Source organism: Callithrix jacchus, chromosome 22, assembly GCF_049354715.1.
Source record: "Callithrix jacchus isolate 240 chromosome 22, calJac240_pri, whole genome shotgun sequence".
Taxonomy (NCBI): domain Eukaryota; kingdom Metazoa; phylum Chordata; class Mammalia; order Primates; family Cebidae; genus Callithrix; species Callithrix jacchus.
The window spans coordinates 25,367,606-25,511,784 of NC_133523.1; the positions used below are offsets into that span (position 1 = coordinate 25,367,606).

General features: G+C 40.9%; 1 protein-coding gene, 1 long non-coding RNA gene, 1 other non-coding gene and 2 pseudogenes across 14 annotated transcripts; 2 read left to right on the forward strand and 3 right to left on the reverse strand.

Moving 5' to 3' along the window:
- The first annotated feature begins 461 nt into the window (after window positions 1-461).
- LOC100401997 (uncharacterized) lies at window positions 462-40,981 on the forward strand. 9 transcript variants are annotated; one of them, XR_013530945.1, is made up of 7 exons: window positions 462-641; window positions 16,867-16,988; window positions 20,636-21,309; window positions 30,688-30,814; window positions 31,312-31,407; window positions 35,605-35,727; window positions 37,823-40,981. XR_013530945.1 is itself a non-coding variant. In XM_078359921.1 (7 exons), exons 4-7 carry the CDS (start codon window positions 20,914-20,916, stop codon window positions 38,770-38,772), a joined length of 1,569 nt encoding a protein of 522 aa, XP_078216047.1. In that variant the 5' UTR covers window positions 462-641; window positions 12,230-12,347; window positions 16,867-16,988; window positions 20,636-20,913; the 3' UTR covers window positions 38,773-40,981. The 9 variants fall into 9 exon arrangements, 4 of the variants coding, with proteins under 4 accessions (XP_078216047.1, XP_054105786.2, XP_078216049.1 ...); XM_078359921.1 differs by lacking the exon at window positions 35,605-35,727 and adding an exon at window positions 12,230-12,347; XR_013530946.1 differs by lacking the exon at window positions 35,605-35,727.
- On the reverse strand, window positions 37,776-66,902 carry LOC100895904 (5'-AMP-activated protein kinase subunit gamma-1 pseudogene; annotated as a pseudogene). The gene is made up of 3 exons (XR_008478600.2): window positions 66,711-66,902; window positions 64,104-64,200; window positions 37,776-43,700 (listed from the first exon to the last, which is right to left on the reverse strand). The product of XR_008478600.2 is annotated as a 5'-AMP-activated protein kinase subunit gamma-1 pseudogene (transcript).
- On the reverse strand, window positions 43,059-43,195 carry LOC118150421 (U4 spliceosomal RNA). The gene has a single exon (XR_004738518.1). It is a non-coding gene; the product is annotated as a U4 spliceosomal RNA (small nuclear RNA).
- Window positions 66,903-66,969: 67 nt separating the features above from the next.
- On the forward strand, window positions 66,970-95,248 carry LOC118150289 (uncharacterized). Of its 2 annotated transcripts, XR_008478603.2 has the most exons (3): window positions 66,970-68,305; window positions 78,475-78,571; window positions 94,565-95,248. It is a non-coding gene; the product is annotated as an uncharacterized LOC118150289 (long non-coding RNA). The 2 variants fall into 2 exon arrangements; XR_013530950.1 differs by lacking the exon at window positions 66,970-68,305 and having other exon boundaries at window positions 77,205-78,571.
- A 20,669-nt stretch (window positions 95,249-115,917) lies between these two features.
- Window positions 115,918-117,256, reverse strand: LOC100394583 (SWI/SNF-related matrix-associated actin-dependent regulator of chromatin subfamily E member 1 pseudogene; annotated as a pseudogene). Its single transcript, XR_616085.5, has one exon. The product of XR_616085.5 is annotated as an SWI/SNF-related matrix-associated actin-dependent regulator of chromatin subfamily E member 1 pseudogene (transcript).
- Window positions 117,257-144,179: the final 26,923 nt, after the last annotated feature.

Genomic DNA, 144,179 nt, shown 5'->3' on the forward strand with positions numbered 1-144,179 from the left:
AAACTCTTGCTTCCCCTGAGCTCAGGGCCACGAGTTGGAGAGACACTACTCCTCCGTGATCGCGGGCGAAAAACGACTCTCTAAATTGGCTTTGGTCTCAGTGGTGATTCGGTACTCGCTCGGTTACAACAAAAGGACGAGAAGCCAGGAAGGTTATAAAAACGGCAATTTAAAAAATAACTTTTATTTTATTCTTTTAATGTGTGAGCAGCCATATAGTATATAATTTACAAAATACACGAGACCTTATAAACAAGGCTGAAGGCAAACACCCTCTGGGGTGGACCCGGCTCAGCTCAGGGAGGAAGTCCTGCCTGAAAAGGCTGCACCTTCAGCTGTCACTCTTTCTTCGGTCAGCCAGCATTTGGTCATGTCTTCTGTCACTCAGGTCTTGGGTCTTAAACCTTATCCAATAAGTGACGCTGCCCTGAGAAGCGTCCAATCAGGCACGCAGTTGGGGCGGAAAGGGCGGCTTCTGCGATGTGGCGGCGGCTTTGTGTCTTTCTGCAGCTGGAGTTTTAGGTCTCGTCTTTGCAGTCCTGTGTCCTCTGCTGCTATAGGTCCAGCCTCTGGGCATTGTGATGTGCTGGTACTGGAGATCCATAACTGAGATGCCAGGACCCCCTGGAAGCCTAGAAATGGTGTGAGTGCCGGGTCCGACCTTGGGAAAGGGCTTTGTTGGAACTGGTGGAAAATGGCCACGGCCTCCCCGCAGTCAGCTCCAAAATCTGTGCCCCAAATTTGGCCTCAGTCCCCCTTGGCAATAAAATGGCTGCTGAACCGTGACTGTACCTGGAGCCCTCTCTGGGCAGCTCTGCACCCGCAGCGCCCTGTCTCTTCCATATTTTCTCTCCGAGGGACCACAGGAGGGTCATCAAGGGAGAATTCTGACTCGGGGTGTGGGTCGTGAATGAGAAGCCCTTTGGTTTGGTTTATGGGGTTCTCAAGTTTCTCTTTTCTCCTATTAAAAATTGATGGGAGTTATTGCAGAAATGTTTTTTATTACTGGGTGATTTCAAGCAGAATTTCAAGGCTTCCTTTTTAAAATGCGATCAAGGAAAACAATAGGGAAATCTCTCCTGCATTTTGGCTGTAGAAAATGAATACACTGCCGGCCAGGCACTGTAGCTCAGCCAGTTGTTGTACGGGAGCGAGCACAGAAAGTCAACACCAAGACAAAAGTATGCCAAATTGCAGGGTCTGTATTGCCGGTGGGCCATGGAGGACTCACGTCTCTCCAACCCATGGCCTTGAACTCAGGGGGAGCAGGGTTTTTAAGCTGAAAAACCACATCCTGGTTTGAGGACAAAGAGGGTGAGGGGATGCAGGGCAGGCAACTTTACGGAAGCTGTTTCTGGCAGTCTGTGATAAGCAAAGGAAAGCAGCTTTGTGGCAGGAGTGACCACGGGAAAGGATCTCTCAGACACCAAATACAGAGGAAGAAATTCATTTCAGCTGGGAGCAAGGTGGCATAGGTGCCTAACAGCAAAGCTCGTCTAATAAAGGGAGGTTCAGCCTTTATATAAGCTTATACTTTAGATGTTACACGTGGAAGAATCTTACGTTTATAGTTTTAGGACTCACATGTAAAAAGGTTTCTGGTTTGATCTTGTTTTAAGTAAAAATAGTGCCTTCTGGAGAAAGTTTCCCTAAGGCCTAGCCTGTTGTTTTCAGGAAGGAGATTCAGGAGGCACCAGCTGGCCTGCTCTCTTTTATTGATATGCACAGTGGATGACCAAGGGGGAGGGAATCCTAAATGGCTGGGTCTCCCTCCTCAGCTTTACACAGTGGGCTTCCTGGAATTTGGGGAAATTCTAAGTAGTCCCTGGTGGAGAGCTGCAAGTCAAACATTTCAATAGAAAATTTTTTCTTCTCTTTTTAATCAGGATTTTTAGAGCAAGCTGGCTGTTTTCATTTACAGAAGCCAAGGTCAGCAGTTATCACAAGGAAAATGGGGCAGCAAGCAGTTATCACAAAGGAAATGGGGCAGCAGTTCCAACTTATTTTTTGGGAAAACCATTTTTCTTGGTGCTTGCAGGGAACAGGGTTTAAGATGGCATTGCTTAGGATCTAACTCTGGGTTAGCTATGGCACACAGTAATCCTAGCACTATGAGAGGCCAAGGCCAGTGGATCATCTGAGGCTGGGAGTTCAAGACCAGCCTGGCCAATGTGGCAAATTCCGTCTCTACTAAAAATACAAAATTTAACCAGATGTGCTCGTAGGAGTCTAGAATCCAACCCATTGGAAAGGCTGAGGCTTGAGAATTGCTTGAACCCAGGGGGCTGAGGTTGCATTGAACCCGAGGTTTTGTGACTTAACTCCAGCTTGGATGAAAGCAGAACTCTCCAAAAAAAAAAAAAACTTTTTTACAAGAAAACGTGGTAGACAACTGGTGAGTTGTGTTGAGTCATAAAAATGTAACTTTCTTTTTTTGCAGAGTTAATTTGTGACAGTAAATACCTCTGTTCTGTGTCCTCTTGACTTCTGAGTTTCATGCTAAGTTTTATGAGACAAAACTTGGTACCTCCTAGAAATGTTTCCATATGACTAATTGTTTACCACATGATTTTTTAATGGAAAAATTTATAATAAGGCATATACTGTCTGAAAGAATAGATACATTTGCTTTTCTCTTTGAGGTGTTTAAAATGTAAGCACCTTATAATTTTGTCAGTTTAGATGAACACTGTTTAAGTAATGTTGCTGAATTTTTCACACAGGTAGTTTGAAAAACCAAGTTACACAACTGTGACATGGAAATCAAAGCTTGAGCCTAGTGCCTCCAAGCTAAGGCTAATATTGAACCTCCAAAAGGTTATTAACAGCCCAATTGTTTTCTGAAGAGCCTCCCTGGCATGTGTCCCAGCCTCCTCACCCCCGTCATGGAAGACTCTTCCATAGTGAGTGAAGCTACAGAGCCCTGGAAAGCTGGTGACACAGGCCAATGCAGTTAAGATTAAGAAGAAAAAGAACTGGTAGAATTTTTGTGAAGATGAAGTTATTGTTTCGAAGCAGTTTCTAGAGTGCTTAAAGTAAAGCAAAGTTAGATTTATGTAACAAAATTAAATTCCAGGCTGGGCACAGTGGCTGATGCCTGTAATCTCAGCACTTTGAAAAGCAGTGGGTGAATCACTAGGTCAGGAGATCAAGACCATTCTGACCAACATTGTAAAATCCCGTCTCTAAAAAAAAATTAACTAATTAAAAAATATTTAAGGCTGGGTGCAGTGGCCCACGCCTGAAATCCCATCACTTTGGGAGGCTGAGGCTGGTGGATCCCGAGGTTAAGAGATCAAGACCATCCTGGTCAACATGGTGAAACCCCGTCTGTACTAAAAATACAAAAAAAAAAAAAAATTAGCTGGGCATGGTGGTGCGTGCCTGTAATCCCAACTACTCGGGAGGCTGAGGCAGGAGAATTGCCTGAACCCAGGAGGCGGAGGTTGCCGTGAGCCGAGATTGCGCCAGTGCACTCCAGCCTGGGTAACGAGCGAAACTCCATCTCAAAAATAAATAAATAAATAAATAATATTTAAATTAAATTCCCGCTGGGAGGAGTGGCTCACCCTTGTCATCACAGTGCTTTGGGAGACCGAGGCATGTGGGTCACATGGTCAGGAGTTCAAGGCCAGCCTGGCCAACATAGTGAAACCCCAGCTCTACTAAAAATAAAAATATTAGCTGGGTGTGGTGGTACAGGCCTGTAGTCCCAGCTATTCAGGAGGCTGAGGAAGGAGAATTGCTTGGACCTTGAAGGCAGGGGTTGCAGTGAGCCAACACTCCATTGCACTCTAGCCTGCGTGACAGCAAGACTTCGTCAAATATATAAATAAGTAAATTCCAAAGGAGTATTGCAACAGAAGAGAATACGTGATATAAGATCTGAAAACATTGCAAAGTTTGGGCAGACAAGGGCTTCCTTTTATCGGAAGGAACAAATAAGATTACAAGGAAGGTAGAAGGTAAATAGCAAATGAGAGGTGAAAAGATCAGATTCTACATTAATGTTTTACTTTGAAGTCAGCATGTTTTTAGGAAGGACATAACGTGTTGTATTTTGACTCAAATGGAGTGTGGCTGAATGTTAAGGAGCCTGTGGGCTGGAAATCAGTAAAACTGGAGTTTGATTAAGAAGTATTTTCTTTTGACCACTGAAGAAAAATTCAGCTGATTTTTTAAAATGAGAACAGGAAGAAAATGTGCAGAGTCTGTGTCTGGCTATGTAATAGATAAGAAAAAGAGCACCAATTAAGTCATAGAGGAAAGCATGTTTCTTTCCATAAACTGTTTCTGGAGAACACAAAAGGATAGAGAATTTTATTAATCACAGCTGTTTATCAGGATTATCTATGTGCTTCATCTTTCTCCGTTTTTTCTTTGTCTTACTTCTTCCCTCCCCTCCCTTTCCCTCCCCTCTCCTCCCCTCTCCCTTTCTCGCCTCTCCTCTTTCCTCCCCTCCCCTTCTCCCCTTCTCCTCCCCTTCCCCTCCTCTTTTCCTTGAGAAAGAGTTTCACTTTTGTTGCCCAGGCTGGAGTCATGGCATGTTCTTGGCTCACCACAACTTCTGCCTCGCAGATTCAGGTGAATCTTCTGCTTCAGCTTCCCGAGTAGCTGGGAATACAGGCATGCGCCACCACGCCTGGCTAGTTTTTTGTATTTTTAGTAGAGACAGGGTTTCTTCATGTTGGTCAGGCTGGTCTCAAACTCCCCATCTCAGGTGATTCACCCACCTTCACCACTTGAAGTGCTGGGATTATAGGCGTGAGGCTCCATACCTGGTCATGTTTTCTACATTTGACTTTTTTTGAGTTGTATTTTTTATAATAAGCTGGTAAATGTAGCTACAGTGTTTTGCTGAGTTGTGTGAGTAGCTCTATCAAATTATGAAGCTTGAGAGAGGTTACGGGAGTCCACAATTTTTAAACAGTAGCTCAGAAGCATGGATATGCCTATGGGGTTTGTTACTGGGATCTGCCATTAGGACAATGTTGTGAGAATGAGCCCTGAATCAGAGTCTGTGCTGATTCTGGATGGCATCAGAATTTAAATTTAAATTTTAGTCAGTGAGTTGGTGTTGCAGAATGGCTTGGTGTTCAGCAAACTACAGATTTAGTACAAGAAAAAAGGTATCCCAGAAACCTGGCCTGGAATCAAACTCTGGTTGTCTGGGAATGCAAGGCTCTTCTCTCCTGTACACAGGCTGTCACGCTGCCCATTGTACTGTGATTCCAGGTCTCCTCCCAGGGTGAGAGGATAAAAACTTAGAGAAGAGGAACTCTGATAGCAGACCCTCTTTTCCCACAGCTGTCACCACAGCATTCCCACTCACTCACAGGCTTACCCACTAAATATGAGCATGCCCATGCCTCTTCCAGGACTACGCACCACCCAGAGAAATTTTACAACAGCATTTTGATTCTAGTGTTTATTGGCAAAAAACCTGCAGAAGTGTCTACAAGTCTCCGGGCACATCCCCACCCCCAGACACTGAGTCTGCAACAACAGACTGTTTTCTTCACCAACTCAGGGTTCTGGACCACATCTTCCTGATCTCATCTGCCTGCATAAACACAAAGATACATCAGAGGACACCTCCCCTTCAGCTGCTATCTGTAGCACAAACCAGATCTTTCACCTACATTGCACTGTTTCCCACTCACAGATTTTTTTTCCTTTACCTTTTATTTTTGGTTCAGGGGTACACATGTAGGTTTTATATGTAGCTAAAATTGTGTCATGGGGGTTTGGTGTGTGGACTATTTTATCACTGAGGTACTAAGCATAGCACCAAACAGGTGCGTTTTCTGATGCTCTTTGTCCTCCCATTCTCCAACCTCAACTAGGCCTCAGTGTCTGTTTTTCCCGTCTATGTTCCTGTGGTTCTTACAATTCAGCTTTTACTTAAAAATAGCATGCATTTGGTTTTCTGCTACTGCATCAGTTTTCTAAGAATGGTTTCCAGCTTCATCCACGTTGCTTCAAAGACATGGTTGATAGTTGTGTGTGTGTGTGTGTTTTAACAACCACATAGTATTCTATGATATTTATGTATTATATTTTCTATTAGGCCTTTTATTTATATTTTATTTTATTTTTGAACACAGGGTCTTGCTTTGTTGCCTAGACTGGAATGCAGTGGCATGATCTCAGCTCATTGCAGCCTCAATTTCCCAGGCTGAAACAATCCTCTTTTACTTCATCCCCCTCAAGTGGCTGGAACTACAGGCACACACCAGCAGGCCTGGCTTATTATTATTATTATTATTTGTAGAAATGGGGTTTTGCTATGTTTCCATGACTGGTAACAAACCTTTGAGCTCAGGCAATTTACCTACCTCACCTCCCAAAGTGCTGAGATTAAAGGTGTGAGCCATCATGCCCAACCATACCATATTTTTCTTATCCAGTGTACAACTGAGAAGCATTTAGGTTGATTCCATGTCTTTGCTATTGTGAATAGTGCTGCAGTGATGCATATGTCTTTAGAATAATTGATATTTTACTGGGTATATGCCCAGTTATGAGGTTGCTAAGTCACAAGGTAATTCTGTTTTTAGTTCTATAAGGAATTGTCACATTGCTTTTCACAATGGTGGAACTAATTTACCCTCCGACTGGCTGTGTATAACCATTCCCGTTTCTCTGTAACCTTGCCAGCATCTGCTGTCTTTTGGCTTTCTAAAACTAGCCATTCTCACTGGTGTGAGATGATATTTCATTGTGTGGTTTTTTTTGAGACGGAGTTTCGCTCTTGTTACCCAGGCTGGAGTGCAATGGCGAGATCTCGGCTCACCGCAACCTCCGCCTTCCGGGTTGAGGCAATTCTCCTGCCTCAGCCTTATGAGTCTACAGGCACATGCCACCATGCCCAGCTAATTTTTTATATTTTTAGTAGAGACGGGGTTTCACCATGTTGACCAGGATGGTCTCGATCTCTTGACCTCGTGATCCACCTGCCTCGGCCTTCCAAAGTGCTGGGATTACAGGCTTGAGCCACCGTGCCTGGCCCCACTGTGTGTTTTTTTTAAACTTCTCTAATCATTAGTGATAAACATTTTCTATATGCTTGTTAGCCACATGTGTGTCTTCTCTTAAAAAACGGTTTTTTTCTGTTTTTTATCTACTTTTTATTGAGGTCTTTTTTTCTCTATGAACTTAACTTTCTTATAAATTATGGGTATTGGACCTTTGTCAAGAGCATAGCTTGCAAATATTTTTTTCTGTGTGTTGTTTGTATACTGTGCTGATGGTCTCCTTGGGTGTGAAGGAGCTTTTTAGCTTAATTAGTTTCCATTTGTCAATTGTTGTTTTTGTTGCAATTGCTTTTGGCAACTTTGTTTTAAAATTTTAACCATTGTTTACAATGATATTTTCTAAGTTGTCTGAGGGCTTTTTTTTTTACTTTGAAATATTTTATTTAAATTTTTGAGACATCTTGAGTTTTGTGTATGGTTTAATGAAAATGTCCAGTTTCAATCTTCTACATAGTGCTAGCTAGTTATTCCAGCACCGTTTATTAAATAGGGAATTCTTCCCATATTCCTTTTGTTAGCTTTGTCAAAGACCAGATGGTTGTAGGTATGTGGTATTATTTCTGGGCTCTCTGTTCTGTTGCATTGGTGTGTGAGTTTGCTTTTGTACCAGTACCTTTTTGCTTTCTTTAATGTAGCCCTGTAGTACAGTGTGAATTTAGGTAAAGTCATGACTTAAGCTTTGTTCATTTTTCTTATGATTGCCTTGGCTATTTGGACTCTTTTTTGTTTCCATTTAAATTTATGTTTTCTTTTTTAGTTATGTTAAAAAATATTTTTGGAAATTTGATAAAAATAGCATTAAATCTGTTATTTTTGTTACAGTGTTACCATTTTAATAACATTAGTCTTTTCTATCCATGAGCATAAACGGTTTTTCCATTATTTTGTTTCATCTCTGACTCTTTAAGCAGTGTTTTGTCAGTCTTGTCATAAAGATCTTTCACCTCCCTGGTTAGCTGTGTTCCTAGATATTTTATTCTCTTTGTAGTGATTGCGAATGAGATTTTGGTTTTGATTTGGTTTTGGCATGCATATTTTTGATTTACACAGATGGTACTAATTTTTGTTTATTCTTTATTTTGAAATTTTACTGAAGTTTTTTTGTAAGTTTAGAAAGCATTTCTGCCAAGATTACAGGGTTTTCCATTATGTTGTCTGCAAGCAGAAATAAGTTGGACTTCCTCTCTTTCTGTTTGCAGGTCATGTATATTTTTATCTTGCCTAATTGCTCAGGCCAGGACTTTCAATTTTATGTTCAATAGGAGTGTTGAGAGAAGACATCTTTGTCTTGTGCCAGTTTTCATAGAAAAATGATTCCATTCATGTGCATGCAGTATGTTGTCTGCGGGTTTGTGATAGATAACACATTATTTTGAAATATGCACCTTCCATGCCTTAGTTTGTCAAGGCTTTTTAACATAAGATATTAAATTTAATTGAAAGCCTTTTCTGCATCTATCCACATAATTTTGTCGTTTTTGTCTTTAGTTCTGTTTATGTGATAAGTTACATTTATTAATTCCTTTTTTTTTTTTTTTTTTTTGAGATGGAATCTTGCTCTGTTGCCAGGGTGGAGTATGATCTCAGCCCACTGCAATTTCTGCCTTCTAGATTCAAGTGATTTTCTTGCCTCAGCCTCTGAAGCAGCTGGATTATAGGTGCTTGCTACTGTGCCTGGCTAATTTTTGTGGTTTTAGTAGAGACAGGGTTTTGCCATGTTGGCCTGGCTGTTCTTTAACTTTTGACCTCAGGTGATCTACCTGCCTCAGCCTCTCAAAGTGCTAGAATCATAGGCATGAGCCACCGTGCCCTTCTTCATGTAGGATTAACTTTGTATCCCAGAGATAAGCCTTACTCGATCATGATTGTTTAGTGTTTTGATGTCCTGCTGAATTTGGTTTGTCAGTATGTTGTTGAGAAATTTTGCCTCATTGTTTATCTAGAAAATTGGTCTAAATTTTCTTGTTTTGTTTTCTCTGTCAAGTTTTGGTATCACAATGTTGCTGTTTTAATTTTTTGGAGTATTTTTAGTAAAAAGCTTACCCGCTCTTCTTGTACATATAGTAGAAGTCAGCTGTGAATCTGTCTGGTCCTGGGCTATTTTGTTTGGTAGGCTACTTATTACCAATTTAATTTTTGAGGTTGTTATTAATCTAATAAGGGCTTTGATTTTCTTTATATTGAGCTTTGAGAGAATATATTTGTTTGAGAATTTGTCCCTTTCTTCTAGATTTTCAAGTTTATGTGCATAGAGGTGTTCGTAGTACACTTCAGCATATTTCTGTAAGGTCAGGGGCTATGTCTGACATTGTTATTGATCTATTAAGGGCTTTGATTCTCTTTACGTTCAGTCTTGAGAGGATATATTTGTTCAAGTATTTGTCCCTTCTAGATTTTCAAGTTTATGTACATAGAGGTATTCATAGTACACTTCAGCATATTTCTGTAAGGTCAGGGGCTATGTCCCTTTTGTCATTTTTAATTATGTTTATTTTGATTTTTTTCTTTATTAATCTCCATAATGGTTTAGCTTATAAATTAATCAATTTTCTTAAGATTTTACTCCTGCAGTTCTTGATCTTTTGTATCAGTTTTTTAATGTCAAAATCTCCATCTATTCAGAAATAATTTTGGTTATTTCTTGTTCTCTGCTAGTTTAGGGGATGATTTGCTCTTGCTTCTCTCAGTATTTTATTTATGATATCAGCTTGTTAAACTGAGGTCTTTTGTGTGTGTGTGTGTGTGTGTGTGTGTGTGTGTGTAAAGATAAAGTCACTCTCAAACTCAGGCTGGAATGGTTTGATCTGGGCTGACAGCAACTTCCACCTCCTGGGTTCAAGTTATTCTCCTGCCTCAACCTCCTGAGTTGCTGGGGTTACAGGTTTCCACCACTATATTCAGCTAATGTTTCGTATTTTTAGTAGAGACTGTGTTTCACCATATTGACCAGGTGGTCTCAAACTCCTGACCTAAACTGTGGTCTTTCTACCTTTTCAATGTAAACATTTAATGCTGTAAATTTATCTCCTAACATGGCCTTAGCTGTGTTACAAAAGTTCTGGTATGCTGTATCTTTGTTTTCATCTTTTTCATAGAATCTCTGGATTCCTGCCTTAATTTTATTTTCTACCCATAAGTTATTCAAGTGAAGCTTTTTTAATTTCCATGTACTTGTATGATTTAAGTGGGTTTTTTATATTTTATCAAGCTGTGGCCTCTGTGATTCGTATAATTTTGGAATTTTTAAATTTGCTGAGAATTGTTTTGCTTCTGACTGTGTGAACCATTTTAGGGTACATGGTGATGAGAAGACAGCATGCTATATTATTTTTAGATGGAGAGTTCTCTAGAAGTCTACTAGGACTATTTTGTCAAGTGTTGAGTTTAAGTCTTGATGTTTTTGTTAATTTTCTGCCTGAATAATGTATCTCTTAGTAGCTGTGGGTGTTGTAGTCTTCCACTATTAATGTGTCAGTATCTTATTCTCTTCATATGTCTCTAAGAACTTGATTTATTTATGTGTACCCATGAATTTATTATAAAACCCTTTTTCTCTTTTGCTTTGTTACCCTAAATATTCTTTCAAGGGCTGGGTGTGGAGAATCAAGTTTGTAATCCTAGGAGTTTGGGAGGCTGAGGTAGGTGGATCACGAGGTCAAGAGATTGAGGCCATTCTGCCCAACATGATGAAACCCCAGTTCTACTAAAAATAGAAAAGTTAGCCAGGTGTGATGGTATGCACCTGTAGTCCAAGCTACTAGGGAGGCTGAGGCAGGAGAATCTCGTGAACTCAGTAGGCAGAGGTTGCAGTGAGCCAAAATCATGCTGCTGCACTCCAGCCTGGTGACAGAGTGAGACTCTATTTCAAAATAATAATAATAGTAATAATTTCAAAGAGTTTACAATTGTGGGCTGAAGTACTTACAATGCAGAAATAAAAATAGTTCAGTATGTAAACTAAACGATGAATTCTGTAGTTTTATGTTTTTTCTTTTTATTACTTTAGAACAATTGTCATAGTTATGAGTAGTGTTTTTAGAAAACCTGCATTTATATAAATTAAACAGTATATTCCACAATAGTATATATATTTGGCAACAATATTTACTTTAAATAAACCTCTTAAATAGTTATTTTGATGTTGTTACTCATACTTTTGAAATATAAAGTGTTCTAACTGTATTACAATTTTTCATACAAGTCAAAATCCTACATACATGATGACTAGTACATTAAAATTATTGTTAAGATATTTATTCTTAATATTCAAAAAAATTACCAAATTATTACAGTGGATATTACTCTAACATTCATATTAGTCTCTTCAATAGAGATAATTATAGGTAAGTATAATTTTAGTATCTTTCATTTTACTGTATTGGAATGCTGCTTTTTGTTTTGTTTGTTTTTGAGATGGAGTCTTACTGTCACCCAGGATGGAGGGCAGTGGCATGATCTTGGCTCTCTGCAACCTCCACCTCCTGGGTTCAAGCAATTATTATGACTCAGCCTATAGAGTAGCTGAGATTACCAGTGCCCACCACCATGCCTGGCTAAATTTTGTATTTTTAGTAGATATGAAGTTTCATCATGTTGACCAGGTTGGTGTCGAACTCCTGACTTCAGGTGATCTGCCCACTTCAGCCTCTCAAAGTGCTGGGATTATAAGCATGAGTCACCACACCCAGCCTGAAATACTGGTTTTACAAGAGAAATAAAGAAAGGTGATGTGGCCACTCAAAAATCATAATAGCTTTTCAGTGAGCTATGTTGCAAGCTCTAATATATTCCGCTATATAAACAGAGTCAGATTCTAATTATTCATCAAAAAGTGCTGGTGGAAGCACATGCCTTGAAAAGACTTAAGTAATGTAAAATTTGCCCCCACAATTTTTTTTTTTATATACTAACAAGTTGCTTCAGTAACCCAAAGACAGGAAAGGAAAAGCAGCTGCCTCATCACCCAGACACTGATTTGTTCTGATGTTTCAATGCCTCATGATACAATACAAACACAATTTTTTTTTTAACAAACAAAAAAATGTTGGTGTGGATTCCAATGTAGATCTCCCATTCAATGGCTAGACCCGAGAGTAACAGACATGAAAGAGAAACCATATGAAATTCTTCGGAGAATATGCCCCCTTTCTTCCTAATGTTAATGTTTTCTGTTTGTTTGTTTTTTGAGACAGAGTCTCAGTTTGTCACCAAGTCTGAAGGATAGTGGCTCAAACTCAACTCAGTGCAATTTACACCTCCCAGGTTCAGGTGATTCTTCTGTTTTAGCCTCTGGAGTAGCTGGGATTACAGGTACTTGTCACATGGCTTTCTAATTATTTTTTGTATTTTTCATAGAGACAGGTTCTCACCATGTTGGCCAGAGTGGTCTCAAAGTCCTGACCTCCAGTAATCCACCTACCTTGTCCTTCCAATGTGTTGGGGTTACAGGCATGAGCCACTGTGTCCAGCACATTAATTATTATTATTTTTGTTTTGAGACAGAGTTTCACTTGTGTTACCATGATCTTGGCTCACCGCAACCTCCGCCTCCTGGATTCAGGCATTTCTCCTGCCTCAGCCTCCTGAGTAGCTGGGATTATAGGCACACGCCAGCATGCCCAGCTAATTTTTTGTATTTTTAGTAGAGATGGGGTTTCACCATGTTGACCAGGATGGTCTTGATCTCTTTACCTCGTGATCCACCTGCCTCGGCCTCCCGAAGTGCTGGGATTACAGGCGTGAGCCACCGCACCCGGCCACATTAATGTTTCTAATGCTGATAGTAGCCGTGCACTTTGAGCAGTTAGAGAGCAATATTCTTATAGAGATATATTTTCTGGCTGAATTGGTCAATCTGAAATTTTCTTCAGATGCTTTTAACTTTTATTTTTCTCAGTGTAATCTTTCTCAGAATGAGAGCTGTTTTTGCCCAGGCTGGAGTGTAGTGGCAAAGTCTCAGCTCCCTGCAAACTCTGACTCCCAGGCTTAAGTGATTCTTCCACCTCAGCTTTCTCAGTAGCTAAAACTACAGACACCTACCACCATGCCCAGCTAATTTTGTTATTTCTTATAGAGACAGGGTTTCACCATGTTGGCCAGGCTGCTGTTGAACTCCTGACCTCAAGTGATCCTCCCACCTCACCCTTCTAAAGTTCTGGGATTACAGTCATGAGCCACCGTGCCTGGCCAAGAGCTGTCTTTATCTCCAGTGCTTTAGGTATCTTTTTAAGGAGACCTATTAGTTTCCCTTTGTGTCTGTGAATGAGGTGGGCTGTCACAGTGAGAACTCTTGAAGCTATCTCTACCTGGACTACTGCTTGAAATCCAGCAGTATTTTTCCCATCATTAATAACAGAAGCATAGGATGAGACACGGCTCCCATTTCCGTTATTGTGAAGGAGCAGTTCTACCCAGGAGTCCTGCAGGCTGTCCTCCTGCAGCTCAGACTTTACTCTCTGATGTGACACTGCAGTGCTGTTGTGGCAATTTGGGTTCACATAAGTTATGAGTTACCAGCTGTGGGTTCTGTGTTGTGGAATGTGACTCAGTTGCAGATGGTAGGAGTCAAGAGAGTACACTAACCCCCAGGGGAGGGCAAGCAGGAGTGCTAGATCCCAGTGCTCAGGAAGTAGAGAGCCATGGCTTTAAAATGTACATAGAAAGGAACATTCACCCTAATCAACGATTTTTGTAGAAAAGTGAAAGCCTACCTTCAGCAGGCACCGGGCTTCTAGTTGCAAAACTACCTTCAGTCATGAAGATGTGGAAAGTTTATTCAGTCATTAACTGTAACTAATTAGTATACATGGATGGCCTCCCCAGTTGCAAGGTAAATTTAGGATGAACTATGTATGACATGGTTCTGTATGTTTTTCTACTTGTGGACTAATTATGATGATCATCTTTCTGTCTTTGCAGTCTTTTAAGCAGATTGACTGTGATACCGTTTACAGTCAGATTTAATTTTGTAATCAGTTTGTTTTCTTTGTCTTTTTCCTTCCTTTCTTCTTTTCTTTCTTCCCCCCCCCTCCTTTTTTCCACCCTTCCTGCCTTTTTTGTGCTTGTTGCCCAGGCAGGACTGCAATGGCACAGTCTCGTCTAACTACAGCCTCCACCGCTTGTGTTCAAGTGATTCTCCTGCCTCAGCCTCCTGAGTAGCTGGGATTAGAGGCATGCACCACCACACCCGGCTAATTTGCTACTTTTAGCAGATGCAGTTTCTTCATGTTGGTCAGTTTGGTCTCAAACTCCTGACCTCAGATTCTTTGTCTATCCTGGCCTCCCGAAGTGCTGGAATTATAGGCGAGAGCCACTGTGCCCAGCCTCTTTTTTGAGAAGGAGTCTTGCTCTGTAGCCCATGATGAAGTGTTGTGGCTCCACCTCAGCTCACATCAACCTCTGCTTCCTGCATCCTGTTCAAGCAATTCTTCTGCCTCAACCTACCGAGTAGCTGGTATTACAGGAATGTGCCAACATGCCCAGCTAATTTTTGTATTTATAGTAGAGACAGAATTTCACCAGTTGGTCTCGGCCTCCCAAGGTGCTAGAATTGCAGATGTGAGCAACTGCACCTGGCCTACAGTTTTTGTTTTGTTTTGTTTTGTTCCCTCCCTCCCTCCCTCCCTCCCTCCCTGCCTCCCTCCCTCCCTCCCTCCCTCCCTTCCTTCCTTCCTTCCTTCCTGTCTTTCATTTCTTTCTTTTTCTCTTTCTCACTTTATTTCTCAATTGCTCTCTTTTCTTTTTTGACAATTTTATCCTTTTTGCCCAGGATGAAATGCAATGGTCCATCTTGGCTCATCACAACCTCTGCCTCCCAGGTTCAAGCAGTTCTCCTGCTTAAACCTCCCATGTAGCTGGAATTACAGCCATGTGTCTCTGTGCCTGGCTAATTTTGTATATTTAGTAGAGATGGGGTTTCTTCGTTTCTCAGGCTGGTCTCCAACTCCTGACGTCAGGTGATATGCCTACCTCAGCCTCCTAAAGTGCTGGGATTACAGGTGTGAGTCACCGTGGCTGGCCTTACAGTTATGTTTTCTAACAGTCATATTATTGTAAAGCTTTCCTGGGGCTGGAGAACATATTTCTTTTAATTATATTTTCCAAACACTTAGTTAGAAGACATGATATAAACACAAAAGGTTCCAACCAAGCTTTATTCTAGAGGGGCCTTTCCCTTTTAAGCTTTTTGTCAAGTTACAATTATACTGTAAAGTGCATGCTGTCTCCTGGATATGTAGGCAGAATTGTGTCTCTGCCTGTTTGGTATCTATAGTCTTCTACAGTGACTTCTAGAGAGGCTGGATGAGATGACTACAAACTTCACAGGGGAGCATTCAGTCATTTTACTTCTGTCATTGACTCTTGTATCAAAAAACCTGAAACTGATTGAGAGCTCATGGCTCACAGAAACACAATTAGAGTAACATGAGTGCATCGAGTAGACATATAGACACGAGAACCTCCACTTTCCTTTTCTCCTCTTGCCAAGTGCTCAAATGTGCAGGTAGCATGTGCTGCTACTGCATGTAATTTGAACCTAACCCTGCAACCTTAAATGATAAATGGAGGTCTTGAGATTTGGGGAAATAAACTTTTATCTGAGAAATATGAGCCCTTTTAGTGATCAAGCCCAGAGAGACATTAAGAGAAGACAGTAATGTTTTTCTCACCCTTTCAACTATATCTCTTGAAACTGTTCACTATGTTGTACCCAAGCGAGTCAAGGAATGACCACATTCTGAGATTGAATTATGAGTCCTTTATTTAGCTGGTGACTGAGAGGTGGCTAACGCCCAAATTCTCTTGGCCCCAAAGAAAAAGTTAGGTGGTCTTTTATACCTTAGTTTTAAAAGGGAGGGAAAACCCAGCTGAAGCAAATTTTTCACAAAAGCTGAATAAGTGAAGGTTAAAAGATAAACTAATAAATTTGAGAAATAGAACAGTGCCAGGTAGGAGGGGTAAAGCTGTCATGAAAGACATACAACTTATAGATAATGGAGGCTCTGGGTACCCTAATGCTTCTGCATTCCCAGGCTCTGCTGGTACCACTTAACTCTGCCTCTTATCTACCAGGGCCTTCCTGGGTGCCCAGTGTCAGCCTGCCCTAGCTACATACTGTAGTTACATACTTCATGGTGAGAGAATAACTAAAATGAAGAAGCTAAGATGGAGTCTGTCTGGCTCAAGAAGCTAACATAAAGCCTGAACAACTTTTAGTCTGAGAAAGAGTTAGTTCTAGCTGACAAATAGCAGGTTATCACAACTACTGTGACAAGTAGGTATAAATTAAATAATGTCACCTAAGACACTATATCCCATTCCCTAAGCCTTAATGATGTGTAGCTAATAAATAATCAAAGTTACTTCTTTAAATGAAGAAGACTTTCTGTTTCTTTCACTTTTTGACTGAGTATTACTTAAAATGAGTGCTGCCTAAACTAACCAACAGAGCATTATGCTTTAAGAAAAATCACAAGGAAAAGTATTGTAAGCAACAGTAGTCCCTGTTGGACCAGGTTCCAAGGGAAAGGGTGGAGAGATTCAACCAGTTAGAATAAAAGATGAAGATAAAGTTCTCCCAGAAAATGGAGGCACCAAAGTATTTCTAGGTGACAAGGATTATCTCCTATTTAGAGTTGGTGACATTCTTAGAAAGTAGGTAGACTGAAATAAATCACTATTGAAATGGTGCGGTCCATTCTACTGAAGTTCTGAAATCTTTCATCATGTAAATAATTTTAATGTCTTTTATAATAAAGTAATGACCAAAAGAAAAGAAAAAAGTCTGCTTGAGAAACAACTTTTGTTTATTTGTTTGTTTGTTTTTAAGGTGGAGTCTCGCTCTCTTATACAGTCTGGAGTGTAGTGGCACAATCTCGGCTCAATACAACCTACACTTCCTGAGTTCAAGTAGTTCTCCTGCCTCAGCCTCCTGAGTAGCTGGAATTCCAGGTACCCACCACCATATCCAGCTAATTTCTGTTGTATTATTAGTAGAGATAGTGTTTCACTATTTTGGCCAGGCTGGTCTTAAACTCCTGACCTCATGATTTACCCACCTTGTCCTCCGAAAGTGCTGGGATAACAAGCATGAGCCACCACACCTGGCCTTTTCTATCTTTATTATTTTTCTTTTTCTTTTTTTAAGATGAAGTTTTGCTTTTGCCTTCCAGGCTGGAGTGCAGTGGCCATCTCAGCTCACTACAGCCTCTGCCTCCTAGGTTCAAGCAATTCTTTTGCCTCAGCCTCCCAAGTAGGTGGGAATACAGGCACCTGCCACCACACCTGACTAATTTTTGTATTTTTTTCTTTTTTCTGTCCCCAGCCCCCTAATTTTTGCATTTTTAATAGGAATGGGGTTTTACTATTTTGGCCAGGCTGGTCTCAATCTCCTAACTTCTTGTGATCCACCCACCTTGGCCTCCCAATTTTTTATAATTACAGGTGTGAGCCACTGTGCCTAGTGAGAAACAATTTTTTATCAGTTTTCTCTGTTGTCTCTTTCTCTGGTTTTGCAAATCCAGTTTTTGTTTTCGTTTTTTTAAGAGAGAGTCTTCCTCTGTCACCCAGGGATATGATGTGAGGGCATCTCTCTTTCAATTGTACTTTACTTGGTGTAACACCCAAAAATGGAGAGTGAGGTTAATTTCACCTAGAATCTTCACATAAGTTTTGGCCTCTGCCTGGGATTTATAAGACAAGGTAGACTTTGGATAGAAAATATACAGAAAACTAAGAGGAGGCATTTTCTACATTGCAAGATGTCAACACAGGCATCTTAAACCCCCCTTTGAGAGTGTGGCTCTTTGAGCTTTTCAGGTCTTGATCAGTGACCAGTTCTGTGAGAGGCTTTGAGGGTAAAGAGAATCTTATGGTAGAATCTGTAAAGAACCATCTTAGGAGTGAAAGATCAAGACTATGAAGTATCCAGAGCCATAACCACAACTATACCTATGCACAAAAATGTGATGCTGGAGTAGCGTATTCTTGTCCTTCCTGTTACCCAAGAGCTAGTTGATCATGACAGATATCCCAGTTGTGGAGGTCCACCAGGGCAGGTTTATTTTTTATTTAGAATCAGCCTAAATTTTCTGGGTACAGTGGCTCACACCTGTAATTTCAAGTTTGGGAGGTCGAAGTGGGTGCATCACCTGAGCTCAGGAATTCACGAACCTGGCCAACATGATAAAACCCCATCTGTTCTAAAAATATAAAAATTATCCCACCTTAGTGGCATGCACCTGTAGTCCCCACTACTTAGAAGGCTGAGGCAGAAAAGTCTCTTCAGCCTCAGAGGCAGAGGTTGCAATGAGCCAATATTGCATCATTGCACTCTAGCTTGGGCAGCAGGGCAAAACCCCATATCAAAAAAAAAAAAAAAAGAAAACAAAAGAAGAAGAAAGAGCCTGACTCTCTCCTGTCTGACTTATCATTGGGCCACCAGCACAGGGTCCCTGGGAACCTTATCACAATCACCTAGGCATCTTTGAGTTATTTGAGAATGTCCAGAGCAGAATTTTATTAGGCTGACGAGTGGTTAATTCTACTTCTGTCTCAGTCTAAGATAAATGACTCATTCTGTGTTTGTTCTTCACCTCATTCAAGAGATGTTTTTGGCTGGTGCTCAAATGAGACTTTCTCCAGTTTCCTTGTACTTGAGTGAAAAGCAATGAGGAGATCTGGAGACTCAGGCACATAAACCAGTTGCTTGTATTTCATACAGTCATTAGAAAAATAGATAAAGCAGACACGGTCCCTACAATCCAGGAACTTTTAGTCTATAGTAGCAACTGGATAAAAGATTGAATTATGCATTATGTGGTGAGTACAATAAATAGATGTGTGCAAAAACAGTTAAGCTTGTTTTGGACCACTTTTCTTTAACTTTTAATTTTTTTGAGAGAGAGTTTTTTTTTTGTGGCCCAGGCTGGAGAGCAATGGCACTTACTGTGACCATTGTTGGCACTTACTGTGACCAGTGTTGACTTACTGTGACCTCTGCCCCCCTCCCCCTGCAAGTTCAAGTGATTCTCCAGCCCCACCCTCCTGAGTAGCTGGAATTAGAGGCATGTGCAACCATCCCTGGCCAATTTTGTATTTTTATGTTAGTAGAGACATGGTTTCTCCATGGTCAGACTGATCTCAAACTCTTAACCTCAGGTAATCTGCCTGCCTCAGCCTCCCAAAGTTCTAGGATTACAGATGTGAGCCACAGCACCTGACCCTCACTTTCTTTATATTGTTGTGACTTGTGATGTTTTCACCTGAAGGGGTATTTATCAACAGAAGAGTTGTTACTATTTGGTTTTCTTTCTTTTCTGTGGTGTTTGGGTATGGAGCCTCACCTTGTTGCCCAGGCTAGAGTGCAGTGGCTTGATCTCAGCTCACTGCAGCCTTCGCTTTCTGAGTTCATGAGATTCTCCTACCTCAGCCTCTTCAGTAGCTGGGATTACAGGTGTAGGGCACCACATCTGGCTGATTTTTGTATTTTTAGTAAAGACCAATTTTCTCCATTTTGGCCAGGCTGATGTGCAAGGCCTGCCTTGACCTCCCCAAGTACTGGGATTATGAGCGTGAGCCACCACACTCAAGCTATTATTTGTTTTTTTTTTAACTTAAGAATATGTATTTATCTTCTAATAAAATTATTCTATAAAACCTAAAGTGATTTATTTTAATTGCTTATTAATATATAATACGATAATTGATGAAAAGGTGGTTAAAAAAATTAAAATTATACAACCTCTATAATTTAGGATTCTCCTTGGTAAGCTTAGAAAAAACAGAACTGGAAACACACCGAGTAGCATAGAGAACCAGATTGTACATAGGGTTTACTCTCTGCCCCAGCCGTTTTTAGATTGACCCTTTTTGGAGGCCTTATTTCGGTCTGGCCCTACCTTTGATTCTCACCTCATAGTACTGAATAGAAAGGATCAGAGTTTTTCTTTTTTTTTCTTTTTTCTTTTTAGCATGGTTTGTTTATTGCATCATATACAGTCATTTTGACTGAAACTACAACCAAACTACATTGACTAAGATTTCCAGTTTTGGTGTCTTCATGGAAGAAAACTTAATGACACTTGGGAAACTACCTAACTGCAGAATTTTTCTTGATCTTTTATAATCCTTTCTCTTGCCTTGCCCTGCCCCCACTTTTACCATTTTTTGCTTCCATACCCAACTTAACAATATTTTTAGCAACTCATTTTACTGAATGTCTCCAAAGCGTTAAAAGTGAGTTTTTAAAGAATTAATAGATTTTTTTTGCTTATATTTGATAGATTTGTATAGTTAATAATAAAACAATATAATTGTAATTACAACTCACATGAAAAGATTGGGGAACAAACCTTTTCAACTTCTTCATCAACTTCAATTATTGGGAGCAGAAGATCTTCAGTATATTTTACATACCAGAAAGGAGATATCATTAATATATTGCGAAGAGTGAATAAAAAGAGTTAATTTATTAATTTAGAGGTGGTTAAGATTAAGTCTTTTAAGACCACTGCTACTATATCTTATTTATTATTATTGGGAGATGTTTCTATTACTTTTATGAAAATTAGCCCTATCAAATTTTATGTTTTGTAAAGAATTGTATATAATTTTCTGAGCGGTGTGAAGAGGAGGCGAGAACGACCCCGGGACCTACCGAAGCCCACGTGCCTATGTCCCGCCACCGTCGCCACCATGCCCAAGAGAAAGGCTGAAGGGGATGCTAAAGGAGATAAAGCCAAGGTGAAGGACGAACCACAGAGAAGATCTGCGAGGTTGTCTGCTAAACCTGCTCATCCAAAGCCAGAGCCCAAGCCTAAAAAGGCCCCTGCAAAGAAGGGAGAGAAGGTACCCAAAGGGAAAAAGGGAAAAGCTGATGCTGGCAAGGAAGGGAATAACCCTGCAGAAAATGGAGATGCCAAAACAGACCTGGCACAGAAAGCCGAAGGTGCTGGAGACGCCAAGTGAAGTGTGTGCATTTTTGATAACTGTACTTCTGGTGACTGTACAGTTTGAAATACCATTTTTTATCAAGTTTTATGAAAATGCAGGATTTTGTTTTACTTTTTCAAGCTATGTTGTTAGCACACAGAACACTTCATTGTTGTTTTCGGGGAAGGGGCATATGTCACTAATAGAATGTCTCCAGCGCTGGATTGATGTGGGGAAACGACTTTCCCTTCTAGTTTTGAGAGACTTCCTCTTGGCTCCCAGGAGGAGTGATTTCCTGACTTTGACACACATGGCCACCTTGGCACACAAAAGCCTTGTGGTATGGAAAAAACAAATTCACTTTTATGTCCTCTTCTCCCTTTCCGTCTTTCAGCATAGACTTAACTCCCTTAAGCCCAGACATCTGTTAGGACCTGACCCCCAGTCATTGGCTACCAGCGTGTCAGGCAATCTGGACTTGCCAGTGATGCCACTGAGATGGCACCTGTCAAAAGAGCATTGATTCCATTTCTAGAGTGGATCTTCAGATAAATTCTGCCATTTTCATTTCACTTCCTGAAAGTCAGGGTTGGCTGGTGAAAAGTAAAACAACATGCTAAATGTGAAATGTCAACCCTCACTCTAAACTTTCCCTGTTCAGAGCATCAGATGAAGACTTAATTGGGTTTTATAGTGGCTTCTGATCTTTGGTAGTCCATCAAAGAATGGAGTTTGAAAGTTGTTGTATACTGCTAATGATTGTCTGCCCATGTCCGGCCTGAAATACCATGACTGTTCATGGAAAGTATCTTTAATAAAGCTGGATACAGTTTGGCTTGAAAAAAAAAAAGGAATTGTATATAATTTTCTTCTTTTTGAGAAAAAGAGAGAAAGAAAAAAAAGGAAAAGGAGAGGAAGAGGAAAAGGGAGAGAGAACAGGAGTATTGCTTTATTGCCCAGGCTAGAATGCAGTCTAAAAATGGGTATTAAAAACCTCTTTTATGCCAATAATTGTGCTTAATAATGGAGACAGGAAAAAAAAATGAGAGGAAAATAACAAACAAATAGCCAACCAATATTTCATTTAAACCTGTGAGTAGGTGTGATGTGGTACTGATAAGAGTGTATATTTTGTGTATTTAAAGTGGAGAGTTCTATAAGTATTTATTATGTTTACTTGTTCCAGATCTGAGTTCAAGTTCTGGATATCCTTATTAATTTTTTGTCTCGTTGATCTATCTAATATTGATGTTGAAGTCTCCCACTATTATTGTGTGAAAGTCTAAGTCTCTTTATAAGTCTTATGTATCTGGGTGTTCCTGTATTGGGTGCTTATATATTTAGGATCATTAGCTCTTCTTGTTGCATTGATCCTTTACCATTATGTAATGACCTTCTTTGCCTCTTTTGATCTTTGCTGCTTTAAAATCTATTTTATCACAGGTGAGAATTGCAACTCCTGCTTTTTATTTATTTGTTTATTTTTGCTCTCCATTTGGTTGGTAAATCTTTCTCCATCCCTTTGTTTTGAGTCTTTGTGTATCCTTGCATGTGAGATGGGTCTGGATGTGGCATACCGATGGGTTTTGGCTGTGTCTTTTGATTGGGGGATTTAGTCGATTTAAATTTAGGATTACTGCCATTTGATGTTAGCTGGCTGTTTTGCTGATTAGTTGATGTAAATTGTTCATTATGTTGATGCTGTTTAATTTTTGGTATATTTTTGGAAAGGCTAATACTGGTTGATTCCTGTCTATGTGTAATGCTTCTTTCAGAAACTCTTGTAAAGCAGGCCTGGTGGTGATGAAATCTCTGAGTACTTGCTTGTTCATAAAAGATTTTATTTTTTCTTTGCTTGTGAAGCTTAGTTTGGCTGGATATGAATTCTGGGTTGAAAGTTCTTTTCTGTAAGGATGTTGAATATTGGTCCCTACTCTCTTCTGGCTTGTAGGGTTTCTGCTGAGAGATCTGCTGTGAGTCTGATGGGCTTTCCTTTGTGGGTAACCTGACCTTTCTCTCTGGCTGCCCTTAGTATTTTCTCCTTCATTTTAACCCTGGTGATTTTAACGATTGTGTGCCTTCCGGTTGCTCTTCTTGAGGAATATTTTTGTGGTGTTCTCTGTATTACCTGGAGTTGAATATTGTCCTGCCTTGCTAGGTTGGAAAAGTTTTCCTGAATAATATCCTGAAGAGTATTTTCCAGCTTGGATTCATTCTCTTCGTTGCATTCAGTACACCTATCAAATGTAGATTAGGTCTTTTCACATAGTCCCATATTTCTTGGAGACTTTGCTCATTCCTTTTTATCCTTTTTTCTTTATTCTTCTCTCCTCATTTTATTTCATTAAGTTGGTCTTTGACCTCTGATAGCATTTCTTCTGCTTGATTAATTCAGCTGTTAAAACTTGTGCATACTTTGTGAAGTTCTCATGTTGTTTTTCCACTCCGTTAATTCACTTATATTTCTCTCTATATTGTCTATTCTCGTTAGCATTTTGTCAAACCTTTTTCAAAGTTCTTAGTTTCCTTGCATTGAGTTAGAACAAGTTCTTTTAACTCCCAGAAGTTTCTTGTCATCCACCTTCTGAAACCTACTTCTGTTAATGGAACACAGTCATTCTCCATCAGGCCTTGTTCCGTTGCTGATGAGGAATTGTGATCCCCTGTGGAGGGAGAGGTGTTCTAATTTTGGGTATTCTTCGCCTTTTTAGGCTGGTTTCTTCCTTTCATTATAAATTTATCCATCTGTCGTCTTTGTAATTACTGACTTTCTAATTAGGTTTCTGAGTGGATGTCCAATTTATTGATTCCCAGCGCCCAAGTCTGAGCATCCCACTGTGCCAGCTAAAGCAGCGGTGTTAAGATTGATGGTGCTTTTCTGCCCAGGAATCTGGTCTGGCTTCCTTCACTGGGTTTGTCCTTCAATCAGCTGAATAGGCGACCCTGCCTTCCTGGAGCTCCAAATGTCAGCCAAAAGGGAAACCAGTCTCCTGTACTCTGCACAAAGAACCACTGTGCCGAAGCACCGGCCAAACCGCCGTGCTGGCCACAAGAGTTGCGCTGGTGACCTGTGGGTCTCCTCCCCTGGGAATCTCCTGATCCGTGAGCAGCAAAAGTTCGTCTGAAAGTGTGGCGTCCTCTTTTTCTCTGCGCTTTCACTGGGAGCTACAATCCTGAGCTGCTAGTGATCAGCCATCTTGGGTGGATTGAGAGAACTGTATATAATTTTATAGAATCTGTTTTGAGAGTTCCCAATGGTGCAGGGCTCAGTGGCTGGCTGCTCATGTCGTTCCATTTTCATTAAATCATTATGCTGGTCTGCTGTTGCTTTTACCTGGATCTCTGTCTTCTCTGATGCATGAATGTTGCTGGTCTTGAAGTTGGGAATTACACTTTCTCTGTCCTTTGTAGAGGGCACTAGGGCAATGTTCAGTCTAAGGCTAATTCTTTCCCACTATTGAGACAAGACTCTTTTTTTGTATTTGAATGTCCCATGAGTTATGAAGTTTTCCAGTCTGGTGGTTGGACAAGCATTCTCAGCCCTGTGTGAGTGGGCATCAGAGTTTTGAGTGATGAATCTTGTTCTACTTATAGAGCTCATGCTCACAATTTTCTAAAAAAAAAAAAAAAAACCAGATAAATCAGAAATGTTAAGTATGTATTTTAGTGTCTTAATTTCAAATTTTTAACTTTAAAATTAGTATTTGCAGAGATGTTCTATTTAGCAACTTGTTTTCTGTTCCTGCAGATCTAGTCGTTTCTCCACAAGGCACAAAAAGTAAATATAAATACAATATACATTTTTGTAAATTACATTAAACTCTTTATTTCTGTATGACTCCCATTTGTCTGTATTTAGATTTTATTTTATACATTTTAAATAAAATCCATGACAGAGAAATGGGAAGAAATAAATATTCTGAGTTTTTTTCTAAATATCTAGAGTTATTGAGGCCTTAGAATCAGTGCATAGGCTGTTATTAGAATTAAGTCCCATAATGTGTTGTTAAAGTGCTCTGTAAAATCATCTTGAGCACATAGTATCTGCTTAATAAACATTTTATTAGTACATGTGTCTATGTTGTTTTCTAAATACAGATTTAAGGCCCAGCATGGTGGTTCACACAAGTAATCCCAGTGCTTTGGGATGCTGAGGTGGGCTGATTATTTGAGGTCAAGAGTTTGAGACCACTCTGGCCAACATATCTACTAAAAATACAAAGAAAAAAAAATAGCCAGTCATGGTGGCACAGAACTGTAGTCCCTGCTACTTGGGAGGCTGAGGCAGGAGAATCACTTGAACCTCAAAAGCGGAAGTTGAAGTAAGTGTAGATCTCACCACTGCACTCCAGCCTGGGTAACGGCACGATTTTGTCTCGATAAATAAGTAAATAAATGCAGACTTAGTTGTTGCCACTTCTTGTTTTCCCTGTAAACTTTAAAAAGCCAGCAAAGATTATGATACTTTAAGATGGATATTGGTTTTCTTCCTTTGTGCCAGAAGTATTTGTGTTGTAATAATGGTACAAAGTATAAGAGACTGTGCTGGGCCTGCTTTCTCTAACTAATGCTAATAATGAGCCTGGGGGAGCAACCTCAGCAATGGCAGGGGACTTAATGACAACACTCATTTATTGGCTCTTTCCAAACCTGTAGAGTCACGCTACATAGAGTGGGACCAAAATTACCAAGTAATTGTAGGCTTATTAAAGCTTGAGAGATAGTGCTTAGTTAAGTGGTTCTAAGTTTAGGTTGCTAATTAGAATCACATGACTAATTTGCAAAAATCTCTTTACTGGTAACCTTCCTGTCATAGATTTTGATTAATGTACTGGGGTGCTGGTTTTTTTTTTTTTTTGAGGTGGAGTTTTGCTCTTGTTATCCAGGCTGGAGTGCAATGGCGCGATCTCGGCTCACTGCAACCTCCGCCTCCTGGGTTCAGGCAATTCTCTTGGTTCAGCCTCCTGAGTAGCTGGAATTACAGGCACGTACCACCATGCCCAGCTAATTTTTTGTATTTTTAGTAGAGATGGGGTTTCACCATATTGACCAGGATGGTCTCAATCTCTTGACCTCATGATCCACCCACCTCAGCCTCCAAAAGTGCTGGGATTACATTACAGGCCTGAGCCACCGCCACCGCACCTGGCCTTTTTTTTTTTTTTAAGATGGGGTTTCACCATGTTGGTTAACCTGGTCTTGAACTCCCGACCTCAGGTGTTCCACCTGCCTTGGCCTCCAAAGTACTTGGAATACAGGCGTGAGCCACCATGCCCAGCCCATGCTTTTTAAATCAAATGTCTCATGTGACTGTAAGTTGTGACCAGAATCAAATATAAGGGGTCAAGATATATTTGTGAGAGTTAAGTTTCACCTGTTCACTAAAGGGGGGTCCTAGAGCCCCTTTTCATCGGGTTCCATAGGGACAGCAATGTAGCTTATATTTTCTTTAGCATAGGAGAAATTGTTGGCATGGGAGGGCAACTGAGAACAGGAAAGGAAAAACTTATATATTTTTTTGCCTGTGGAGCAGCTTATTGTTCCTGAATCTTTTCTGTTACAAAGTACAGAAATAGCTGTAGTATTTCTGTCTTGATTCTTCCGCCCATGGGTGTGGTGGCAGCAGGTAAACATGTGGTGCTGACACCATTCAAATCATATTCTCAAGATGCAGGTGTAATTTGTCCAGAGAATCTTATCTGAGAAGAAATCCTAGAGATGGAGAACAAGAAAAAACTGGCTTTCTCATTTTCTTTTCGATAGAGTTTTGCTCTTGTTGCCCAGGCTGGAGTGCAATGGCATGATCTCAGCTCACTGCTAACCTCATGTCTAGAATTCAAGTGATTCTGCTGCCTCAGCCTCCCAAGCAACCGGAATCACAGGCTACCACATCTGGCTAGTTTTTACAGTTTTAGTGGAGACAGGGTTTCTCCATGTTGATCAGGCTGATCTGGAACTCTTCACCTCAGGTGATCCACCTACTTCAGAACCCAAAACTGCTGGAATTACAGAGTGAGCGACCTGCCCAGCAATGATGAAATATTGAATACTTACTTTATTTTTAAGCTCCAGGATACATGTGGAGAATGTGCAGGTTTATTACGTAGGTTTGCATGGTGGCTTGCTGCATGTATTGACCCATCCTTTAGGTGCCCTCCCTTTGCCCCCACTTTACAACAGGCCCTGGTGTGTGTTTGTCTCCCTGTGTCTATGTGTTCTCATTGTTCGACTCCCACTTGTGAGTGAAAAGATGAGGTTTTTGGTTTACTGTTACTGTGTTAGTTTGCTGAGGATGATGACTGCAAGTTTAATTCATGTTCCTGCAAAGGACATAATCTTATTTCTTTTTATGGCTGCATTATATGCCGTGGTGTATATGTACCGCATTTTATTATCCAGTCTTCTTGATGTGCCTTTGGGTTGGTTCCATTTCTTTGCTATTGTAAAAGTGCTACAATAAACTATTACATACATGTCCATGTGTCTTTATAGTAGATGGTTTGTATTCCTTTGAGTATATTCCCATTAATGGGATTGCTGGGTCAAAATATGTTTCTGGTTCTAGATCCTTGAGGAATCACCACATTGTGTTCCATGATGGTTGAACTAATGTACATTTTTACCAGCAGTGTAAAAGCATTCCTATTTCTGCCCAGCCTCACCAGTATTTATTGTTTCTGATGTTTTAATAATCACCATTCTGACGGGTGTGAGATGATATCTCAGTGTGGTTTTAATTGGTATTTGTCTAATGATCAGTGATGTTGAGCTACTTTTCATATGATTGTTGGCTGCATAAATGTCTTCTGAGAAGTGTCAGTTCATCTTTTTCCCACTTTTTGATGAGATTGTTTGTCTATTTCTTGTAAAATTTTAAAAGATTCTTCTGAATATCGGACCTTTATCAGATGAGTACATTGCAAAAATTTTCTCCCATCTTGTAGGTTGCCTTTTTGCTCTGATGATGGCTTTTTTTGTGCAGGAGCTCTTTAGTTTAATTAATTTGTCAATTTTGGCTTTTGTTGCAATTGCTTTTTGTGTTTTTGTCATGAAGTCTTTGTGGATGCCTATGTCCTAAATGGTATTTCTTAAGTTTACTTTTTTTTTTTTTTGTTGAGACGGAGTTTTGCTCTTGTTGCCCAGGCTGGAATGCAATGACTAATATTGGCTCATCACAACCTCTGTCTTTCAGGTTCAAACAATTCTCCTGTCTCATCCTCTCAAGTAATTGGGATTACAGGCACATGCCACCACACACCTGGCTAATTTTTTATATTTTTAGTAGGGACAAGGTTTCTCCATGTTGGTCAGGCTGGTCTCAAATTCCCAACCTCAGGTGATTTTTCCACCTTGGCCTCCTTAAGTGCTGAGATTACAGGCATTAACCACCGTGCTCGGCCTCCCAGGTTTTCTTACAGAATTTTTATGGTTTTGGGTTTTACATTTGAGTCTTTAATTCATCTTGAGTAAATTTTTGTAGAAGATATAACTGAGAGGTTGAGTTTTAATTTACCGCATATGGCTAGTAATTTTCCTCAGGACTATTTATTGAGTAGAGAATCCTTTTTCCATTGCTTGTTTTTGTCAGGTTTGTTGAATATCAGATAGTTACAGATGTGTGGGTTATTTCTGAGGTCTCTTTTTTGTTTTATTGGTACGTGTGTTTGTTTTTATACCAGTACCATGCTGTTTTGGTACCTGTACCATTGTAGTATAGCTTGAAGTCATGTAGGCTGATGCTTTCATCTTTGTTCTTCTTGCTTAGGATTGTCTTGGGTATACAGGCTCATTTTTGGTTCCATATAAAATTTAAAGTAGTTTTTTTTTCTAATTCTGTGAAGAATGTCAATGGTAATTTGATGGGAATACCATCAAAGCCATAAATTACTTTGGGCAGTATGGCCATTTTCATTATGTTCATTCTTCCTTCTTTTCTTTTCTTGCAATGGTATTGCTCAGGCTGGAGTGCAATGACATGATCTCAGCTCACCGCAACCTCTGCCTCCTGGATTCTAGCAGTTCAAGCAGTTATTCTACCTCAGCCTGTCAAGTAGCTGGGATTATTGGCATGCACCACCATATCCAGCTACATTTGTATTTTTAGTAGATTCAGGATTTCTCCATGTTGGTCAGGGTTTCTCCATGTTGATCAGGTTGGTCTCAAACTCCTGACCGTAGGTGATCCACTCACTTCAGCCTCCAAAAATGCTGGAATTACAGACATGAGCCTCCACACCCGGCCTCATGTTCTTTCTCCCCATAAAAATGGAATGTTCTAACGGCCGGGCATGGTGGCTCAAGCCTGTAATCCCAGCACTTTGGGAGGCCGAGGTGGGTGGATCATGAGATCAAGAGATCGAGACCATCCTGGTCAACATGGTGAAACCCCGTCTCTACTAAAAATACAAAAAATTAGCTGGGCATGGTGGCATGTGCCTGTAATCCCAGAAACCCAGGAGGCGGAGGTTGCGGTGAACTGAGATCGCGCCATTGCACTCCAGGCTGGGTAACAAGAGCGAAACTCCGTCTCAAAAAAAAAAAAAAGGAACGTTCTTTCATTTGATTGTGCGCTCTCTGAGTTTAGCAGTGGTTTGTAGTTCTCCTTGAAGAGGTCCTTTCCATTCCTTGTTAGCTATATTTTTAGGTATTCTATTCTTTTTGTAGCAGTTGTGAAGTTTATGTATGATTTGGCTCTCTGTTAATTGTTGGGTCATAGGAATGCTTGTGAATTTTTTTATTTTTAGTTAAGGTGGGGTTTTACCATGTTGGCCAGGGTGGTCTTGATCCCTTGACGTTGTGATTTGCTTGCCTCAGCCTCCAAAAGTGCTCGGCTTAAAGTCATGAGCCCCGACTCCTGGTAAATCCATTGTTTGTTTATGATTAAATTCACAATATAAGTTACTTTTGAGGGGTCAGTGATGCTTTGTCCTTCTGTGTACCTAAGCCCATCATAGAAATGTCATGAAGTTAATGTTAATAACCCACTTTGTTAATAAGCTTTGTGACAAATTTTTTTCTCTATAGAGTTAATTATTTTTCTCTTCATTATTAAATATCTTAATGCAGCTGATGTGGATAAACAATCACTTTTAATCTTGTAGCTGCCATTTCTTGGGTTTTCTTTGCATTTATCTATCTTTGGAAAATGAAACCTCTCATCTTTGTTTACAGGCTAGAAAAACTGAAAAACACACAGGCTCATTTACTTACTGGATATTTGACAAAATAGTTTTCTTTGGCCTAAAACATTGGCATTAGTGGTGAGCTTGTTATAGATTCAGAAACTCAGATTGTATTCCAGATTCTCTGAAAAAAATAATTTGCATTAATATCTCCAGTTAATTGCACACATTAAAATTTCAGCAGTACTTTCTAACTCAGTATGTCTTTTCCATCTGAAAAATTTACACAGTGCATTCTTGATGATGTAAATGTAGCATTCAAAAATGTACATGTAAGTGTTTATGCCCTCAGTTTCCTACCTCATTAAACAGAAAAGTACCATCTGTATGTTGATGTTGTAGACCTTATGCCATTTTCTTTTCTCACAGTTAGAGAATTAGTTAGAGAATACTTCTGTGTTGAGAGTTATTGATTAGATATTATCAGTCACTCTTGTAAGTAAGAAGCAGCTATTTTTATTTTTGTTTTACCTTAAGTCAAATTAAAAATTCTGCTTATTTTCCATTTGTTTAATATGTATGTGTGTATTTTTCAGGGAGTGTTGACATTTAGGGATGTGGCTATAGAATTCTCTCGGAAGGAGTGGCAATGCCTGGACACTGCACAGCGGAATTTATATAGTAATGTGATGTTAGAGAATTACGGAAACCTGGTCTTCCTGGGTGAGCATAACTTCAATACACAATTTGATAATATATTCTATAAGTTTTCTTTCTTGCTTTTGTTTGTTCATTCATTTTTTCTTTTTTGTAGAATAAATTTTAGAAATCCTTGCATTCAGATCTGTTTTTTTAAAAAAAGCGAAGATTTGTCTAGTAAAAAGGAATTTTAAGATGTTTAATTTTGACCTGAACTTTCCACATTCCTGAGCTGATCTGTGTCCTTCACTCTAAATTAGCATCAAGTTTAGAAATTTAGTGGTGTAACATTCTGTTTATTACATCTTAAAATCTGATTGCCACTACTCTTTGATTTAGTAGTACCAGGTAGTGAAATTACAAACTTACAAAATTAAAGCACGTTTTAAAATATTTTGTTATAAATTAGTATTTTAGAATTATTTTACTAAAATACTTTATTATATTCTTTTTACTGAGCACACTATTAAGTTGGTAATTGGAGAATATGTGCAAGATTCATGTAATTTTTAATAAAACAGGTATTGCTGCCTCTAAGCCAGACCTGATCACCTGTCTGGAGCAAGGAAAAGAACCTTGGAATGTGAAGAGACATGAGTTTGAAGCCAAACTCCCAGGTAGGTGAAAGTGAAAGTGAGTACAACAGATGGCCCATGGAAACATCTTCTGTCTTATCTTATCATTTAAAATCTCTAAAGATTTTCCTTTTTTTCAGTGATCTTTCTTTACTTTTAAAGTGACAACCAAAGTCCTCTTCATGGCACATAAGAGACTGCAAAATCTGATCGCTCTTTCATTGTTTTTGAAAATCAGATATGTGCATAATTTGGAGAAATTTTATATGTTAAACTGTTTTTTAAAACTCTCTTTTTACATGTCTAAAATGTGTGAGAGTAGTGGTTTCTCTTCTGTTATTTTTATTATTACTTTTTTGAGATGGAGTTTTGCTCTTGTCACCCATGCCGGAGTGGAATGGTACGATCTCAGCTCACCCCAACCTCCACCTTCTGGGTTCAAGTGATTCTGCTGCCTCAGGCTCCCGGATAGCTGGGATTACAGGTGCCCACCACCATGCCAGGCTAACTTTTATACTTTTAGTAGAGACAGGGTTTCTTCATGTTGGCCAGGTTAGTCTCAGATTCTCAGTGTCAAGTGATTCACCCCCCACCTCGGCCTCCCAAATTGCTGGGATTACAGGCATGAACTACTGAGCCCAGACTCTATTATTTTTGTATTGCTAATTTTTCTGGCTTTTTCTTTTATAGGCTTGAAGTATACTTTGAAATTTTAAATTATGATGTTCTACTTTGTTGTTTTTCAAGATTGCTTTGGCTATTCAACATTGTAATTTTAAGTGAACTTTAGAATTACATTTTCTATTACTGTAGAAAATATTGAAATTTTGAAAGAGTTTATTAAATCTAAAAATCACTGTAGATAATATGGCACTTTAACAATAGTCTTTCAACCAGTAGACATGAAATGTTTTTATATTTATTTTTGTTATTTTTTTAGTTGATATATCTTTTATTTGTAAGATATTTAAACTCCTTGGTTATATTTGTTCTTCGAAATGTATTATTTTAGTGCTATTGTAAGTAAGATTGCTTCCTTTCTCTTATCAGATTGTTTAAAGTGTATGGAGCCATAACTTATACTTGTATGTTAATCTCTATTTTGTTAATTGAATGAGTGTAATTATTACTTTAAGTTTTAATGTAATGTTTATTTTTATATAAGATCAAATGATCTGCAAAAAGCAACTTTTTAATTATTTGTCTTTAATTTCAATAACCTAGAATATTTTCTGACTAATTTTTATTGCACACACTTCCAATGCTATGTTCAGATAGTAGCATTGAGAATAGGCACAATATACTTTTGCATTGGTGTCTGTGAATTTGAAGGAGTGAAAACCTCTTCAACTTTCTATAAACTGGTTTCAGAAGGTAAAGATCTTGTGTTGAGCCCCAGGGTGATGAGATGCCCTATGGCTTTGTAGTGAAGAGTGGTTTTAGTGTGGTTACAAAGGCTGCTGGGTCTGCATTAGGGTCCATCTTTAGTTGGCTTGTTATAAGGGGACTGGGTAGTTCTAATTCCATATGATTTTTGGGCAGACTGAATATTCTTCAGGACTTTGCTTTGTTTGGCAGACTGCAGGTCAGGTTTCTGCACTTGAGTCTTCATATTGGAGGCTTTATATTAAGATGTAGATGAGTTTGGCTTTCACTGAGTACCAGAGAAAATTTCCCAAGGTCACTGTGGGTTTCTACATAGGAAGAGCTTGCCATGCGCTATGGCTCAGGGAGCTGAAACTGAGTCATGAAACTGCTTCATGGACCACAATGAGGGCCAACGTCTATAGCCCCGACAGCATGGCTATAAATGGGTGTCTTCTTCCAGGCCTCTGGAAGGGTGGGATCTTTCCCAGACTGTGGCTGGGAGGAATTTGGGATGATTACAGGGTAAGTTCAGAATTCTCAGTGGAACCAAGTTCAGTGGGACATTTTCTGGTCTATAGTCAAGAACAGGATTTTTGCCACCTGAATCAAAGCCTGTATTCTGAAAAGAATGTTTCTCCATCTTGGGTATTAGCAGAGTTATACAACTTCCTCCCTGGATTTTAAAGCTCTTTTAATGGTACTTATTTTGGAGATGAGGTCTTTCTACATAACACGGGCTGGTCTTGAAATCCTAGCCTGAAGCAGTTCTGTGACTCAATGTACCATGGAGCTGTCATTACAGGTTTGAGCCATGATTCCTGTGTCTCTCATAAAGGGATTTTTGTTAGGGATGGCTGATGAATTTTCTTGCTGTCAGAAAATAGGCAAATAGGGAACCTTTTATTTTCCCATCTTGGTGATGTCACTCTCCCTGTACATTTCTACTTTCTATTTTCTATTTTGATTTTTTCTGTCATTTTAGATTTAGACATTTATGACAATATACTAGAATTTACATGTTATTCCTGAAGTGAATTAGATAATTAGTAGGCAGGTGGAAAGTAAATGTAGGCAGCTAAATAAAGATGATAAGATTTTCACTCATTTTTGTCAGTTTATATCTAAAATAGAACATAAATCATTACCAAATATTTGTTTAATGTATCAGAGGCTCTGACAGTATTCTGCAAAATCTCTATATATTTTTTTCATTTAGCAATTTAAGAGTATTCTTTGCTTCTAAAGTTAGATTACAGATGTTTTATTTTGTGTAAAAATAGCATATGTTTAAAACTTAAAAATTATCTCACTTAAATGCTTATTTTTCACAAGCTTGGCATTCGAATCCTCTGTTTAGGATTACACTGCATTTTATATGAAACTTTACTGCGTTACAGTGGATGCCAATGATTCAAAATATTCATCTTCAATTAGTTAATAGTTACAGTAAACTATTGTAGTTATCCACACAAATTCTTTCTTAACGCTTCATCACTGTTGCATACCAGAGTTTATGAGTGAACCTATTGTTTTGCAGTTCCATATTAGCGTGTTTTCTCAGTGTAGGTTTTTAAACATACTTCGTTGTGTTTTTTGGTTTTACAATTTTAGACAATTTGCAATTCTGTGTATACCCATACGTAGTTGTGTGATTTTATTAAGAGATAAATCAACCATACATCTATTACAATCTGATTATATATGTGTGTATGGCTCATTTTGTATTTATGTTTTTTTAGCTGATTTTTAATGATTGCTTTATCTTGTCTAAATGAATACAATTTACCATCTTAAATCTGTTTATAAGTGTACTTTTCATGGCTAGTGATGGTGGTGGTTTATATCTAGTCCCCCAATTTTGGGAGGCCACAAAATATATGTGTGCTGCGTCCTGTTGCATTTATTATTATTATTATTATTATTATTATTTTATTTTTTTTTTTTGAGATGCAGTCTCTGTCACCCAGGCAGGAGTGCAGTGGAGGGCTCTCAGTTCACAGCAATCTTCACCTCCTGGGTTCAAGCAATTCTTCTGCCTCAACCTCCTGAGTAGCTGGGATTACAAGCACCTGCCACCATGCCTGGCTAATTTGTATATTTTTAGGAGGGAAAAGGATTCACTGTGTTGGTCAGGCTTGTCTTGAGCTGCTGACCTCATGATCTACACTCCTTAGCCTCCCAAAGTGCGGGGATTACAGGCATGAGCCACCACGTCCGGCCCATTCTATTTTATTAGTCTACTATTTCACCTTTATACTCATATCAAATTGTTTTAATTCTCTAGCTTTCTAATGTGTTTTGAAATTAGGAACTGTACTGCCCTCAACATTGTTTTGTTTTATTTTTAATATTTTTGGGTACTTTATTGTCTGTAGAGATTCTATACACTCAGGATTGCTGTTCGTATTTTCTACAAAATGCAATGAGAAAATGAAAAGCTTGTATTAAATCTGTTCTTTGCAGCTGGGCTTGGTGGCTCACATGTGTAATCCCAGCACTTTGCAAGACTGAGTTGGGCAGATTACGAAGTCAAGGGTTCAAGAGAAGCCTGACAAACATGGTGAAACCATCTATACATAAAAATATAAAAATTAGCCAGATGTGATAGTGCACACCTGTAATCCAGCTACTTGGGAGGCTGAGGCAGGAGAATTGCTTAAACCCAGAAGGTGGAGGTTGTGGTAAGCTGAGATCCCACCATTGCACTCTAGTCTGGGTCACAGAGTGAGACTTCAACTCAAAAAAAAAAGTAAAAATCCTTAGATTGCACTGACAAAGATGAACATCATTATAATATTACCTAGGATTACAGTATAGCTAGTATTACAGGCACTTACCACCATGCCTGATCAATTTTTGTGTTTTTTGTAGAGACTGGGGTTCCACCATGTTGGTGAGTTGAGTCTCAAACTCCTGATCTCAAGTGATTCGCCCGCCTCTACCTCCCAACCTGCCGGGATTACAGGAATGAGCCACTGCACCTGACCTAAATTCGTAAGATTTTTTTTTTTTTTTTGAGATGGAATCTCACTCTGTCACCCAGGCTGAAGTGCAATGGTGCGATCTTGGCTCAATGCAACCTCTGCCTCGCAGGTTCAAACGATTTTCTTGCCTCAGCCTCCTGAGTAGCGGGGATTACAGGCAAATGCCATTATGCCCAGCTAATCTTTTTTTGCATTTTTAGTAGAGACAGGGTTCAGGGTGGTCTCGAACTCCGGACCTCATGATTCACCCGCCTCAGCCTCCCAAAGTGCTGGGATTACAGGTGTGAGTCACTGAGCCCGGCTCTAAATTTGTAAGTTTTAATGTTCTTTTTTGTTTCCATTGAATTTTGACTTGGAGTACATTTTAAAAATGTAACAATTTTTGACTTAAGATATATAATATTGCGTATTGTTTTACATAATATTATTTTGATTTTTTTCTGCTCTCAGTGATTCATATTTGCATTAAATGTCTGCTTCCATCTTGCCACGTTCAGTTTTTTTTTTTTTTTTTTAAGTCAGTTGATCTCAATTGTCTTTTGTGGGAAAGAAAGAAATCTTGGTTTGTAAACTCTTAATAAATTTATGTATTGAAAGTATGTCTCTTAATTTGAAAGTTAATTTTATATATGTATTTAAATAATTATTTGAAAGTGAAAGACAATGTTATGTTTTTAATTATTTTATTAGATTCTTACATCTTTGTTTCTTCTTTACTCTCTGTCTTGTTTTGTGTCTATTGATATGATTTTACTTATTTTTAATTTCCTTTTCCGTAACTGTACAAATTTTTTTTTAATGGTATCTTGGGGTTATATAAAACCTACATAAAAACAACCAGCCTATTTTTAATTTGGTACAAGATAGATTTCAGTTGAATAAAAAAAAATTTTTTCTTTCATCTGCCTTGACATTTGTTTTTAATATTGGTAATTATGTTTTTACCAACATAATTGTATATTCATTAACAGATGTTTGATTTTGTGCTTTTATTTGTAAAATATTAGAGAATAATTTGAAATGTTTTCTGCATCATTATGTAATGCCACAAGACTCTGCTTTTGTGTATGTGCATATCTTTCACAAAAAAATAATGTATATATATTTGATTATGTGCTATTTTCTCAAATTGCCTTACTTTAAGAAACTGCTTTTAGCATCTTTTATGTGTCCAAAATTTGGAATATGCAGTGCCTATATACTTTTTCAGAATTCAGTTGTTTCAGAAGGTTGCTTTTTGAGACAGAGTTTGTCTCTGTCACCAGACTGCAGTGCGGTGGCATGATCTTTGTTCACTGCAGGCTGTACCTTTCAGGTTCAAGTGATTCTCTTGTCTCAGCCTCCCACATAGCTGCCATTACAGGCATGTATCTGCATGCTCAACTAATTTTGTATATTTAGTGGAGACTTGGTTTTACTATGCCACCCAGACTGGTCGCAAGCATCTGGCCTTAGGTGATCCACCCACCTCAGCTTCCCAAAGTGCTAGGATTACAGCTGTGAACCACCACACTCAGCCATTGATGTTTCTTCTTAATAACCAATAATCACTTTTTAGAATCGTTTTATGTCTGTGGTACCACAGTCTTTCTGTTGCTACAGAATTTTCCTTCTGTCTCAGCAGACTCAAATTGTCATTTGAAAGAATACCACTATTTCAGAACCTGATTAATGAGAGACAGCAACCAGGGTCTGTAAAATACTGTATCATTCAGAAATAAAAATGTATAAGGCAGCATTTTACTTGTCATTTAACAAAGAAACCAGCAGTTGGCAATTTATTTCAAGTCACTATGTCATATTGGGAAGCAGGAAGATCTGTGTTGGGTAAATGTAAGAGACTTTTGTTCTATGTGCCTCTTTGCATTAAACTCACTGGGGGCATTGCACACAATTTAATGTTTTACAAATGTAATTTGGCCTGTATGTTTTTATTACCTTTAAATGTCTTTGAAAAAAATGGAGCCTGTAAAATTTTGCTATGTCATTTTATCATGTAATTTGTATAATTTTATAGGTAAGACTTGTATATTAATCTGAGTCGAGTAAGCAGAGTAATTTGTTTGAGTAATTTGGTTTTTATTTTTGTTTTTTATTTCTTTCAGTTGCATCTTCTTATTTTGCCCAAGATCTTTGGCCAAAGCAGGGCATACAAAATCATTTCCAAAAAGTGATACTGAGAAGATATAAAAAATATGGACATGAAAATTTCCAGTTAAGAAAATGTCGAAGTGCGGATGAGTGTAAGTTGCACAAAGAATGTTACAATGGACTTACCCAGGTTTTGACAACTGCCCAAAGCCAATTATTTCAGTGCAACAAATTAGTGAAAGTATTTCATAAAAATTCAAATTTAAACAGACGTAAGATAAGACAAAGTGGAACGGAACCTTTGAAATGTAAGGAATGTAAAACATCATTTAGCACACTTTCGGACTTAGCTGAACATAAAAGAATTTATACCAGAGAACAACCCTACACATTTAAAGAATGTGGCAAAGCCTATAATGAGGCCTCAATCCTTTCTACATATAAAAAAATTTATACTGGAAAGAAACCCGACAAATATGAAAAATGTGGACAAACCTTTAACCAGTTCTTACGCTGTACTACACATAAGAGAATTCGTACTGGAGAGAGACCCTACAAATGTGAGGAATGTGGCAAAGCTTTTAACCACTTCTCAACCCTTAGTAGGCATAAGATCATACATACTGGAGAGAAACCCTACAAATGTGAGGAATGTGGCAAAGCTTTTAACCAATCCTCAACCCTTACTGGACATAAGATTATTCATACTGGAGAGAAACCCTACAAATGTGAGGAATGTGGCAAGGCTTTTAACCACTCTTCAATTCTTGCTAGACATAAGAGAATTCATACTGGAGAGAAACCCTACAAATGTGAGGAGTGTGGCAAAGCTTTTAACCACTCTTCAATCCTTGCTAGACATAAGATAATTCATACTGAAGATAAACCCTACAAATGTGAGGAGTGTGGCAAAGCTTTTATCCGGTACTCACAGCTTACTAGACATAAGATAATTTGTCCTTGAAAGAAAGGCTATAAATGTAAAGAATGTGGCAAATCTTTTTGGTGGCACTCCGGCTTTAATAGACATAAGAAGATTGATAACAGAGAAATTCTACAAATGTGAAGAATGTGGTCAATCTTTTAGGTGATCCTCAACCCTTATTACTCATAAGAGAATCCATTCTAGAGACATACCCTACAAATGTGAGGAATGTGGCAAAGCTTTTAACCACTCATCAAGCCTTACTTATCATAAGAGAAATCATACAGGAGAGAAACTCTACAAATATAAAGAATGTGGAGAAACCCGATTCTCACACCTCACTACATATAAGGGAATTCATACTGGAGAGTAACCCCACAAATGTGAGGAGTGTGGCAAAGCTTTTAGCTGGTACTCGAGCCATTCTAGACATAAGATAATTTGTTCTGGAGAGAAACACTACAAATGTGAAGAATGTGGTAAATCTTTTTGGTGCTCCACAGACCTTACTAGGCATAAGAAAATGCATACTGGAGAGAAACCCTATCAATGTGAGGAATGTGGCAAAGCTTTTAACCACTCCTCAATCCTCACTAGACATAAGAGAATTCATACTGGAGAGAAACCCTACCAACGTAAAGAATGTGGAAAATCCTTTAACCAGTTTTCCCACCTTGCTAAACATAAGATAATTCATAGTAGATAGAAACCCTACAAATGTGAGGAATGTGGCAAAGCTTTTAACCACTCCTGAACTCTTACCATAAGAGAATTCATACTGGAGAGAAACCCTAGAAATGTGAGGAATGTGGATAAGCTTTTGATGAATCTCAAAAGCTTACTACACATAAGACAATTTGGACTGGAGAGAAACTCTACAGATGTGAAGAATATGGCATAGGCTTTAGCCAGTCATGAAATCTTACTAGACCTAAGATAATTCATAATGAAGAGAAACCCTAAAAGTGTGAAGCATGTGGCAAAGCCTTTAACTAGTCCTCATTTCTTAACAGACATTATATGATTCATACTGGAGAGAAACTCTAGAAACCCAAAAGTTGTGACAATGCTTGTGACCACACTTCAAACATTTCCAAACATCAAAGAAATTGTGCTGGTGAGAAGTCATAGAAATGTAAATAATGTGAGAAAGCCTTTAAAGGATTATCACAAGTGATTGTAGCTAAGGTACTTCATACTAGAGAAAACTTCTACAAGTATAAACAATGTCAGAAAACTTATAAATAATGCTCAGACCTTATTGCACAGGAAAACATTTGAGAACAAATGTACAAATTTAATGAAAGTAATAAAGTGGTAAATATATGCCCATGATCTTACTGTACATGAAAGAGCTTAAACTTAATAAAAGCATTAAAAATGCTATTCTCTCAAAAGATTCTTCAGAAAATATAAACCTTTAAAGTGCTAAAGAGCATTTATTTCAAAGGCAAACAGTACCAATATAAAGAGAGTTGTGGAAACTTTACTTGTAACAGACCTTGTTGTGCTTATTTTGTGTGAGAGGCAAACCCTGAAGCAATTGCTCAGACTTTGTTCAGCATCAGAGAATTCTGCAAATGTAATACATATGGGAAAGGAAGACATTAATAGCTGCAGAAACTCCAGAGTGTTCATACTAAAAAATATATATATATATTTTTTTTGCAGACAGAGTAAATAGGAAAAGAATATTTAATGTAAGATGAAGTCTATTGAAATAATCAGAATTAGAAATGTATAAGGCACTGACACTTCAGACTTTCCACTAAGGCAGTGTTCTGTGTCTATAATATAATCTGAAATTAAGGTTGGTAGGAAAATTATTTGTATGGAACTTTAAATTTTTTGGAGATTTATAATTACAAGTATACTAGAACCTATTTTTTGCATTACAACCAATTTACTTCTACAGTTTTAGTTATTTTAAAATGTACAATTAAAATGTTACTGACTACAGAATCATTTTTGTAAAAGTAAAAATTATATACAGTTATAATTAAAATTTACAGATGTCTTGAGTCCTGAATAAATAGCTTTCAAATTTTATTATATATTTTTCTTTGAATACCTGACCTGTATGCTTGCAAACACACCGACTTTTAGTTTTGATTTGCATAGAGTTAAACATACACATCTGTTAGTTTAAATATAAACTGTAGGTGTGAACAAATTATGAATTAATTTTGTTTGAGGATGAGTTTGTAAGTATTTTCAGAATAAAATATCAATATTGGAAGAAAACAAATACTTTTTTTTTTACCATGAAGAGATTGCTGTCATTTAATTAGATTTGCCGTAAAAAGCAATAACCTTTGCTAACCACACTGCCCTCCTACTTCACCCAACCCCATCTCCCTTTATATGCACACAGCACAGGAACCCAAAGGCCCTCCTCCCCACAGTCCTCCTCACTGACATTATGGGAAGAAATGTCACTAAATGGACTTGGCCTCCTCCATATAGCATGGAACAGGTGAATAAAAATATCTTTATGAAGAATTTTGTTGTGCTATTATCATCTTCGGGCTGAATCAGGGCCGAGACAGAGGCAGAGGCAGGTGAGGTCTGGGGATCTCTTAGAGATCAGAATTTGAGAGACACAGAGCCTACAGTTCACCCAGAAAGGGGGCTATATCTAAGAGGACAGGGGCTAGAATTGGTGAGTCTGAAAGTTTTTTCAAGTGTATGTGTGAGGGTAAGGGTAGCTATAAAACCATTCTCTTTCCTCCACCTACACCTTCTCTAGCTCCCAGATAGAAGGGCAGGGGGCCCTGAGCAGGGAACGGTCACAGTTCCCCCAAGTTTTATCTGATTCCCACAGAGCTTCTAGCAGACAATGAGTTGGGCATATGCCTTGGTGCTGCCTGACCCTTTCCCCAGCTCAGGGATTCTTCTCTCCACCTGTGAGCACCAGGGCCTGCAGGATGTCAGACCGTGATACAATTCCCTTGACCACATCATTTTCATCCACCACTACAAGTCGGTGAACCTCTGCTTCCTCTAGCCTGTTGATGATGGTCTCCAGAGTCTCATGCAGGTGGCACTTGAGAACACCCTCAAAGTAGTGTGATCGATGTTGCAGGGCTTCAGTCACAGACACGTCTAGGTTGTTGTAGGTCTTTTCTGCTGCCAGATTGGTCACATCAAACTTGGAGTAGATGTCCACCACACGCCCCTTCTCATCCACCACTGGCAGAGCTGAGACTCGATGCTGTACAAAAATGCCCAGAGCCACATAGACGGGGGTAGTAGTGCGAACCATAGCAATATTGGCATAGGTGCCAATCTGTAGCTCTTCCAGAGACTTGGACATGAACTCTGGCTTGGGAAATTCAGTGATAAACAATTTGAGGAACTTCAGAATGCGTTTGTGGGTGAGGATGTGCAAAGTATTGCCCGATTCTGGGTCAATAACTGGCAGCCTGTGGATCTTGTTCCGAATTAATGAAGAGACAGCATCAAGCAAGCTGGCATTAGGAGAAATGCAGACAAGCGGTTTAAAGGAGTCCTGGAGGTACACCTCTCTCCAAGTTTTTATCTTGTGTTCTTCTAGCTCATAGATCTGTACCAAGGCTGATTTATAGTAGCGGTGCAGAATATTGATGAAATCAGTGATGGTCAGCAGACCCACAAAACTTTGCTTCTTACTATCCCATAAAGGGGCAGCTCGTACACCGTTAGTCACCAAGCAAAGAAAGCTTTCTTCACCTGCAGGAATGTACCAAATACAACCAATTTGGAGCTTGTGGGAATCAGGTCATAGCAGCGATGAGACTTCATGAAGGAAGTATACACGCTATTGTTGGATTCTGGGGTCTCTTGAGGATGCTCATTTTCCACAGCTGGGGAGCTATCTGAAGAAATGACCGTCTCCATTGCAAGAGGTGCCGGCTTGGTTCTCGCTTTCGAAAACAAATAATCTTAATAAGGTCTAATTTTCTGTTTCTTTCTTTCCTATTTATTTATTTATTTTGAGACAGAGTCTTGCTCTGTTGCCCAGGCTGGAGTGCAGTGGCATGATGTCAGCTGGCAACAACCTCCACCTCCCAGATTCGAGCAATTCTCCATTCTCAGGCTCTCCAGCAGCTGAGACTACAGGTGTAGGCCACCACACCTAGCTAATTTCTGTATTTTTTGTACAGCTAGTCTTGAACTCCTGACCTAAAGTGAGTCCACCCACTTTTGCCTCCCAAAGTGCTGGGATTACAGATGTGAGTCACCAAACCCAGCCAGATGTCTGATTTTTTAGAAAACAAAAATACTCAAAAATGCTGAATGCAAATCTTTACTTTCTTTCTTTTCTTTTTTTAAAAATAATTCAGTCCCCATAGCGATGGCCAAAAATTGCGAGTGCTGGCTAAATTTTACCTCGTCCTAGTGGGGTTTTGGAAAAAGTTTTCAATTCCATTAATCGCGCCTCGGATAAAACTCATTGACTATGATACTGCCACACAAAGCTGCAAATCTATATTTTCTAGTTTGCATTGAATTTATTACTGTAATATATTATGGCTTATGGTTCAGAATCTTCTCATACAAATTATCTGTTTTTACTTGCCTGATACTTATGGTAGACCCATGACTTTCTTGTTTATTATATATATTTTATTTTGTAGTTTACAAAGTACTAAGTTTGTGAGCTGTTCTGTGATTATAAAAATGATTTTAGTGAAATTTAGTCATGGGCCAGACACAGTGGCTCATACCTGTAATCCCAGCATTTTGGGAGGCCAAGGTGGACATATCAAATAAGGTCAGGATTTTGAGATCAGCCTGGCCAAAATGGTGAAACCCCATCTCTACTGAAAATACAGAAATTAGTGAGGTGTGGTAGTGCATACCTGTTATTTCAGCTATTCAGGAGCGTAAGGCAGGAGAATAGCTTTAACCCAGGAGATGGAGTTTGCAGTGAGCCAAAATTGCACCACTGCACTCCAGTCTGGGTGACAGAGAAAGACTCTTTCCTAAAAAAGAAAGAAAAAGAAAAAAAAATTTAGTTATACACACAAAATGATTTTAGCTATAATTCCAAAATTAGTGTATTAAATTTTATTTAGTTGGAACATTCAATTTTGTTCTTTTATTTGGAGAACCCTATATAAGCCCACTTTTCCTAAGTTATTTTTTTCACTTTTTATAATGGACATGTATAAATGTACTTATTGATTGGGTCAATTTGTTTAGGTAAGTACTAAGGGAGCTTCAGAAGCCATGAGAATGTTTTTACAATAAATGTGGCAGTGCTTGCTGTGTAACTGATGCTCCATAGTAAGGCATAAATTTGTCTGGTTTAATTTAGTTTGTAACTTCACATTAGAGGTGAAAAATATCAAAGGTGAACAAATAAGATTTGATTCTTCATGTGGAGAGGAGTTTTTCCCGGGCTGCAAAGCTGAATTTTGCTGAATTTAAAAAGAAATTGAGCTGTATTTATTTCCTAATTATCTTGTTTCATTTGTCATTTTATGTGTATTCCAGCTGTGAATACATCATAACCCTTCTTTTTCCGTGTTAATAGCTACCGTTATTTTACTGTTTTTTTTTTTTTTTATGTTATGTCATTTCACATGGCATTTTGAGGGTTTTGATCAGAACTTTGGTGTTTTCTTTTGCCCTGAAGAACTGGTTTCAAGTGGAGAGTGTGCTTATAAGTATAACTTTCAGATAATTTAAGATAAGCACATACACTGTCCACAGGTGAGAGGGATAAATCTGTTAGCATGGTGCTTCATTGCTTGTATAGAGAAAGACTCACTAGATTCTTACCCAAAGTGAGACAAATAGAAAATTTGCTAGAAAATATATCATAGAAATTAAAGTTTTACAAGAGTTTATGGTAAGTGAACCATAAGAAATTGTTATTTTGTCTTTTTAGATGAAGTTTTGCTCTGTCACCAGGTCAAATGCTTAGCCCTAGGTCCAGATAAGTCTAGCACTAGGTCTGGAGTGCAAGTGGTACAATCTGGGATCTGTGCAACCTACTTCACCCAGGTTCCAGGGATTCTTCCACATGAGTCTCCTGAGTAGTTGGAATTACAGGCACCCTCCATCATGCCTGGCTACATTTTACATTTTTTTTTCTAGAGACGAAATTTCACTCTGATGGCAAGGTTGGTCTTGAACTCCTGACCTTAGGTTATCCTCCTGCCTCGACCTTCCAAAGTGCTGGGATTACAGGTGTGAGCCTCCTCGCCTAGTTTAAATTTAATTTTTTATGATATAGCACAACCTGCATTTCCAGGCAGAATATTCTGTTTTTACATTGCAAATATTAAAGGTTGCAAAACAATAAAATGACTTCTATATATTTGGAATAATATTTCCTTTTTCATATTGATATCACAATGTTGAGGAATTTCTCTTGTTTTACAAATATTATTTTAGTGGATGAAAGTTAGCCTACAGTTTTATTCTTAGACACCTAAGTGTAACCTCAATTATTTTCTCTGGAAAACTTGAAAATCATGGCAGCTTTTAGATTAAAATGTTTTTTGTTATTGTTCATGTAAATTAGTTTACTGTGTTTACAGAGTGGTCAGTCATGGGACCGTAAGTAACACTTGCCTTTTTAGTGTCTTACTTTCCATTACCATTAGCACCAGAAACCCCAGGTGCTCCAAGCTTCAAATAAAGGACTAAAGTACATTGGCTCCTCCGATGCACTGTGTTGGGTTTGAAACTTGCTGTCAAGCATCAAAGTTCCTATGGTTATGACTGATAAGTGACAGAAGCAGCACAAACATTATTTTTATACTCTTCAGCCAAGTTTATGATAAAGACATAGACATGATTTTAAATATTGTCATCTTTTCATAAGGTTTTAAAAGTATATTCTCTAACTTGAAAAATAAATGTGTATTTTTTTTTTAATAAAACGACATTTTGAAGTGTATACACATGGTCAAATGCTTAGCTCTAGGACCAGGTAATTATTGTACTTTTAGTAGAGATGGGGTTTCACCATGTTGGCCAGAATGGTCTCAATCTCTTGACCTTGTGATCTGCCCACCTCTGCCTCCAAATGTGCTGGGATTACAGATGGGAGCTACCGTGCCTGGCCTGTTTTTAAAAATTTTTATTAATTATGAAACTGATATTTTTATTGAGGTTGCATTATACCTGCCAATCATTTTGTGTAATACAAATATTTAATAATAATGGAAATTTAGTTAAATGTATTTCAAAGTATAGTTACTACAGTTATGGTAGATGAAATTGTTTTTTAAATTTATTTTGAGATAGTTGTTAGTTTATAAAAATGGTACTCACAGGCCAGGAGTGGTGACTCACACCTGTAATCTCAGCACTCTGGGAGGCCAAGATGGGCAGATCATAATGTCAGGAATTCAAGAACAGCTGGCCAATATGGTGAAACCCTGTCTCTAGTAAAAATACAAAAATTAGCCCAGCGTGGTGGCACGTGCCTTTAATCCCAGCTACTTGGGAGGCTGAGGCAGGAGAATTGCTTGAACCTAAAAGACAGAGGTGGTAGTGATCCAAGATAATGCCACTGCACACCAGCATAGAATCTATGCAAAAATTAATTTTAAAAATCAGAGAAATGATATAGATACTTCTTAAAGACATGAGAGTTGCCAATAACCATTCAAGAAATGCTTAACACAAAATCATTAGAGAGATGTCAATCAAAATGACAAAGTAATATTATTTTACACCAGGTAGAATGTCTTTTGTTATACGTCACAAAATAACATGCTGACATTCTGGGAAAATAGGGTTTTTTTTATAACTGTTGATGGGAATGCAATAAAATTTAGCCTCTGTGGAAAGCAGTTTGGGGATTTCTCAAAGAAGTGAAAATAGAGTTGTGTAACTCGTCAGCCCCGTCACCGCCAAAGGAGAATAAATTATTTTGCCAGAAAGACACCTGCAATTTTATTGTAGCAAAATTCACAATAGCAAAAGACAGAATTTAACAGGGTGTTTAGAAATCTTAAGTTGGATAAGGAAAATGAGGCATTTCTACAGCATGCAATACTGTGCAGCCACAGAAAGAATGAAGTCACGTCCTTTGCACAACATGAGTGGAGCAGAAGGTCATTGATGTAAGCAAATTAACAGATCAGTGAAACAAACAGCACATGTTTTAACTTATATGTAGGAGGTATAAATTGGGTACAGATGGAAACAAAGATGAAAATAAACACGAAAAAGATAAAATGTCTAAACGGTGGAACAAAGGGAGACGAGAATTGAAAAATTACTTTCAGGTGTGATGTACAGTACTTGGGCAATGGGATTATTAAGTATCCAAACCTCAACACCATGCCGTTTACCTCTGCTGCAAATCTGCACCTGCAGACCCTGAATCTAAAGTAGAAATATGGGGTTTTTTGTGGTATAATGACGTTTCTTCAGTTTTATGTTAATAGTTGGAATTGGCAGTGAAGGATAGAACACTCCCTAAGGCATTGGGGTAAATGTGTTTAAACCAGGTCTCTCACATTTTGTAAGCTATTTTCTCTGAAACCTCTTGGCCTATAGCCCAAGCTGTGTTACATACCTTTTTTTTTTTTTTTTTTTTGAGACGGAGTTTCACTCTTGTTACCCAGGCTGGAGTGCAATGGCACGATCTTGGCTCACTGCAATCTCCTCGTCCTGGGTTCAGGCAATTCTTTTGCCTCAGCTTTCTCAGTAGCTGGGATTACAGGCATGCACCACCATGCCCAGCTAATGTTTTGTATTTTTAGTGGAGACGGGGTTACACCATGTTGACCAGGATGGTCTCGATCTCTTGACCTTGTGATCCACCCCCCTCAACTTCCCAAAGTGCTGGGATTAGAGGCGTGAGGCACCGCTCCCGGCCCTGTATTTTTTTATATTAACTATACACTAGACTATAGAGTCAATTTGTTACTCTTTTTGTTGAAAAGTGGTAGGTGATTTTATCACATTTTCTTAAGAATAAACCATTTTTGAAAATATGAGGCTGTGAAAATCATGCTAAATTACTGAGTTAACAAAAATTTTTCTTTTTTTAAGCATGCAAGTTTTATGACCATAGCCCAAGAATGATGAAACAAAGGGTGGGTTAAGCCCACACTGCTGCAGTCATTCCATCACAGTCATTCTCATCAAAAAATAATAGATCAAAGGAATTTGCTTCATTTTTTTTTCTTTTTAAGATGGAGTTTTACTCTTGTCACCCAGGCTGGAGTGCAATGGCACAATCTGGGCTCATTGCAACCTCTGCCTCCCAGGTTGGCCAGGCCGGTCTCAAACTCCTGACTTCAAGTTATTCGCATGCCTCTGCCTCCAAAAGTGTTGGGATCATAGGCGTGAGCCACCCTGCCTTGCACAAAATTCTTATATTAAAAACATCTCCATCAATTTAATAGGCCTGAGATTTGGAAAAAGAAAACAATTGTTGAGTCATCATTTATTAATATGAGGTTAAACTAGAAAATTATAAATATATTGTACAGAAAATTAGATAAAATTTGTTAACTTTCTCCAAACTTAATCTGATTAAAACAGAACTTCTGGGTATTTAGAAACAAAATTGGCAGAGCGTGGTGGCTCACTCCTGTAATCTCAGCACTTTGGGCGGCTGAAATGTGTGGAGTGGACCATGTGGTCAGGAGTTAGACTAGTGTGGCCATTATGGTGAAACCCCATCTCTACTAAAAATAGAAAAATTAGCCAGTCACGGTGGCAAGCACCTTTTGTCCCGGTTACTCAGGAGGGCGAGGCATGAGAATGGCTTAAACCTGGGAGGTGGAGGTTATAGTGAGCCAAGATCAAGCCAGTGCACTCCAGGCTGGTGACAGAGCAAGACCCCATCTCAAAACAAACCAACAAAACCTCACCGAATTACTGATTTAAAATATTTATTTTTAACAAAGTTTTGATCTTATGTATTTAAAAACTAAGTGAAACCCGTTACAAATAGATTTCACTTTTTAAATGTCTGTGAACACCACTGTATTAAAAATAATTATTTAAATCTACTTTCTAAATAACTTTGATTAAAATAGCTGTAATTTAATTGAATGCCGGTGTTCACATAGTGTGCCAAACCACCCATTTCTTTACTATTTTACCATTTTATAAAATAAGCCTGAATTTCCCAAGACATTTTAAAGAAACCAATCTTTTCTACAAAAAGATGTAGACATCAAAAATAGAGATGTTAGTGTCACATTATATACGTAGTTTGCTGAACTCCACAGTAATTTGTGAAGTTTTTCTGTGTACATCAATGTTAGATTTTCTAAAACAAAATGAAGGATTTTTTAAATGTTACATTTAATAAACAAAGTCCAAAATATGTCCAGAGAGACAAAAGCTGTGGCTGCCACTTTAGAGCAGAAACGTTTCTGCACAGTACACCGTTCTGTGTATGCACAGATGAAAAACCAGATTTTGAGTTTAGCTTAAATTATAAACAGCGTTACTTGTGAGTCTTGAGCCTTAAATATGTATAATAAATATATACAGTTTCCTCTTTTTAATTTAAAATATACTGTAGTTTGAACACTTCATGTAATGTAAGACTATTGTAAACTTCATAAGCCATGCAAGTGTCAACTGCATTTTCAAATTATAGGTGTAAATTTAGGTTTAAAAAGTAAACTTAACCATGGCAGTTTAGTTAAAAAAAAAGTTGTATTTGTTAATGTGGTTGTAGCTTGGTCGGTGGTGACCGTGATGGTATTTACTGTCATGGGGATGGTGGAATCAGGTGGACCAGAATTGTCAGCACCTTGCTATGGTCACTGCTCTGCTTTCTGTGGCTAAGATTCACTTCCCAGACTTTTTCATCGACTCTGTTTCCATCATGGTGTGAACCGTTTCTCAGTGCTTTAGCATCTGCCTTTGGTTTCTGCTAACTTTCTTCGACTTTCATTTGTCTTGTCTATCTCCGGTGGTTGCTTTGCTGCTCAACTTTGAGGAGTTCAGGCAGCTTCAGCCTCAGCCACTCCAACAGTCCATCCATTTGGCTGAAGATCTGGGGCAGTTTCTCTTGGTTCCTCTGTTTTTGGTATCAGAAATTTGTCAGCATGGCCGAATTTTCAGGAACCATGGCTACCACCTCCTCCCCCCTGCAGAGTGTTTCCTGCACTTGTTACCCATGCTGGTTCCAGCCACTGCCCAGCCTAGCACAGAAAGAAACAGCAGCAGCTGGAGTGCCCACGCCCGGTGACACCCAGCCCAGGGATGCCTTAGTGGCAACCCTGGGTCGAGTCCCAGCTCCAAGCGAAGAAAGTGGACGTTAAACAAAGCATTTCCTGGGAGAGATGTCTCAGACTGGGAGGCCAGTTTATTCTACCAGCTTCCTGCTGCCACCTCCCCTTCCATCAAAAGGACACTCAGGAAGGCGCAGGGACACAGAGACACTGTGAAGAGTCCAGGGAAATGATAAAGGGCTCGGCCAGAGAGCCTCAGTCCCAGCTAAGGGTGTTGTCCCTCGTGCCTGAGCAGAGATCAGCGACTGCCATTGAGGGGACTACAGAGACCCACGCTCTTTAGCCAGCCTCCGTCTGCACCAGAAGAGGAGAAAACTATTTCCAAAAATCAAGTTTTCATTCTTTTCTCTGTTTTCCTTTTTTTCAATGTCTTTTTCTCTTAAGTTATGCTCACCTGATGGAAGACTTTATGTTTCATCTTCACATGAAAATGTAAATGTAGTTACACTGGTCACAAATTAAGACTATAAATTGTACTTTACTTTGGCTAAGAATCCTGGGGTAACATTAAACTTTCAATAGTGCTTTCTGAATCTTAACTGTTATTACCTTCTATTTGATTCTATTAACTAAATTGTAGTAAGTAATAACAAATTCTTGATTTGCATAGCTTGACAGTTTACAAAGGACATGTATTCATTCAATGAACTGATAAGTGTGTGTTGAGCATCCACGTGGTGCCATACTTTTTGCTAGCCTTGGGAGATAAAATACAAAAAAGTATTGGCCAGGCGCGGTGTTGCATGCACTTTTGGAGGCTGAGGCGGGCGGATTACATCCAGGTTCAGGAATTCAAGACCAGCCTGGCCAAATAGTAAAACCCATCTTTAGTAAAAATACAGAAATTAGCTGGCCGTGGTGGCACATGCCTGCAGTCCCAGCTACTTGGTAGGCTAAGGAAGGAGAATCACTTGAACCTGGGAGGTGGAGGTTTTGGTCAGATGAGATAGCGCCACTGCATTCCAGCCTGGGCAACAGAGCTAGACTCTGTCTCAAAAAGAGAAGAAGAGAAAAGAAAAAAGAAAAGAGAAGAGAAGAGAAAGAAGAAGAAAAAACCACGAATTGATCTCTACTCTCAGGAAACATTCATTTTGGTTTCATAAACTCCCCACCCACTCTGGTAAAGTGCATACCTCTAAAGTATTCTGTAAGCCTACTACCCTAAAGTGACCACTATCCAAATTTTGTGTTATTATTTACTTTATGCAGTTTTATCTATGAATAATACACATTTTAGTGTTGACTGGAATTTTTGACTGTATATATATGGTAGCATAAGTTTTCATCTGTGCCTTGCATTTTTATTTATTTGTATTTTTTCCTCATTTTCCGTGTTGCTTGGCATAGCTATAGTAATTGTATGCATCTTTAGAAGTTGTATTGTATACAGGTTTCCCGAGTTAGACCAACATCTTTAACGGTTAGAAGATCAGGCTCATTGTACGTGTGTAACTTTGGACAAGCTTCTTAACCTCTCTGATTCATCTGTTACTTAGAGAAAATAATATGGCAGTGAAATTCTTGCTGTTCTTTGATTGTAGTAATATAGGTAAAGTTATATTAAGAAAAATAAAAACATTATGAAAGGCAAAAAATTTATAGATATATTCAAGACTTAAACATATAATATTTTTAAAATTTTTAAGTTATTTAATTTGAAAATTTAGATAAAACTACATTATTTCCCAGAAAAGTAAGCGACAAAAACTGATTGAGGAAAAATTAAGAAGAAAGATAAAAAAATATAAAACACAGTTTTAAATTTTACACACTTAAAAAGCACACATATTGTAAAAGAACAGCTTGATAAATTTTTACAAAATGCATATACTGTGAACCCTGCACCCAGTGATGGAAGAGTGTGAACAACCTGGGACCTCTCCCTCCTTGATTCTCCTTTTCAACCACTGTTCCCCTGAGAGAAACTTCCATCCTGGCTGTTTATACAATAAATAATATTTGCCTGTTTTTAAATTTTAAATAGATTAACACAATAAGTCCACATTTGGGGCCAGGTTGTTTTGTTTAACGTTGTGAGATTAATCTTTGTTACTTAGAGTGGTTTGTATATTCGTTTGTCTATAATGTGACATCATATGAATACATTACAATGTATTTATTCAACTGTTCATAACATTTTGGTAATTTTCTTCAATTTTTCAGTGCTTCTACAGACTGTCTTGTGCATTTTTAAAGAGAAATTAGTGCAATTATATAGATATTTAACCACAAATATAATGAAAATATATTTCTATCTTCAGCTTGTGTAGGCATTGGCAAGCCCTCTTTCAGAATGTAATACCAATTTATGCGACCAGCACTGTGTGAGGGATTATTTATTATCTAATTGTCTTTATTTTCAAACTCTCCAGTTTAAACTTTGTGGTCAGAGGCCTTTAATTTTATTAACCAATTTATATTTAATTGCATTTTTTGCAATTTTTAATGAAGGAAATATATTCATCAATCTATTTTTATTTGTAATGTCGCAGTTTTTAATTAAGGAAATAAATTTGCTTTGAACTTGAAGCATTTATTTGTTTAAAAATAACTACGGTACAATTGATTTATTTATTCTTCTCTGAGCATTCTTTACCCACAGCTCTGTTTCTTTACACATAACATTTGTCTGCCCAAAATGCTTTTCTTATTTTGACCATTCTCAGTAAGGGTTATTTCACCCCAGGAGATACTGTAAACAAGCAGGTGCAATGTCCAAGGGTTTCGAAGAAGATAGGCCTTGGCTGATGGGGTGAGCTCCAAGCAGTTGTAAATAATTACCTTCTAAATATGTATGATTTATGTTTTTATTTATGTATCATAAACATTTATTAAGCTGTAATATTTACAATACAATTTCTGTTCTGAGACCACAAATCTATCTACATAACACTAATGATGATATTTTAGTCAACAGGACAAATATATATATATAGCTTTGAAAAAAAACCTGATACATTTGCATCTGTATAAGATACCATACAATAAATTTCTCAAAGTTCAAGGAACTAAAAAGGAATGCACGCACACACACACACATGCACACACGCACACACGCACACATGCAAAACATTCTATTACAATATTCAACATTTCTCCTTTTGCTGGGTCTGGTTGTGAGAGTCATCACTGTGCTTGTGAGCTGGGTCCAGTAATAAGACATCCCCCCTGTGGTAAGATCCACATATAACAGTCACTATACAAACTGAGCTATATCCACAAGTGAGAGTCAAACCCTCAGCAGTGGTCTCTGTCTGTGTGTGAGGATGATAATCCTGTCAGCTGGGTTTACATAAAAGAGTTGCAATCTCATCTTTGTTTCAGGTTCTGTTATGAAAATGTCTGTGAAACCTAAGGGCTTTATATTATATGCATGAATGTGGTAATCTACTCAGAACTTTCTACAAGCAGAAGACTCGGGACTTTACCCAATGCCCTAAGCCCAGCTGCAAGAATCAACACCTCTTCTATTGGCTAAATCAAAGTGCGAGAGTCATTATTGCACCTGTGAGATTGGTCAAGAAATGAGTCATCATCTCACACATTGCTGAATTTACATATAATAGTCACAACACTAACTGTGGACGATGTCCATATGTGAGATTCAGGACCTCACCAGTGGATTCCATCCATGTGTAAAAGTGACAGTTTTAATTGTTGGCTGGGTGTGTGCCTATGGGATGCCAAACTCACCTGTGTGTTGGGTCCTGTTGGGACACTCTCTGTGTCACCCAAGGATGTTATAGGATATGCATGAGTGTCATCACCTTCTGTGACATTACCACAAGCAGGAAACAGAGGACCTTACCTATTACCCTAATTCTAGCCATGAGAGTCAACATCTTTTCTATCGGTTGGGTCTACATATGAGAGTCATCATCATTCCTGTGAGCTAGGCCTACGTATGTTACAATCCCACCTATGAAAAGACAGCAGGCAGGAGAGTCACATTGATTGAATGTTGATCTAGGAGTATTTGAATAAACCCGTATTCAGGGCCCTGGCAAGAAAGTCACATTACTTGAATGCTGAGCTCAGCAATATGTCACAATGCCTCTTGTAGGCTTGGCCCAGCCTAGAAATCCACATCACCCCTTATCCTGTGCAAAGCAATATTTTGGATCTCAGCAAGGGGCGGAAAATCACAACATGTAAGTTCTGGACCACTGGATAGGTCACGATGCCTTTTCTGGCAGAATTCAGGTGGCCAAGTTACATCACTTGGGTGTAGGGCTCAGCAATATGCGAGAATCCTCACTGAAGTCAGGGTCTATGCAGGAAGATAGAGTCATGTCACCTAGGAGCTGGGCAAGGAATATGTCACAGTCCACCTGTGGACTCAGCTCTGGCCCTAGGGTTACATAACCTGAGTGCTAATACCAGCAAGATGTCACAATTCTTCCAGTGAGCAGGGCAAAGGAAGAAAAGTCACCATACCTACATGCTGGATACAGTGATATGTCATAGTTTTCCCTAAGAACAGTATTCTGTCAGGTAAATAGAATCCCATTACTTGGGTGATGAGCACAAGGATATGTCACAATTCCTTTTGTGAGCTGTCAGTGCCAGGCAGGAGGGTAACATCCCGTTTCCTGGGCTCAGCAATATGTCACAGTCTCCCCAGGAGAGTCACATCACCTAGGTGATGGATGTGGAGACATGTCACATTGTTCCCCATAGGCAGAGCCTGGGTAGGAGAGTTAAATCATCTGGATTCAAGGCCAAGCTGAATGTCACAATGCTCTCTATGAGCAGGGTTCAACCAGGAGAAAAGAGTCACATAATTTAACTGTTGAACATTGTAATATGTTACAACACCCACTGTGGGTGGGTCAAGAAAGGGGAGAAGCATTACATCACCTAGGTGATGAGCCCACGGACATGTCACATTTCCCACTGTGAGGAGGTTAGAGGCACATTTCCTAGGTGCTGGGCCTAGCAATATATAACTATTTTCTACTGAACAGATTCCAGGCAGGAAAGGAAAGTGACATCATGTAGTTGGTGGGTTCAGCAATATGTTACTATCATACTGTGGATGGGGGCCCAGCAGTAGAGGATAATCAAATCACCTAGGTTCTGTGTTCCATGATATGTCATAATCAGCCCTGAGAGAATGATGCAGGTATAAGGGAGTCCCTTAATCTAGTTAATGTTCCCAGAGATATGTCACAATGTTTCTGTAGAAACAGAGAGGAATGTCAATGTCTCATGTTCCAGGGAGGAATGTCACAATGTCCCATTTTCCAGAGAAGAATATATCACAATGTCCCTGGAGAAAGAATCATATAACCTAAATGCTGGGCTTAGCCACATGTCACAATCTTTTCTGTTTGCAGCTCCTCAGCAAAAGAAGAAAGTCACAGCATTTAGGTACTTGGCCCAGGTATATGACACAATTCCAGTTTGGGGCTGAACCCAGGCAGGAAAGTCAAATTACTGAGGGGCTGGGCAAAGACATGTGTCATAATCACATTTGTGAGAAGGTGCAGGGATGAGACTGACAATTCTGTATATGTCCCAGCTCTGTATATGAGATTTAACATCTGTGTATTGGGTTCTAGTACATGAGTCACAAACTCAATGGTGGACTGGGTATGTGCATGAGACCTCAATCTCACCAGCAGACTATGTCCCAGTAGGGAACTCACAGCCTCACAGGTGTGCTGAGTCCAGGTCAGAGAGCCACTAGCTCACTCTCAGCTGGATTCTTGTCTGAGACACAATTCTACATTTTGATAGCCTCCAGCTATGACATTTATGACTTCAATAGTGTGCTGTATTCAGCTGAGAGGGTGACAAATCTTACTTTCAGCTGGGTGTGCATACAAGAGTCACAGTCTCATTGGTGTGCTGGGCCCTATTATGACACATGGTACATCTCAAGAGCTTTAAAGTATACACCTGAGATTCACAATTTTCTCTGAGACCTTCATGCCTATAGGGATTCACAGTCTTACTCATTGCCCTAGAATCAGGAAGGAGATTGAACATCTCTCTTATTGGCTGGATCCAGGTATGAGAGTTATCACAGTTTCTGTGATCTGACTCCATAAATGAGTCACCATTGAAACTGTAGCCATATTCACTTATGAAAATCACAATTTCAACTGTGGACTGTGTTCTTGATTCCGTTTAAAATTTTACCAGCAGGCTCTGTCCATCTGAGAGAATGACAGTTATAACTGTGACCTGGGTGTCACATGAGCATCACAATCTCAACTGTGTGCTGTGCCCTGTCATGATACTCTTTTTTTTTTGTTTTTGAGACGGAGTTTCGCTCTTGTTACCCAGGCTGGAGTGCAATGGCGCAATCTCGGCTCACCGCAACCTCTGCCTCCTGGGTTCAGGCAATTCTCCTGCCTCAGCCTCCTGAGTAGCTGGGATTACAAGCATGCACCTCCGTGCCCAGCTAATTTTTTGTATTTTTAGTAGAGACCAGGATGTTTAGTAGTTGACCAGGATGGTCTGGATCTCTTGACCTCGTGATCCACCGGTCTCGGCCTCCCAAAGTGCTGGGATTACAGGCTTGAGCCATTGTAAAGAAACATACTCTTTACCATTCGAGTGCTTTATATACTATGCATGAGTGAAGGAAACTTTTCTGATCTTTATGCAATTAGGAAACTAAAAACCTTACTGGTTGCCCTCATCTCTCCTATTAGCTGAGTTAAGTTACAAGAGTCATCCTCATCCCTTTTAGCTGGGAGCAGGGATGGGGCTGGATTATCATTTGCTCTGGGTGCTTTCCATCAGTGCTGGGCCCAGTGCAATGTCACAATGCCCCCTGTGGGCAAGGTCCAGAAAAGAGAGTTACATTACCTGGGTGTTCAGCCCAGTGATATGGACCAGGCTTTCCTGCGGGCAAAGCACAGGCAGAGGGAGACAGTCACATCACTAGGTGATGAACCCAAAGATATGCTCCAATTCCTTCTGTGAGCAGGGCTCAGGCAGAAGAGTCACAGCACCCAGGAGCTAGACTCAGCAATAGGTCATAATTCCCCCTATATGAAGGGCCCAGGCAAAAGAGAGTCACATTATCTAGGTGCTGGGTCCAGAGAGATGTCACAATGCTCCCTTTGGACATTCTTCATGAAGTAAAGTCACATCACCTTAATGTTGGGCACTGCATTATGTCACCCATGCCCCCTGTATGCAAAACCCAAACAGAAAAGAATATTTACTTCACCTGTGTGCTAGGTCCAGTGCAATGTCACAATCCCTAAAATATACAGGGCACAGACATGAAAGGGGAGTATCACCTTCTGTTGGGCCCAGTGATATGTCACAATGCTCCCAGTGTGCAGGAATCAGGCAGGAGAAAATAGTCATATCACTCATGTGCTGGGCCCAGAAATATTTAAAATCTCCCTAGAGAGCAGTGCCCAGGAAGGAGAATTATATCACCTAGATGCTTGATTTTTATTAATGTCACTGTGTAGGCTTGGCCAACACAGGTAAGTAGAATTTCTCAAGTCCTAGGCAAATGTATATGTAGGAATCACACATGCAAGAAGGCCCGGTGGTTAGATTTACAATTCTGCACATGTCCAGCTTTATGTATGAGAGTCAACGCCTCCTGTGCGTTACGTGCAAGTACAGGTCTCATCATCTCAATAGTAAATTAGATCTGTGTGTGAGAGTTCCAACCCCACCTAGAAACTGTGTCCTGATATGAAAGTAATAGACTCACAGGTGTGCTAAATGCTGGTTCAAGAGTCACCACCCCACCTGTGGATGGGATTCATGAATGAGAGTTATGATTTTAACTTTGAGTTGCCTCTGGGTATCAGATTCAAACCTCAAAGTTGAGCTGTGTCCATGTGGGAGAATCACAACTCTTACTTTCTTACTTTTGGGTGGGTGTGCATTTAAGGATCACAATCTCACCTGTGTAATTGGCACTGTTATGACATTTTCTGTATCGCCCAAAGGCTTTATATGACATGCGTGAGAGTCACAATCTGTTCTGAGAATTTTGTGCTGGTGTGACCCATGATTTTACCTGTTGCTCTAAGCCCAGGTATGAGAGCCAACCTGTGTCTAATTTGCTGCATCTAGGAATGAGAGTCGACACTGTGCCTGTCAGTGTCATTCAGAAGTGAGTCACCATCCTACCTGTGGCTGCATCCAAAAAAGTCACAATTCTAACTGCAAACTGCGTTTACAGGTGAGATTTGGGACCCTTACATGTGTGTAAGTTAAACTCCTAACTGTTGGCTGGGTGTGCATATGAGAGTCACACTCTCATTTGTGTGCTGAGTCCTGTTATGACACTCTCTGAACCAACTGAAAGCCTTATAAAAGATGCATGAGTATTGTAATTTTCTCTGACCTTTGTACTAGAAACACCCAGACCTCACAGATTGCCCTAAGCCTAGGAAAAAAGTCATTATCTCTCCTATTTGCTGGATTAAGATATAATTGTCATCATTACACCAGTGAGCTGAGCCCAAGAGTTTGTCACAATCCCACTGGTAGGGAGAGACCAGGCAGAAGAGTCACCTCACCTGGATGCTAGGACAGGAATATGTCAATCCGCACTGAAAGCAGGATCAGGGAAAAAGAGGCATCTCAGCTGGGTTCTGGTCTTGGTGATATGCGACAATCCTTCATATTGACAGGTCCCAAGCAGAGGATAACTTAGGTGATGAGCTCAGCAATATGTAACAATGCCCAATGTGGGCAGGGCCCAGGCAAGAGAGGAGAGTCACATCACCTAGTTACTTCTTCCCACAATACATTGCAATACCCACTGTTTTGGGGATTTAGTGAAAGAATTGAGTCAGAAAAATTAGGTGCTTGGATAAGCAGTAGTTCACAATCCTCACTACTGGCAAAGATCATGGAGCAGAGAAGACCCAAATCACCTGGGTGCTGTGTCCAGCAGTATGTCACATGTTCTTCTGACGCTGAGGCCCAGGCAGGAGAGAACACTCACTTCACCCAGGTGATTGACTAAATAATATGTCATTATGTTCCCTGTGGGGAGAATTAAGGCAGAACAAGCACATTATCTAGGTGCTTGGCCCAGTGGTATGTCACAATCTTTGTACTCAAAGCCTTGACACAAGAGGAGAGTCACATCACCCAGGTGTTGTATTCAGAAATATGTAATGATCACTTCTAAGTTACAGGTTCAGGCCGATGAGGACAGTCATATTACCTTGGTGCGTGGCCTTGGTATATGTCACAATTTTATCTGTGTGCTGGGCTCAGTCAGAAAACAAAAACCACTCAGGATATGGGCAAAAGCATAAGTCACAATCACACTTCCACAAAAGTCCAGGGATGAGATAAACAATCCCAAACATGTCCAGCTCTAAGGATGACAGTCAGCACCTCCTGTGTGATCCGTTCATTTATGTGAGTCAGAATCTAAATCTAGATATTGGGACCTCAATTCAAGCTTCAGATTGTGTCCTAGTAGTAGAGTCACAGCCTCAGAGGTGTGATGAATCTTGATCTGAGAGTCATTATCTCATCTGTGAACCTGATCCATGTATGAGACTCACAATTCCAACTTTTAGCTGCCTCCAAGTGTGAGATTCAGAACCTGAACAATGGGCTGTGTCTGTTTAAGAGGGTGAAAATCCTTACTGTAAACTGGGTTTGCATATGATGATCCCTAGCTCACCTGTGCATTGGGCCCTGTTATCACACACTTTGTGCCACCTGAGGGCTTTCTATAATATACCTGAAAGTCATAATCCACACTGAGATCTATGTGCTGGTATGAACTCATGATCTTACGCACTGTCATAAGCACAGGAATGAGAGCTAACATCTCTCTTCTTGGCTAGGTTCAGACATGACAGTTCTCACTGTGCCTGTGAGTTGGGTGCAGAAAAAAGTCACCATCCTACCTCTGGCCAGATTCACATATGACAGTCACAATTTGAACTGTGGAGAGTATGCACATGTGATACTCAGGACCTCACTGTCCATGTGTGGAAGTGACAGTTCTCTCGTGTTTGGGTACACCTATGAGAATAACAATTTTTTCTTTGTGCTGGGATCTGTTATGACACTCTCTGTACCACAAGAAGGGGCCATACACTATGTGTGAGTTTTGTCATCTTCCACAACCTTCATGGAAGTAGAAAGCCCAGGACCTTGCCCATTGCTTTAAGGCTACCTATGAGAGTCAACATCTCTCCTATTGTCTAGGTCCAGGTATGCAACTAATCACTGTGCCTCTGAGTTGGGTCCAGAAATCAGTCACTGTTCAACCTGTTTCCAGATGTACTCATGGCAGTCAGACTTTTAACTGTGGACTCTATCTGCCTGTGAGGTCCAGAAGCTCAACAGTGTGTTTCTTTCATGTTTGGAAGTGACACTCCTAATTGTTGGCCTAATGTGCCTGTGAGAGTCACAATCTCACCTGTGTGCTCAGCCCTGTTATTAAATTCTCTGTACCACGAAGTGTTTATAGGATATGTATGAATTTCATACATCGCTGTGACCCTTCTAAAAGTAGGAAACCCAAGACTTTTTCTACTGCCTGAAGTCTAGCTAAGAGCCTCAAAATCATCCTATTATCTGGGTTCTCATATGAGTGTAATTGTAATGCTTGTGAGCTGGGAAAACTATATGCCAAAATTAGCCTGTGTGAATAAAGCAGAAAAGATAATCAGATCACCTGAATGCTGGACCAAAAACATCTGGATATCCCCTCTGTGGGCAGATTCATGGCAGGAAAGTCACATAACCTGGGTACTGGGCCCAGCAGTGTGTCTCAATGCCTTCATTGGGCAGGTTCATGCAGGAAAGACACATTATCTGCCTGCAGGGCACAGTAATATGTCAGCCTGTGGACAAGGCTCAGGTAAGAGGGGAGAGTCACAGTACCCAGTTGATGGGACTATTGATATATCACAATGCCTCCTCTTGGAGGGGCCAAGACAGGAGAGTCATATCATTTATGCATAGGGCTCAGTGATAGGTCACAACCTGCACTGTGGCAAAGCCCACACAAAAGAGCAAAGTCACACCACTTAGGTGATTGGCCCAGTTATATGCTACAACCATCTCTGTTGGTATGGCCCAGGCAGAAGTGGATGATTATGTAACCTAGGTTATAGGACCATTGATATGTTGCATTTTTTCCTGAGGACAGGGCCGATGTAGGAAAGCAAAATAACTTAAATGCTTGGCCCAGGTATATATCACAATTTTATTTTGACAGCTTTACTTAGGCAGGATAATCAAATCACTCAGGCACTGGGCAAAGGTACCTGTCATGGTAACACAGCAAGAAGGTGGAGAAATGAGATTCAAAATTCCACACATTTTCTGACTTCATGTACAAATGTCAAGAGATCTCATTTGAGTTGGGTCCAAGTACATGAGTCGCAATCATAACGGTGGACTCTATCCCTGCAAGAGAGCCACAGTTCCAAATCCAAAATCTTTCTCAATCTATGAGTCAATCCACAGCCTCACTGTGAACAGTTTCCATGTGTGGAACTGACAATGTTAACAGTTGGCTGAGTGTGTATAGGAGAGTCACAATTTCACCTGTGTTCTTGGTTTTGTTATGACACTCTGTATTACCCATGGGCTTTATATGGTGTAAGTGGCAGTTGCAATGTGCTTTGAGACTTTCATACTGGTGTAAACCAATGATTGTACCCATTGCCCTATGCCCACGTATGGGAGTCACATCTCTCTTATTAGCCAAATATAGGTATGACAGTCATCGAAGTGTCTGTAAGCTGGCTCCAATAATAAGTCATCATACTAACTGTCCGGGGACTCACATATGAATGTCACAAATCTAACTGTGGAGTGTGCCTGTGAGATTCAGGACCTCACCACTGGGTTATTTTTATGTGTCAGGAGAACAATCCTAATTTTTAGTTGGGTGTCCCTATGAGAGTCACGATTTCACCTGCATACTGGATCCTCTCAATGTCACACAGAAGCTTTATAGGATAAGCTTAGTAACATAGTATTATGTAACTTTCCTCACATGGAAAACCCAGTACTTTATCCATTACCTGAGCCTAAAATAAAAAAGCTAAATGTCCTTTATTAGTGGGTCCATATATCAAATTCACCAGTAAAAAGATACTGTCTGTCCTAGTTAGGCTGTGAGAAATAGATAAAATGCACCTGGGTCTCCTCTTTGTACAAAGATCATAACAAATTATCACTTCCTCCCAGATTGTATAAAGCCCTGGGCTGATACAGAGAATGTAAGTTTAGGCCCAGCACACAATAGAAATTTTCTTACTGTAGGCACACTCAGCCAACCATTAGCCTTGTCACCTACACACATAAACAGAGCCAACTTGTGAGGTCCTAAATCTAACTCGTGGATGCAGTTCACAGTTGAAATTGAGACTGCATATGTGAACACCTGGCAGTGGGAATGGTGACTCATTTCTTAACCCAGGTCATAGGCAGGTGAAGATCCTTCTATCTAAATGCAGCCATTTTTAAACATGTTCACTTTCATATCTGGGCTTAGACTCACAGGTAAAATTGTGGGTTTGCCCAAGAACCGAAGTTTCAGAATGGATTGAAATTCTCATGCATATTGTATAATGCCCCCAGTAAGACAGAGAGGGACCATACAGGGCAAGGCATACAAATGAGATTGTGATACATGCATGCACACCCAGCCTACAGTAAAGATTTTCATCCAGCCACATGAACACAGCTGGTGTTAAGGTCTTAAATCTCATGCCCAGAGTCAGTTGGAAATTGAAAACTGACTCTCATATGTGGAGAGTCAGCAACCCACCTGACCAAGATTCAGCACACCTGTGAGGGTGTGACCCTTTGAAAATAATACAGTGCAGAGGAGGGATTGTGGCTGTCATATAAGGATCCTGTCTCTTGTTGAGACTGTAACTCATGTGCTGAGACCCAACATACAGAATGTATTGACTCTTATACCTAGAACTGGGACATGGGGATGATGGTTATTTCCATCCCTGGATGTTTCTGCAGGTGTGATTGTGACATATTTCTTTTGACTCTCTTTCCTGTGCCCTCTCCTCCTAGGTATCCTGACATATTTCTGAACCCAGGACCTAAGTGATCTGACTTTCTTCTCCCACTTGGGCTCTGACCAAGAAGGGATTGTGATGTATTGCTGGACCCAGAAACACGGTGATGGGACTCTTCTCTTTCATCAGGGCACTGCCAGAAAAAAGAAAAATTGTGACATACCCTTGTCCCTAATTCTAGATGATGAAACTCTCCTTTTCTTGCTTTGCCCCGCATATTTTGGGTACCAGGACACAATGCTAGGCCCAGAACCTAGGGGATGTGAGGCTCCTGCCTGAGCCCTGCCTGCAGTGAGCCTGTGACGTATGTCTGCAGCCATCACCTCAGAATTGTGACTTTTTTTCTGCCTGAATGTTGCCAACAAGAAAAATCGTGACTTATTTCTGCACCCAGGAACCAGTTGATGTGTCTCTCCTGCCTGGGATTTTCCCACAGAGAGCATTGTGACTTACTGCTGGGCCCAGCACCCAGGTGAGGTGATTTTGTTCCTGTTACATGGCTTTCAGGAGGAGATTTTAAAATATTCTTGGCTAAGCACGCTAATGATGTGACTCTCCAGCCTGGTCTCTGCTTTCTGAAAAGACTGTGACATATCCATGGCATAGCACCTGGGTGATGTGTCTTTCCTGCTTGCTCCCTACTGAGAGGTGCCATTGTAACATATACCTTGGTTCAGCTCACAGGTTCAATAATGACTACCATACCTTGTGAGTTGAACCACCCAACAGAAGAGATATTGACTCTTGTATTTAGGCTTAGAGAAATAAGTAAGACCCTGTGACTCCTCTTTGTATGAATGTTATAGACAGTTACTATTTTTCATATACCACTTAAAACAAGGCCCAGGGCCACCAGGTCTGCAGGGTCTGTGGTATAAATGGTCACAAAATGCAGTGGTCCAACACAGTATTAATGAGGAAAAGATAATTTTTCAAGCACCTTATTTTGGCAATCATGTTTAACAGAGGAAATTTATTTTATCAATAATTAAACATTAGATCTTGTTTGGATTTTTCTTTCCCAGAGAAGGAGAAGAGGAAACAACTTCGTTCCTGGAGGCGGAAAGGAAAAAAACAAAAAACAAAAAACAAAAAAACATGAGGCTGGAAGAAGTTAAACACTTTTGGACAGCCTTACCTTTGAGAAGTTTTCTTTCTTCAAATGGTTCCCTCATATCCTTGTCATGTTTTCTGTTGTTTTCTTTCCTCAGCCCTCGTATGGCAGGAAAGAGTTCCTAGAGAGGGAAGACAAATACGGTCTGTGTTTCAAAAGAAGCCTTAAGCTGAATATTGAAAAACTGAAGGTGCCACATGAAAACTTTGTAAGTAAGCTGGTTGCCTGTGTCACTTTCTCTATTCTCTCAGTGTGTGTGGCGATCAGACTCCCTGCCCTCCTGGAGGCACTTAGTCAGATGGAGCCTGGGAAGGGATGAAAAGCAGGATTTCCTAGGAGTGACCTCCTAAACAAGGGCAATGGAAATGTGGGTTGGCATGTTTCCTGAGGGCCCAGGATGCCCCATCCCGTTGACTCTATGATCAATTTCTGTGAAGCAAAGTCGAGGCATTTGCCGTGAAGGAGATTAAATGTATGGATCTGGTCTGGAAGAGTGAGCTCCTCCCTGCCCACTAGAACTGGCCTTGAGATGAGGTGTGAGAAAGGTGCTTTGTGTTTGTCCTTCTGGGTTTGAATCAAGTCTCCACTCCTAACCAGTGTGTGACTTTCTTTGAGTCACTTGGCCTTTCTGAGTCCGTGTCCTCATCTGTCACATGACGGTAAAAGACTCCCTAACTCAGGGTTTTTGTTTTGTGGGGACTAAGTGATAAAGCCCCAAGGGTCCCAGCTCTTAATAGGTGGGTATCACTTGACATGCAGTCCCACCTGGGGACCTCATGCCACTGAAGCTTTGTGCTTTTAGCCATCCCCTTCTCCCCTCTGGCCTAGTCCTAGCCTCCTGCAGGTTTTCTGGGCCCTGTGAGGAGGTGCAGTGCAGGGAAAAAACACTGTGGAGCCCACTCCTCACCAGCGCCCATTTTTGGGGTTCCCCAATGTCTCTGGGTTGTATGGCTCAGCTCTGAAGCTGGTCTGCTTGGGTTCAATCCTGACTTCAGCCCTGCCTTGCTGTGTGGCCCTGGCTGAGTGGCTTGGTCATGTGGACCACAGGAACAGGGTTGATAGCAGCACCTACCACTGAAGGCTGTTTAGATTCAATGAGATTCTGCTTGGAGGCAGAGACTGGAAAATGGGTGAGTGCCTGGTCAGATATCTTGGCTGTTGTTAGGATTCTGTTTGAGGGTGTAAGGGTGTAGAGAAAAGTTCCTGAGAGGCTTCTAAGTGAATTCACCTTTGAGAGCTGGTATCTTGTGGATCTTTTCTTTCCCCTCAAACTTCAAAAATGGGTCCTATCCTCTGGCTTGGCTGTTTGCATTAGCTCATGTCCTGACTGGTTCCTGACTCTGTGTGCCTTTGTGCATAAGCTGCCCAGGGAAGTTGGGCTTGGTGTATTGACCTGCAGCACCCAGCAGGGCAAATGAGATCCCATATAAACCTCTAGTCACAGGCTGGCACAGTGTCCCCATTCTCTTGGGGGTATTTCTGCAAATGACAAGGCCTGCCTCTACTTTCCCCTTACCTTGGGTAGCTCTGGCTGGGTGGGCTGGCACAGGAAATTAAGGGCAGCCCTCTGTGCCTGGATTTGAGAGATGGCACAGCTGTCTCTGTCAGGTTGTGGGCCTGAGATCAGTTATTTCTATCAATACTGAACCCAACAACTAGATTTGGTCTGGGCCAGCTGGCATCATTCCCTGTATCCTGGAAGATTATTAGTTTTTTCCAGTTTTCACGCTCAGCGAGGTCTTGGCTAGGCAGGGGCCCTGATGTGGCTCTCTTGATTATAGCTTCAAACAACAGGGTCAGCAGGACACTGTGACCCTGCTCAGAAGAAGAAGTGGGGCCAGAATTAGGACTAGCTCATAAATGGAAGCTTCCTATCACAAGCAGACTGTCCTGTTCTCCCAGTGTGGGGACTCAGGAGGCTTCTCAGCCAATAGAAGCCGCTGTGGGGTCTGGCGCGCCTCTGTTGTTTTCCTGATACTCTTCCTTTGAGGATACACACAGGACAGGCTTCTTTACCCCAAGCGATACTGGGTCTGGTCCAATATCCTCTTTTATTTTTTATCTGTGACTACTTGTGGTCATCGGTTTGGTCCCACTTTTCATCTGGGCAGAGGTACCAAAAAGTAGCTGATGTGAATCTGCTCAGTACCGCCTTGAGCCGAATTTTCCAATAAGGTCAGTTCAAGCACGAGGCCACTTCAGACCCTGAAGTGGGTACTCGAGACTGAATTCCACATTGAATTAGGAATTGGACAGAGTAGACAGGGATCTAGTCCCATGGAGCTGGAGATTGTGCATTGGTCTCAAAGCCCAGGAAACCCTGCTACTCACCACTGCGGTCCATAAAAGGTAGGTAGAAAGAAACACAAAAACAGACACACACAAACACACACACACAAAAACACCCACAAAATCACAAACACAGAGAAAGACACACAAAGACATCATCCAACAGTGGCAGTCAGCTCCTGAGGCTGTGGGTTTCTGCTGTCTTCTGGGAAGCCCCTCTGGAATAGAGCAGACCAGGGGCACACAGGCTGACCTTCCCTACAAATCCCAGTAGGGACAGCTTTAAAGGAGACGGACACAAACACCGGTTAAGCAGGCCTGAATAAACGAGAAAATCCTTACAAATTCATCGCCCTGAGCATCCCTGAAGCTTCGCTGGACCTTTTCTCAGCCTGGTTCTTCCGAGTCGAACTCCGAAAATCGCGGGACCGTGGCGACCATCGCCGTGAGGTGGGAGGGCCGTCGCCCAACGGTGAGACACTGCCGCAGTGGGCGCCTGCTTTTTCAAGCCTCTCAGACGGTTCCCCAGGTCACGGAGGCCGTCACTGTGACGCTAGCCCCGGCTCAGCGCTCGCGCCTGTGACGCCCCGCCTGCGCATGCGCATTGGCGGTCCCGGATGGCGGGCCGCAGTGTCCGTGCTCCCCCGCGGCAGCCGCACAGGACAATGCTGGAGGCGGTGCCCGGGGCAGTCCCGGGGAACGAGGCTGCCTGCCACCAGCAGCGCAGGAGACGGACAGTTCTGACCTCCGTACCTCGTCGAGACGGCTTTCCTGCTCTGATGGGCTGGAGGAGGAAAGCGATTCACATCGTGACGTGGGCACTCGGGACTGCCCTCACCATTGCAACCCCGACTGCTTGGAGAGCGTGGGCGGAGGTCGGGTCCCATCGGGCTGGTGACTCAGTCTGATGAGGTGTGGCGGGGGTCGGTGGACCCCAGAAACTTGGGTCTGAGACCCTCCAGGAGGGTGTCAGCAGAACATTTCTCTGCTCGGTGAGCTCACTGCCCCCTTTGGATACTGGCCACACACCAAGGCGCCCTGCCTTGGTCTCCAAGTCCAGTGACCCCTGCTTGGACTCAGCACTGCTGATGGAGAAGGCCCTACCAGCAGCAAGCCCCGGCCTTGCAAAGCCGCTGAGACGGTGCCCCAAGCCAAGGTGGCGGGCACTGTGACACGAGCCCCGGGCACAAGCATCGCGGGATCCTGAGAGTTCAGAAAGAAAGAACAGCAATCCCAGCGTGAGGCAAAGTTGGGAACACCTGGAACTGGCCTCCCATGGGTGCAGACCAGGCGGAGAGAGCATCTCAGAAGCTTTTCGGGGCGATTCCAATCCCGAGACGGGTGTCCTATCATGCCGCTGAGTACGCCCAAGAAAGCCAAGCAGAAAATGCTAACAGAGCTTAGTCACTTTATTGTTTGGATAGAAAACCTCTTATTTTTGGTACAACGTGTTTAGATCACATCACGTTCCTCGCCTGTATACAGAGAAGTTTGTCAACTTTCCTTGTCAAAAAAGACAGATCATTCATTCTGTTACAAATGCAGATTGTTGCATTTTTATTGACACCTAAACCCAGAGTGTAACCATCTGCTGGAGGTCAATCCGTGGCTGACATCTTTTTCTGAAGTAGTGTTTCCGTTAAATCATACTTTAATAAAGGCCCTACACTGCCATTAGGTTTCACTTGTTTTTTGTGATTAGCAAATCATCAGCATGGCACCTTCATCCCGTCAAGAGCAAGTTTGAGCAACCAGCTTACTTACAAAGTTTTCATGTGGCACCTTCAGTTTTTCAAAGGCTTCTTTTGAAACACAGACCGTATTTGTCTTCCCTCTCTAGGAACTCTTTCCTGCCATACGAGGGCTGAGGAAAGAAAACAACAGAAAACATGACAAGGATATGAGGGAACCATTTGAAGAAAGAAAACTTCTCAAAGGTAAGGTTGTCCAAAAGTGTTTAACTTCTTCCAGCCTCATGTTTTTTTGTTTTTTGTTTTTTGTTTTTTTCCTTTCCGCCTCCAGGAACGAAGTTGTTTCCTCTTCTCCTTCTCTGGGAAAGAAAAATCCAAACAAGATCTAATGTTTAATTATTGATAAAAATAAATTTCCTCTGTTAAACATGATTGCCAAAATAAGGTGCTTGAAAAATTATCTTTTCCTCATTAATACTGTGTTGGACCACTGCATTTTGTGACCATTTATACCGCAGGAAATAAAAAGTAACAAATTGAATATACTTTGCACATCCTTCTGTAAATGTCCATCATGGGGATTTACTCAGAGCCTGTAAGTTTTCCTAAGTTATCACATACGACTTCTATAGCTGAAATGCTAACCCTGGGATCATACAACACAAGTGGTTTGCCCACATGTATGCAGATGCATTCGTGTCTATGGAAAGTCATAATTTTTCAGCAACAAAAGAAGAACAGAAGGAAAAGGTCTTGCAGCTTCTAAGTCCTAGTTAAGGTTAAAGCCATTAAAATGCCACAGGAAAGATCATTTTAAACTAATTCAGGTGCAATTTCTGTCCTGCAGTTCAGAACATATTTACCATGTCAAGGCATGCAAACAGATGTTTAAAAACACTTTAGGTACCTGAGTGTTTGCAGCCAATATGTTAGAAATCTCCACCAATCACAGCACAGCCTCTGTATAGATGTTGCACTTCCCATAGTCAGACCACTGTTCCGTAGAGGCTGGAAGAGAAAGCAGGCGCCGCTCCCGAAAATTTCTCAGACAGCTGAGATCAAGGAACATTCCCATGCTAGATTCGGTACCAAAAGGTTCTCGACAGAAACACATGAAACGATAAATATATTCGTGTTTTTTTTTTTAATTTTTTATTGGATTTGAGGTTTTGGGATACATGAGCGGAGCATGCAAGACAGTTGCGTAGGTACACACATGGCAGTGTGCTTTGCTTTGCTTTTCCCTTTCACCCACGTTTGGCATTTCTCCACAGGCTATCCCTCCCCACCTCCCCCTCCCACTGGCCCTCCCCTTTTCCCCCAATAGACCCCAGTGTTTAGTACTCCCCTTTCTGTGTCCATGTGTTTTCATTTTTCATCACCCGCCTATGAGTGAGAATATGCGGTGTTTCAATTTCTGTTCTTGTGTCAGTTTGCTGAGGATGATGTTCTCCAGATTCATCCATGTCCCTACAAACGACACAAACTCATCATTTCTGATTGCTGCATAATATTCCATGGTGTATATGTGCCACATTTTTCCAATCCAGTCTATTATCAGTGGGCATTTGGGTTGATTCCAGGTCTTTGCTATTGTAAACAGTGCTGCAATGAACATTCGTGTACATGTGTCCTTATAGTAGAACGATTTATAGTCCTTTGGATATATACCCAGTAATGGGATTGCTGGGTCAAATGGGATTTCTATTTCTAAGGCCTTGAGGGATCGCCATACCGTCTTCCACAATGGTTGGACTAATTTACACTCCCACCAACAGTGTAAAAGTGTTCCTTTTTCTCCACATCCTCTCCAGCATCTGTTGTCTACAGATTTTTTTTTTTTTTTGAGACAGAGTTTCGCTCTTGTTACCCAGGCTGGAGTGCAATGGCGCGATCTCGGCTCACCGCAACCTCCACCTCCTGGGTTCAGGCAATTCTCCTGCCTCAGCCTCCCGAGTAGCTGGGATTACAGGCATGCACCACCATGCCCAGCTAATTTTTTTGTATCTTTAGGAGAAACAGGGTTTCACCATGTTGACCTGGATGGTCTTGATCTCTTGACCTCGTGATCCACTCGCCTCGGCCTCCCAAAGTGCTGTGTTGTCTACAGATTTTTTAATGATCGCCATTCTAACTGGCGTGAGATGGTATCTCAATGTGGTTTTGATTTGCATCTCTCTGATGACCAGTGACGATGAGCATTTTTTCATATGATTGTTGGCCCCATATATGTCTTCTTTCATAAAGTGTCTGTTCATATCCTTTGCCCACTTTTGAATGGGCTTGTTTGTTTTTTTCCTGTAAATCTGTTTGAGTTCTTTGTAAATTCTGGATATCAGCCCTTTGTCAGATGGGTAAACTACAAACATTTTTTCCCATTCTGTTGGTTGCCGATCCACTCTAGTGACTGTTTCTTTTGCGTGCAGAAGCTGTGGAGTTTAATTAGGTCCCATTTGTCTATTTTGGCTTTTGTTGCCATTGCTTTTGGTGTTTTGTTCATGAAGTCCTTGCCTACTCCTATGTCCTGGATAGTTTTGCCTAGATTTCCTTCTAGGGTTTTTATGGTGCCAGGTCTTATGTTTAAATTTTTAATCCATCTGGAGTTAATTTTAGTGTAAGGTGTCAGGAAGGGGTCCAGTTTCTGCTTTCTGCACATGGCTAGCCAGTTTTCCCAACACCATTTGTTAAACAGGGAATCCTTTCCCCATTGCTTCTTTTTGTTAGGTTTATCAAAGATTGTATAGTTGTAGATATGTTGTGTTGCCTCCGGTGCCTCTGTTTTGTTCCATTGGTCTGTATCTCTGTTTTGGTACCAGTACCATGCTGTTTTGATTACTGTAGCCTTGTAGTATAGTTTGAAATCTGGTAGTGTGATGCCCCCCGCTGTGTTCTTTTTGCTTAGAATTGACTTGGCTATGCGGGCTCTCTTTTGGTTCCATATGAAGTTCATGGTGGTTTTTTCCAGTTCTGTGAAGAAAGTCAATGGTAGCTTGATGGGGATAGCGTTGATTCTGTAAATTATTTTGGGCAGTATAGCCATTTTCACGATATTAATTCTTCCCAACCATGAACATGGAATGTTTCTCCATCTGTTTGTGTCCTCTCTGATTTCGTTGAGCAGTGGTTTGTAGTTCTCCTTGAAGAGGTCCCTTACGTTCCTTGTGAGTTGTATTCCAAGGTATTTAATTCTTTTTGTAGCAATTGTGAATGGCAGTTCGTTCTTGATTTGGCTTTCTTTAAGTCTGTTATTGGTGTAGACAAACGCTTGTGATTTTTGCACATTGATTTTATATCCTGAGACTTTGCTGAAGTTGCTTATCAGTTTCAGGAGTTTTTGGGCTGAGGCGATGGGGTCTTCTAGGTATACTATCATGTCGTCTGCAAATAGAGACAGTTTGGCTTCCACCTTTCCAATTTGAATACCCTTTATTTCTTTTTCTTGCCTGATTGCTCTGCCTAGGACTTCCAGTAGTATATTGAATAGGAGTGGTGAACGAGGGCATCCTTGTCTAGTGCCAGATTTCAAAGGGAATGCTTCCAGTTTTTGCCCATTCAGTATGATATTGGCTGTTGGTTTGTCATAAATAGCTTTTATTACTTTGAGATACGTTCCATCGATACCGAGTTTATTGAGGGTTTTTAGCATAAAGGGCTGTTGAATTTTGTCAAATGCCTTCTCTGCGTCAATTGAGATAATCATGTGGTTTTTGTTTTTGGTTCTGTTTATGTGGTGAATTACATTGATAGACTTGCGTATGTTGAACCAGCCTTGCATCCCTGGGATGAATTCTACTTGATCATGATGAATAAGTTTTTTGATTTGCTGTTGCAATCGGCTTGCCAATATTTTATTGAAGATTTTTGCATCTATGTTCATCATGGATATTGGTCTGAAGTTTTCTTTTCTTGTTGGGTCTCTGCCGGGTTTTGGTATCAGAATGATGTTGGTCTCATAAAATGATTTGGGAAGGATTCCCTCTTTTTGGATTGTTTGAAATAGTTTTAAAAGAAATGGTACCAGCTCCTCTTTGTGTGTCTGGTGGAATTCGGCTGTGAACCCGTCTGGACCTGGGCTTTTTTTGAGTGGTAGGCTCTTAATTGCTGCCTCGACTTCTGACGTTGTTATTGGTCTATTCATAGTTTCAGCTTCCTCCTGGTTTAGGCTTGGGAGGACACAGGAGTCCAGGAATTTATCCATTTCTTCCAGGTTTACTAGTTTATGTGCATAGAGTTTTTTGTAATGTTCTCTGATGATGGTTTGAATTTCTGTGGAATCTGTGGTGATTTCCCCTTTATCATTTTTTATTGCATCTATTTGGTTGTTCTCTCTTTTCTTTTTAATCAATCTGGCTAGTGGTCTGTCTATTTTGTTGATCTTTTCAAAAAACCAGCTCTTGGATTTATTGATTTTTTGAAGGGTTTTTCGTGTCTCAATCTCCTTCAGCTCAGCTCTGATCTTAGTTATTTCTTGTCTTCTGCTGGGTTTTGAGTTTTTTTGATCTTGCTCCTCTAGCTCTTTCAATTTTGACGATAGGGTGTCAATTTTGGATCTCTCCATTCTCCTCATATGGGCACTTATTGCTATATACTTTCCTCTAGAGACTGCTTTAAATGTGTCCCAGAGGTTCTGGCATGTTGTGTCTTTGTTCTCATTGGTTTAGAAGAAATTCTTTATTTCTGTCTTCATTTCATTGTTTAACCAGTTAACATTCAAGAGCCAGTTGTTCAGTTTTCATGAAGCTGTGCGGTTCTGGGTCGGTTTCTGTATTCTGAGTTCTAACTTGATTGCACTATGGTCTGAGAGGCTGTTTGTTATGATTTCAGTTGTTTTGCATTTGTTGAGCAGTGCTTTACTTCCAATTATGTGGTTAATTTTAGAGTAGGTGTGATGTGGTGCTGAGAAGAATGTATATTCTGTGGATTTGGGGTGGAGAGTTCTGTAAATGTCTATCAGGTTTGCTTGCTCCAGGTCTGAGTTCAAGCCCTGGATATCCTTGTTGATTTTCTTTTTGGTTGATCTGTCTAATATTGACAGTGGAGTGTTAAAGTCTCCTACTATTATTGTGTGGGAGTCTAAGTCTCTTTGTAAGTCATTAAGAACTTGCCTTATGTATCTGGGTGCTCCTGCATTGGGTCCGTATATGTTTAGGATCATTAGCTCTTCTTGTTGTATCGATCCTTTTAACATCATGTAATGGCCTTCTTTGTCTCTTTTGATCTTAGTTGCTTTAAAGTCTATTTTATCAGAGATGAGAATTGCAACTCCTACTTTTTTTTGCTTTCCATTTGCTTGGTAAATCTTCCTCCATCCCTTTATTTTGAGCCTTTGTGTATTCTTGCATGTGAGATGGGTTTCCTGGATACAGCACACTGAAGGGTTTTGGATTTTTATCGAATTTGCCAGTCTGTGTCTTTTGATTGGTGCATTTAGTCCATTTACATTTATGGTTAATGTTATTATGTATGAATTTGATACTGCCATTTTGATGCTAAGTGGCTGTTTTGCCTGTTAGTTGTTGTAGATTCTTCATTATGTTGATGCTCTTTAGCATTTAGTGTGATTTTGGAATGGCTGGTACTGGTTGTTCCATTCTATGTGTAGTGCCTCTTTTAGAAGCTCTTGTAAAGCAGGCCTGGTGGTGACAAAATCTCTGAGTACTTGCTTGTTCGCAAAGGATTTTATTTTTCCTTCACTTCTGAAGCTCAGTTTGGCTGGATATGAAATTCTGGGTTGAAAGTTCTTTTCTTTAAGAATGTTGAATATTGGCCCCCACTCTCTTCTGGCTTGTAGTGTTTCTGCCAAGAGATCTGCTGTGAGTCTGATGGGCTTCCCTTTGTTGGTGACCCGACCTTTCTCTCTGGCAGCCCTTAGTATTTTCTCCTTTATTTCAACCTTGTTGAATCTGACGATTATGTGTCTTGGGGTTGCTCTTCTTGCGGAATATCTTTGTAGTGTTCTCTGTATTTCCTGCATTTGAGTGTTGGCCTGTCTTGCTAGGTGGGGGAAATTTTCCTGGATGATGTCCTGAAGAGTATTTTCCAGCTGGGATTCATTCTCTTCGTCCCCTTCTGGTACACCTATCAGACGTAGGTTAGGTCTTTTCACATAGTCCCACATTTCTTGGAGACTTTGTTCATTACTTTTTGTGCTTTTTTCTCTAATCTTGGTTTCTCGTTTTATTTCATTGAGTTGGTCTTCGACTTCAGATATTCTTTCTTCTGCTTGGTCAATTCGGCTATTGAAACTTGTGCATGCTTCGCAAAGTTCTTGTATTGTGTTTTTCAGCTCCTTTAATTCATTCAAATTCCTCTCTAAGTTATCCATTCTTGTTATCATTTCCTCATATCTTTTTTCAAGTTCCTTAGTTTCTTTGCATTGATTTAAAACATGTTCTTTTAGCTCACAAAAGTTTCTCATTATCCACCTTCTGAAGTCTAATTCCGTCATTTCATCACAGTCATTCTCCGTCCAGCTTTGTTCCCTTGCTGGTGAGGAGTTTTGGTCCTTTCTAGGAGGCGAGGTGTTCTGGTTTTGGGTGTTTTCCTCCTTTTTTCGCTGGTTTCTTCCCATGTTTGTGGATTTATCTGCTTGTTGTCTGTGTAGTTGCTGACTTTTCGATTGCGTCTCTGAGTAAACACCCAGATTGTTGATGATGAAGTATTTCTGTTACTTGGTTTTCCTTCTACCAGTCAAGCTCCTTCGCTGTATGACTGCTGAGGTCCACTCCAGGCCCTGCTTGTCTGGGGTGCACCTCTAGCAGCTGTGGCACAGCGAGGGATGCTACCAGTTTCTTTTTCTGTTATCTTTGTCCCAGGATGATGCCTGCCAAATGTCAGTCTTTTGGATATAGAGGGGTCAGGGAGCTGCTTGAGGAGACAGTCTGTACTTTATAGGAGCTCAATTGCTGAGCTGTGAGCTCTGTTGTTCATTCAGGGCTGTTAGGCTGCTATGTTTGATTCTGCTGCAACAGAGCTCATTAAAAAAACCCTATTTTTCTCAAATGCTCTGTTTTGGGGGGTTTGGGCTTTATATTTGGATGTCCGTTGAGGTGTCCTGCCCAGCTAGGAGGGAGACTAGCCACTGTTTGCCTGCCGAGGCTCCGCCCTGCTGTTGTGAGGTTCACCCTATTGCTGCAGGCTCTGTTGTTCTGCTGTAGTCACCGCAACGCCCTGCAGTGGAGTCTCTCTGTTGTAGCGGCAGGCTGCGTCAGCAGTGGGTGTGTATCTCAGTAGGGACGGGTTGCCTCGGCAACGGCTGGCTGCCTCAGCAGTAAGCGTGTATCTCAGCTGGGCGGGTTGCCTCGGTAATGGTAGACGCCCCTCCCCCACAGAGCTTCTCGGACCATCTGCTCGGGATCGTTTGAAATCACGGTTTTGTTCGTCCCACTGGGTTATCCCAAACGCTCTGTCCCTGCAATCCCCTGGGCTGGCCCACTGTCCAAGTCTTGTTCAGTCTCAAGTCCAGCCCTCTCCAGTCTCAGGTTGCCGGTTTAACAGGGCACCTGGACAAGCGCGCCCTGTGGGGAGTGCTGGGTAGGGCTGACTGCCGCCACCCCGGCTGCCGGCTTCGCCAGGCAGAAGTAATGCCTGGCATCCCTCATCTCCTTTATACTTGGGAATTTCCCCGTTCTGTGGGCAACAGAGATCAGTCTGGAAATGCAGCTCTGACTCACCTCTCCGAGCATTCAACGAGAGCCCCAATCCTGGGTTGTTCTCACATCGCCATCTTGAGGCCTCCCCCTATTTGTGTTTTCTTACATGACTACGACTTCAGTGATTCACGATCCCAAGCCCACTAGGATTTCATCGCATGGCTAACTGCATACAATTTAATCTACCCCTAGTCACCAAGAGCCAACTGATCGAGTCATTCAAAATAAATTTAATTTAGAAACTACCTATCTGTCTCCATCTATATTGCCAATGAGTGTTTTAATGATCTTATGAAAGGAATTAGGAAGAAAAACAAAGACTCTATGCAGAAAAGAGCTTTAAGTGAAGACTGTACATGTACTATTCTTACTTCCAAGAACAATACTGAGACTTGCTCCTGGAAATAGCAATCATGACCCATAAGCACTGGCATCCCCTGAGTGAGTGCCTACCAGAAACACAGAATCACAGGCTCACTCCAACACAAGAATGACAATGTGTCCGTTAACAAGATTCCTCAGTAGGTCGAATGCACATCAGTTGAAGGACACCAGCGTAGTCCCTCAAGGGGTCCTGAGGACGAGGCCAGCCCTAGATGTGCCGCAGAACCAAGGGCCCTCGGAAGGGTTTAGTTTTGGGTGTGCTGTGTTCATTTTCTTTCTGGAGGATTGACCCTTCGAGATGGGCAGGTGATGAGGAGACCTCCGGTTGGGAGCCAGACCCCCAAGACACTGAGGCTTTAGAAACCAGGAGCAACATAAAGAACGCGGGGCCCCACAGCCCCTCAGCTGGGCCAAGGACAGAGACCCACCAGAATGTAAGATGACTAAAGAGAAACCGTGCTGGAGTGCACTGGCCACACCCCTCGTCAAGCATATAGCTCTAGCACACGCACACACACCTGAACAAACACGGAGACACGCAGACACACACGTGCACACACACAGAAGCACACAAGTGCGCGTGCGTGCACACACGCACGCACGCACAGACACAACACACACACACACACACACACAGACATACACAAAGAGACTAAGCCAAGCGAGAAATACAACAGTCGCAGGCAGCTCCTTAGGCTGTGGCGTTCTGCACGCTTCCGGGATTCCCCTCGGTGATAGAGCAGCCCCGCAGCGCACGGGCAGACCTTACCTGCAAATCCCAGTAGGGACAGCTTTCAAGGAGACGCACCCCAACACCGTCTGGGCGGGCCTGAAGCATCTGGGGGATCCTTGGGGATCCATCGCCCTGGGCATCCCTGAAGCTCCGCTGGAGCTTTTCTCAGCCTGGTTCCGCCAAGCCGAACTCCGGAGATCGCGGGACCGTGGCGACCATCGCCGTGAGGTGGGGGCCGTCGCCCAACGGTGAGACACTGCCATAGTGGGCTGCTGCTTTTTCAAGCCGCTCAGACGGTTCCCCAGGTCACGGAGGCCGTCACTGTGACTCGAGCCCCGGCTCAGCGCTCGCGCCTCTGACGCCCCCCTGCGCATGCGCATTGGCGGTCCCGGATGGCGGGCCGCAGTGTCCGTGCTCCCCCGCGGCAGCCGCACAGGACAATGCTGGAGGCGGTGCCCGGGGCAGTCCCGGGGAACGAGGCTGCCTGCCACCAGCAGCGCAGGAGACGGACAGTTCTGACCTCCGTACCTCGTCGAGACGGCTTTCCTGCTCTGATGGGCTGGAGGAGGAAAGCGATTCACATCGTGACGTGGGCACTCGGGACTGCCCTCACCATTGCAACCCCGACTGCTTGGAGAGCGTGGGCGGAGGTCGGGTCCCATCGGGCTGGTGACTCAGTCTGATGAGGTGTGGCGGGGGTCGGTGGACCCCAGAAACCTGGGTCTGAGACCCTCCAGGAGGGTGTCAGCAGAACATTTTTCTGCTCGGGGAGCTCACTGCCCCCTTGGATACTGGCCACACACCAAGGCGCCCTGCCTTGGTCTCCAAGTCCAGGGACCCCTGCTTGGACTCAGCACTGCTGATGGAGAAGGCCCTACCAGCAGCAAGCCCCGGCCTTGCAAAGCCGCTGAGACGGTGCCCCAAGCCAAGGTGGCGGGCACTGTGACACGAGCCCCGGGCACAAGCATCGCGGGATCCTGAGAGTTCAGAAAGAAAGAACAGCAATCCCAGCGTGAGGCAAAGTTGGGAACACCTGGAACTGGCCTCCCATGGGTGCAGACCAGGCGGAGAGAGCATCTCAGAAGCTTTTCGGGGCGATTCCAATCCCGAGACGGGTGTCCTATCATGCCGCTGAGTACGCCCAAGAAAGCCAAGCAGAAAATGCTAACAGAGCTTAGTCACTTTATTGTTTGGATAGAAAACCTCTTATTCTTGGTACAACGTGTTTAGATCACATCACGTTCCTCGCCTGTATACAGAGAAGTTTGTCAACTTTCCTTGTCAAAAAAGACAGATCATTCATTCTGTTACAAATGCAGATTGTTGCATTTTTATTGACACCTAAACCCAGAGTGTAACCATCTGCTGGAGGTCAATCCGTGGCTGACATCTTTTTCTGAAGTAGTGTTTCCGTTAAATCATACTTTAATAAAGGCCCTACACTGCCATTAGGTTTCACTTGTTTTCTGTGATTAGCAAATCATCAGCATGGCACCTTCATCCCGTCAAGAGCAAGTTTGAGCAACCAGCTTACTTGAGAAGGTTTTCATTGTCTCCAGTTCCCTTGCATGTGGCACCTTCAGTTTTTCAATATTCATCTTAGGGCTTCTTTTGAAACACAGACCGTATTTGTCGTCCCTCTCTAGGAACTCTTTCCTGCTGTACAAGGGCTGAGGAAAGAAAACAACAGAAAACATGACAAGGATATAAGGTAACCATTTGAAGAAAGAAAACTTCTCAAAGGTACGGCTGTTCAAAAGTGTTTTACTTTTTCCAACCTCATGGGTTTTTTTGTTTTTTTATTTCGCCTGCAGGAGCGAAGTTGTTTCCTCTTCTTCTCTGGGAAAGAAAAATCTAAACAAGGTCTAATGTTTAATTATTGATAAAAATAAATTTCCTTTGTTAAATATGATTGCTAAAGTAAAGTGCCTGAAAAATTATCTCTTTCTCATTAATACTCTTCTGGACCACTGCATTTTGTGACCGTTTATTTGACAGGAAATAAAAAGTAACAAATTAAATATACTTTACACATTCTTCTGTAAATGTCCATCATTTGGATTTTTTCAGAGCATGTAAGTGTTCCTCAGTTATCACATATGACTTCTATAGCTGAAATGCTAACCCTGCGATGATACTACACACATTGTTTGCCCACATGTATGGAGATGCATTCGTGTCTATGGAAAGTAATACTTTTCCAGCAACAAACAAGGAGCAGAAGGAAAAGGTCTAACAGCTTCTAAGTCCTAGTTAAGGTAAAACTCATTAAAATGCCACAGGAAAATTCATTTAAAACTAATTCAGGTGCCATTTCTGTCCTGCAGTTCAGAACATATTTGCCATTTCATGGCATGCAAACAGTTGTTTAAAAACACTTTAGGTACCTGAGTGTTTGCAGCCAATATGTTAGAAATCTCCACCAATCACAGCACAGCCTCTGTATAGATGTTGCACTTCCCATAGTCAGACCACTGTTCCGTAGAGGCTGGAAGAGAAAGTAGGCGCCGCTCCCGAAAATTTCTCAGACAGCTGAGATCAAGGAACATTCCCATGCTAGATTCGGTACCAAAAGTTTCTCGACACCAACACATGGAACGATCAATATATTCGTGTTTTTTTACATGACTACGACTTCAGTTATTCACGGTACCAAGCCCACTGGGATTTCATTTCATGGCTAACTGTATCCAATTTACTTGTCATAACCAAGAGTCAACTAATTCAGGCATTCAAAAGTAATTAACTTTAGAAACTATCTATCCGTCTTCATGTATTTTGCCATTGAGGGTTTTAATGATCTTATGAAAGGAATTAGGAAGAAAAACAAAGACTCTATGCAGAAAAGAGCTTTAAGCGCAGACTGTACACGTACAATTCTTACTTCCAAGAACAATACTGAGACTTGCTCCTGGAAATAGCAATCATGACCCATAAGCACTGGCATCCCCTGGGTGAGTGCCTACCAGAAACACAGAATCACAGGCTCACTCCAACACAAGAATGACAATCTGTCTTTACAAGAATCCTCAGTAGGTCGAATGCACATCAGTTGAAGGACATCAGTGTATTCCCTCAAGGTGTCCTGAGACCGTGGCCATCTTTAGATGTGCCGCAGGACCAAGGGCCCATGGAAGAGTTTGGTTTCGGGTGTGCTGTTCGTATCTTCTTTTTGGAGGATTGACCCGTCGAGATGCGAAGGAGATTTTGTGTTTCCCGGGTGAAATGCACATTTTAGCGACACTGAGGCTTTAGAAACAAAGAGCAACCTAAAGAACCCGGTTCGCCACAGCCCCTAACCTTGTCCCAAAGACAGAGGCACAGCAGAACGTAGGCGGACTACAGGGGAACCACGCTGGAGTGCACTGGCCACACTCCTTATCAAGCAAACAGCGCTAGCACACGCACACAGACATGAACACACACGGAGACATACAGACACGCACATGCGCACACACACGAACACACACACACACACACACACACACACACACACACACAGAGAGAGAGAAACTAAGCCACGCGGAGAAATCCAACAGTCACACGGAGCTCCTGAGGCTGTGGAGTTTTCTCTTCCGAGAAGCCCCTCATGGGTAGAGTATCCCTGCAGCACACAGGCTGACCTCACCTGCAAATCCTAGTAGGGACAGCTTTTAAGGAGACGCACCCCAACACCGTCTGGGCTGGCCTAAAGCAACTAGGTATTCCTTGGTGATCCATCGCCCTGGGCATCCCTGAAGCTTTTCTGGAGGTTTTCTCAGCCTGGTTCCCCAGAGCCGGACTCCTGAAATCGCGGGACCGTGGTGACCATCTCCGTGACGGGGGGACCGTCGCCCAACGGTGAGGCACTGCCACAGTGGGCCCCTGCTTTTTCAAGCCACTCAGAGGGTTCCCCAGGACACAGTGGTCGTCACTGTGACGGGAGCCAGGGCTCAGCGCTTGCGCTTGTTACGCCGCCTGCGCAAGCGCATTGGCGGTCCAGGTTGGCGTTCCGCAGTGTCCGCGCTTCCCCGTGGTAGCCGCACAGGACAGTACTGGAGGCCGTGCCCAGGGCAGTCCCATGGAAGGAGGCTGCGTGTCAGAAACAGCGCAGGAGCCCCACAGTTCTGACCTCTGCAGCTCTCTGAGCCGGCTTTTCTGATTGGATCTGCTGGAGCAGAAGGGCGATTCACATCCTTAGGTGGGCACTCGGGACTGCCCTCACCATTGCATCCCGTATGGCTTGGAAGTCGTGGGCCGAGGTCGGGTCCCATCGGGCTATAGATTCAGTCTGATGAGGTGTGTCGGGGGTCGGTGGACCCCAGAAACGTGAGCCTAAGACCCTCGAAGAGGGTGTCTGCGGAACATTCCCCTGCTCTGTGAGCTCACTGCCCCCCTTCGATATGGGCCACACACCAAGGGTCCCTGCCTTGGTCTCCAAGTCCAGGGACCCCTGCTTCTCAGCACTGCTTTCCGGAGAAGGCTGGACGAAAGGAAGAGCAGCAAACGCAGCGTGCGGCAGAGGTGGTAACTCCTAGAACTGGCCTCCCATGGGGTCTGATCCTGTAGAGAGAGCATCTCTGAAGCTTCTCTGTGCTACTCCAAGCCTCGGGAGCTGCCTGCGACTGTTGGATTTCTTTGCCTGTCTCTTTCTTTCTTTCTTTCTTTCTTTCTTTCTTTCTTTCTTTCTTTCTTTCTTTCTTTTTCTTTCTTTTTCTTTCTTCTCTCTCTCTCTCTCTCTTTCTCTCTCTCTGTGTGTGTGTCTGTATGCGTGTTTCTTTCTGTGTGTTCATGTGTGCTTGCGTGTGTGTATGCATGTGTTTGTGTGAGAACTGTATTCAGGGCACGGAGTGTGGCCAGTGCACTCCAGCACGGTTTCTCTGTAGGCCACCTACATTCTGGTTTGCCTCTGTCCTTGGCCCAGCTTGGGGCTGTGGGGCCCCGCGTTCTTTATGTTGCTCCTGGTTTCTAGAGCCTCAGTGTAGTGGGGGTCTGGCTCCTACCCCCAGGACCCCTAATCCCCTGCCCATCTCAAGGGGTCAGTCCTCCAGAAAGAAGATGAGCATGGCACACCCAAAACCAAACTCTTTCAAGGGCCCTTGGTTCTGCGGCACATCTAGAGCTGGCCGGGTCCTCAGGACCCCTTGAGGGACTACGCTGATGTCCTTCAACTGATGTGCATTTGACCTACTGAGGATTCTTCTTAAAAGACAGATTGTCTTTCTTGTGTTGAATTGAGCCTGTGATTCTGTATTTCTGGTAGGCACTCATTCAGTGGATGCCAGAGGAGGGCTTCAAGTAGCAACCCGGTCTGTGCTTTGCTCAGGACAAAAAAGCTCAGAAAGCCTGTGATGAATGAAAGCCTTAGTCCCAACAGCACTGCATGAGGGACCAGGAAGCAGCAGCCTCATAAGCCACAGTGTGGGGCAGCCCAGGCTGACACTGTGAGCTGTGGGGCAGGGCATTGTGAACTGCGGGATGGGGCATTGTGAGCCATATGCCTGGGATCCCCCTGGGCCAGTGGGCTTCAGTCTGGAGGTGACTCCAGAAGGAGGAGCAGCTCCCTCTGTTTTCTCTTCAGGCAGCTGTTGTGTCCCTTCACCATTTGTTGGGTTCACAACCTATTTAAAAGCCAGATGTCTTCATCCTTCCAGACAGGTCAGCTCAGGAGAGGTGGCGGGGTGTGGACCTCAGCCCGAGCCACAACCAGTGCCCAGCTGTGGGGAGGGCAGTTGAGCAGTAGGCAAGACCATCTCTGCAGGTGCAGTGAAGTCCCAGCATAGAGCAGCAGATGTGAGCTACAAGCTAAGTGCAGGTAGTGGCAGAGAGGAGTAGAGGCACCCCACGGGGAACACACTGACCTGTTGTGTGTGCCCCAAGAGGAGCTGGCACTGTGGGAATGTGTGATCCTGTGAGTCTGATATCTGTGAGGCAGCAGCTGGGAACACACCACCAGTATCACCAGTACCTGCTGCTGTAGAGTCTACTGAATTGGCTTTTGAAGCTAATAAGAACCTCCATGTACACCACATCCATGACTGAGAGATGCCAGAAGGTAAGGAGGTGACAGATGCCATTTGCCCTTGGCACGCCTTTGGCTGCCACTGTCCTCAGGCTCCCCTAAGAGGTATCCCCCACTTTGGCCTCCTTCCTGCCTGTAGTCAGCTTTCCCAGAGCTGGGCACCAGGATCAAAGGCTGGCTCTGTGTTGCATTCCCACCCCTTAGTCTTTCCTTACAGGGTCCAGTAAGTTTCTTTTCTCACTACCTAAATGTCCAGTTCTTGCTCTCTTGTCTCATTCTCCCAAGCGGCATGGGACACCCCCCACTTTGTGCCTCTTTCTGTTTGTAAGTATTTATTATCCTTTGGCATAACAAGCATTGTATGAGGATTTTTTGGTATATTCCCAACTCCGTTTCTAAATAAGATCTCAAATACCCAATTTTCCAGTACCCATCCCATTCTCTCCGTTTACATATCCGGATGGTACCTAAGTAATGGAACCCGGTAAGTGCCCAAGTATTCCCTTTCTTCCATTTATTAGAGCATGAAAGAAATAATATTGATACTAATACTCAGGACAATTTATACCCAAATATTTTGGAATTTCCTATTTAAATTCAAAATAGAAACTGTCATGAGAAAGACTATATGGTTTTCTTAATAGGTTGTTTTAAGTCACCTTGATAGAAGCTGCTGATTCTAACTATAATTTGAACACAGGAAAAAAGAAAAGGAAGGGTGCCTACAAATAATTGGAAAAGATGTAAAATGTTGCTGTCAGGGCTGCAGAAAAAATTAACATTTCCCCCTCAATGGAATTTACCCATGAAGTTCTGTTTACTTTACAATTCCCAGCTTAGGCTGGACATGATAGATCATGCCTGTAATCCCAGAACTTTGGGAGGCCGAGGCAGAAGGATCACTTGAGGTCCGGGGTTCAAGACCAGCCTGGTCAACATGGAGAAACCCCATTGCTACAAAAACAAAACAAAACAAAACAAAAACAAACAGTAGCTGGATGTGGTGTCAGGCACCTGTGATCCCAGCTACTTGGGAGGCTGAGGCTGGGGATTCACTTGAACCTGGGAAGTGGAGGCTGCAGTGAGCCAAGATCGTGCCACTGCACACCAGCCTGGCAACAAACTTTGTCTCAAAAAAGAAAAAAATCCCAGTTTAACACAAAATGGGTCTCCAGATTTATTCCATTCTTTAGACTTGACTTACCGCCTTGTTCTAAAACTTTAAAAGAGAGGTGGGGTGGTTCATGGCCAAAAGTTTCAAAGAGATGAAACAGAGATTTAGACTTCAAATTGTAGTGTAAAGATTGAAAGTGAAAATGCCAGACCTTAACTATGTAAGAGTGTTTGCTGCCATGGTTCCCCCTTCCTCGTTCCCCCTTCTGCCAGAAGCATCTTGTTCAAAGATAAGAGAGTTGGAGTTCTTCAGACTTTAAACTGCTGGGAGAGGCAGGGGGATGGGAGGAGGTAGAAGAGGGGAAACATTAAAGTTGTGCCTCTAAAATTTTGGAAAGAGAAAAATCTAGATAAAAATAATTCTCGGTAACAACATGTCTTGAATAAAAATGAAATTCTTCAAAATAGAAAACATTGTATTACAAAGATATTTAAATCCAGTTGGCTCATTGGTTTTATTTACATGTCAGATTTCCTTAACTTCGAGGAAATGTCCTATAGCTCTTGTATATAAACTTCAGTTGGGGTCTTAATTTTTTTAAAAGGTAGAATAATTAAGACTCATGATAAATGTGACTTTGTAACTGGGATGTACTATACTCACTTTTCAGAGCATTTTAGAATTTTCTTAGAATAAAAAATAAGTTATGTGAATTAATTGATTGTATCTTTATCTGCAAAGCATGTAAGTACTTGTGTAAACTGCTTGGTGGTGTAAGGTAAGAATCTGAGTGATTTTGCACACCAGTGAGTAGATGGGTAGTTTTGGATGAGAGCCCAAAAATAAGCTGTTTATTGTCATTCTTTAGGATTTACAACACATTTTATGTATGTCTCATTTGGCCCCTCCACACACAGATAAGGCCTGTGTATATTCTCTCTATATTGCTAATGAAGAAATAAAAAGAGATCGTAATGACTGTGTAAGATAACTACTAAACAGAACTAAGGTTTTAAGTCCTCAGAATACATGGAAATGGTAGCTATGCTGAATGCAGTTCTTTAAAAATTTAAAAACTCCAGAATACATTTTATATTTTACCTGTAAAGTAGACCTCTCTTTTAAAATGCACTGCCATCTTGATTTATTCCATTTAGAGTTTATTTTATACAACTCAAAGACATTTACTTCTTCATTTTTTTTCTAAGTAAAGGAGAGTCTGACTATGTCACCCATGCCGGCCTGAAATTGCTGGTCTGGGCTCAATAGATTTTCCACCATAGCCTCCTGAGTCTCTGGGACTACAGGTATATGTCATCTTGCCTGGCCTCATCTCATGTCTATTCACTCATTTCAGTGGATAAGAATAAAAGCAGAGGTAATGAAATAGCCCAGATTTGTTATTCAAATAAACAAGTTGCTAAATTCATTTTTTTTAAAGACAGGGTTTCACCATGTTGGTCAGGCTGGTCTTGAACTCCCAACCTCAGGTGATCCGCCCGCTTTGGCCTCCAAAGTGCTTAGGTTACAGGCGTGAGCCACCACACCTGGCCAACAAGTTGATAAATTCTAAAGAAGTTCTCTTAGTTACTGTGAATTGAAGCTGAGAGTGCATAGAACAGGAGAAGGTGGCAAGAAGTCAGGTAGGGGACCAGGAATTAAGCATAGGGTGATAAGAAGTGCTACAGCAGAATAACTTAGGAAAAAAATGTTTGTGAGCACAGAATTTCTCATTTTGTGTTGATCAGCATGACCATTAAATTTTTGTGCCAATTGATCTTTTTAATTGTATTTTGGAATTCAATAAAACAATAAGAGAAATCTCAATTTCAGCTTTTGACTACTAACTTTTCATAGAAACACAGCAGAACCTCAAATAATAAAAGTACAGACACACTGAAAGTGTGCTTTTAAAATCTTTATTTCATTCAATTTTATATTGGCATTTCTGGAAACTGAGAATTTCTACTTAGATGTGAAACAGTCTGGTTTTTTACAATGAGGAATAGAATTATTTTGGTTGTTCAGAAAGAATTAAAAGCAAATTATGCTCTACTTTTGTCTTCTCTTCTGAAACATTTCAGAACATGATTTCTTCAAGCCATTTCAAAGACCTGTTTTAAGAATCTGGAATAGATTTCAGATAGACTCAATAGTGTCTTTTACTGCCTCACCTTCATTTAGCAGCATATCTAATATAACTCGAGTATTAACCATAACATAACATAAAGTACTGTGATCCTATTATCCAATTTTACTGTTACCAATTTTCATACATCCTGATTTTAGGAACTTTATTAATTTTGGTGGTAAAGGTGCTCCCCAGTGACCCATTTCTTTCCCCTACCATAGGGGTGAGGGAAAGGAAAGAATGGGCAATACAAGGTGATAAAGCCTCTGAGCAGCAGATATGTCCTCTTGTCAGTAGCTACTTTTTTTTTTTAGATGGAGTCTTGCTCTATCGCCAGGCTGGAGTGCAGTGGCGCAATCTCGGCTCACTGCAACCCCCACCTCCTGGGTTCAAGCGATTCTTCTGCCTCAGCCTCCTGAGTAGCTGCGACCACAGGCGCATGCCACCACACCCAGCTAAATTTTGTATTTTTAGTAGAAATGGGGTTTCACCATGTTGGCCAGGATGGTCTTGATCTCTCTCTCTTTTTTTTTTTTTTTTTTTTTTTTTTTGAGACGGAGTTTCGCTCTTGTTACTCAGGCTGGAGTGCAATGGCATGATCTCGGCTCACCGCAACCTCTGCCTCCTGGATTAAGGCAATTCTCCTGCCTCAGCCTCCCGAGTAGCTGGGATTACAGGCACGTGCCACCATGCCCAGCTAATTTTTTGTATCTTTAGTAGAGACGGGTTTCACCATTTTGACCAGGATGGTCTCGATCTCATGACCTCGTGATCCACCCGCTTCCGCCTCCCAAAGTGCTGGGATTACAGGCATGAGCCATGGCTCCTGGCCTCAGTAGCTATTTTAAGCCCTTCTTTTCAATGTGTTTAATGGAAAACACATAGAAAGTTTAGAAAAGTAATTTGTTATACTCAGAATACTAAAAGCTAGCATTTATTATGATTTTGGCATTCATTCTTTTTTAGTGTTTATCTGCGTGTGAATATAACATTACATTTTTCAAAGAAGAGATTACTGTATATTTGCTGCTTCTGAACTTTTACCTAACACAGTGAAATAATGATGTAAGTTCCTGAAACGGTGCTTGAAACCTAGAGAGTACTCCAGGATGTCTTTTCACGCCTGTGCACCCGCACTCTGTTCTACCTCATCCCTTCTAATAGAACCTTGGTATACCATGGACTGGCTGGAGCATTACTTACGTACATGTCATTTATGATTGGACAGCTTTCATAGTGGCATCATACACAGTTCCATTTTGTTTGAGGCTGGGGACACAGATTAAAAAATATACTTTGAGAACTGATGCATTGTACCTCTCTATAAAATTCAGATGGGTATGTTTTTGTCTTAGGACATAAATCAATGGAATGAGTCATTTTGCAGTTAAGGGAGTTTGGTATTAAGTGTTCCTTTGCCAAACCGGAGTTAACCACTGTCTTTTCACTGAACATTAGAATTTCTCATTAAAGTTTTTGTGGTTCTTAGCAGCTCTTCTGCAGTTCTTCACAGTTCTGAGTAGCTGCCGTTTTAAGAGATCTGATGTCTTAGATGACCAATCAGGAGACAACATTAGAAAATGGGAAATGTTTAACTAGTTTTAGGCATGCTGAAACATATTTAATGAGCATATGTGTTTCAGATGCAGAGCAAATGTGATACACAAGACAGAGTCCCCAACCTAACTCTGAACCTTACATTCTAGAGGGAGCTAGGTATCTATAGAACATGAGTAATCAAGAATTTGAGGTGGTGAAATGTTTAGAAGAAAGTAAAACAGAGCAATGGATTGATGAGGAGGGCAGTTTTACAGTGGGGAAGGAGGTGGAAGTTGGCTGCTCTTCCTTAAGTGACATGTGAGAAGTTCTAAAAGTGAAGGGAACCTTGTGGGGGTGTGGGGATCTTCCACACAGAGGAATCGCTGCTTTTGAATTTCTTAAATAGAATCAAAGTTGGTTTGACCACAGGACATAAAAGCATAAGGGTGGCTGCAGCAGAATGAAAGGCAGGCCAGGTGGTTAAGACCTTGTATGCAAGGTGGGCCTTGACAAAGATTATAGTCTTTGTGATAAGAAGCCACTGGAAGAATATAGCCCAGGGAATACTGCTAGTTCTTTAAGAAAAATATTAGATTAACTGCTCTGTGAGAATGTGCTGGGATGCAGATGAGGGTGGAAGCAGGGATACCAGCTAGGAGGCTGATGGAATGGTTCAGATAGAGTCAACAGTGAAAAATAAGAGGGACCTAAAATAGGGTAACTTGAAGGAATTAAGTGAATCCAAAGTAGGTAACAAAGTGATCAATTGACAAGTCACAAAAAAATGCAGGTGATCTTTAAACATGACTTAACACATAAGAGAAAGGCAAATAAAAACTACACTGCAGTTTCTCACTTACTGGGAAGAATTCCAAAAACTTTCCAATACATTCTTTGGTGTGGCTGTGAAAGGAATTTGAGTCCATATGTTGCTGGTGGAAATGCAAAGTGGTTCGCCTCCACAAAGAGGAACTTAACATGATCTGACAGCACTGTATATGCATTTAATCCAGAAATTCTACTCTGAGAAATGTTTCCTGAAGGTGTGCCCGTGAATATAAAACAGCATAAGCACAACATTTTTGTTCTATTATTTTCAATAGCAAACTATTGGAAATGGCTTGAATGTCTAGAAAGGGACTGGTAAAATAAATGATACTGCCGTGCAGAGAACTACGGAGCTGTGGAAAACAATGCAATCTCTCTTTACTGCTGTGGGGTGATTCCCTGGACATTATGTGAAAAAAGCAAGGAAGAGAAGGTACAGTAATACACATATAAGAAGCCAGGAGGAATATGTATCTGCTTATTATACATATATATATGTTCTTTAAGAGAGAACATACATATACTTCCTTTAAGAAAGAATATATATATATTTATATATATATATGTATATATACAAACACTGGAAGGCATTCAGGATGATGTGTGTGACGGTTTTTCTTTTAACTTCAGTGAATAGACAAAGTGATTTTTTGCTTAAGATGTTATTTTGGCACTATTTTTTCCAGTGAATACTGACCATTCATTTTTGCTTTTGAGTTAATTTGTGACAGCTTTTCTTTGTAATTTATTGCTCATTTTTTAGTATGTAGATTGCTCTTGCATTTCATTTGATCCTCATAATATTTTGAATTTGTTGGTATAGGAATTATACTTGTTTTACATGTGAGGAGAAGGCCTCCGAGAAGTACAAATTAGGTTTTTCAAGGTTTAGATATATAAGACTTGATAAACCAAGAGTGTAAATACCACATAAAACTAGAATTTACTTAATAACTCATGTGAGTTTCTTTGAATACTATCTTTTTATTTTACCTTCTTAAAGTTGTTAAATAATTAGGCATCAGAATTAAAACTGTAACATTTAATGATGAGGAATGAAAAGGAGGTACATAACCCAGAAGTTTTTTTTCCTTTTAGAGACAGATTATTGCTGTCACTCAGGCTGGAGTGCAGTGGCATGACCATAGCTCACCGCAGCCTTGAACTCCTGGGCTGAAGCAATTCTCCCAGCTCAGAGTGTATGACGTAGCTATGACTATAAACGTGAACCGCCATGCTTGGCTAATTTTCAAACTATGTTTTCTAGAGATGAGGGTTTCACTGCATTGCCCTGGCTAGTCTCAAACTTCTGTCATCAAGCTATTCCCCCATATTGGCTTCCCAGGGTTTTGGGATTACAGGCATGAGTCACCACATCTGGCCCAGAAATGTTCTTAAAAGTCTAAGAAGTAGAGTTAAGTGCTCTTAAGAAATATATAAAGGGGGAAAGTAATATCACAGTTCAGTCACAGTCACTAAAACTGATCAAGGAGTTAAAAAGTTAAGACAAGACTGAGCACTGACACGGAGGAAAAGAAGAGGTTAGGAAGCCCGAGGTGGGGTTGTCAGAGTTGAAAAAGCAGAACCAAGGCATGAGTGAGCCTGAGGTGGGCATGAAGGAGCTCCCTGTGTGCCCTCAGGTGAGGGAGGCAGGCCAGCTCAAGGCCATCAGGTAGGTAGCATCTGATGTGTGAATAGTCTGGACTTAGATAACTTCTCAAAGTGCTTCATAATTAAGAGACTTGGAATGTTTTCATGGGCCATAAAACTAATACCAGGTACAATATAGAAATGACAGAGCATGTCAGTAAATGCAGTAAGCCTTTACATAAACAGATGCCCAGCAGTTGGCTCAGAAGGTGCTGATACATTTTACTTAATTGGGATATATGAAAGAAATACGTTGAAATTAATCTCTTTCTCTGAATGTGCTGCTTCTTTCAGTTAATTTCTTCGTTACTGCCCCCTCCCTTTAATATTTTGACAAGAAAAATTGTTTCAGTCTGGGCGCGGTGGCTCACGCCCATAATCTCAGCACTTTGGGAGGCTGAGGCGGGTGGATCACCTGAGGTCAGGAGTTCAAGACCAGCCTGGCCAACATGGAGAAACCTCATTTCTAAAAAAAAAAAAAAAAATTGTTTCTTGCCAATTTACAGTCGCATAGTTTTAACACCTTTGGCCTTTAATAATGCATTTTATTTATTCTAAATTACATACATTCTTTTGTTATATTTTTAATATATTTACAATTGAGATAGAACTTACAACTAACAGTCTTAGAAAAAAAGCAGTATTCAATGTCAATGCATCTACAGATTTCTTTCTCTGAGGAATGTTTACATTTAGACCTGAGCATGACTGTTTTTTTAAGTCATAATTTTCCCCATCATTCTATCGTGCTGCCAGATTACCTTGTAATTTAAGTGGATAATACAAAAATGGTGGGTGTTAAAATACAGTTATAGTTATAACCCCTAATCATGAAATCAAAAATATTTTCCTAGTTTCTAACACTTTTAGGAGGCTAAAAAATAATTTTTGAAGTTATTCACATATAAGGTGTGTAGTTCCTATGTTTTTACTCTCTGGATGTCTCTAAATCTCTACATGTGCCTGTTTGTGGGGCCTAAAAGTTTATTTAATAGTTGGCAGTCTTTTGTGACAATGAAAAAAAGAGCAGTGTGATTGCTCAGTCTCCTTAGGCTCTTGGGAAAAGATTTAATGGAGAGTACAGAAATAACACAGAGTGTGTGTGTATGTGTGTAAGTTTACTGTCTAATGGTTTAAGTGTCCATTCTACAACATAGCAATATGTGGTATTTGTCATCAGCAGAAATTACAAGTTATATAGAAAATTGTGGTATCCTATAGACATAAACTTAATATTTTCTGAAAACCCCATGGAAATAAACACTAGAAAGTTCCTAGTGAATTCAGTACATATAGTATGTGCAAATGATATGAAACTCATCAAAGTGGAAATATCATTGTTAACAATGGAAAAATGATCGAAATGTGTAAAGCGTGTAATCTAAAAGACAAACACAAGTTAGAGCCTCAATGGTGTTCCTCATTCATATCAGTAGGAACTTTTTCAAGTATCCAAAGCTGAACTAGAAGCTAAAACCGGTGTTATTTGTAACACTGGGCCCTAATATGCCTGTATCTTATTTAGAAAGCAACTTAGCACTACATATTGATTCAGGAAAGAAATCCCACCTTTGGTCTAGTGATTCCACTTCTGAAAATCTTTCCTAAGGATCTCTAAAAAATGTACAAGATACTGTACAAGAAGGTTTTCCTTATAAGAACAAAACTTTGCAAATGCCTAAATCACTAACAATAGGGCATTGGCCAACTAAAGTATAGGAATAACACCTGATGAGCCAATATTTTTCAAATGGGTCAAGATCATTCATAAGAAAATAAAACATAAAGCGTGTACTGCTTAGAGCTGTACATATGTATTTTTACCATGCATAAGGAAACAAAAAGTAATGGTTGTGAGTTTACAGGTAATTTGTAAACAAGGCATTATTTTGGCTCTTGCAAATTTCTGTTCCTAATAAGACATTTCTTCAAGATGTGAGCAAGAGACTTTTACCTATTCCTACCTTTAGTATAATCATCAGTACTGTCATTACTGCTGACTAACCAGGTCTCTTATAGTTGCCAGTTGAAGAAAATCTATCTCAAAATAGTTAAAAATGTTTATTGAGAAATTAATGTGTATAGCCAGGGAGTTAACAGGAGACAGTTAGGTACTACTTGACGAAGGAATCAAATGATCTCCTCAGAACCTGTCTAAGTTATGCTATTCTCTTTTGATCTCTCCTGAAAATAGCCCTCTCCTAATGGCAAAATAAGAGCCATTGGCAACTTCCAGCCAGCTACCAGTCTTGTGGGCCAGTTCCTCCTTTCTCTAGTTCTTGGGAAGTCCCAGATGAATTGCGATTGACTGGCCAACACCTTTGTCAGGCGCCCAGCATATTAACCCCAGGAATGGGGGGAGTGACAGCTTGATACTTGGGCTGATCTTGTTTTATTTCCTGTATACTTTCATTTCTTCCTGATTTTTGTATTGAAATACATAGTAGCACATCTTGGTTTTAGGTGTGGGTGTGTAGGAAGGTGTATGTGTGTGGGTATAAGTCTGCTACTTTTTGATTCTTGTACTTAATTTTCTTGGGGTTCCATGGAAAATTCAAAATTAAATATTATGACACAGGTACTGAAACATAATCTGAATTCTGCAAACATTACTTGTTATGTTTCACACTCAAATGGTAATATATTTGCTTTTTTTGATAGAAGGTAGTGGTGGACTCTCAGAAGCTTTAGCTTGGGAACAGCTATACAAGTCTCTTCCTATCAAGCGGTGCTCCAACGATTTTATTTTTTCACATAGCTAACATTATATCATCAAATGTTCAAATATATGGGAAAAAAACTTGAAAATAACTTTTCTGTGAGTTTTTTACATAAGAATAGTTTTCTCCCAATGAACTTCAAATCATGGAGAAAAAGCAGATTTTTTTAGGTCTGTAATATTCTAGTGAGATGGCAGTATTATTAAAATGGATGATTCAAATTTCTGCTAAATCAGAAACTCCCAGATTATATCTCTACTAGATTCTAACCACTTTAGTTGGAGGGAAGAAAAGGATTCTGGGTAGATAAATTGTGACATGTTGAGTTGGACAGTATTCACTAATAGACTGATCAGTTTTTACTGTAGCAATGTGCACTTTGATTCTGTAAAAGTCAGGGACAGAGTGGATTGTGATTTGCCCACTAAACCCCTTTTTAAAAAGTAGAACAGTTATTAATATGTGGTTTGGAAAATAGTGCCTTAATTATTACTCTGTGTGGATCTTGACCTAATTTCTTACAAGATTGATTAAGATAAGTGGCTTGAGATGGACATTGCTGAGGAGTGTCATAGGTTTTTATTATTTTCCCTTATGGCAACTTTTATTATATGAGGACAAAGTTTGTGTAGTAAAAATTCAAGAATGTGATTTTTAGTCTTGCTTAAATGGATTATCTCACTTTGGTGCAAGATGGACTTTAGTCAGACCTACCTTGACATAGGTAGGGCCAATATTTTTTAGAAGCAACTATAAGATCTGTTTCAAAGTACACTTGATGAAGTCCCCAGTGAATCACGCTGTTGGAAAGAAGTGAGATTTGGGCTTTGGAAATTGAGCGCAAAAGTTAAAAATTATTTTCTGACATGAAACTGTTCTTATAGATAAGAGCATTGAACCTTTTATGCAGTCCACTTAAATATGCCATGATGAATTGCCCCTGAATAAATCACAGCTAAGTAAATGAATTAGCCATGTTATTTTCTGGGGGATATTGGCCAAAAAACAGCTCTCTGTGTTTTAGCATGTTGATATATTGAGTCTAGTATCTGACAGTAATTTTTCCACAGCATCACTTGCTGCTTGAGACTATTCCTAAAATGTGCTGTTAAAATCAGTAGAGAGACAAGTGATTATGTTTTCATTTGATAAGTTGAAGTGATAGATGCAAGAGGCAGATGAGGGGGAAGATCCCCAGAGAATCTGTGACTTGCCCAATCACTGGGAGAATTGAGTGGGGCCACGGAAAGTTTGCACCTTGTACAGAGGGGAGGAGCCTGGCCTCTTCAGCTTGTGTGCCAGGTATTCAATCTTAGATGGGAGCACACTGGCCTCTCGCTTTGCTAAGATTTTTTCCTCCTTTTTGCCAAATAAATTCTGTTCTACTCACCCTTCAATGTGTCCTTGAGCCTAATCTTTCCTGGTTGTGTGACAAGAACCTGGTTTTAGCTAAACTAAGGAGCGAAGTTTTGCATCTGAGGGAGCAGGGCATGTATATGACTTCTCTAGAAATTGCATTAGATTATTTAGCTTTAGTCTCTTTGAAAGTCCTTGACATAGCCCATTTTATCCCATATGTGTACAGAGAGAATATCATTCCCAAGTAGAATTATTATATTTTTGCCTTTATTTCCTACATATTTATTACTAGAAACTTTTTTCAGGACTGCTTAAAGTGATTAAAATGAATGTGTAGCTATTTTGAAAGTCATTTTTGCTATTCACATAAATTATCACACTTTTTTCTCTGTAGATATAGCTTTGGAGCCAAACCCTTCTGATGATCTTCCTCCGAAAATTTCAAACACAGTCTTCCTCTGAAAATCTCAAGCAAATGGTGACACTACATTGTTTTTTCCACCAGGAAGAGGACTGAAAACGCTCTGTCATAATGAGTGTATTATAGAAAAGATTTAGAGAAACTTACATTGGTTTAAATGTTTCAGCTTTTCATATATTCACTTGTCCTATTTTAACATGTGATATACTTCTCTTAGTTGTTACTATGTTAGTGAAAATCATGTAAATTTGTGTTTATACATTTTGCTACCTTTCATCAATGTAATTTGCCACGTGATTTAAGCATAGTCATAGATTTATCTTTATTTATTCATAATTCTTTGTCTTTTGCCCTTTCCCCTTGCTCCAAAGGGTTCATTTTAATGATGAATGATAGAATTTAAGCTTCAGCTTGGTTTTTATTAAAACAAATAAAAAATCAGTTGTTCATCAGTGGGGATTGAATTTGTGATTTCAGCCTCCTCTTATATGGTGCTCTAACCACATGAGTTTATCACATCCAAGTTTATGCTACTCAAAACTTTTAAGATATTAACCTTTTCATGTTAATGTAATATAAATGTAAACATCCACTACTTCTGCTTTTTTTTTAAATGTTATGTTAAATCCTAGTTTGTTTGATTAAAAAGCCATATACAACCAAGTTTTTTAGTTGATTTCAACAGCAAGAATACAAATGAGTGTTCTATAATAATGTTTAAAGTAATGCAGCACAATAAAATATGGGATTTGGTGGGGCTCAGTGGCTCATGCCTGTAATCCCAGCACTTTGGGAGGTCGAGGCAGGTGGATCACAAGATCAGGAGATCGAGACCATCCTGGCCAACATGGGGAAACACCATCTCTACTAAAAATACAAAAATCAGCTGGGTGTGGTGGTGCATGCCTGTGGTCCCAGCTACTTGGGAGGCTGAGGCAAAAGAATCACTTGAACCCAGAAGGCAGAGGTTCCAATGAGCTGAGATAGAGCCACTGCATTCCATTCTGGGAGACAGAGCCAGACTCTGTCTCAAAAAAAAATAGGTTTTTAATGTGCTTTTATGGTTTGTATAGATTTTCCAGTCATTTCTGGTCAGGATTTGTGTTTGCTCACTTTTGCATTGCTACAAAGAAATACCCGAGGCTATGTAATTTATTTTAAAAAGTGTAATTGGCTCCTAGTTCTGCAGGCTTTACAAGCATGGCTTCAATACCTGCTTCTGGTGAGGTCCTCAGTGAGCTTACACTCATGATGGAAGGCAAAGGGAGGGCAGGTGGTTTCACGTGAGAGAGGGGAAGGGGGAAGGGGCCACACACTTAACCAGCTCTCATGCAAATTACCAGAATGAGAATTTGATCATTATTGTGAGGATGGCACCCAGCCATTCATAAGGAATCCACCACCATTACCCAAACACCTCCCAGGAGGCCCTATTTTCAACACTGACAGCCACATATTCAGATGAGATCTGGAGGGGGGAAGTATCTAAATCATATCAGAATTATATTTCTCAGTTCCTTCCAGAGCCATAGGCCTCTCACAGAGTGTGTGGAAGCAGTGAAAGAAAAGTTAAAGCTATTTCATGTCCCTCAGTCTTCAGAGGGAGGAGTGTTTGCCTCCAAGGCCTTCCAGCATCAAAGGAAGAGGCAGTATAGGAAACAAAGCAGGGCTCAGCCTCTCTTGGAGCTTTTATTTTTCTGGCCTTTGTTAGAAAAAAAGATGATTTTGTTTGCTGCAGATACTATGTCTAGTTAGGTTTGCATATTCATTTTAAAATTTAAATTTAAGGTAGGTTACTTTCCAGTTGTGCAAAGACCCCCTTTTTTGTTGTTGTTAATGACATACTTGTAGATGGCCAATACATGATTTGAGATGCTCACAGGGATTCTGGTGCATCCAGAGATTTGTACTTAGTCGTGAACTAGTTCTTAAAGCTGCTACCTCTTAGATTCTGGTAATTAGAGTAAGCTATGTGTAAATGCAGAATGAGAAAATACTAATGAATCATGGCTCATATATGCAACAGTTAAACTTATTTATTAGCTAAATTTCTCATCTGACTTAATTTGTTATGCTTTTTTTTTACAAGAAGATTTTTAAATTTGAATGTAATAGAATATTTTTTTCCCTTCCAAGATGGAGTCTTGCCCTATCACCCAGAGCTAATGTGCAGCAGCACTATCTCGGCTCACTGCAACCTCCCTCTGCCTCCTGAGTTCAAGCAATTCTCCTGCCTCAGCCTCCTGAGTAGCTGGGATAACACTCGTGTGCCACCACCCCCAGCTAAGAATGTAATAGAATATCTGTTAGGACAAAAGGTAAAATCAACATTTTATATTTTACTTTATGAGATTTATTTTTATTTTTTTATTTTTTTAAGACAGGGTTTCTCCATGTTGGTCAGGCTGGTCTTGAACTCCCAACCTCAGGTGATCCACCCACCTTGGCCTCCAAAGTGCTTGGATTACAGGCGTGAGCCACCACACCCAGTCCATACTTTATTAGATTTATTATGCCATGTAATTTAAATTTTCAATTATTGGAAATTATTTTTAATGGAATTTTGTCTCACTTTGCATGGGGGTAATCAATCAGATGTTAGCAACTACTTTATTTCATAATATTTGAATCAGAACTGATTTTTTTAATTCTTGGTGAAAGGAGAAAGAGCAACTACATAAACCATATAAGTAAATAGTCACAAAGTTAAGAAATTCATAGTTTGCTGTAAAATATTGATTCCTTAAAAATAAAATGGGAGGCCAGGTGCGGTGGCTCATGCCTGTAATCCCAGCACTTTGGGAGGCCGAGGCGGGCACATCACGAGGTCAAGAGATCGAGCCCATCCTGACCAACATGGTGAAACCCCATCTCTATTAAAAATACAAAAATTAACTAGGCGTGGTGGTGTGCACTTGTAGTCCCAGCTACTTGGGAGGCTAAGGCAGGAGAATTGCTTGAATCCAGGAGACGGAGGTTGCAGTGAGCCAAGATTGTGCCACTGCACTCCAGCCTGGTGACAGAGCGAGACTCTGTCTCAAAAAATAATATAATATAATATAATATAACATAATATAATATAATATAATATAATATAATATAATATAATGTAATAAAATAAAGTCAGGACTCCATCCTGCTAGAATAGAACTCTTTTTGTGAACTTTGTAAATCTCTTCTATCTTTCCAAGTATCAAATTTATGCAGTAAAGTCTTTATTAGTATGTTCACTTTTTCAAGGATCTGATATGTAAGCTAAATTTTAAGAATCTGGTTATCGTACAATAAGAACACATAGACACAGGGAGGGGAGCACTACACACTGGGGTCTGTTGGGGGGAAATAGGGGAGGAACAGCCGGGGGTGGGGAGTTGGGGAGAGACAGACATAGGTGATGGGGAGGAAGGCAGCAAATCACACTGCCACGTGTGTACCTGTGCAACTGTCTTGCATGTTCTTCACATGTACCCCAAACCTAAAATGCAAACAAAAAAAATGCCAGGATTATTAAGCATAATTTTGGTAAGTTTTAACCCCTAATGGGATTACTCTTGGTTAAATAAATTGAATGGCCAATGGAAAAAAAATAACCAATGTAGAAAGAACATAAAAAATTACCTCTCCCCAACTCCCCACCCCCGGCTGTTCCTCCCCTATTTCCCCCCAACAGACCCCAGTGTGTAGTGCTCCCCTCCCTGTGTCCATGTGTTCTCATTGTACCATAACCAGATTCTTAAAATTTAGCTTACATGTCAGATCCTTACATTATGATCTGTTGGTAAGGACACTAAAGTTTTATCAAATTAGAACATTTATGAAATATGAGAATCTTTAATCAAAGAACATTCTTTCTGTAGTTTAAATGCAGCAATTATAATCCCAGCCATGCTTGCTCATCTTAGCTACCAGGAAGTTAGAAAGAGAGAAAGGTAATTCATAAGACAGCCTGGTACCCAAAACCACTTAGGTTTTCGTGGTCTCTAGTCAACACCTCAAATTATATTGAGAAACAAAACAGGCAGCCAAAGGGAAATGTAAACTACAATTCCAGCAAGCTATAATTTCATCCCTTGTAGTTTGTGCCTCTCCACTGCAAAGTGGCTCTGGTCTACCTGGTCTACAGCTTCCAGTTGGCTTCTTAGAGTGTGTTGCAGACATCTAGCCAAAAGCTCACTATGACTATCTAGAATAGTACTCCCAGAAGCTGTAATGGAGTTGTTCCCATAGTGGGTGGTCACTCCTAAATATCTGTTGGTAATGACACCATGATGATTATGGCAAGTCAAGACTGACTCTGGATGGTCTTGCTCACAATCCCACCCAGATCAACTTGCACAGTCACTTATACATGAGTCATGGTTTTGGTTCTATCGTTGAAATAAAAGGTTTGGTGCAGTGCTTTTGCACATTGGGAGTGAAGAGATTACGTCGAGACCAAGTGTCTCAAACTTTGTTTTTTTTAAAGAGATTGGGTCTCGCTATGTTGCCCAGGCTGGAGTGCAGTGGCTATTCACAGGTGCGATCCAACTACTGATCAGCATGGGAATTTTGACCTGCTCCGTTTCCAACCTGGGCCGGTTCACCCCTCCTCAGGCCACCTGGTGGTCCCCCGCTCCCGGGAGGTCACCATATTGATGATGAACTTAGTGCAGACACCCGATCAGCATAGTGCGCTACAGCCCAGAACTCCTGGGTTCAAGAGATCCTTCAGCCTCAGCCTCTTGAGTAGCTGGGACTACAGGCACGTGCCATCGCACCTGACAAGTGTCTCAAACTTGAGGGTAAGAATGGAGAGTAGAAAGCTGACAATAACAGAAAGGGCCCAGATTTTTGAGTTATCACAGTGATTTCCTGGCTTAAAAATGACTGACATTTTCAAGGCACCTACCATTTACTGGGGATTATTCCAAGGGCTTTTTATGCCTTATCTCATTTTATGTATACAAACAGGCAATTTTATTACTTCTAATTTTTTACGGCTATTTTGTAGATAAGGAACCAGTTTCAGAGGGGAAGTATAGCAGCAAAAAGCTAGTACATGAGGGGAACACCTGGATTTAAACTTAGCCTTCCAGACTCAAGAACTTGGACTCAAGAGCTGGGAAGCATCATGTCAACATTTCCCAAACTTTGGGATCTCTGGAAAACTGTGACAGGATGTTATTTGGTGCACAGATGCTTCATCAAATTTTAAGAAAGTTAAAAAAAAGACATATAAGTTTTTAATTCAAACTACTTAAAATAAATTTGAGAATACAGAGAAAATTATAATAAAGAGAATAATAATTATACTATTATCAGTGATTGATAGTCATTGTATTTTTATTAATTGATAATTAGTAATTGTTAAGAGAAAAAACTAGGAAATCTGAACCGCATTAACATTTATTAAAGTTCTAAAGACTTTACTGTTCATGACAACGGCTTTCTAAAACATTCTTGTGTTCCAATGTGAGGTTACAGGAGTGAAAATATAACAGGTTCATTACCATGGCTTGTCAGTGAGGGTCAGTATTTACTGGCAATTCTGACTGGTTACTCTATAAAAGACTTGACAGGACTTGATGTGCTGAGGAAGGAGAGTCCAGGAGACCCTCCGAAGGTCAGGCTGCAGGAGAAGGATTTATAAAACTGTTTCCTGTAGTGAAGCAAACACCAAAGCTCATGAGAGGCATTATTTTACTAAACAGATATTTTCCTAAGATATTAACCATTTCTGAATTAATTTCTTAAATGCACCTTTCTACTTTATAGAGATGCAGATAAATTCCTCAATATATTTGATGAGCAATTACATGCATTTGCAAGTGTCATTTTTATTGAGGTTGTATTTTTCTCACAGATTTGTGTTTATTTTATGCTGAAGTCAAAGACATATTTAAGTCTTTTTCCCCATGTCATGTTGCATCTAATCATCCTATTTAAGAAGCGTTATTAAAAGCATATGCTGGAATAAGAATTGACCTGCAGCTCTGTTTAATTAGTGAGCTAATGAGAGTAAATATATAATCCATATAACAGAAAATATATCTTTTTAAAAGATAATTGTCACGGGAGGATTCAAGATGGCTGAATAGAAACAGCTCTGGAGTGCAGTTCCTAGCAAGCACAATGCAGAGGGTGAATGCCCACTGCATTTCCAAACAAATTTTCACTGCCCACAGACCAGGAGATTGCCGGTGCTATGAGTTTTTAGCACGGCAGTTACAGCCGGTGCTGGGTTGGTGCACAGAAACTCACACAAATCTGGGCTGCCATTTCAACTGCTGGCTGGAACACCTGGGAGACAGAGCTGCCCATTCAACTGAAAGGGAGGTGGCAGAGACAGGGAGCCAGGTGATCTGGCTCAGAGGGTTCCACCCCCACAAAACAAGCAAGCTGAAACGCTCTGGATTGAAAGTTTTGCAAAACTCTCAAGCGCAGCTGGATCCAGGATGGTCCAGTTCGGTGGGGGGAAGGGTGACCACAACTATGGAGGCAGTCAGCCACTACCGAGGCAGTTCACACAACCGCTGGGCAGAGCCTGCAGCAGCTCAGCAATGCCTCTGCTTGCAGACTGTGACTAGACTACTACATGTGGGGCAGGACATCTATGAAAAAAGGCAGCAGCACAACAGGAACTTATAAATAAAGCCAATCTTCCTAGGATGGGGCATCTGGGAAAAGAGGCAGTTATGACTTCCGCTGCAGCAGACTTAAAAGTACCTGCTCAGCAGCTCTGCACAGAACAACAGAGCTTCCAGCACAGCACTTGAGCTCCTATAAGGAACAGACTGTCTCTTCAAACAGCTCCCTGACCCCCTTATACCCAAAGAGACACCTCATAAAGGAGAGCTCAGGCTGACATCTGGCAGGTACCCTTCTAGAAAAAATATAACAGAAGAAACCAGCAGCAATCCTTACTGTTCTGCAGCCCCCACAGGTGATCCCCAGGCAAGCAGGGTCTGGAGTGGACCTCCAGAAGTTCTGTAGCTGAGGCTATTAAAAGAAAAACTAAGAGACAGAAAGAAAAAACTACATCATCAACAAAAAGGATGTCCACTCAGAGACCCCATCCAAAAGTCACCAACTACAAAGACCACAGGTAGATAAAGCCACTAATATGGGAAGAAACCAGCACAAAAAAAATGAAAACACCAAAACCCAGAATGCCTCTCCTCTTCCAAAGGATCACAACTCCTCACCAGCTAGGGATCAAAGATGGATGGAGAATGAATCTGATGAATTGACAGAAACAGGCTTCAGAACGTGGGTAATAACAAACTTCTCAGAGCTAAAAGAACATATGCTAACCCAATGCAAAGAAACTAGGTACCTAGAAGAAAGGTTAGATGAGATGCAAACAGAACAAACAGCTTGGAGAAAAATATAAACGACTCAATGGAGCTGGAAAACAGCACTAGAACTTCACGAGCATACACTAGTTTCAATAGCTGAATCAACCAAGCAGAAAAAGGATATCAGAGATTGAAGATCAACTCAATGAAATAAAATGAGAAGGCAATAATAGAGAAAAAAGAGTGAAAAGAAATGAACAAAGCCTCCAAGAAATATGGGATTATGTGAAAAGACCTAATCTACATTTAATAAGTGTACTTGAATGTGACAGAGAGAATGAATCCAAGCTGGAAAACACTTCAGAATATTATCCAGGAGAACATTTCCAACCTAGCAAGCCAGGCCACCATTCAAGTCCAGGAAATAGAGAGAACACCGCAAAGATATTCCTCAAGAAGAGCAACCCCAAGGCACATAATCGTCAGATTAACCAGAGTTGAAATAAAGGAAAAAATGCTAAGGGCAGCCACAGAGAAAGGTCAGGTTACCCACAAAGGGAAGCCCATCAGAATTACAGCGATCTCTCCACAGAAATCCTACAAGCCAGAAGAGAGTGGGGGCGGTTATTCAACATCCTTAACAAAAAGAACTTTCAATCTAGAATTTCATAACCAGCCAAACTAAGCTTCATAAGCAAAGGAGAAAGAAAATCCTTTATGAATAAGCGATTGCTGAGAGATTTCATCACCACCAGGCCTGCCTTACAAGAGCTCCTGAAAGATGCACTAAACAAGGAAAGGAACGACCAGTACCAGCTACTCCAAAAATGTACCAAATGGTAAAAAACATCAACACAATAAAAAAGTGCATTAACTAATGGGCAAAGCATCCAGAGAGCATCAAAAGGATGAAATTCACACATAACAATATTAACCTTAACTGTAAATAGGCTAAATGCCCCAATCAAAAAACACAGAGTGACAAATTGGATAAAAAGTCAAGACCCACGGGTGTACTGTATTCAGGAAACCCATCTCATATGCGAGGACACACATAGGCTCAAAAATAAAGGGATGGAGGAAGATTTATTAAGTAAATAGCAAAAAAAAAAAAAAAAAAAAAAAGCAGGAGCTGCAATCCTAGTCTTTGATTAAATGGACTTTAAACCAACAAAGATCAAAAGAGACAAAGAAGGGCATTGCATAACGGTAAAAGGATCAATGCGTCAAGAAGAGCTAACTATCCTAAATATATTTGCACCCAATTCAGGAGCACCCAGGCACATAAAGCAAAGTTCTTAATGACTACAGAGAGATTTAGACTCCCACACAATAATAGTGGGAGACTTTAACACTCCACTGTGAATATTAGACAGATCAATGAGACAGAAAATTAACAAGGATATCCAGGACTTGAACTCAGATCTAGACCAAGTGGACCTAATAGGCATCTACAGAAATCTCCACCCCCAAACCACAGAATATACATTCTTCTCAGCACCACATCACATCTACTCTAAAATTGATCACATAATTGGAAGTAAATCACTCTTCAGCAAATACAAAAGAATAGAAATCATAACAGTCTCTCAGACCACAGGACAATCAAATTAGAACTCAGAATTAAGAAACTAACTCAGAACTGCACAACTTCATGGAAAATGAACAACTGGCTCCTAAATGTTGACTGGATAAATAATGAAATTAAGGCAGAAATAAAGACGTTTTTTGATACCAATAAGAATGAAGACACAGTGTACCGGAATCTCTGGGACACATTTTAAGCAGTGTCTAGAGGGGAATTTATAACAATGAATGCCCACAGGAGAGGTGAGGAAAGATCTAAAATTGACCCTCTATCATCAAAATGGAAAGAGCTAGAGGAGCAACATCAAAAAAACTCAAAAGCTAGCAGAAGACAAGAAATAACGAAAATCAGAGCAGAACTGAAGAAGATAGAGACACAAAAAACCATTCAAAACATCAATAAATCCAGGAGATGGTTTTTTGAAAAGATCAATAAAATAGACAGACTGCTAGCCAGATTAATAAAAAAGAAAAGGGAGAAGAATCAAATAGATTCAATAAAAAATGCTTATCATCACTGGTCTTTTGAGAAATGCAAACCAAAACTACATTGAGATACCATCTCACACCAGTGGGGCGGGGCAGGCGGCGGCGAGGCCTGGCGCGCAGGGCAAGGGCGGCGGCGGCGCAGTCTGCACCATGTCGTACCCGGGGCATCCTGGCGCCGGTGGCGGGTACTACCCAGGCGGGTATGGAGGGGCGCCTGGAGAATGGTGACCATTAAAAAATCTGGAGACAACAGATGCTGGAGAGGATGTGGAGAAATAGGAACACTTTTACACTGTTGGTGGGAGTGTAAATTAGTTCAACCATTGTGGAAGACAGTGTGGTGATTACTCAAGGCCCTGGAAATAAAAATTCCATTTGACCCAGCAGTCCCATTACTGGGTATATATCCTAAGGATTATAAAGCATTCTATTATAAGGACACATGCACATGAATGTTCATTGCAGCACTGTTTACAATAGCGAAGACCTGGAACCAACCAAAATGCCCATCAATGATAGACTGGACAGAAAAAATATGGCACATATACACCATGGAATACTATGCAGCCACAAAAAACGATGAGTTCGGGTCCTTTGTAGGAACATGGATGAACCTGGAAACCATCATTCTTAGCAAACTGGCACAAAAACAGAAAATCAAACACCGCATGTTCTCACTCATAGGTGGGGGTTGAACAATGAGAACACATGGACACAGGGAGGGAAGCATCACACACTGGGGTCTGTGGTGGGGACATTAGGGGAGGGACAGTGGGGGCTGGGGAGTTGGGGAGGGATAACATGGGGAGAAATGTCAAATATAAGTGATGGGGAGGAAGGCAGCACACCACATTGCCATGTATGTACCTATGCAACAATCTTGCATGTTCTTCACATGTATCCCAAAACCTAAAATGCAATTATATATATATCATACATATCATATATATGATAAAGGGGATATCACCACAGATTCCACAGAAATGCAAACTACAATCAGAGATTACTACAAACAACTCTATGCACATAAACCAGTACACCTGGAAGAAATGGATAAATTCCTGGACACTTGTATCCTCCCAAGCCTAAACCAGGAAGAAATTGAAATCTTGAATAGACCAATAACTAGGACTGAAGTTGAGACAGCAATTAATAGCCTACCAACAAAAAAAAGTCCAGGTTCAGTTGGGTTCACAGTTGAATTCTACCAGATGTACAAAGAGAAGCTGGTACCATTCCTTCTGAAACTATTCCAAACAATACAAAAAGAGGTAATCCTTCCCAAATCATTTTATGAGACCAGCATCTTCCTGATGCCAAAACCCAGGAGAGACTCAACAAAAAAAGAAAACTTCAGGCCAATATTCATGATGAACATAGTTGCAAAAGTCTTCAATAAAATACTGGCAAAGCAATTACAACAGTACATCAAAAAGCTTATCCATCATGATCAAGTAGGCTTCATTCCAGGGATGCAAGGCTGGTTCAACATGCAGAAGTCTATAAATGTAATTCACCACATAAACAGAACCGAAGACAAAAACCGCATGATTATCTCAATAGATACAGAGAAGGCCTTCAACAAAATTCAACAGTCCTTTATACTAAAAACTCTTGATAAACTAGGTATCAAAGGAACATATCTCAAAACATTTTATTGTTTTGAGATATGTTCCTTTGATACCTAGTTTGTTTACGACAAACCTACAGCCAATATCATACTGAATGGGCCAAAAATTGGAAGCATTCCCTTTGAAATCTGACACAATACATGGATGCCCTCTCTCACCATTCCTATTCAATAAAATATTGGAAGTTCCAGCCCAAGCAATTAGGCAAGAAAAACAAATAAAGCACATTCAATTAGGAAAAGAGGAAGTCAAATTGTCTCTATTTGCAGATGACATGATTGTATATTTAGAAGACCCTATCATCTCAGCCCAAGATCTCGTGAAACTGATAAGCAACTTCAGCAAAGTCTCAGGATACAAAATCAATGTGCAGAAATCACAATCATTTCTATACACCAATAACAGACTAACAGAGAGTCAAATCAAGAACGAACTGCCATTCACAATTGCCACAAAGAGAATAAAATACCTAGGAATACAACTAACAAAGGATGTAAAGGACCTCTTCTAGGAGAACTACACACCACTCCTCAATGAAATAAGAGAGGACACAGAGGGAAAAGCATTCCATGTTCATGGTTAGGAAGAATCAATAATATGAAAATGGCCATACTTCCCAAAGTAATTTATAGATTCAATGGTATCCCCATCAAGCTACCAAGGACCTTCTTCACAGAACTGGAAAAAACCACCTTAAACTTCATATGGAACCAAAAGAGAGCCCTCATAGCCAAGTCAATTCTAAGCAAAAAGAACAAAGCCAGAGGCATCATGCTACCTGATTTCAAACTATACTACAAGGCTACAATAATTAAAACAGCATGGTACTGGTACCAAAACAGAGATATAGACAAATGGAACAGAACAGAGGACCTGGAGGCATCACCACACATCTACAATCATCTGATCTTTGACAACCCTCACAAAAACAAGCAATGGGGAAAGGATTCCCTGTTTAATAAATGGTGTTGGGAAAACTGGCTAGCCATGTGCAGAAAGCAGAAACTGGACCCCTTTCTGACACCTTACACTAAAATTAACTCCAGATGTATTAAAGACTTAGACATACAACCTAACACCATAAAAACCCTAGAAAAAAAATCTAGGCAAAACCATTCAGGACGTGGGCATAAGCAAGGACTTCATGGCTAAAACACCAGAAGTACTGACAACAAAAGCCAAAATAGACAAATGGGACCTAATTAAACTCCAGAGCTTCTGCATGGCAAAAGAAACAGTCATTAGAATTAACTGGCAACAAAGAGAATGGGAAATAAATTTTTCAATCTACCCATCTGACAAAGGGCTAATATCCAGAATCTACAAAGAACTAAAACAGATTCACAAGAAAAAAAAAAACCATCCAAAAGTAGGTGAAGGATATGAGCAGACACTTTTCAAAAGAAAATATATATAAGGCCAAGAAACATATGAAAAAATGCTCATCATCACTGATTATTAGAGAAATGCAAATAAAAACCACGTTGAGATACCACCTCACACTGGTTAGAATGGCAATCATTAAAAAATCTGAAGACAACAGATGCTGGAGAGGATGTGGAGAAATAGGAACACTTTTATACTGTTGGTGGGAGTATAAACTAGTTCAACCATTGTGTAAGACAGTATGGTGATTCCTCAAGGACCTAGAAATAGAAATTCCATTTGACCCAGCAATCCCATTACTGGGTATATATCCAAATGATTATACATCATTCTATTATAAGGACACATGCACATGTATGTTCATAGCGGCACTGTTTAGAATAGCAAATACCTGGAACCAACCCAAATGCCTATCGATGATAGACTGGACAGGGTAAATGTGGCACATATACACCATGGAATACTTTGCAGCCATAAAAAATGATGAGTTTATGTCCTTTGTAGGGACATGGATAAATCTGGAAACCATCATTCTCAGCAGACTGACACAGGAACAGAAAATCAAACACCACATGTTCTCACTCATAGGTAGGTATTGAACAGTCAGAACACATGGACACAGAGAGGGGAGCATCACACACTGGGGTTCGTTGGGGTGGGCCAAGGGAGGGACAGCAGTGGGGTGGGGAGGTTGGGGAGGTATAACATGGGGAGAAATGCCAAATGTAGGTGACTGAGGGATGGAGGCAGCAAACCACGCCTATGCAACAATCCTGCATGATCTGCACATGTACTCCAGAACCTAAAGTACAATTTTAAAAAAAGATAAGTTTCAGTAGCATCAAACAATATACATTTTTGTAAATACTTTTAGCACATATACATGATTTTTGTGAAGAGAAATAAAAAACAATTTAAATTTAAATCAACTTAAATGGTATGAAAATTAAAAGACGTACTTCCTCAGGTACATAATAGCCGTATGTAGATAGTGACCATTGTATTGAACTGTGCAGCCTTAAAACCTCACGGTTACAGAAAACTAAATGTGTTTTTTTCAAAGTTTATTGCAGAGAAGAATGATTTATGGTCAGTAAATAAGACTATAAGCCTGAAAGTAGTTTACATTTTTATAGAATTCTCCAGGAAAAAGAGTAGAAAGGAACATACAGATTTTCTGAGCTTGAGCCCATTTTTTTTTTACTGAATGTTGATGAGTATTGAATCATTATGGTATATTAAAATTCCACTGTTCACATTTTAGAGACTAAAAGACATCTCACCAATCCAAAGAGTTCTAAGTGACAGATAGGCACAAGTGTGAGCACTGCTGTCTTAAGAATACTTCATTTTTTCCCCAATGGATACTTAGATTACATCCTTTTTTCTTTCAGTGAGAAAAGATGCCAAAGGAATACTTTGAGTGTGTTTCTGAACACAAGTTTATTTACAGATTTGTTTATTTTCTTTTTAAAGCCATGAACCTAACAGCTGAATTTGCAATAGTAGCTTTGGTAAGATATTTTTTATTTACAAAGTGTTTTTAGAAGTCCGTCTTTGTACACAGAGTATGGTGCTGTTTTTAAATAAAAGTTGGCTTCTGGGCTGGGCGTGGTAGCTCATGCCTGTAATCCCAGCACTCTGGGAGGTCAAGGCAGGTGCATCACCTGAGGTCAGGAGTTCGAGACCAGCCTGTCCAACATGGCAAATACCTGTCTCTACTAAAAATACAAAAATTAGCCAGGCGTGTGGTGAGTGCTTGTAATCCCAGCTACTCAGGAGGCTGAGGCAGGAAAATCACTTGAACCCAGAAAGCAGAGGTTGCATGAACCAAGATCATGCCACTTCACTTCAGCCTAGGTGGCAGAACAAGACTCTGTCTCAAAGAAAAAAATGTTAGCTTCTGAAATTGTTATCAAAACTTTAAGAGAAACTTATGAAAGCAAAGTAAATACACACATTCCAGTTGAATCATCATTGTGGCTTAAAATGTTGCCATTGCATTTTTACAATAGAATCATTGCTATTGGCCAGGCGTGGTGGCTCACGCCTGTAATCCCAGCAATTTGGGAGGCCGAGGTGGGTGGATCACGAGGTCAAGAGATCAAGGCCATTCTGGTCAACATTGTGAAACCCCGTCTCTACTAAAAATACACAAAAATTAGCACATGGTGGCACGTGCCTATAATCCCAGCTACTCAGGAGGCTGAGGCAGGAGAATTGCCTGAACCCAGGAGGCAGAGGGTGCAGTGAGCCGAGATCGTGGCACTGCATTCCAGCCTGGGTAACAAGAGCAAAACTCCATCTCAAAAAAAAAAAAAAAAAAAAAAAAGAATAATTGCTATTAAGGTCAGCAGGAGAGATTTCTGATTTCTCCCCCAACACTTCAGTGCACATGCAGTTGGGATGGGGAGCAGTAACAAAACCATCTGCTCAATGGGCAGAGATGGATTCCAGTGGAACTCTGAGCTGGGTCCCAGGCTGCATTTCTCAGGCAGTTCTAATGCAGGCTGTGATTGAGAGCTGCTGCCCTGTCATCTTCATTCCTTGGGTGATGAGTCTTAATCTACCTTTGCTGATCACTTGTGCCTGCTCATGAAATTGCCTGGGAATGTGGTTCCAGCAGTACTGGGACACAAGCTTCGCTAGTTAGTCTACCAAGCCATAGCTGTTTTCTTACATTTACATCATCCCTACAGAATTCCTCTTCTGAATAATAAATTCTATTCAAATTGTTGAAATTATTTTACTCCTTTTCACAGCAAAACCTACAGAGGAAAGTCAACAGCATAGCTGGGAAGGAAAGAATACTTAGGTCAATACTTACTTATTTATCACCCAATTAGAGTTTAGGAGGGAAGGCTTCTGACGTGCACTTGAATCAAAGACACCAATGGGTACTGGACCAGACAGGCCTTTTCAAGGAGCTGCAAGTCATTTGGGCCTCCTAGCACATGCTGGAGGAAAGCAGAAGTGGTGCTTCCAGATGTAGAGAGATAGGGAGAGTTTTGTACTTAGGCTAAGCTCAATGTGCTTTTTAGATAGCAGAGTGGCAGTGTCTAGTCATCATTTGAATGTATAGGACTAGAGTATGAATTTGAGGTAGAGATGCATTATGAAGAGTGATAGCAGCTGTTCAAATGCAGAGTAAGTGTGTAGAATAAAATTGGACAAGCCAGGCATGGTGGGTTCATGCCTTTACTTCTAGCTACCTGGTGCCGAGTCTGTTCTGCAGACTCTGGCCAAAGGACAGATGAAAGAAATATTCAGATGCAGATCTTTTGTGTGAGACCAGCTATGGGGCTGCTGGAAGAGTGAGCAGTCCTAATAAGCCAGAGCCTCTTGTATTTATGCAGTACAGATATAATGCTGAGAGCCTTGGAGTCATCACAGTTGGTGGGTAATAAACATTGTCATCCTCCTTTGCAGGGAGCAGTCTTGCACATAGATGATCAAAGGTTGGTTTCTGGGAGGATATACGTAAACAAACTTATCTAGATAAATCCCTTTACACTTCCTTGTTACCTACTCCTCGCCCTAAGCCTCAGGGTAAGAAAATTAGCTGCCTTCAGCTTTATTCTCTCCCAAAGCTTTGCAAAACCCTCTGACCTTTCTAGAAGTTTTTTGACTTTCCTTATGGTGGGATTTGCTCTCCCTCTTTTCTGTTTTTTTTTTTTTTGCATCAGGTTTTGTTGATTGAAGAGTACAGACATGTTTAGCAAGAGGTTTATCAGGTGTAGCAGTTACAGCTTGTTTTCCGGCTTTGCATCCTAGAATTAGTAAATAACATGAGACAAACATGAGTATAATTAGTAATATTCTTTTCTAATCAAGGAGTGACCCCAGGAGTGGGGATGTCTATCCAGGAGAGAGATTCCTGCACATCCTTCCATGTGGCTGTTTGTTAGGTGTGTAGATCTATGGTGTTTAGGGATTTTAGAATTTTAGTTTTACATTGATTTATGTCTGCTGTTAAATTATCATGTAAGTTTCCCCAGCAGTGTTGCTTTACCTCATCCCAACTATGTATTGTTTGATTCCAAGGTAGAGAGGCAAGATATGCTTATGATCCCAGTCGCAGTTTAATTACTGTCAGAATGCCAGTGCATCTTGTCATTTCCCTACATATTCAAAGGCAACCTTAAGGGCTTGCAGACATGCAAGGTTTTGATCTATACCCTGCTGTAGGAGGAGTTCACCAGACACATTTCTGGCCAAGCTGTCTACAAACGTAGCTGTCTGTACTGACTCAGTAATAGATACAACAGCAACTTGAGCAGTGATTAGGATGACGATGGCTGAGACTGAGGGCTATAAGTGTACCTGTGAATCTTTTGCATCTGACCTGGAAGAGGGCACATTCTAAGGTGGCAAGGGCAGAGGAACTGTAACAATCACATGTCAAATTGACCAGTACGGATGCCTCAGATTGTCTTCTTAATACCATGACACTAGTAATATTTAAATTAGATATATTGTCATTAGTGATACATGAGGCGAACCAAGTCTGTTTCTGTACTTGAGTTACAAACATGGAGTTTTGGGGTGTCATGGAAATATTGATTCCCATAAGAAAAACATATGGATGGATAGTGCAAATCAGGCACTGATCTGTGTAATTATGAATAGAGGTCATAGTATAATTGTTATTGGAATTATGATATACACCATGCCAGGTGTTAAGGTTGGTGCTAAGATGTCCTCGGTGCCATAAAGTGCCTTGGGGTGGCATGAACTCTACTTGGGGTCTGGGATACCCCATCTCCCCATCAGCCAAAATCATAGGGGAATGAGACATACCTATGAAGCTGTGATTGATGCCACGATGAATACAGACATCAGTGTGGTCGGCCTGCAAATGGCTGTGGGGGATCCGGTTTATGATGTTACAGTTGCCTAACTGGAGGCTATGGGCTTGTCCCCTGTGACAGACCTCCCAGCCAAAGTGGAATCCATTACTTTCTTGGCTTTGTTCTTTAGCACAGGGAGGAATGTTGGGGAAGGTGGCATTAGTTGTATTGCCTGGTTTGAGGCTAACCAAGAATGTTAAGGCATTTCCTTTGACATGATGTATCCATAATTGTGTCTGGGCAGGTATACAGTAAGGATTGGAACTTTTATAACTTACAGCGGGAGGATTGTGGAATGATATGTAGTGTTACCTGGCACCTCAGTCAAATGTGCGCCATTAATGAGGAACCCTACCGAGGGTAAGTCGATTCCTCCTAGCCAAGCAGTTACATTATCAGAGTCTGGGAAGCGGGTGTCTGCCTAGGTAACAGGGTGGACAAAAGGCAGATCTAAGAGATAAGTCCAACAGAGTGTAGCAGGTATGGGTTGCAGGCAAAGTGAGAGAATAAGAAAAATTAACACTCTACAAGAGTTGCAATGTACAACTGAAAGCATAACAAGGAATAAATTATCTGAAATCAATGGTGTTTGTGTCTGGAGCCAGATTTGCTCAATCTCCTGAGTTGTCTTCTTCAGCATCTCCCAGGCAATGTCTGAGGCCTGTGTTGTTCAAAGAAGCCACATCATTCAGGGCTGTGGGTCCTTTGGGGTCATTTCCTTCATTTCTGGTACCTGATTGGGTCCTGGCCACACCATGGTAAGGTTTGATGAATCGTGCTGGAATCCAAAGAGGGCTCAAGGGGGTGTGAACACAACTATATCTTGTTCCCCACATTAGAAAATTATTTGGACCACACCATACATTCCTAGTTACATCTTTCCATAATATGGCAGGTTTTATGTCTTGAGAGGTTTTGGCAAAGTGCTTTTCTATAGCTGATTGAAATTTATCATTTAAATTTAAGAAATTAAGGGTAAATAAGGTTTGTGCTAGTAGTGTTGCAGGGTTCTTACTCATATTCCCCTTTTCTGTTTTCTGAGCATATTTTTAAGGGTGGAGTGGGCATGTTCTACCATGACCTTTCCTTGGGGGTTATTGGGATGCCTGTGGAATGTTGGATGCTCCGTGTGTGATAAAATTGTTGAAATTGTGAACTAACATAAGTCAGACCATTATCAGTTTTAATTTTTGTGGACTGCCCCATAAACACAAAAAGTTAAAAGATGTGTAATGACATATCAGGGGGACTCTCCAGGAAGAGCCTGAGTGCTAATTAGGTGGGAATTTGTATCAACAGATACAGGTACATATCTTAGTTTTCCAAATTCAGGGATGTGCGTAACATCTGTTTGCCATAGCCGATTAGGTTCTAGTCCTCTAGGATTAACAGCTGTTGAAGGAGGGGACATGTCTGTGAGCTGGCACTCTGGGTGTTGCAGGATAATCTGTTTAGCTAGTCTTTGGGTAATCATAGTTGTTTAGTTAAGTTTCTTCAATTTTGGTAGAAACACTGATGTGATTGGGTGGCTTGGGCAAGCAGTGATGTCATAACCTGCAGGACTGCTTGATCATTGCCATAAGCCAGTGGGCCAGGCAGCAATCTGTGGGCTTGAATATGTGTGACAAAAATATGATGCATACATTGATCCAGCAATTGTCAAAGTTGAAGTAAAAGTGCACATGGGGTGGGCTCGAGAGTGGACTTGATGAGGGCTGTTTCAAGGTTCTGCAATAAATAAACAGAATAAGCGGAGTCACTAGCAATATTGATAGGCTGAGCAAAAAAAGTTTCCAGGGTCAATATTAGGGCTTCAACCTCAGCTATCTGAATGCTAGTAAATCCAGATCAAGTGAGGGAGTTATGCGGTTCCCACAAGATAGCCACTCTCCATTTTTACCAGAGCCATCAGTAAAAAGCATTGAAGTGTTAGGTATAAAGGAGGAACTACCTTTGTAGGCATAACTACAGGAGTACAAGATAAGAACTGAAGTGGTTTGGCAGTGGGAAGGGCATGTTCTATATGGCCTATATAATCAGAGAGTGCTGGCTGAAGGTCTAGAGATAGAGGCAGGACTGCTTCAAATTGTTTTTTACTCAAGGGAATTCTTATGACATTGGGGCCATAACCTAGCAATAGATTGCATTATCTGGGGCCTGTATAGATGACCTTACTAACTAGAGACAGTGTTTTAGCTCCAAACCCATTTGAGGAAGTGCAGCCCTGGAGCCATCTCTTCTATTAATGCTGCTGGGGAATGTTTAGTAGGAAAAACAAGCAGTTGGACTCAATATCATGCATCTATGTGATCTAGTTGACTCTGAGAAATAGTTTGCTCTCTTTCCTCAATTTCCTTTTTTGTTGTAGGGGTTAAATACCTGGGCGAGTCTAGAGCTGTATTGCTCTGTAGGGTAGAAAACAGGTTTTGTAACTTATCAGTAGTTATGCCCAAAGTGGGGTGAAGTCAGTTAATATTGCCCAGTTACTTTTGACAATCATTTAAGGTATGTAACTTACTAGTATTTAATTTAACCTTTTGAGGTCTTACTGACCAGGAAGTTAGTATGTAACCAAGATATTTCCGAAGAGAGGACATCTGAACTTTTTCAGGTGTTATGATTAAACCTCTTAACTGTGTATTCCTTATACTAGAAGCATAGAAACTCAAAAGTACTGGTCCTATTGGGGCTGCTAGTAAAATTTCATCCATATAATGAATAATCTTGCAATTAGAATTTTTTTTTCTACTGGGGAGCAAAGCCTTATTTACATGGTGGAACTGTTCAGCATTCCATCAGGTAGTACTTTCCAATGAAATTGGCAAGCTGGCCTTTCATTATTGATAGCTGGTATTGTAAATGCAAATTATTCTCTGTCCTGTTCTGCAAGGGAGACAGTATAAAAACAATCTTTTAAGTCAATAGTGACTATAGGTCAATCTTGAGGAATTGCCATGAGGGAAGGGCCCATGTTGAAGGGGCCCCATAGGTTTCAAATTGGCAGTGATAGCCCATAAGTCATGCAAAATTCACCATTTGCCAGACGTTTTGGGAATGATACAAATGGGTGAATTCCAGGGGCTGTTTGATGGTTCTATGTGGCCGGCTTTTAACTGTTCTTCAACTAGTTCATGGGCTCGTTGTAGTTTCTCTCCCTTTAAAGGAATGTTCTACCCAAATTGGATCTTGAGAAAGTCATGTCAGGGGTAAGGGAGGAATTACAACAGTGGCCATTATTAGAAATGGGTCTGCAGAGTGGCACCCTCCCCATTGGGCTAATAGGTCCCATACCAAAGATTAACAGGATGGTTATGATTAGAGGTGGTATAGCTGCTTTTCTTCTCTCCAAATCACATGTTAGGGAGCATGTGCTCTGCTTGGCTGTGTGTGCTTCCTGATGCTGGCAAGTATTTGTTTCCGAGTGACTCAAGGCCAAGTTTCTGGCCAGTTTTGATTACTAATGATTGAAATATCCACTCCTGTGTCAAATAAGCCAGTAAAGTTTTTATTTCTAATTTTTAAGGTACTCATGGGTCTCTGATCAGTAATTTATTGGTTCCAATATACTGCTGTGGCTCCCATGCTTCCAAAACTGCCCTTTTCCCTTTCCTTTCCCTGGGTGTTGGGGAAAAGTTCCCTCGAACCTGGAAATTCCAAGTGCGCACCAATGACTTACTGACTGTGCAGTCTCCTTACCTTCATTTTTGGGGATTCCTTTGCAATCCATTGCAGCATACCTCACATGGGGCACAAGCTGCAAAGTCTGTCCCGCAGACTCTGGTTGAACGATGGATGAAAAAGGAGTATTCAGATGCATGTATTTTGTGTGAGAGCAGCTGGGGGGCATCCCTGATAAGCCAGAGCCACTTGTATTTATTCAGTATAGACATAAAGTTGAAAGGCTGGAGCCAACACAGTTGGTGCGTAATAAACATTGTCATTCTCCTTTGCAGGGAGCAGTATCAGGAGCAGATATGAAAGGTCAATTTCCTGACAACCTAAGTAAACAAACTTATCCAGAAAAATCCTTTTTTTTTTTTTTTTTTTAAACCAAAAAACATTTTTTCATTTAAAAAAGTATTTAGAACACATAAAACAAGGCAACATTTATTCTTTTTTCTCATCTTCTGGTATGGGATCTGTTGGGGGCTCCTCCACTGTTGCACTGTTGCTCTCCGAGCCAGTGTTGCTATCACTGGTTCCTTCCTCTGCCATACTGTCGACCCCCTCCTGCCCACTCTCCTTGTCCTCAGGAGTAGACGTGCCTTCTTCACCGTTTTGTTGGTTCTCTGTCGTTTCTTCAAGGTGTGTCTCCTCTGTCTCCATTGGAATGTTCTCGTCGTCCTTCTTCTCCTCGCCTTTGTTGGCTGCTTGTTCTTCCTCAGGAACGATGCTGCTCTGACTGCGTTCAGCTTGCTTTGCTGCCTCCTTCTCCCTTTCCTCCTGCCTTTTGCGGGCCTGTTCCTCTGCCTGTGCAATCTCAGCTGCAATTTTCTCCATATCCACTTCTACTTTCAGACCGCACAACCTTTTAAGTTCATTGTTAAACGAATCTGTGCTTTCCAGGAATTTCCTCTTCTTCTCCTGGTGTCGTTCCTCTATCTGAAGAAGTTCAGCTTCTAGTTTTCGCTGATGAACCATTAAGGACTGGACCTGTCGTTTGAGGACCTGCATTCTAGCTGTTGTGACAACTGACCGAACGTCTGGCACCACACTCTCACTAAGGATTTCACTGATGAGGCGGTGGTTTCTCTGGAAACGGGCGGTGGCTGTATGCTTCATTGAAAAGCCATCATCGTAATCATCTGGATCTTCAGCAGGCTGAATGCTCATGTACGGTTCTCCTTTCTCCATGTGAGACTGTCTCTGTCGACTTTCTTCCTCTAAAGCAGCTTCTGCACGACTTTTTGCATTTATGTAAGCAAGGTACGCGGGGGAATTATGATAGGCCTTCATAGATTCATTGTACTCTATCTTTTCTGCTTCGTATTCGTTTAAATATTCTTGTTTTTCTTCATCAGTGAGATCTCGCCACATGCCACCAATAATCTTGCCAATCTCCCACAACTTTAGGTCAGGGTTGGAAGCCTTTACTTGGTCCCAGACCTTTCTGCTGTACCTCATGTAGGGCATCAGCGGCTTATCTGGTGGCTTTGGGGGTTTTGGAATCGTAATACCAGAGGATGCCGTGACCCGGCTGTTGGTGCCCGGGTTCCCTCCCAGCCTGTAGTTGTTGTAGGCGAGATGACTGTATGGATTGTATCCCACAAACCCTGGTGTGCTGGGCATTTGTGTTGCAGGAGCTGGGGTGGGAGGTGGGGCATAAGATGGTCTTTTTGACATTTTGGAAGATTAAGTTCTCAGTTCCTTAAGAATGAATCTGAGACACCGCGGGCAGAAAAAGCGCCCGCAGCTCCGGCTTCGCTTCCCTTTGTCCCGCGCACCTTTTTTTTTTTTTTTTTTTTTTGAGACGGAGTTTTTCTTGTTACCCAGGCTGGAGTGCAATGGCGTGATCTTGATTCACTGCAACCTCCAGTTCAGGCAATTCTCCTGCCTCAGCCTCCTGAGTAGCTGGGATTACAGGCACATGCCACTGTGCCCAGCTAATTTTTGGTATTTTTAGTAAAGATGGGGTTTCACCATGTTGACCAGGATGGTCTTGATCTCTTGACCTTGTGATCCACCCGCCTCGGCCTCCCAAAGTGCTGGGATTACAGGTGTGAGCCACCCCACCTGGCCCCTGATAAATCCTTTTATACTCCCCTGTTACCTACTCCTCGCCCTTAGCCTCAGGGGAAGATAATTAGCCACCTTTAGCTTTATTCGTTTCCGAAGCTTTGCAAAACCCTCTGACCTTTCAAGAAGGTTTCCATCTTTCCTTATAGCTTCTCCCACCACCTTGACAAATCTCCTACACTTGGGAGGCTGAGCTGGTGGGATTACTTGAGCCCAGTAGTTTTAGTCCAGCCTGAGCCACATGGCGAGAACGTGTATTTTAAGTAAAGAAAAAAAATAAGGCCAGGTGTGGTGGGTCACCCTTACAATCCCAGCACTTTGGGAGGCCGCAGCGAGAGGATTGCTTGAGCTTGGGAGTTCAAGAATAGTCTTGGCAATAAGGGGAGGCCCCCATCTCTACAAACAAATCAATAAATTAGCCAGGCATTGTGGCACATGACTGTAGACCCAGGTTCATGGTAGATAGAGACAGGAAGATTACTTGAGCCTGGGAAGCGGAGGCTGCAGTGAACCATGATCATGCCACTGCACTGCAGCTTGGGCAACAAAGTTAGACAGTGTCTTTAAAGAAGATTTAAAAAATGGATAGAAGATAGTTCTATAAGGACTATTAGTAAGGCACAAGCCCTCAGAGGAATGGCTACTAGAGCAGGAGGAGAAAAAGCAGGAGAGGATAATAAAAGAGCTCAAGATAAAAGAGTTTGCTGTCCCAGTGCTGACTTTGCCAAAAAGTGACTTATTCCATAAACACTCACTGGATGCTGACTCTGTCATTCTTCTCAGTGCTGGGTAGAGGAGAGGACAGGTTGAACACAGTTCTTGCCTTTATGAGCTTATGTTCTAGTGAGAGACAAGCAGTTTTTCAGGTAGTGTCAAATAGCAGGAAGAGGAAGCAGGATGAAGGGATACAGAGTGAAGGATACAGAGTGTTGGGGGGGTCGCTACTTTAGACAGAATCATAAGGAAGAGTCTCTCTAGAGAGCCAACAGTTGACCAGTGACCTGATCGAAGCAACGAAGGGAAGAAGTGCTGGCATTACAGGCAGCAGAGACAAGAACGTGTTTCACATCTGTTCACAGAACAGATGGCAAGGTGACCAGTGTGATCAGAGAGAGGAATAAGAAAAGCTGCGGAGATGAGGCCGCACAGGCAGAGCCACTGTTCACACAGCTGTTGGGCTTGTAGGTCATAGGAAGATGTTCATGTTTTCCGATTTGATGGGGGAGGGACTCATGGTAGATCCTGAGCAGGGGAGTGAGTGCTGTTAATAAAGAGGATGTGCTGACTGCTGTGGGGAGGGTAGGCTTTGGTTGAGAGGCAGATTGGAGGCAGAGAAGAGAGCTAAAAAGCAATGAGAGTAATACAGGTGAGCAGTGACAGATTGTGGCTCATAATCAACCCAGGCAGACTACCAGTGAAGGTAAACATAAAAGGCATTGGAGACAGATGACAGAAGGGTCACTTAATGCAGGCATTGGGGTTACCCCAGCAGTTAGGCAGACAGCAGTGTCCTGTACAAGATTAGAAAAGGCTTGGGGAGTTGAGTGTTGGGATGGAGACCTCCAGTTTGTAAGTGTGAAGGCACCAGAGACCTTGGCAAGAGAAGCGTTGGAAGAGTAATGTCACCTGGGCAGGCAATGTACATTAAGGAGAATTGGAAGATGAGGAGCTGGCATGAGGGCATGGTGCTGTGGGCAGCAATGAGAGGACATGGCTGAAGGAGTAGTGGGGAGTGGGATGCAAAGAAAGGAAACACAGTCAGATTGGAGAACATTACAACTAGAAAGGCATAACATCTTCATAAAGAGGTGATTGTAGGAACAGTGTTCTGTAAACATGGGACAGGATAGACTGCACTGGGTTGGCATCAGTGGGAAAAAAGAATTCTGTGTCAAACTGACCCGGGGGAAAAGTACTGATCATTGTCAGCAGGTCAGCAGCTTAGCAGTAAGGTGACAGGACGTTGAGGGCTTCCAGTGTTGTTTCAGTGCTCTCTGATTCCTAGACAGAGAGCGAGGTTCATTCTCAAAATACTTGAGAGTTTCCAGCTGGGGGAAATGGAGCAGAATCTCCGTAAAACACATCATCCTCAATAGCCATTTGTTTTTGAAAATGTAGCTGAGTTTGGAGAACACTTCCACCTCTGAACTGACAATTATAACCTTGAGAAAAGAAATGAACTCATGTAAAATAAACTTTTCCCCTTTGTTTTGACACAAAGAGTTCACGTAGCTCACAAATATACTCTTCTGCAGAGCACCCTCTGCACAATACCCTTTTTTTTTTAATTTTTTATTGGATTTTAGGTTTTGGGGTACATGAGCAGAGCATGCAAGACTGTTGCGTAGGTACACACATGGCAGTGTGCTTTGCTTTTCTTCTCCCCTTCACCCACATTTGGCATTTCTCCCCAGGCTATCCCTCCCCACCTCCCCCTCCCACTGGCCCTCCCCTTTTCTCCCCAATAGACCCCAGTGTTTAGTACTCCCCTTTCTGTGTCCATGTGTTCTCATTTTTCATCACCCACCTATGAGTGAGAATATGCGGTGTTTCATTTTCTGTTCTTGTGTCAGTTTGCTGAGGATGATATTCTCCAGATTCATCCATGTCCCTACAAACGACACGAACTCATCATTTCTGATTGCTGCATAATATTCCATGGTGTATATGTGCCACATTTTTCCAATCCAGTCTATTATCAATGGGCATTTGGGTTGATTCCAGGTCTTTGCTATTGTAAACAGTGCTGCAATGAACATTCGTGTACATGTGTCCTTATAGTAGAACGATTTATAGTCTTTTGGATATATACCCAGTAATGGGATTGCTGGGTCAAATGGAATTTCTATTTCTAAGGCCTTGAGGAATCGCCACACTGTCTTCCACAATGGTTGAACTAATTTACACTCCCACCAACAGTGTAAAAGTGTTCCTTTTTCTCCACATCCTCTCCAGCATCTGTTGTCTCCAGATTTTTTAATGATCGCCATTCTAACTGGCGTGAGATGGTATCTCAATGTGGTTTTGATTTGCATCTCTCTGATGACCGGTGACGATGAGCATTTTTTCATATGATTGTTGGCCTCATATATGTCTTCTTTCGTAAAGTGTCTGCTCATATCCTTTGCCCACTTTTGAATGGGCTTGTTTGTTTTTTTCTTGTAAATCTGTTTGAGTTCTTTGTAAATTCTGGATATCAGCCCTTTGTCAGATGGGTAGACTGCGAAAACTTTTTCCCATTCTGTTGGTTGCTGATCCACTCTAGTGACTGTTTCTTTTGCCGTGCAGAAGCTGTGGAGTTTCATTAGGTCCCATTTGTCTATTTTGGCTTTTGTTGCCAATGCTTTTGGTGTTTTGTTTATGAAGTCCTTGCCTACTCGTATGTCCTGGATAGTTTTGCCTAGATTTCCTTCTAGGGTTTTTATGGTGCCAGGTCTTATGTTTAAGTCTTTAATCCATCTGGAGTTAATTTTAGTGTAAGGTGTCAGGAACGGGTCCAGTTTCTGCTTTCTGCACATGGCTAGCCAGTTTTCCCAACACCATTTGTTAAACAGGGAATCCTTTCCCCATTGCTGGTTTTTTCCAGGTTTATCAAAGATTGTATAGTTGTAGATATGTTGTGTTGCCTCCGGTGTCTCTGTTTTGTTCCATTGGTCTATATCTCTGTTTTGGTACCAGTACCATGCTGTTTTGATTACTGTAGCCTTGTAGTATAGTTTGAAACCCGGTAGTGTGATGCCCCCCGCTGTGTTCTTTTTGTTTAGAATTGACTTGGCTATGCGGGCTCTCTTTTGGTTCCATATGAAATTCATGGTGGTTTTTTCCAGTTCTGTGAAGAAAGTCAATGGTAGCTTGATGGGGATAGCGTTGATTCTGTAAATTACTTTGGGCAGTATAGCCATTTTCACGATATTAATTCTTCCTAACCATGAACATGGAATGTTTCTCCATCTGTTTGTGTCCTCTCTGATTTCATTGAGCAGTGGTTTGTACTTCTCCTTGAAGAGGTCTCTTACATTCCTTGTGAGTTGTATTCCAAGGTATTTTATTCTTTTTGTAGCAATTGCAAATGGCAGTTTGTTCTTGATTTGGCTTTCTTTAAGTCTGTTATTGGTGTAGACGAATGCTTGTGATTTTTGCACATTGATTTGATATCCTGAGACTTTGCTGAAGTTGCTTATCAGTTTCAGGAGTTTTTGGGCTGAGGCGATGGGGTCTTCTAGGTATACTATCATGTCGTCTGCAAATAGAGACAATTTGGCTTCCACCTTTCCTATTTGAATACCCTTTATTTCTTTTTCTTGCCTGATTGCTCTGGCTAGAACTTCCAGTACTATATTGAATAGGAGTGGTGAGAGAGGGCATCCTTGTCTAGTGCCAGATTTCAAAGGGAATGCTTCCAGTTTTTGCCCATTCAGTATGATATTGGCTGTTGGTTTGTCATAAATAGCTTTTATTACTTTGAGATACGTTCCATCAATACCGAGTTTATTGAGGGTTTTTAGCATAAAAGACTGTTGAATTTTGTCAAATGCCTTCTCTGCGTCAATTGAGATAATCATGTGGTTTTTGTTTTTGGTTCTGTTTATGTGGTGAATTACGTTGATAGACTTGCGTATGTTGAACCAGCCTTGCATCCCCAGGATGAATCCTAGTTGTTCGTGATGAATAAGTTTTTTGATTTGCTGTTGCAATCGGCTTGCCAATATTTTATTGAAGATTTTTGCATCTATGTTCATCATGGATATTGGCCTGAAGTTTTCTTTTCTCGTTGGGTCTCTGCCGGGTTTTGGTATCAGGATGATGTTGGTCTCACAAAATGATTTGGGAAGGATTCCCTCTTTTTGGATTGTTTGAAATAGTTTTAGAAGGAATGGTACCAGCTCCTCCTTGTGTGTCTGGTAAAATTCGGCTGTGAACCCGTCTGGACCTGGGCTTTTTTTGTGTGGTAGGCTCTTAATTGCTGCCTCAACTTCAGACCTTGTTGTTGGTCTATTCATAGTTTCAGCTTCCTCCTGGTTTAGGCTTGGGAGGACACAGGAGTCCAGGAATTTATCCATTTCTTCCAGGTTTACTAGTTTATGTGCATAGAGTTGTTTGTAATATTCTCTGATGATGGTTTGAATTTCTGTGGAATCTGTGGTGATTTCCCCTTTATCATTTTTTATTGCATCTATTTGGTTGTTCTGTCTTTTATTTTTAATCAATCTGGCTAGTGGTCTGTCTATTTTGTTGATATTTTCAAAAAACCAGCTCTTGGATTTATTGATTTTTTGAAGGGTTTTTCGTGTCTCAATCTCCTTCAGTTCAGCTCTGATCTTAGTTATTTCTTGTCTTCTGCTGGGTTTTGAGTTTTTTGATCTTGCTCCTCTAGCTCTTTCAATTTTGAGGATAGGGTGTCAATTTTGGATCTCTCCATTCTCCTCATATGGGCACTTATTGCTATATACTTTCCTCTAGAGACTGCTTTAAATGTGTCCCAGAGGTTCCGGCACATTGTGTCTTCATTCTCATTGGTTTCGAAGAACTTCTTTATTTCTGCCTTCATTTCGTTGTTTACCCAGTCAACATTCAAGAGCCAGTTGTTCAGTTTCCATGAAGCTGTGCGGTTCTGGGTCAGTTTCTGAATTCTGAGTTCTAACTTGATTGCACTATCGTCTGAGAGGCTGTTTGTTATGATTTCCGTTGTTTTGCATTTGTTGAGCAGTGCTTTACTTCCAATTATGTGGTCAATTTTTGAGTAGGTGTGATGTGGTGCTGAGAAGAATGTGTATTCTGTGGATTTGGGGTGGAGAGTTCTGTTAATGTCTATCAGGTTTGCTTGCTCCAGGTCTGAGTTCAAGCCCTGGATATCCTTGTTGATTTTCTGTCTGGTTGATCTGTCTAATATTGACAGTGGAGTGTTCAAGTCTCCCACTATTATTGTGTGGGAGTCTAAGTCCTTTTGTAAGTCATTAAGAACTTGCCTTATGTATCTGGGTGCTCCCGCATTGGGTCCATATATGTTTAGGATCGTTAGCTCTTCTTGTTGTATCGATCCTTTTACCATTATGTAATGGCCTTCTTTGTCTCTTTTGATCTTTGTTGCTTTAAAGTCTATTTTATCAGAGATGAGAATTGCAACTCCTGCTTTCTTTTGCTTTCCATTAGCTTGGTAAATCTTCCTCCATCCCTTTATTTTGAGCCTTTGTGTATCCTTGCATGCGAGATGGGTTTCCGGGATACATCACACTGATGGGTTTTGGATTTTTATTCAATTTGCCAGTCTGTGTCTTTTGATTGGTGCATTTAGTCCATTTACATTTAGGGTTAATATTGTTATGTGTGAATTTGATACTGCCATTTTGATGCTAAGTGGCTGTTTTGCCTGTTAGTTGTTGTAGATTCTTCATTATGTTGATGCTCTTTAGCATTCAGTGTGATTTTGGAATGGCTGGTACTGGTTGATCCTTTTTATGTGTAGTGCCTCTTTTAGGAGCTCTTGTAAAGCAGGCCTGGCGGTGACAAAATCTCTGAGTACTTGCTTGTTCGCAAAGGATTTTATTTTTCCTTCACTTATGAAGCTCAGTTTGGCTGGATATGAAATTCTGGGTTGAAAGATATTTTCTTTAAGAATGTTGAATATTTGCCCCCACTCTCTTCTGGCTTGTAGTGTTTCTGCCGAGAGATCTGCTGTGAGTCTGATGGGCTTCCCTTTGTGGGTGACCCGACCTTTCTCTCTGGCTGCCCTTAGTATTCTCTCCTTTATTTCAACCTTGTTGAATCTGACTATTATGTGCCTTGGGGTTGCTCTTCTTGCGGAATATCTTTGTGGTGTTCTCTGTATTTCCTGCATTTCAGTGCTGGCCTGTCTTGCTAGGTGGGGGAAATTTTCCTGGATGATGTCCTGAAGAGTATTTTCCAGCTTGGATTCATTCTCTTCGTCCCCTTCTGGTACACCTATCAAACGTAGGTTAGGTCTTTTCACATAGTCCCACATTTCTTGGAGACTTGTTCATTCCTTTTTGCGCTTTTTTCTCTAATCTTGGTTTCTCATTTTATTTCATTGAGTTTGTCTTCGACTTCAGATATTCTTTCTTCTGCTTAGTCAATTCGGCTATTGAAACTTGTGTTTGCTTCGCGAAGTTCTCGTATTGTGTTTTTCAGCTCCTTTAATTCATTCATATTCCTCTCTAAGTTATCCGTTCTTGTTATCATTTCCTCGAATCTTTTTTCGTGGTTCTTAGTTTCTTTGCATTGATTTGATACATGATCTTTTAGCTCACAAAATTTCTCATTATCCATCTTCTGAAGTCTAATTTTGTCATTTCGTCACAGTCATTCTTTTTCCAGCTTTGTTCCCTTGCTGGTGAGGAGTTTTGGTCCTTTCTAGGAGGTGAGGTGTTCTGGTTTCGGGTGTTTTCCTCCTTTTTGTGTTGGTTTCTTCCCATCTTTGTGGATTTGTCCGCTGGTCGTCTGCGTAGTTGCTGACTTTTCGATTGGGTCTCTGAGTGGACACCCAGAATGTTGATGATGAAGTATTTCTGTTGCTTGGTTTTCCTTCTACCAGTCTAGCCCCTTCGCTGTACAACTGCTGAGGTCCGCTCCACACCCTGCTTGTCTGGGGTGCACCTCTAGCAGCTGTGGCACAGCGAGGGATGCTACCAGTTTCTTTTTCTGCTATCTGTGTCCCAGGATGATGACTGCCTAATGTCAGTCTTTTGGATATAGAGGGGTCAGGGAGCTGCTTGAGGAGACAGTTTGTACTTTATAGGGGCTTAATTGCTGAGCTCTGAGCTCTGTTGTTCATTCAGGGCTGTTAGGCTGCTATGTTTGATTCTGCTGCAACAGAGCTCATTAAAAAACCCCTTTTTTTTTCTCAAATGCTCTGTGTTGAGGGGTTTGGGCTTTATTTTTGGATGTCCGTTGTGGTCCTCCCCAGCTAGGACGCAGACTAGCCACTGTTTGCCTGCCAAGGCTCCGCCCTGCTGTTGTGAGGCTCGTCCTGGCTCTGCTGTTCTGCTGTTCTCCGACACACCCTGTGGCGAAGTCTCTCTGTTGTAGCGGGTTGCCTCGGCAACAGCAGGCTGCGTCAGCAGTGGGCGTGTATCTCAGTAGGGACGGGTTGCCTCAGCAATGGCTGGCTGCGTCAGCAGTGGGCGTGTATCTCAGTAGGGACGGGTTACCTCGGTAATGGTGGACGCTCCTCCCCCTCAGAGTGTCTTGGGCCGTCTGCACAGGGCTTGTTTGAAATCGCGATTTTGTTCGTCCCACTGGGCCATCCCTAACGCTCTGTCCCTGCAATCCCCTGGGCTGGCCCACTGTCCAAGTCTAGCTTAGTCTCAGGTCCAGCCCTCTCATGTCTCCAGTTGCCGGTTCAACGGGGCACCTGGAAAAGCGCACCCTGTGGGGAGCACTAGGTAGGGCCGGCCGCTGCCACCCCGGCTGCTGGCTTCACCAGGTGGAGATTCTGCCTGGCGTCCCGCGTCTCCTCTTCACTTGGGAATTTCCCCTTTCCGTGGGCAACAAAGATCAGTCTGGAAATGCAGCTCAGACTCACCTCTCCGCGGACACAACGAGAGCTCCAATCCTGGGTTGTTCTCACAGCACCATCTTACAATACCCTTTACCCAATTATTTGTAGGATAGGTGTTGGATAGATGTAAACTAATTGATGAGATTGTCTCCCAAACTACTCAGCAGGCTTACAGGAAAATCAGGGATGCAGAAACTGGCAGCTGTTTCCACCTTTAAACCAACAGAATTGACTAAGTGGCAGGATGTAAGAAAGAATAAATTATCATGAAGTGATCATGAAAATGGAAAAATAGAGGCTGAGAGGAGGAACATTTTTTTTTTTTTTTTGAGACAGTCTTGCTCTGTCACCAGGTGCCAGGCTGGAGTGCAGTGGTGTGATCTCGGCTCACTACAACCTCGACCTCCCAGGTTCAAGCAATTCTCCTGCCTCAGCCTCCCAGAGGAGCATTCTTTTACTTGCATGTGTTTTTCTCAAGCAACTGAGTATCAGGAATGTTTTACAAACCCAAAGACATGCACTTGCCATGCTGCTCCTCCGCATAGCGGCCACTGGGAGGCTCCCTTGACCAGCAGTTTTTTAAGCTAGTGCCACAGAAGGGTTCGCATTTGTGAAAAGGAGATTAATATTTGCTCACTATCACATGGGTTTTATGTATTCAAGCTTGACACACTTGTAGAATTTCAACCTACCTGCCAGCTAGATCTGAGACAGTACTAGTGGTAGAAACTTGAGAACATCCTGAGAAACTTTATCCACACTGGGCCTGTGTGTGCTGTCTTTCGTGAGTGTGAAGATGCTGACACTGCCTCTTTACGATGGTCTCGGCTGACATATACAGGCATTTTTTCCCCCCAAAACTGGGCTGGAAATCCCCATAGGCAGAGTAGGCAGCAGAAATATCTGATCTGTGATTGTAATGTGGCCTCTTGGTTTTCCTGACCAAGAAAAGTCTGCAGAACATAAGGAAAAAAGACACTTGCTGGTCAAAAGCAGAACAAATCAATTCAAAAGCGTTCTTATCACAGCACTTAAAGTGAACTAAATCCAATGCCAGTGCTCTATTTTGCAGATTTACATAGAAAGACTCTTAAGTTATGCTCAGATCATCATTTGCTTGACCAACTGGAAGTTAATTGTCATGGGAACCATTCTTCGCACCCCCAAAGTTTGGAAAGATGTGACTATATAGAATAGAGAATACTGTAGGCTTTTCCTGAACACTAGAGTTGAAGACATGTGAGTTTCTAAGGTTTTTGTGAACTTTCTAACAATTTTCAGTACCTTATTTGCTCTTATAAATGTAACACTTTAGGAAATATTTTTAAAAGCTACATTGTGCAGATAAGGAAAATACATACAACCACATACTTCTTTCTATCCAGCTTTAGTATAAAAGTTTATATTTTTTTGGCCGGGTGGGGTGGCTCACGCCTATAATCCCAGCACTTTGGGAGGCCGAGGCAGGTGGATCACAAGGTCAAGAGATCGAGACCATCCTGGTCAACATGGTGAAACCCCGTCTCTACTAAAAAATACAAATATTAGCTGAGCATGGTGGCACACGCCTGTACTCCCAGCTACTCAGGAGGCTGAGGCAGGAGAATCACTTGAACCCAGGAGGCAAAGGTTGTGGTGAGCCAACATAATGCCATTGCACTCCAGCCTGGGTAACAAGAGCGAAACTCCGTCGCAAATAAAAAAATGTTGTATTTTTTCACTGTTAATGGGTAGTTCTTGGTGAGTTACTGTTGTAATCATCTGCTCATAAATAGAAAAATATTTTTCTGGTGGTTTTTGGCAAATACTTTACAAGGGCCTTACTAAAGCAGTACAGTACAATAAATATCTTTATACCTTTTTGGAAGCTGTCTGCAAGACCCAGTCTCTTTTTAAGGGACCCAGGTCTGGCTGTTAAAATAATTGGCCACTGTTAAGGTCTAGGGCCTCTGGACTATGGAGAAATTATAGCTTCAGCCTCAGTCACTTTGCTTTTGCTATTTCCCCCTTTTAATTTAAATGTCTGTTTTTTATAAAAATCTTGAGATGTACAATAGTCACAGATCCCTGTGCCCTCTCCATTAGGAGTGTGGCATGTGTTTAGAAATTGGGTTGATGAGTTTGAAGCTCAGGTGTTTCCCTGAGGCAGTCTAAGAAGAATTGCTGGGGCATCACACGATGCCCGCCACACTCAAGAGCTTCCTGGGGCACTCGTACAATCACAGCAGCAATTTCTGAGACTTGAGTTACCAACCAGAATGCAATAAATTTTGCTGAGTCAGGGGTGACAGATGGTGCCAACATGACACTGCAACATGAGCTTCATGGGGGGTTTCTTCCAATCTGACCCTCTGACTGTTGTAAAGGGAAGAGTCTTGGAGCTTGCAGGCAGGGTGAGCTAGGGAGGCATTTCCAGCAAATGCTCTCTCAGTGTCCACAAAACTGTGAGAATGGTTTTGTGGGTGACACTTAAGAAAATATGAAGGAACGCCTCTTGCTGACAATGAGCATCATGTGAAGATTAAGATCACGACAGGCAGTAGCAAGAGTTTTGTTTTTTCACATTTGCCCATTACTCCAGATAAGACTGTCACTCCGAATGTATGTGATCACAAAGGTGGAGGCTGATGGCCAAATAGAAGTCTCTGCTAATTGTTCTCCTCATAGGAATAACAAATTTAGTAACTAAATAAAAACATCTTTACTAGAACTAAAAATTAGGTAAGTGAGTATAGTTCCTGATTTAAACTTTGCATCACTGAAAAAGGCAGTGAATGAGGTAGGAAAGACAGTCTTGGGTTGCTGATGCCAGCCCTCTCCTATGTCCTGGCAGTGGCTCTGCGGCAAAAAGAGAATCTGCATGCTTAGGGGAGGGAGAGCACAGCAACTGTGAGACTCTGCATTGAATTCAGTGCTGTGCGGTCATAGCAGAAAGCAAAACCGGGCTGAACTCAGCCAGTACCCACCCACAGATAGAGCATTTTGATGAGCCCCAGCCAGAAGAAAATCACCCATCCCAGTGGCTGAAGCCTGAGTTGTGGGAAGGCTCACTGCTGTGGGATAAAGTACTCTGGGGTCCTTAATAAACTTGAAAGCCTGTCTAGGTCACAAGGACTGCACCTCTTAGGCAAGTCCGAGTACTGGGCTGGGTTAAGAACCAGTGTTATTGGGTGGCAGGTGACCTAGAGACATAGCAGCTGGGGCAGCTAAGGGAGTGCTGTACCACCCCTCCTTCAATCCTAGGCAGTGCAGCTCACAGTGCTGACAGAGACCTCTTTCTTCTGCTTGAGAAGAGGAAGGAGTAAAGAGGACTTTGCCCTGCAAGTTGGATACTAACCCAGCCACAGTAGGAGAGGGCACTGGTCAGAGTCATGAGGCTTTCACTTCAGGTCCCAGCTTTTGGATAATACCTCTAGACAAACCCTGGGTCAGAAGGGAACCTGCTACCTTGAAGGCAGTAAGGGAGGATTCTTTACTTTCTGACTACAGAGCCCTTGGACCCTGAATAATCAGCAGTGGTAAGCTGGTACATGCCATGGGCCTTGAGTGAGACTCAGGGATGTGCCGGCTTCATGTGTGACCCAGCGCCTTCCCAGCTGTGGGGGCTATGAGGAGAGACTCCCTCTGCTCTGGAAAAGCCAAGAGAAGAGTACAGCGGACTTTGTCTTGAGCTTAGACACCAGATCAGCTGCAGTGGAGAAAAGCACCAAGTGGCCTCTTGGGCTCCCTGATTCAGGTCTTGGCTTTTGGACGACATCCCTGGACCTACCCTGGGCCAGGGGGGAGCCCACTGACCTGAAGAGTGAGTTCCAGGCCAGGCAGCATTGACCACAAGTTGACCGTGGGCCTCAGTAAACATCAGTGGTGACCTGGTAGTATACCCCATGGGTGGTGAACATGGGAACAGACTACTCTGTCTGGAGAAAGGGGAGGGAAGAGTGGAAACGTGTTTGATGCTTTTAGTGCCAGTTCAGTCACAGTAAAATAGAGCAACAGGTGGATTTCTAAGGTTTATGAGCCCAGCCCTAGCTCCCAGACACCACCTTCGAACCCATCCAGGGACCGGGGGAATTTGCTACACTTAACGGAAGGATAGAAGGCTGTCTGGTGTCACTGCCTGCTAATTGTAGAGCCTTGGCACTTTGAGCAAAATAGCTGGCAGCTGGGGAGTTGTTACAGTAGGGGCCTTGGGCAGACACAGTGCTGTGCCAGCTTTGGATCTGACACAGTGCTGTCCCGGTGGTAGTGGTCAGAGAGGTGCTTATATCACTCCGTTCTTAGCTCCAGGAAGCTCAGCACAGAGAGAGATACTCTTTTGGTTTGGGGGGCGATAAGAGAAGAAATGAGTCTCTGGCTGCTAATGCAGAGAATTCTTCCAGATCTAATCCAAGATCACCAATGTGCTACTTCTGTACATCTGCAGGAACCAATGACATTCTTCATAGAAATAGAAATAGAAAAGACAATCCTAAAATTTTTATGGAACCACAAAGCACACAGAATATTCAAAGCTATTTGAAGGAAAAAAATGAACAAAAGGAGTCACATTGTTTGACTTCAAATTATACTCTACAACTATAGTAACCAGAACAGCATGGCACTGGCAGGAAAACAGACATATAGACCAAACAGAAGAGAGAATGCAGAAACAAATCCATACATCCACAATAAACTCATTTTCAACAAAGAGGTCAATAACATATAATGAGGAAAGGATGGTCTCTTTAATAAATGGTGCTGGGAAAACTGGATACCATATGCAGCAGAATGAAACTAGTATTTCTCACTTTATACAAAAATCAAATCAAAATGCATTGAAGTTTTAAATGTAAGACCTCAAACTATGAAACTAATATAAAAAATAAGGAATAGTCTTCAAGACATTGGAGTGGGAAAAGATTTCTTAATACTCGATGAGCACACACAACCAAAAAAAAAAAAATGGACAAATGAGGCCAGTTCAAGTTAAAAAGCTTATGCACAGCAAAGGAAACAACAAAGTGAAGAGACAACCCACAGACTAGGAAAAGATATTTGCAAACTATCTGTCAAGTGGTTAATTACGGAAACATGAGATGTACAAACAACTCTGTAGGAAAAAACTAATAATCTGATTTTAAAATGGGCAAAATATCTGAATAGACATTTTTCAAAAGAAGACACATTAGCTGCCAATAGCAAATGTTTCTAGCTCCTGCTACATGGGAGGCCTAGATGGGAAAATTACCTGAGCTCAAGAGATCAAGGCTATGGTAAGCTGTGATTGTGCCACTGCACTCCAACCTGGGTGATAGAATGAGACTGTTTCAAAACTTTTTTTTTTTTTAAAAAAGCAGACATATGGCAAACAGATATATGAAAAGATACTCAACCTTATTAATCATTAGAGAAATTCAAACCAACACTATAGTAAGAGATCAACTCACCTCACTTAGAATTACTTTTATCCAAAAGACACACAATAACAAATGTTGGAGAAGATATGGGGAAAAGGGAACCCTCATATACTGTTAGTGGGAATGTAAATTAGTATGACCCCTATGGAGAACAGTTTGGGGGGTCCTCAAAACTAAAAATAGATATGATCCAGCAATCCCACTGCTGGGTATATACCCAAAAGAAAGGAAATCAGTATATGAAAGAGATACCTGCATTCTCATGTATACTGCAGCACTATTTACAATAGCCAAGATTTGGAAGCAGCCTGAGTGCACATCGACAGATGAGTGGATAAAGAAAAGGTACATGTACACAATAGAATACTATTCAGTCTTCAAAAGCAATGAGATTATGTTATTTGCAACAACATGGATGGAAATTATATTAAGTGAAATAAGCCAGAAAAACAAGCTTCACATGTTCTCACAGTTTAAAAAAAAATTTCTCACCACTATACTAACAAGGATGTTCTCACGTTTTATGGGAGCTAAATATTGAAACGACTTTCCTTGTGGAGATAGAGAGTAGAAGAATGGTTACCAGAGGCTGATAAAGGTGGTATGGAGGATGGGAGTTAGAAGTAATGGTTAATGAGTACAAAAGTGTATTTAGAATAAGATCTAGTATTTGATAGCACAACAGAGCGACTATGGTCAGTAATTATTTAATTGTGTATTTTACAGTAATGAAAAAATTAGAATTAATTATTTGTAACACAAAGGATAAATGTGTGGTGGATACTTTTTTTTTTTTTGAGACAGAGTCTCACTTTGTCGCCAGGCACTGGGCTGGAGTGCAGTGGCACAATCTCGGCTCACTGCAACATCCGCCTCCTGGGTTCAAGCAATTCTCCTGCCTCAGCCTCCCAAGTAGCTGGGGCTATAGGCGCACACCACCATGCCCAGCTAATTTTTGTATTTTTAGTAGAGACAGGGTTTCACCATGTTGGCCAGGATGGTCTTGATCTCTTGACCTCGTTATCCACCCGCCTTGGCCTCTCAAAGTGCTGGGATTACAGGCTTGAGCCACTGCACTGGCCATGGATACTTTATTTACCCTGATAGGATTAGTACACATTGTTGACCTTTATCAAAATATACTATATTCCCTGTGACTATATAAACCTATAATGTATGCACAATTTTTAAAAAAGACTATTATTCAGAATTACTATGCTGTACATTGACAACTGAAATGAGGATGTTGCGACTAAGAAGAGACTAGTGACTATTGGTTGCTGTTGAAATGGCTGAGGGTGAAAATGACCGCTTTGCTAATAGGATAAACTGAGTGATGACGGTGAGGTCGCTAGTAGCCGTTTTAGCAAAAGATGTGGCAGGAAATGAATTTGAAACAATTGGAAGTACTTTGAGAGTTGCAGACACTAAACTTACATCTCACCACTCTGAAGATTGATTTCTCAAAGGAAACAAAATTTGTAATTATAAACACTTAGCTCTGTTATACAATTGCAGTTAAATTATTCTCAAAACTTGTAACTAAGCTGGCTGGGCTGTCGTTGTAGTTACAAGGTCAGGGAATGTGCAGGTTTCCACAGATGTGAGCTCCAGGAGCAGTGGTAGCCGAGGCCAGCTGTAAGAACACCACTGCTACACAATGCTGTTTGTGAATGCAGATGCCCCAGGAGCTATGCTCAGAACAGGCTGCTTTTGTTCATGATTTTGGAAATTGGAAAGTATTACAACCAAGTGTTTAATATACATTACCTGGTCTCTCTGCTGCTGATTATGTGTAATAATCTTGTTTTGACTGTAAATTGGACCGTTGAAAAATGGGTGTCTATCAAATTTTTCTTAAAACTCTTGAATGTCTTCATGTCTTATTGGAATATATTGTCCTTCAAAACATCAGTTACACTGAGCAGCTGCTCTTGAGAAAATTTTCTGTGCCTGAAAAGGGTATGCTGTTCAGTAATTTACAAAAAACAAACAAACAAAGAAGGTCCATATCCCATAGGCATAATGTTTTTCTTCAGTAACTAAACCTCTATTAATAGGCATAATAATTTAGTAAAATATGATATTTCTACATAGTCAAAATGTGTTCATGGAAAAATATGAAATAATATAAAAGAGACACATACAAACGTCCTGATTAGCTGATTATTAAAACATTATCTGATTTACATTTCTATAGACTTACGGTCATATAAATAGGAAATTAACATCGGAAGTAGTTACAGATGTGTTTTCAGTTAAATGAGAAAATGACATCTCTGCTCATATTCTAACTGCTCTTCAGAGAACATCAAACATTTGTTGACTTAGCCAGTAGATAAGACATTAAAACTTTAAAACCAAGAAACGAAATATGTTGTTCAGGTATTTATTGTTTTTATACAAGTAAGTCTGTGCAGGGATTTACTGTGAAAGTGGTTTTATACTATTTTTTGTTTGTTTATACATTTAACAAGAAGCCGGGTATACTGGCTCATACCTATAATTCCAGCACTTTGGGAAGCCAAGATCAGAGGATCACTGAGCACAGAAGTTTCAGATCAGCTTGGGAAACAAAGAGCCTGTCCCTAAATGAATTTTTCCTTTAAATTAGCCCAGCTCGGTGTTATGAGCCTGTAGTCCCAGTGACTTGAAAGGCTTAGGTAAATGGATTGCTTCAGCCTGGGAATTAGAGGCTGCTGTTGTGTAGGATCATGCTACTGCACTTTATCCTGGGTGACAGAGTGAGACCCTGTATCTTAAAAAAAAAAAAACAATAGGCAAGGGCGGCTGTATGATCATGTGGTAGAAGGCTTCTCCCAGGCTTTATCTCTCTCAGTGCCTTCAACTGATCCCCCACATTCTGTCCTGGCCATGGGTGACAGATGCTGAGCACCTTGGGGTTCTATTTTCAGCTCAGGAGAAATACTGAGTGTATAAGTCCAGTGCCCTACCGGAAGTCATATCATAAAGTGAGTTTAGTCTAGCCAAGATGTCTCTCTAATCTTTCTTCCTTCCAATGTTTTTTTTTTGATCCTGAAAAAATTCGTTTAATTTTGCCTTTATTTAGGTGATTTATATCTTTTTTTTTTTTAATTTTTTATTGGATTTTAGGTTTTGGGGTACATGAGCAGAGCATGCAAGACAGTTGTGTAGGTACACACATGGCAGTGTGCTTTGCTTTTCTTTTCCCTTTCACCCACATTTGGTATTTCTCCCCAGGCTATCCCTCCCCACCTCCCCCTCCCACTGGCCCTCCCCTTTTCCCCCCAAAAGACCCCAGTGTTTAGTACTCCCCTTTCTGTGTCCATGTGTTCTCATTTTTCATCATCTGCCTATGAGTGAGAATATGCAGTGTTTCATTTTCTGTTCTTGTGTCAGTTTGCTGAGGATGACGTTCTCCAGATTCATCCATGTCCCTACAAACGACACAAACTTATCATTTCTGATTGCTGCATAATATTCCATGGTGTATATGTGCCACACTTTTCCAATCCAGTCTATTATCAATGGGCATTTGGGTTGATTCCATGTCTTTGCTATTGTAAACAGTGCTGCAATGAACATTCGTGTACATGTGTCCTTATAGTAGAACGATTTATAGTCTTTTGGATATATACCCAGTAATGGGATTGCTGGGTCAAATGGAATTTCTATTTCTAAGGCCTTGAGGAAGCACCACACTGTCTTCCACAATGGTTGAACTAATTTACACTCCCACCAACAGTGTAAAAGTGTTCCTTTTTCTCCACATCCTCTCCAGCATCTGTTGTCTCCAGATTTTTTAATGATCGCCATTCTAACTGGTATGAGATGGTATCTCAATGTGGTTTTGATTTGCATCTCTCTGATGACCAGTGATGATGAGCATTTTTTCATATGATTGTTGGCCTCATATATGTCTTCTTTCGTAAAGTGTCTGTTCATATCCTTTGCCCACTTTTGAATAGGCTTGTTTGTTTTTTTCCTGTAAATCTGTTTGAGTTCTTTGTAAATTCTGGATATCAGCCCTTTGTCAGATGGGTAAACTGCAAAAATTTTTTCCCATTCTGTTGATTGCCGATTCACTCTAGTGACTGTTTCTTTTGCTGTGTAGAAGCTGTGGAGTTTGATTAGGTCCCATTTGTCTATTTTGGCTTTTGTTGCCAATGCTTTTGGTGTTTTGTTCATGAAGTCCTTGCCTACTCATATGTCCTGGATAGTTTTGCCTAGATTTCCTTCTAGGGTTTTTATGGTGCCAGGTCTTATGTTTAAGTCTTTAATCCATCTGGAGTTAATTTTAGTGTAAGGTGTCAGGAAGGGGTCCAGTTTCTGCTTTCTGCACATGGCTAGCCAGTTTTCCCAACACCATTTGTTAAACAGGGAATCCTTTCCCCATTGCTGGTTTTTTCCAGGTTTATCAAAGATTGTATAGTTGTAGATATGTTGTGTTGCCTCCGGTGTCTCTGTTTTGTTCCATTGGTGTATATCTCTGTTTTGGTACCAGTACCATGCTGTTTTGATTACTGTAGCCTTGTAGTATAGTTTGAAATCCGGTAGTGTGATGCCCCCCGCTGTGTTCTTTTTGCTTAGAATTGACTTGGCTATGCGGGCTCTCTTTTGGTTCCATATGAAGTTCATGGTGGTTTTTTCCAGTTCTGTGAAGAAAGTCAAATGTAGCTTGATGGGGATAGCGTTGATTCTGTAAATTACTTTGGGCAGTATAGCCATTTTCACGATATTAATTCTTCCTAACCATGAACATGGAATGTTTCTCCATCTGTTTGTGTCCTCTCTGATTTCCTTGAGCAGTGGTTTGTAGTTCTCCTTGAAGAGGTCCCTTACGTTCCTTGTGAGTTGTATTCCAAGGTATTTTATTCTTTTTGTAGCAACTGCAAATGGCAGTTCGTTCTTGATTTGCCTTTCTTTAAGTCTGTTATTGGTGTAGAGGAAGGCTTGTGATTTTTGCACATTGATTTTATATCCTGAGACTTTGCTGAAGTTGCTTATCAGTTTCTGGAGTTTTTGGGCTGAGGCAATGGGGTCTTCTAGGTATACTATCATGTCGTCTGCAAATAGAGACAATTTGGCTTCCATCTTTCCTATTTGAATACCCTTTATTTCTTTTTCTTGCCTGATTGCTCTGGCTAGGACTTCCAGTACTATATTGAATAGGAGTGGTGAAAGAGGGCATCCTTGTCTAGTGCCAGATTTCAAAGGGAATGCTTCCAGTTTTTTCCCATTCAGTATGATATTGGCTGTTGGTTTGTTGTAAATAGCTTTTATTACTTTGAGATACGTTCCATCGATACCGAGTTTATTGAGGGTTTTTTGCATAAAGGGCTGTTGAATTTTGTCAAATGCCTTCTCTGCGTTGATTGAGATAATCATATGGTTTTTGTTTTTGGTTCTGTTTATGTGGTGAATTATGTTGATAGACTTGCGTATGTTGAACCAGCCTTGCATCCCCAGGATGAATCCTACTTGATCATGATGAATAAGTTTTTTGATTTGCTGTTGCAGTCGGCTTGCCAATATTTTATTGAAGATATTTGCATCTATGTTCATCATGGATATTGGCCTGAAGTTTTCTTTTCTTGTTGAGTCTCTGCCGGGTTTTGGTATCAGGATGATGTTGGTCTCATAAAATGATTTGGGAAGGGTTCCCTCTTTTTGGATTGTTTGAAATAGTTTTAGAAGGAATGGTACCAGCTCCTCTTTGTGTGTCTGGTAGAATTCGACTGTGAACCCGTCTGGACCTGGGCTTTTTTTGAGTGGTAGGCTCTTAATTTCTGCCTCGACTTCTGACCTTGTTATTGGTCTATTCACAGTTTCAGCTTCCTCCTGGTTTAGGCTTGGGAGGACACAGGAGTCCAGGAATTTATCCATTTCTTCCAGGTTTACTAGTTTATGTGCATAGAGTTGTTTGTAATATTCTCTGATGATGGTTTGAATTTCTGTGGAATCTGTGGTGATTTCTTTTTTATTATTTTTTATTGCATCTATTTGGTTGTTCTCTCTTTTCTTTTCAATCAGTCTGGCTAGTGGTCTGTCTATTTTGTTGATCTTTTCAAAAAACCAGCTCTTGGATTTATTGATTTTTTGAAGGGTTTTTCGTGTCTCAATCTCCTTCAGTTCAGCTCTGATCTTAGTTATTTCTTGTCTTCTGCTGGGTTTTGAGTTTTTTTGATCTTGCTCCTCTAGCTCTTTCAATTTTGACGATAGGGTGTCAATTTTGGATCTCTCCATTCTCCTCATATGGGCACTTATTGCTATATACTTTCCTCTAGAGACTGCTTTAAATGTGTCCCAGAGGTTCTGGCATGTTGTACCTTCGTTCTCATTGGTTTCGAAGAACTTCTTTATTTCTGTCTTCATTTCATTGTTTACCCAGTCAACATTCAAGAGCCAGTTGTTCAGTTTTCATGAAGCTTTGCGGTTCTGGGTCGGTTTCTGTATTCTGAGTTCTAACTTGATTGCACTATGGGTCTGAAAGTCTGTTTGTTACCTTCCAATGTTTAAAGAGTATTCCTGCCCTGTCTCGTGACAGTTTCTCACCTTTGTAATTTTAACGTGAGTAGAAACTGGCATTACACCCTTTGACATAGCCTCATGCACTAAGGCAGAGGGAGTGAATTCCCTTTCCCATCAAATGTTGCTTATGTATGTATTTGGGAGGAATCCTTGTTGTTTTAGAGTTTCTCCTCCTCAGAGATAACAGGGTGGCTTGCCATAGATCCATTTGTTGCCATGGTGATGTGCCCATGGGTTTTGTTAGTGCTTTTCAACTTCAGTAAGCCTCTTTCTATTATCCTGGTGAAAATGTCTGCAAGTTCTTCAGAGCTAATAAATGGCGTTCATCATTCCTGCCATCTGATCACTATTGTGGGGCCTTGTGAGTGAGCATAAAGTCTGAGTTGTGCGTCTGTACTATGGGAACTCTGAAGAGTGAGCCCCAAGTCAGCAGCACAAAGGCATAAGAGGTGGTCACTTTTCAGCCAGGGTCAGTGGTTCATGCCTGTAATCCCAGCACTTTGGGAGGCCAAGGCTGGTGGATCACAAGGTCAAGAGATCAAGACCATCCTGGCCAACATGGTGAAACCCCATCTCTGCTAAAAATACAAAAATTAATTGGGTGTGGTGGCACGTACCTGTAGTCCCAGCTACTCAGGAGGCTGAGGCAGGAGAATTGCTTGAACCCAGGAGGTGGAGGTTGCAGTGAGCCGACACTGCGCCACTGCACTCCAGCCTGACACCTGGCGACCGAGTGAGACTCTTGTCTCAAAAAAAAAAAAAAAAAAAAAAAAAAAAAGAGGTGGTTACTTTTCTCCTCAACCCAAACTCAGGGTGCTGGATGCAGAAGGGACTGAAAGCAACTGTGCCTTGTTTGGACATTAGCACAGGAATCCAACTGGGTCGTCTTTATTTGTTTCAAAACAGAATTTAGAGACATCCTAGCAGCTCAGAATTATATTTTTAAATAAATAGAAATAAATGCTCTTAAATGACTTAGCAGAAAAAAACCCACATGTTTAGTACATGTACTAAACTCATGTAGTTTTGTTTAAAGAATATCTACACAATTCTCCCCCTAATGTTTTCTTGGAAAAGAAGTGAAAATATAAAGTGCAGAGACCCTCTCTAACTTGGAACCACTGAGAGACAGGAAATGTTTAAAATCATATAAAATGTATGTGAATTTTTGAGGATTATAAAATAATCAGTTTGCATCAGGCTTTTCCTTCTGGCAACATTTATATGATTATTTTCTAGTGTGAGTTTTCACACAGCTTTTGAAAAAATTGTTAAAACTGACAACGATGTTGTATTTTGTAAATTACTTGGGTTCCAATTTAGTGTGCGTTTTCATATTTATAAGGTCCATCTACAGCATGCAATATCATGGGTCTTTGAGTGAATATCACATAAATTAAAGGTATTCCGACATTCTGTACATTCATAGGTTTTATCTCAGAAATGAGTGTTTTCTTGTCTTCAGGTGGAACTGGAACAAGTAAAGACATTACCACCTTTGTATTTATAAGGCTTTTCTTCACGACCCCTTTCATGTTTTCAAAGAGAAAAGACAAAAACTGAAGACTTTACCATATTCTTAAAATGTTGTGGTTTTTCTCCATTTTAAATTCTAAAATGTCTTTAAAAGCAAGTCAGAAAATCAAGTTTATTATCAATATTTTACATTTGTACTTTCCCCCCAGTATGAGTTTTTCCACGTTTCCAAAGAGAACTGAGAAAACTGTATGCTTTCTCATATTTGTTACATCTATAGGATTTGTCTCCAATGTGTGCTTTTTCATGTGTTCTAATAGAACTAGAACATATAATTGCTTTACCACATTTCTTACATCGGAATAATGTTTTTGAAGCTAGTCCAGTGGACTAACATTGTCCTGTGCTGGTTTTGCTGTGTTTCTTCTCCAATAGGAATGAGTTTGAAAGACAGTTTTTGCAGCTAATTGCCTATCAACATCGAAGTTTCTAGAAGTGTTTATGCCAAGTACTATTTTGATCTTTTATCCTTGACAAAGGACAATGGCTTGTATTTGCCAGTTTATCTTCTCCACGAAGAAAGAGCACAGAACCTGGAAGTAAGGCAATGAAGTCACAATGGGGGAGTTTTCTGTCAACCACCAAAGCCAACATCTGTGACTAGATTAGATTAAGCAGTGATTAGAAAAATAAAAAGCTTCAAAGTTAACTTTTTTTTTTTTTTTGAGACGGAGTTTCGCTCTTGTTACCCAGGCTGGAGTGCAATGGCACGATCTCGGCTCACCGCAACCTCCGCCTCCTGGGTGCAGGCAATTCTCCAGCCTCAGCCTCTTGAGTAGCTGGGATTACAGGCACGCGCCACCATGCCCAGCTAATTTTTGTATTTTTAGTAGAGACGGGGTTTCACCATGTTGACCAGGATGGTCTCCATCTCTTGATGGCCCTCGTGATCCACCGGCCTCGGCCTCCCGAAGTGCTGGGATTACAGGCGTGAGCAAAGTTAACTTTTTAACCCTTTGTCATCTTATTTCCCATATCATTTATGGTTTATACAAGAATCCACATTATTTAAAAATTATAGAGCCCTTCTGTGACCATAATTCAGAATGTTTTTAACCAAATTTAATTCATTCTTAGTGGTTTTCTTTTTGAAACTTTGCCCTTTCAAATGAGCATACATGATAATTTCTTGCAATTCTAAGTGATATCTACATATGTAATGTACTTACCACTTTTGCCTGTTTTTTATCACTTACTTTGCAAATTTATGTCATTTTCTACTGTAAATCTTACAGTGAAGTCAGTCCCATAAGTTTGTTAGCAAAACATTAGTGCTTAAGCCGAGAGACCTCCTATACTTAGTCTGTGTAAAGTATAAATGTCTCAGGCATTGGATGCAAGAAGGCCATGGGTTTCACTGGAAACGGTAACTCTTTTGGGGCAAAGTAATATATTTATGGTTGTGACTTCTTTATAAAAATACAAGAATCTTGTATTCCAATTATTATTTCAAATACTAATTATTAATAATTATTGAATTATTTCAAATAATTGGAATACAAGATTCTTGTATTTTTATAAAGAAGTCACAAAGCATTTTATATTCTTGTATTTTTATAAAATAAAATACAAGAATCTTGTATTTTTATAAAGAGGTACAGGAAATTGTAACTCTTTTCTGGCTTCAGTTGTGAGAAAAATTACAACTGAAATGGAGGCATATTTAAAATTAGTATTTTCTGTGGTACCTTGAAAGTACTTTAGAATAATACACCGTCTACTATTAGAAGCAGAAGTGCAAGGTCCTGCCTTTGGATGCTTTAGACATTCCACCTCTTTCACGGTCTAGTGCACTCTAGCACACAATTGCTTCATTAAAGTTTGCTTTGAGGTTGTAATAACTACTACAGATTGGGTAAAATTTGAATAGATTAATAAATGATTTTTTTTTGCTTCAGCAATCTAATTATAGCCCTTAAAGGAGATTACCTTAGTGAGGTGGCAGGGAGTAGCATCCCGGGAACCTGGCAGTGTGAACCTCAACCAAAGCAGCTATCAGTGTGAACTGTCTAAAGGAGTCTGCATGTGTGGCTTATCATCAATGGTGAGTGTTAAAAGATTGAAGCCCTTTTGAAAATTGTACCTATTTTCTGTTTCATTGACTTTCTTAGGCTATTTCAAGGATGGAAGACGCCAAAATCTTTTACAGTGCGACCATGAGAAGGTCTTTCAGCGCTGTTAATTTCATTAATCTTCAGCGCTCTAAAGCCATTTTCTCTTGAAGAAAGAAATGAGGGGCTATATCCCTCATCAAAAAAGATGGGAAAATATTGCCTCTCCTGCTCAACAACTAGAAAAGTTAGTATTTTCCAAAGAAGAAAGATCTCAAAGTCGAGAGACATGCAGACAACTAGGATTGCCCTCTGCAGGAAAGAATGGGACCTCTGCAGTGCAACAACGCTCTTACACCCTTCTGTCTTTTTAAATGTAAACAGGTATAAAAACCATGCCAAAGTGAAGACTTCTTGCCTATGCACAGATATTTTCTTAGTGTGTAGGCTGATAGCGGTGAACTATGGAAGGATTTTAAAACAACAGTTTAAATTTTAGATTTTAGACATACTTTTGTGTCTTTTCTACTTTTCTTTTCCCCGATATTGCTGCAGATACATGCAAGTGAAACTGAACCAAGTGAATTGCCATTCTTATCGGTCAAACATGGTTACCTAATGGCAATTTCATGTGGTTCATCCTAAGGTGGCTGCTTAGAACTCAGCGTTTCTGGAGAAATCTTATTCTGGACCTTTCCTTCACAATTCCTCTTTATGTAACCTATATGCCCACGTTATTAAAATCCAGCAACACTAGATCCTAATTTAATTTTAAAATCAGTGCAGTGTTACTATTAAAACATGGGACTGTAACAACTCATGAAGCCGCTAGAAGCAGACTGCATCACTGTCAGGTATGGAAGCGTTCTTCCTCCATACTCTTACCATCGGAGCTGCTAATCACTGGTAATCATTTTAAACAAAACGTGATGGAGAACATTTTCCATTTGTATCTTTTGTAAGCACTACTTGTTAGCATTTTAGCATGTTTGGGTTCATAACAGAAAAACTATTAGTTATTGATTACCAATTTGTATTAGGGCCCATAGTGTGTTTCTTACAAACTATAGTGATCCTTCTCATTTGCTGATACATTTTCTTGTTAAATAAATGTTCTCAAAGATATTTTCATACTGCCAAACCACACGATGATCCCGTGGTAATATAAAAATAATAATATGTGACATAAGCTGTAAGTTTCAGGGCAGATTCTAGTTTTAATATACTGTGCTTGGCTGGCTGGAGTCTGGGATGCAGAGCATTAGTATCCATCATTTGGTACCGGCTCCAGCTGTTTCAGCTGCACCAGCACCACCAGGGCCGTGGTTGGGAAGAAGATTAAGACCTGCAATGGGAAGCTGCTGTCTGAGTCCTCTGACGTCCTGCCTAAGTGAACAGCTGTGACAGCATCTCCCAGCCTGCCCCTTCTCCTGCTGCCCCAGAGCCCAGGAGGGAGGCCCCTATGCTGGTGAGCATGGGGAACAAGAGACCCATCTGAGGCTCAGCTCTAGCCCTCAGTCCACCCGTGGGGAGTTTACTGTCTGCAAAACAATTCAATTACTTTTTTTTTGTCCAAAACAAAACCTCTGCCAAATATATATATATATACATATAGTGTGCTAAATCTGCCAAACACACACACATATAACATATATATATATATACACATATAGTGTGCTAAATCTGCCAAACACACACACATATAACATATATATAGTGTGTGCTTGGACCTTTCCATTGCACTACAGCTTCTGTATATATGTGATAAACCTTTATAAAATATTATTCAAAAGTTTAATTTTATTAACTTTATTTTTAATAAAAAATTGGGTCTTACTATGTTGCCCAGGCTAGAGTGCAATGGCTATTCAGAGACACAGTCAACACACCACAGCCTGGAAATCCTGGCCTCAAGCAAGCCTCTTATTTCAGCCTACCATGTGGCCGGGACTATAGGTGTAGTACCACCGACTCTGGTTTTATTTCACAAAATTTGAGTATTAAGTTTTAAAATTTTTATGTCAGTCAATATTCACTGTCTCCAAGAAATGCTAAAACAAAAAATTAAAAGATTAATATTTAGGAGCTGGACATGCCTGTTGTCCCAGCTACTCATGAGTCTTAAGTGGGAAAATCACTTGAGGCCTAGCATTGGAGGCTGCAGTGCTCTCTGATTGTGCCTGTGAATAGCCATTGCACCCCAGCCTTGGCAACATAGTGAGACCCTATGCCTTTAAAGAGTTGCAAAACTAAATACATGTATAAGCAATATAATAAACCTTCCAATGATGTTTTGTAAGTGTTTGTAGTATCAATACTCTTACAAGTATCAAAGCTTAAAATTACACTAAGACTTTTGGAATTCTTGTATTTTTATAAAGTACTCTCTTCTCTTTCAAAGTAGTTCTTAGCAGGGCTCTTATCTTTATGTTGATCACCTAAAATTATTTTCCCTATATGTGGTAAAGGAAGAATATAATCAGTGTTAATTCACATGCAACTGATTAGGAATTGAAGTCTAATAGTAGTAGTTGATATAAACATTTTATTATCCCACGTTAGCCTGGCTGCAATTATTATATTTCACATCCTCCTGTTTACACAAAAAGAACTTCCATAAA

Coding starts and splice junctions, on each gene's coding strand:
- LOC100401997 (XM_078359921.1), top strand. CDS start 20,914: ATGCTGGCAAGGAAGGGAATAACCCTGCAGAAAATGGAGATGCCAAAA. Junction 21,310..30,687: donor TGGCACACAAAAGCCTTGTG/GTATGGAAAAAA, acceptor TGTATTTTTCAG/GGAGTGTTGACATTTAGGGA. Junction 31,408..37,822: donor GTTTGAAGCCAAACTCCCAG/GTAGGTGAAAGT, acceptor TATTTCTTTCAG/TTGCATCTTCTTATTTTGCC.